We start from the raw sequence: 108,603 nt of genomic DNA, 5'->3' as shown, positions 1-108,603 counted from the left end.
TGTGTAATCACCAGGGAGATTTTGCCTTATGTATCACCCTTCCTCTCTTCCAGGTAGGTTTTTTTTTATTGTTGGGGCTGCTTTGCACCCTCCTAAATTATTCTCTTGGCAAAGGATGGAGGCTTTGGGGCACTTTCCATCCTCCAAAAACCTGGATATAATTGGGTCGCCTTCAGTTGGCCAAGCCTGGCTGCCCACTGAGGAGCAGGAAGGCTGAGTTCTGGAAGGAGGAGTGTACTGGGGATCTGTGCAGTAGTTCAGGACATTTCAGTTCCTGGTCCTTGGCATGGGATATGATGGGTCTCACTGAGAGGGGAAAATTGTTATTGTCCTGTAGCCATGTTTCTTCCCTTTTGAGATGTGCTGCTTCCATCTGCTCCCTCAGGTAGTCTTTTTTGCCTTTTCTAAAAACCACGCTGTTACAGGGGGAAAAACACCCACCTCTCTCCAGGCTGCGTCTGCTGCCCCCCACACAGCCATGAAGGTGTCTGCATGCTGAGAAGAGCCCTTTGTGATGGGCACCACCTGGCTCCCTCCACAGCCAGCATCGAGCTCTGTACCTAAAAACAGACAGTTCAAAACTCAGTGTTCAACGTGGGGGCCCAGCTCCCTGTTCCCAGTGCCTATCCTCAAAACCTGTACTAGATGCAACCTGGAGTGAGGCTTGCCCCTTCAAACAGTCCCTCACAGCTCATCATTTTTGGGCTTCTTTTAAACAGCATTTTAGCAGTTCTTTGGAACTTTGCTGGCCTGAAACTATAGCATGCACATGACCACAACACAGTGAAGGTGATGGAATTCTTGTCCCTGGATGGAGAAATGTGGAATGAGAAGCATAAACAGGAGCTGGACAGGTAGGGCGTGGTCAGCCTGCTCCATCATGCAGTGTCTTGGGAGCAAAGATAAGAGGTGGGCTTTGATAAATGAAGTGTGCCAATATGCTGCATCTCTGCTTTCTGAGCTTTCAAAGCTTTTTTTCCCCTGTACCTACCAATCAGTGATGGAATGAGCTGTTTGGGGATTGTCCCCTTTGTGGGGTGTGCACCATATACTCCTGGGAGAAATTTGCACAGGAGTCATTCCTGTGCCATCTGTAGTCTGAAAACACATCCCTGCCTTTCTCCACGTGGCTTTGTTAAAAACTGCCCTGTTCAACACAGCAGGGCTGGGTCAGCTGTGGTGGTGCTTTGTGCACGCATTCAGCTTTCTACTTCCACACAGATCTTAAATTAAATCCAAAGTATATGAAGGAGGAATCCTGACACTGAAAATGTCAGTGGGGTTCCTGCATCCCTGGGGCAAGCAGGTGTGAATTTATGTACCTGTGCATCCTCTGGGAGAATAAAATTAAAGCATGTCACCCTCTATTTTCCTGAACTGCACCAGGTGATCTGATAATATTGCAGCTGTCTCTGAGGGACTGCAAGGCAGAGGTGTGGGTCTGAAGAGGAGAGAATGAGTCTTGTTTTCTTACACTAGGAAAAAAACTTGTTTGAAAAAACTGCAGTTTTTTGAGCCTTGCCACAGATTGCAGAATGGAGGTGACTTCTAGATCCAGAGATATTTGGTTGAAAATATTCCAGACTTTTTTTATTTCCCTCCTCATTAAATGAGGACACTTAACATACTGGTTTACTGTGCCAGTTTAAGGAACAGAATCATTAGGATTCAGCTGCAGTGCAGAGACAATGCACTAACTTTAGCTGAGCCTCAGTCATTAGGCACACACGGTTTTTATTTTCCGTAGCTGTGTCTGACATATTAAATTAGTTATTTTGCCCCTGTGTGTTGGAAGAAGCAGGAGTTAGTGTAGAGTATAAACAACATACCTGGTAGAGCAAAGTATGGAAAAGTTAATGACCATAAGTAGTGGAGAAAGAATTTTAGGTATTCAAGGTGGTGTTCAGGGAAGAAACCCCAAATATTATGGATAAATAATCTCACAGCTTTTAGCCAGCTCTTTGCAATGGAGCACACGAATACTTGGAGTCTGTGTTTCCTAAGAGAAAATGATAGACATTATTCCCACATTACCAAGGAGGAAAACCAAGAGTGAAAGAGCTTCACCTTGCCAAGGCATGGCATGTGCCTGTGGTGGGGACAGGGAGAGCAGCCATCCAAGGCTCACTCCTGTTTTGCTCTGCAGGTTTCATGCCCAGCAAAACACATTTCAGGCCTGAAGTCCAGCGGGTGAAATAGAAGCCAGTGGAAATTGCAAGGGCCAATCATCTTTTTAGAGGCTAAAATTGGGATAATGTTAGCCCATCCTGTTTTATTTATTTGGTTTTTATTTAAATTTAAGTTAACTTTCTAATTGTTCACCCTCTATGGTTCCATGGCTTACCTGAAGCTATGTGACAGTAGGTGCCTTACCGGAAATATTTAGCTGGCAAACTTGTTCCATCAGCCTCCAAAACTGTCTCTGACCACCTCAGAGCATCAATGCCTCATCAACCACTCCTTCTGCTTGCCATTTGCTTTCATCTCCCATATTAATGCAAACTGGTCTGCTTTTAGCTAAGCTGACTTGCAATGTCCAGCACAACACAGCAACTTGTTAGAGAATTGCTGAAACTTCTGGAGCAGGTGTAAAACAAGAAAACAAATCAAAGCAGTGGTTTGGATCTATTGGGAGAAGTAAAAGCACAGCTTCCCAAATATACAACCTATGAAATCAATAAACTGCAATGGAGAACTAAAGAATTCCTATCCTAAAAATACCTGTTAAAAAGTTGCTTTACAAAAGGAAGCAGTGCTTTTTGTATTGGGCAACTTGCAGCAAATTTTAATCTTTTAATCCAGAGAGACTAGAAATATCAGTGTAACAAAATAACCATCTTTCTTGATTTTCTTTCTCCTCAAGCAGCAAGAAATTCAGCGTTCTGATTGCAAATGCCCTTAGATGAACCCTGGGTGCACCACATGCAGTGGTGGTGGGTAGGTGGAGAAGTCAATTATGGTTTATTTTTCCTTGGGGTTTCCATCCCTGGGGAGAGAAAACTCCACTGATGAAACAAGAATTTTTCAAGGGAAAATGCATGACGAGCCCTTGGGCAGGGCTCCCATGCAGGGAAGGGTATTTCAGCAGCCCTTGAGCTGTGAAGTACCATGGCCAGCTGGTAGGTGGTGTTCACTAGCTCTGAAACCAGAGCCTGGGAAGTGCAGGTCTCACTTAGCCCTGCAGGTGGTTAAAGGCTTGTGCCTAAAGTATGATGCCTTCTCCCAAATATATGGACAGGTACATGATACAAATGATCTCCTCGAGCCATGTCTTATGAGCTCTTGGAGAAATGTATCACAACCGAGGTAGCTCTGCTACCTCTGAGGCCATAAAATCAGCAGGATGGCTTCTATGGTAGTGTTGGAAACAGAAAAGTTTTAATAAAAGGCAAAATAACAAATCTCTTTACAGAGAAAACCCGAGCCAGGGGCAAGAGGCTCTTGCTCCTGGTAAAACACCCCACAAAAGTGATTAGTTCCTTTGTTCTCTTCTTTTTCTAGCAAATTACTCAGCTGGGACTTTTTTGCTTCTGTCCAGCTGGTTCTCCTTAAGTTCGAGGTGAAGTCCCCAAAGTCCTATGAGGTGTCTTTTTACCTAATTGAGGAGCGAAACTTCTAGGCTTTTTTCTTTTTTAAGGAGACAAAGGATAATTTGGTTACTCGGTCAACAGGGGGCACATTCCTACAGGTACATGCCACTGGCGCTCACTGGCAGCATCCCATGTAACTCCTGAGATGGGTGGGGCCACTTGCTGCCCGCCCACGACAGCACGCTGGGTCTAGGAGCTGCTGCTAGCTCCTCGTCCCCTATGGAGACAATCTGCTTTTGCAGTGGGAAAGGTAAATGGTGAGATGGTGATGATGATGATGATAATGATGGTGATGCTCATGGCAGTTGCTTTGTTTCTTTACCTGACTACTCACTTCTGTCTTCTGTTTTTCAGGCTGTGTTGAACACAGCAGCCTACACATCTATATTCTTCTGATTGCCCTTCAGCTTACAGGCTTTTCAGAAGGGTGAAGAGATTCAGAGAAGCTGGCAATGCTCCTGTCATCAGCTGGCAGTCATCAATGGAATGCTTTAACCACAATATAATGGAACAGCTTGGACCATAAACAAGCTGTCTGGATACCTACAAGTTATTCTCAAAGAAAACTGTTTTCTTTGCATCTGTGAACAACTTGCTGTTCTTTCAATCTTCAGAGCACCAAAATCATGACATTTTCACCAAAACATCCACCAGAGTCTGGCCTGAGAAATAACAAGGCCTTGCCCCCCAAGCAGGCCCTGTTTCTTTTTCCCCATACAACACACGCTGGCCACAAGAACTACAAAGCTTGTGGCTTTAGCACATTGCCCCCAAATCAATGACTACAGGGAGAGGAAAAGAACGAGCTTCTGACTGCTCCAACCAAGAGCCTTACTTCCACCTGTTAGACAACATCTCTGCCTATCAGCACAGTCCGACACAGAAGAGCAGACAGACTATATTTAAATCAGTCAAAACTTTATTTAAATTGAATTAATCAAAAATGAAACTATGTACAGGAAGAACTATATACATAAAGAAAAAGTCGCTATAACTATCTAAGTCTATAACTATCTAAGTCATCTAAGTCTGTCCTGAGAAACAGCAGCATTCATAAATAAATGGGATGGTATAGTTCTGGACTGAGCTCCACCCTGCAGGTTGGGCACATGTGAGAATTCTCAAGGGCAATAGGGAGGCATCTACTGCAGAAGACATGGCCACACAGGGTTGACATAAGCTGTCGTCCACGTCGCACAAACTGGAAGAAAGAAAATCACAACATGTATTGAGAGGAAAGAATTTGAGCTTGCTGCTCTATTGGCACCAGAGGCTCTATTTAGAGCATCTGGAATCAGTTAGAATAATGAGGGACCCACAGATGTGCCAGTGCCATCTTGGCAAAGGCTTCTCCCTCTACATTCACCACCAAGAAGTGACTTGTGGAGCTTCACAGCAAGGGCTGTGCTTCCAGCCAGCTGCCCACAGCACCCACATCACCCAACTGACTTGTGCAGCTCCCCTTCTGGCTTTCTCCTCCCACAAAGCAGAAAGGACAACAACAGGTGGATCCTTACCTCTGAGTAAAATTCCATGCAAATGGGACACCTAATGACAACTCCTTGCTGTGCACTAGAGGGAACAGAACTAGAAAGAACATGTAGGTGTTAAGATCACCACACTTCGATGGTTATTGATACATAAAATCTCACACAATCATGCAACTGCACTGACTAGCCATGACACATTTCCTCTGAAGAACCCTGCTGTCTTTAAGTCTCTGTGTGCTGCATTTAATGAGGATTTGGGGTTTCCCTGCCCTGAGGGAAAGGGTGTCCTGCTTTTCATCAGGAGAAAGGTGCAGTAACCCTGCTCTGGGATTTGAAGTAACAGCAGTCTCTAGCACTGGCCAGTTTCTGTATGGCAACTTCAACTTCCAGCAGATCATCAGTAAGAGCTTTGTAACTACAGCATCCAGCTGTCCTCTGGGAACTCTTCACCCCAGAATATTCATTCCAGGCCCCAGTTCTAAACTACAGAGTAACACGGCTCTGGCAATATCCAGCCCTGGGAAGGAGCCTTTGGTCAATTTTAAATGTTGCAGCACTGAGCTCTTTCAGCCTTACCTAAACAGAGCAGCTACATTCAGTAACTGAGAAACTTGAGACTGAAGGAACAAAATATGCCTTTTTTATATTAACCAAGTGGTGGGATTTGTTCTCCAACAGATTTAACAACCAAAATTTAAACATCTACAAATTCATTGGCAAAATGATGATGGCTTAGAATAGTAGAAACCCTTTAGTGGCACATTTAAGGCCTGACACCTAAAAGTTCCAAAAGTTCTCTCCTATATTGCCTTTCCAAAAGGCTCAAAGCAGACCAGTTATAGTAAAATCTGTGTCTTTCCCCCCACCTCAAAAAACCTCTTTAGAAAACCTTATACCATAATTCTTATGTTCTTTGTCTTCCCCAGTGACACAGACACCTGGTTTAATTTAATCAGTCTAATGAATTGCATCTTTCTTATCCTGATGGAGTGCTCCTACAGCAGGACTTTCCTGTTTCTCTGCAGAATGGGGATTTTACTGTGCAGGCACCCAACTTCAACTGCAAGATCTCCACCACAGCAGGAAACAAATCAGGGCCTGTGACATCCAGCACTGGCCATAAAAGCATGACCTCCACAACTGCCTGTGTGCAAGTCTACCTTGGGAAGAAGGGCTTCAGCTCCAGGAGAAAGGCACCCATCTGGCACCATTCCAGCAGGGAATTTCTGCTGGAATTTGCCCAGCTGCTGCCTGCCAGTCCATGATGCCAAGCCCAATTGATAACAATGGAAGCATTTCCATATCTAACATCACTACTGGAGCTTGCCAGAAAAAGCAAATGCAATACTGAGCTATGGCCTGTGACCAATCCCCCTCCCTTGTCATACCCCCACACTCAATATCTAAGGGTCTGTGCAAAGTTGGACATCTGCTCTGGGCTGCCTTTTTCTCCCAAAATGCAAATGGTATCATTTGATCATCATACAACATGGGAGAAGGAGGGAAATACATAGAGTATGGGAAGGCCTCAAAAATAAACCAGGCAGAGCAGTATAACTTAGTGCTACACAGGAAAGAAAGAAAGGCACAGAAAGGCTTTGTGTTTGGTAGGGCGTGAGCCATACATACTCTGAACTGTCAGTGTCCTGCTCCTCTGCTCCCTGTTCTGCAGGGGCTGAGCCATTAGCACCTGTTCCATTACCAGAGCCATCCACCTGTTCCTGGCTGTTCAGTGTAACATTTCTCCTTTCTTGTTCATGCACTGTAATTTAATTTTCAAAAGTTAGATCTACTATTCTCTCTCTCCCTGGAGCTACCCTTGAAATGAGTTATATAAATAGTCAGCGATGGTTCCTATTTTAAATGGACTCTATTCAGCTGGGTTAAAAACAATCTTCAACAAACTACTTTCCCAAATAGTGAGGTCGAACCCTTCCAGATATTGTGACTATTCTGCTACGGACCAACACAAAACATTCGCTCTATTGCTCTATATAAGCACTGTCCTTTGCCTTTTGCTAAAGGCAGTTTCAAGGCTGCTTGAGTTTCTTTAAAAAATTTAAAAAAAATATATATATATAATGTTTAGGACAATTTCATTACCAACTGTAAAACATCAACTCACCTTCAAGAAACTTCCATCAATGCATATGGAAAGGTGGAAAGGGAGAGAAAAGAAGATACAATTAGATTTGGTGAGCCCACAGGTGCTTCACACAAAGCTCAGAAAGCAGCTACAGCAGGGGAGGCGAGCAAGGGTAGGGTATCACCCTCTATGTTTGGTTAAGAGCATTCAAAGCAGTAGCACAAAGAGCTGCTGCCCTGACAAACAAAGAAGTGGGTGCTGCTGATTCTGCTCTCATTGCTGCAACAGGGTAGAAACAGAGGCAGCTTAGGAACCCCCTGAACACCCTCCTCCCTCCCCACCTGTTTCAGCTTCCTAATTCAATTTGGCCTAGAGCTGTTTCTTTCCCTCCTTCTACCTCAAAAGGGAAAATTCAAATGTGATATCCATAAACATGCAGTGTAAGGTGAACCACTGCTGAAGAAAGGAAACCACAACAGGCATTGGGAGTAAAGAATTCCAGTTTGCTGCTCTATTGGTACCAGGAAAACTGGACTGGGAATATGTGCAGTCTGTCACTCAATGCTAAAACTACAAGGAGCATACAGATCTGCCAGTGCCAGAGCCCTCTGCCAGAGGGTTTCTCCCTCTGTGGACACCACCAAGGACGGACTTGGAGGGATGTGCAAGCTGGAGCTTCCCAGCAGGGGCTGTGCTTCCAGCCAGCTGCCCATAGCACCCACCTCAAACAACTGAGTTGTGCAGCACCCCCTCTGTCCCCTCCCCTCCCACAAAATAGAAATTATGAGTGGATCCTCACCTCTGAGTCCTCATCCTCACTAGTTGGAGGACTGGCAGGACCTGCTGGCTGTGCACTAGAGGGAACAGAACCAGAAAGAACATGCAGCCATTAATTCCACTGTCCATCAAGGGCTATTGATACATAAACTGTAAGTGATTGAAACACCCCCTATTCCGATTTAGCAACATCCCAACCCACTACCACAACCATTCAAAAAACTTTTATTTACTGCAGTGCAACTCAGGCCATTCTCTGAGAAGCAGTCAAAATTGTTGAAGAGAGCAGTAAGGTTTCTTCTGGACTTTGGTGTTTGCTTCTCTTAAGTTAGTTGGTTCTTTTCCAGACAGGCCACTATATGCCAAATCAATTTTTTTCACAGAGAATCGAGTAGACCCCAAAAGCTTGGAATAAATGTTTCTACGGTATAGTAGAAATTAGGCTTTGAAGAGGCATTTTCTCTTACGTACTTATCATTATCTCTTTGTTCCTCTTCATTGTTCCCCATCACTAGCACAGCTGAGTTATCTTCTGCTCTGACAAAATGTGGCTGCCGCCGCAAGTACCACCACTGTTGCATCGGAGTAGAAATGGAGGCAACTTAGGAACCACCTGAACACCCTCCTCCATGCTCCCCCTGTTTCTGTTCCCTAACTGGGCTTGGCCTGGAGGTGTGGGCCCTTACCTCTGAGTAGTAATGCATCCAAAATCGAGCAACGTATACACTGTCTGGCCATCTCCTAAAGGGAACAGAACCAGAAGTACACGCAGCATTAACTTCACTGGGCACCAAGGATTGCTGAAACATGAACTGTCAGAAATTGAAACATTCCCTATTCTGATTTAGCAACATCCCAGCCCAACAACACAATCATTCCCATAGCTTTTATGTACTGCAAGCATTTCAGTATATCTCAAGCCTTATTTAAGAAACATTTAACAATGTCTTCATGCACAAAGAAAGGCTTCTGCTGGATTTTGCTGCTTGATTTTTTCATTACTTCTCTTCAGGACGCTGTATTCTAGGTCTGATGTTTTGACACAGGATCAAGCAGAACCCAAAATCTTAGCAAAAAATTTGGTTTACCATATATCAGAAATTAGAAAGACAGTTTCTCTCTCCCATACCCTTGATTCTCTCTTGGTTCCTCTTCAGTATTCCTTGCAGGTAGCTCAGCTGAATTCTCTGCTCTTCTGAAAAATTGTGGGGGCTCCCAGTCCTGCAGTGAGATGGAAATGGAGGCACCTAGGAATACCTTCCTCCTTGCTCCCTTGTTTCAGTTCCTTAATTCAGTTTGGTCTGGAGCTGTTTCTTTCCCTCGTTCTCCCCCAAAAGAGCAAATTCTGCTGTCACAGCTCTAAACACTTCATGCTGGATGAATAAATCAACATGTGGATTCTCACCTCTGAGTCCTCATCCTCACCAGCTGGAGGACTGGCAGGACCTGCTGGCTGTGCACTAGAGAGAGCAGAACCAGAAAGAACATGCAACCATTAATTTCACTGTGAACCAAGAGTTCCCAGTACACAAACTGTCAGTTATTGAAACATTCTTTATTTTGATTTTGCAATATCCCATCCCAGTATCACAATCATTCCAAGAACTTTTATGTACTACAAGAATTTCAGCATGTGTGAAGCCATTCTGCTAAATGGCTTTATGAACAGAGGAGAAAGGCTTCTGCTGGATTTTGCAGGTTGGGTTTTCCTTCTTTTTTTTTTTTTTTATTACTACTTTTCCAGACCGACCGCTTTATTCCAGGTCTGAAGTGTTCTGCACAGAATCAAGAAGAACCCAAAAGCCTGGCAAAAAAAATTGGTTTTACCATATATCAGAAATCAGAGTTTAGAGAGACACTTTCTCTCTTGCATACCCATCAACATCCCTTGGTTCCTCTTCATCATCCCTTGCCAGTAGATCAGCTGAATTCCCTGCTGCATTGGAAACATGTGGGTGCTGCTGGTTCTGCTCCCTGTCCTGCAATGGGGAAGAAATGGACACAGATTAGGAAGCACATTCCTTCCCTGTTTCAGCTCCCTAACTGGATTTGGCCTAGAGCCATTTCTTTCCCTCCTTCTACCTCAAAAGGGAAAATTCAAATGTGATATCCATAAACATGCAGTATAAGGTGAACCACTGCTGAAGAAAGGAAACCACAACAGGCATTGGGAGTAAAGAATTCCAGTTTGCTGCTCTATTGGCACCAGGAAAACTGGACTGGGAATATGTGCAGTCTGTCACTCAATGCTAAAACTACAAGGAGCATACAGATCTGCCAGTGCCAGAGCCCTCTGCAAGAGGGCTTCTCCCTCTGTGGACACCACCAAGGATGGACTTGGAGGGATGTGCAAGCTGGAGCTTCCCAGCAAGGGCTGTGCTTCCAGCCAGCTGCCCGTGGTATCCCACCTAAAACATCTGAGTTGTGCAGCTCCCCTTTTGTCCCTTCCCCTCCCACAGACCAGAAAGGACAAGAACATGTGGATCCTCACCTCTGTGTCCTCATCTGACCAAAATGGACGTTCAAAATTAAATTGCAGGCAATCACTAGAGAGAGAGGAGAACAAGGAGAACATGCAGCCATTTAAACATGGAGCTATTTATTTCCTAGGTACCAAGGGTTACCACCAAAGAAAATGTTGGTACTTAAAACATCCCCTATTTTCATTTAGCAATATCTCAGCCCAACAACACAATCATTCCCAGAGCTTTTACATACTGCAAGCATTTCAAGCCATACTGAAGAAACATGCAGTAATGGCTTCATGCACAGAGATGAATGGTTTCTACTGGTTTGTTGGGTTTTTTTGGTTTATTTTTTTTTTGTGTGTGTGTGTGTTTTGTGTGGGTTTTTGGTGGTTTTTTTTTTTTTTTTTTGCTTGTTTTGTTGGCTTTTTAAAAATTACTTCTCTTTCTGTCAGGCCACTCTATTCCATTTCTGAAGTTTTGGCACAGAATCAAGCAGAACCCAAAAGCTTGGCAAAATCGCCTTCTGCTATGTATCAGAAATTAGATTTTAGAGAGTCAATTTATCTGTCACATACTCATCGAAATGGCTTGGTTCTTCTTCATCATCCCTTGCCAATGATTCAGCTGATGCTGAAAGATGTGGCTGCTGCTGGCTCTGCTCTCTGTCCTGCAATGAGGTAGACATGGAGGCACTTAGGAACCACCTGAACACTCTACTCCCTGCTCCCCCACTTCAGTTTCCTAATTGCATTTGGGCCTGGAGCTGTTTCTTTCCCTCTCTTACCCCCAGACTGGCAAATGCACTGTGGTATCCAAAAATATTTTGTATTAGATTAACAGTTGCTGATGAAAGAACCCCAAATCCAAACCTGCTTTGCTTTTGGTGGAACTGGAACTGGGTCATGCAGGTTCTATTGTAAAGTTTGAGGCCTTTCCTTTGCAAAGGCTCTGGAATAATGCTGTCAGGAGTTACCCTTTATGTTATGCCTGCCGCATATTCCGCTTTGCATGGCAGCAATGACATCCCAAAACTGAGGGAATAAACTACACTGTGGGCTGGATCAAGGGCTTTTATTTCAAATAGCAGGGGAAATGAAAAGAAAAAAAAAGTGACATTTTTAAAGACTTCTTGAAGTAATAAAAATGCAACTGGTTTGTACCACAGTCACTGCAGTTGCACTTGGCACCTCAGTGATAAGAGCACCTTAAACTGATGGTGCAGTGAAAACACTTCCTATTTGGGAAGTCAAAACTTCCTGTCCTTTCCCTTGCTTTTTCTCTAAATCACTGAAGCAACAAGCTCCTTTAGATTATTCTTCCACTCTGTGCAAGTGATACTCAAAGAGATAGATGCCAGAAGACAGGCCCAGGAACTCAAGAGAAACTAATTTGAATGTAAGATGGAGAGGAGTGTGCCCTTCACCACTTACCACAGGAGACTCATTGTCACTGATAGTGATGACATCAGGCTCAGAAGATTCACCTGTGAGATCTATGACATCTTCACCTCTGAGATCTCTGCCTTCTTCACCTGTGACATCTATGACATCTTCACCTCTGAGATCTCTGCCTTCTTCACCTGTGGGATCTATGGTATCTTCACCTGTGAGATCTATGACTTCTTCACCTGTGGGATCTATGGTGTCTTCACCTGTGAGATCTATGACTTCTTCACCAGTTGAAAAAGAGAACATTAGAGTCAAGATCAGAGATTACTAAGGAATTAGCTGGGCTGCCACTGTAGAACAGGCTGTGGCTGGATTCATTGTGCCCTCAGTCTCTTTTTTTTAGGAACATGTCTAACATGCCACTCAAGCTTTGCCCTCAAAAGTCCACAGGGAGCATTGCCAGCCCTGTCCCTCTGAAGGGACAAAACAACAGGAAGAGCAGCTGAGCCCCTCACAACTTCTGTTTGTTGGATGACAACAGCTTACAGGATGTTCACATCAACAGATTATTCATTTCATATACAGGAATGTTTAGCACACAGGGAAAAAAAAGCCCCACCAAAGGCGTAATCATAGAGGGGATCCTAATTTTGAAGTACCATGCTGTACATGTTCCCCTGAAGGATGGGCCATAACTAATGACAGGTTTTCCTCATCTTCATCTAGCTTGGGAGATCCCAAACTCAGCTTGCCACCCTCCGCTGTGGCAGCTGCGGTGACTGCCAGCTCATCAGAACACACAGTCAGGGCTTTGAGCAGCACTTGAGCACCTTTGCTACACAGCTCCTCTCCCACTAGCAGCCAGTGTATCGAGCTCAGTAACACCAAAACAGTTGTCAGAAGGCTTGCTGTTTAGGGATGCCATTCCAGGTGCTTCCTCAATCCCAAGGTTTCCCTTCTTCCCCAGTAAAGGGCCTAGAAACTGGCAAAAGCACATGGCCAGATGTTCTTCAACCCTCCAGAAGCAGTTTCTGTTCTCACCAGGCTCAAAGGCAGGTGCACCACTTTCCTCAGGGTCTCTCGGCTCTGTCTGCGAAGTTCCACCTGCGCTGGAGGGCAGCAGCCTGCTCCGTTTCCGAGCTGGTCTGGAACCAACTGCTCCTCCTGGGCGCTTTCGCTGACGCTGACAGGGAACAAAGCCTGAGCATTTTCTGTGGCACGAATCTCAACACAGCCCTCGGTTTTTGCAACACCAATGACAGCACACAAGGATACAGAAAACTCTCCTGAAAAGGCTGGAATACACACCAAATGGTGCTATGGGCCATTCCCACCTGAGCACATCACATCAGGGAAAAGACATCACCCCTGATCTCCCACAAGCCGCCTCCCCAAGAGCGAGTCTGTCCCAATGGCTTGAGAATGAGGAGACCAGTTCCCAATTCCAGCAGGTGGCCGCTCCCACCGTAAGCATTTCTGCACTACTGTTAACACCCACAGAGATCCAAAACCTTCATTATTCCAGAATGTCAAGTTACAAGAAGTTTTCAAAGGTCCCTCTGCATTTGCTACAAAGTCTTGAAATGCTTTCTAGAAGTACCCTGGAAAATGTTTCAAGAATCAGGTTTCCATTGAGTAGCAAAGTACTTACTGAGCTCATGGTGTTTTGTGATCAAAAACCACCAGCCAAATAACTGGGGCGAACACCACAAAAGGAACGTCAGGGATGTGATCAATCCCTTTGGTTCCTTCAGGCAATCCACTGCAGATTTTTCAGAGTGACAGAAAACTGCTCTTCCAAACCTATCAGAAAAGTAGAGGGGAGATTATCTATTTGGAATGCCAGTTTTCTTGAACACCCCCATGCCCCATGACTCCCATTCCCAAGTCCCCAGTTCTTGTCCAAAGCTAGAGGGGAAGTCTGTGACTCTGGTACTTGAGCCTACCTGCAGCCCATCCACCCATCCTGCAGCCCAGCCTAGCCCCTGAGCATCAGAAGCCTTTCCAAGAATCGTCTGCACTCACCTGTACAGTCAGTGCAGAGTTTGGCTCGCAAGTGTCAGCAAATCTCTCTCTATTCCCAGCCGGGATGGAGAAGACGGATGCTCCACATCTGCTGCGCAGCAGAGAATCCGTCAACTGGCTCAACGGAGTCCATGCCAACAGAACCTTGGGAGCAGGAGTGCCCCTGGCAACCAGGGGCAACATTCCATGCCCAGGTAACGGGTGTCCGCTGTGCCCACCCATGGAGTTCCAGAGCGCCATGGAGGCACCTCAGCCATCACCTGCTGCTGCTGCCACCCACCAGATCAGGGTGCTCAGGGCACTGCCCAGCCTGGCCTGGAACGTTCCAGGGCATCCACAGCTTCTCTGGGCAGCCTGTTCCAAAGTCTCACTGCCCTCACAGCTCTTCCGAACATCTGATCCCAATCTCCCCCTTCTGATCTAAAACCCTTCCCTTCCCCATCGCTCTCTGCCCCCTTTGGGCACTGCAAGGCCGCAGTGAGGCCTCCCCGGCCCCTGCATCTCCCCAGGCTGGACAGCCCCGGCTCTCCCAGCCTGGCTGCAGAGCACAGCTGCTCCAGGCCTGCACACATCCCCACGGCCCCCTCTGGCCCCGTTCCACAGGCACATCCTGCTGCTGGGCACTGCTGGGCACAGCTCCACAGGCACATCCTGCTGCTGCTGGGCACTGCTGGGCACAGCTCCACAGGCACACCCTGCTGCTGCTGCTGGGCACTGCTGGGCACAGCTCCACAGGCACATCCTGCTGCTGCTGGGCTCTGCTGGGCACAGCTCCACAGGCACATCCTGCTGCTGGGCACTGCTGGGCACAGCTCCACAGGCACATCCTGCTGCTGCTGGGCACTGCTGGGCACAGCTCCACAGGCACATCCTGCTGCTGCGGGCACTGCTGGGCACAGCTCCACAGGCACATCCTGCTGCTGCTGGGCTCTGCTGGGCACAGCTCCACAGGCACATCCTGCTGCTGGGCACTGCAGGGCACAGCTCCACAGGCACATCCTGCTGCTGGGCCGCGGGCACAGCCCACAGCACATCCTGCTGCTGCTGCTGGGCACAGCTCCACAGGCACATCCTGCTGCTGCTGGGCACAGCTGGGCACAGCTCCACAGGCACATCCTGCTGCTGCTGCTGGGCACAGCTGGGCACAGCTCCGCACGTGGGGCCTCAGGGGCAGAGCAGGGACAGAGCTGCGCCTCCTGCCGCCCTCAGCCTGAGCAACCCGAGCATCACTGGAGCCTTCTGTGGCTAAAGAAATCCCACCAAACCACACCTCCCCAAATCAGAATGAAACTTAAACCCTTCCTTAACCCTCCTCCTCCAGGTTTATTAGTCTGTTGCTGTTTTAACTTTAACCCTAGTAAATAGCAATTAAAATAAAATTGGAAGTTTTTTGGTTCTATTTCCAAAGCCGTTAAAAGGATCTAACCATTCAGATCCTTATTTCAAGTCTCTGAGGTCTTGACATTTTCAGGTGTTCAGCTATTCCTCTGACAGCTTTTCACAATAGGGTTGAGGAGTTTTGCTCTGCTCCCAGGAATAGTACCTTCCTCCTGAGGCCCTGCTCTGCTATGAAAGGTGAAACAGCAAAAAAGGCAAAAAAAGCGGAATTAATAATTGGTTTTCCTTCTAGACATGCTGCCACAGGACCTGTGGACTGGGCTGGGGCTCCTGAGAGCAGCAGGGAACCCATCTTAGCCCTGCCAGATGCAGGGATGTTTCTCAGCACCTGGTCCCATTGGGTGGTCTCTGGTGTGGGAAGAGGCATGGAAATCCATCCAATGCTCAACAAGGACATTTTCAGCTCATGCTTTACATGAGGAAGATAATTTTTTACAACAAATTTTCAGTTATTACAGTTGTTGCTTTTAGGCAATTGGCAGCTGTTGAGTGTTTAAGAATGGGTGGGGATGACTTTCCCAGTATTTTGAGTCTTGTATCTGGGAATTGAAGCAAAGTCTTGCTCTGGTCACCACATCCACATAATTTCTCATATTCAGTGCTTTGAGACTGGTATGAGGTACTTAATTTTTTATTAATTAATTACATATTTGGAATTGCTTTACCATCTTAGCATTTTCATATGAATTGTTAAATCTCCTTTAGTATTTTTCTTATCTAATCCTCTGCCCTTTGGACCCAACGTTTTTGGAAAGCAAAAGTATTTAAACAGAGATGAAGTGGATTTACAGGAGTCTGAGACATCTCACGTGCTAAAGCAGAGAGCCTGTCCACTCATGCCCCAGATGCAGCTGAGGTTGTCTAAGTGCACTCAGCACCACATGTGTTTTGGGACAGCACTGGATGGCTTTTAGCAAAAACATGTCGTCATGGGTATGTGGTGTTTGTGAGGTCCCCAGGACGAGGTGAGAGATGAGAATCTGATTCCATGTTCTCAGAAGGTTGATTTATTATTTTATGATATTATATTAAAGAATGCTATACTAAAACTATAATTAAGAAAGAGAAAGGATACAGACAGAAGGCTTAACAAGCATGAATAGTAAAAACTCTTGACTGACTCCTCAGAGTCCGACACAGCTGATGGTGATTGGTCATTAAATAAAAACAATTCACATGAAACCAATCAAACATGCACCAATTGGCAAACAATATCCAGACCACATTCCAAAGCAGCCAAACACAGGAGAAGCAATCAGATAATTATTATTTACATTTTCCTCTGAGGCTTCTCAACTTCCCAGGAGAAGAAATCCTGGTGAAGGGATTTTTCCAGAAAATATCATGGTGACATGGGTAAGGGACAGGGGAGCACTGAGTAAGAGGGGCAGATTTTAGTATGTCAAACATTTGAAGGCTCTAATTTCCCTCATCCCTGGTGGACAGTGGCAGCAGGGGCTGGGAGACCTTTACTGTAAGGCCCAACACTTTTTAATTAAAGCAGCTATTGAAAATATTCATTGCTCGGTGGTAAGAGGGAGAGAAACTTCCTGCCCCTGCACTGCACATCCCAGGGAAGCTGCAAAGGCCACATTCCTGTTTTGTCTCCTCCCATGTGGGTCACCTTTGAAGCAAGGTGCAAGACTTTTGAAACACCCAATGCTTTTCCATTTTGGGAAGAAAGAAGTTTGCATATATTAACTTCCAAAAATAAAAGCTAACAGTCTAAACTAAACCCAGATTGAGCTGGCTTGGTATATGAAACACCTGGAGTTAGAGCACTGGTGTTTTCACATGATTAGCTGTGGTTTGCCAGGAATTTTGGGAGAGAAAAGGAGATTGAGGAGAAGACACCTCAGGGAGTGAGAAAGTCAGGGTTCACTGGACAGGGGTTGTCAGCTCTGTACTCTCCCAAATCAGGGCTACCCTGAGGATCATGGCCATGATCAGGACAAGGGCCATGAAGTAATTTAAGAAGGGTGAATGTAGTGTAGGATGCTGCATACCAAAGCACTGCAGGGCAATCAATGGTGACAAGCAAACCTACAATGACATGAGAAAACCCATTTTCCACCCCAGCTGGATCAGTGCTGCCTCTCTCTCTCCAACTCACTGTCTTCAATAACCAAAATGATTTTTATCTGAGGGCGGAAAAACAACTGAATTCCACAAGGCAGCTAAGGTCCAGGAACCAGCCCAGCCCTTCAGCCCCATGACCATGGCTGTGGTTGCCCATAGGGGTCCTGCCCATGGGCAAGTTGGTTTCACTACTGGGCAACCCAAGCCAAAAAGGGCTGCATTGTCCTCACAGGCTGCCAGGGACAAGTTATTGGGGGGAGGCAGCCAGACACCCAGCTTCCCACACAGCTTGGCACAGGGACAGGTCTGCAATCCCTAGAGCAATCCTGCAGACCAGTCTCTCTAAATCCGCCACAGAGATGTGGTGAAACAGGCAAGGATTACCAAAAGAAGCCCCAAAAAGCTGATAGTCTTGACAAATGATAACTTGTACCAGTCTCACTGAGGATTGCATTTCACTTCATGTGTCAAAATGAGCCTTTGCTTGACTCTAGCAATGGCTGTGATTTCAGAGTATGTGTCCTCGAAGACTGTTTAAAGTAAAAACATTTTTTCCCTCCCTGATGGTCGGCAGTAGGCATGGCTTGTTCTGCAGAACAAATATGTCTGATTTCCTTCTCCTATTTTTTTTCTAATACTCCACAGAGGTATGAAATTCCTCCACAGAGTCTACATGGTCTTGAAAGCTGAGCAAGAGTTGTATCTTCCTCTGAATCTGAGGCAACATCTATGAGTGATCTTGCAGGGAGATGTGCATATAGGGCTTTTCAGGCAGAAACCAAATGGAAAATGTTTTTCCATATACAGCTTACATTGCTTGTTCATACCCCAGACCTAACACTAGGAAAGCTCATCTTCATGAATTGCTTTCTTGTGAAGGCAGGTATCATATAGTGTTTTATACAGTGTTAGGCAAAAATTATCTCTAAGAATTGGGTCACTATGGCAACCACTTCTTATCTCAAAATCAAATAGCTGTTATGGCTGTAATTAAAGAATATATTATTTCTACCAAGAATTATTCTGAATTATAATTCATTTTCTGTCATAAGCTGAATTATTTTTATTGCTTCCAAAGGCATCAGCATTTTATCTAATTCAGCAGTACAAAACTTTGCAGAGAGAGACTACAGCCTGTCAGAAATCATGGTCAATGACTTCAATCTCTTAAATACTTAAAGCGACTCAACAAAATATCAGTAATAACTTTTGGAGAAGGCAGCAGATAAACAAGGTGTCCTGAAACTTGTGTTTCATTGCAGCTAGCCACATGTCCTGAGCCCAGTGGTGCATAGGAGAGCCAGGTTTGCTGCTGTACACAGGTAGCGCGCAGGCCACAAATTCAGGTTTTCCTTTGGCTTAAGCAGAAACTTTATCTTAAAACAAGCAAAAAAGAAGATTGAAAAAAGAAGAAAACCTCTCAGCTTTTCTTCCTTGGGCATTTCTGCCTATCACTTCTGTTCTTAGGATCAAGGACATGCACAGAAACCTTGGCAGACTAGTGGGACACGGTCAATATCATTCACAAGTCAGTCACTGTGACTGCCTTTAAAAACATGAGTGACAGCAGCACAATGCTCCACGTGGGCCCAGTCGAGCCAGTGGCAAACTGGTTTCCAAATAAAGGGGAACAAACCCAGCCTTGTGCTGAGGTGAGCTGCACCAGCTGGCTCTGGTGGGAGTTGTCCACAGGTGGCTTCAGGGAGGGGCAAAACCCCCAGTGCTAATATGAACCACTTCCAAGGGAGTAGCAGGAAGGTGGTTTTATTCTGTCCTTTGGCCTGGGGCTGTGCTAGTTCAGGAGACTTTTAGCAGGACTTTTTGGTACTTGCCCCTGGGAGTTTTTCTAAGGGTTTTTTTGTGGGAGGGAAGGCTGCAGGTGGTTTTTTTCTCTAGCTAACACACAATGGAAGAAATATACACCTGTGTTCTATGTAAATATTAATAGAATTGTTTGCCAGAGTGTTTTCTTTTTTATTTTTCTCTTTCCAAGAGGGAGGCAAAACAAACATTTATTTTTCTAAAAACCTGTAAATTTTTGAGGCACTCATTTCTCCATACAGTTGTGAATCCCTGTGGACTCTTGAGTGTTTTCTCCTGGAATTGAATTTACTGCTCAGTGGCTGCAGTTATTCCAGCAGGAAGCCATGGAAAGCCTTTTGGTGCCTAAAATAAGAGTTTTTTCTTCCTGGGCTGGAGGAGCAGCTTCCTGTGTTCCAGATGAGCAGTAATGCTAGCCATGGACTAAAATTTTAATGAACCATGGACTAATGTTTTTTTATTCTTTGGAGCTGTTCTGGCCACCCATCCACCCCAATGGCACTTAGTGGAAGAAGATTAATGAATCATTGAGTTGCGTAAGGACTTTTGGGAAGGGATCCTGTAAAAAAACAGAGCCCCAGTATGTCTGTGGAGCCTGAGCATTGCACCCAGGACAGTGGCAACCCTGCCTGCAGCGGCAGAGCCACTGCATATGTTTGGGTCTTGCACAGGGATGCTCCCAGTACTGCCTGCAGCCTCCTCATCACAAGTACAATGCTGTGGGCTTTCCAGGTAAACCTCTTGAATGGTGAATGGCTTCCTGAAGCATGGACTAATAAAGAGTTTAAGCTGCTGAACACATCTCAAACAAGTGCAGCTCAGATGTGAGTTAGCTGGGGCATGCCATCGGGAGGATGCTGGCAGTGGGAGGGCTCTGCAGACTCCTGCTGTGGTGCTTCCCCAGGCATGGAGCCACTCTGAACGGGAGGGGCAGCAGCAGAGGAATGCCCTTAGGGAGAGGGGTTTTCCTGACCCTGCAGCGTGCCCTGTCACTGCACAGGGACAGGACTAAGTGAAAGGCAGCTCCTGTGGCAGAGGGACTGAACCTTCTGGCCTTAAGGCTTTTCTGTGGCTTTGCCCTGGGCATCCATCCCTTCGCTCCACTGTGGAGCATCAGTTTTTTGGCCTTTTCTCTGCTGGCTTTTTCCAGAGCCTCCCTGCTGGTTTCTCTGTTCTTCTTTGACAGCTCAAGCTAATGGTTTTTTCCCCAAACCCCAGGCTAGTGGCTGCTTTTTTTGTCTTTTCTCTTCAGTTTTTGAGATATCCAGCAAGTCTCCTTTTTTTTTCCTGAGCTGCTGCAAAAGAGTCACAGCTGAGCTGTGGTTCAAGCTCTGAGAAAATATCCTGTGCCCACACCCCACCCCAGCCCCCAGTGCAAGCAGGTTTTGCACTCATGATGGGTTTAATGTCAAGCAGTGTCTTCAAGTGGGATGTCATTTGCAGGGGTTGGATCTTTGCACTGCCATGAATTGTTAGCCTCCTCTGCCACCCTCATCTTTCTAGTTTCATGAAGGCAGTTGCTTGCTGGCATAGCCCTACCCTTAAATTCAAGAAATGAACTTGTGTGTGTTAACGCTCAAGACTACATTTTCAATTTTCAACACAGGGTGTCTGCAGTGTGAAATCCTGCTCACCACCAAGGACATGCTACATAGTCCCAGCCAGTGGGGACCACATCTCCTCCCTTGAGGAGCTGCTCCATGAGGAGTGGAGTGGAGATGTGCTGTGAGCTGCAGGAAAAAATGGTGTGTTAGTGTGCAACCTTGAAACTGAAGAAAGGAGGCCTTCTTTCTTTACCTGGCCCTCTTGCTTTGAACTGACCTTCCCTTCCCAACTCTCCCAGCAGCACTTGGGGTCAGAAACACAAGAGACCATCAGAGGGAGTTTTGGGGGAGGGGACTCCTCTGCAGCACTGCAAGTGCAGAGGTGCTTGTGCTGAGCTCTGAGGAGCCCTTGGCAATGATAATTACTCAAGATTGCAGAGGCTATGCAATCAGAGCCATGCTAAGCTTGGAGGAGCCTACTTCAGGTTGAAGTACATTAGCCTGCTCAGTACTGGAGAGCAGAAACCAGCATGGTGCATCCTCAGGCTGTGAAGTGAGAAACAAATCCTGCTGTTTGAGCTGGCTACCAGGATGAGGTGGTCCTTCATCTGTCTTCTCAAACTGAATTCATTTCTTCATCCTCTGGAGAGGGTTGGACAAGAAGGTCCTTGCCCATGGAGTATCAGAAAGAAGGGAGATGTGCTCACAAAACTGACTGCCCTCAGACAGCCAGGTGTAAAGGGGCTCAGGAAAGGACCAGCTGCACTGGCAATGCTGGGCCAGTCCTCAGGGGCAGTGGAGCCTTTCCTCCCCCTCTCTGCTGAGCACTCATTCTTTGGATGATGAGAATACATTTTAGTCAGTTTTTTCTAAATGTTGGAGCATTCACATAAGGCTTTTCATTCTACAGTTTTTCAGCCATTATATATATAGGAGGAAAAAAATACCCTAAATCATATCTTTCAATGGCTACAGGAAAGTACTTACTGGTCTGGTTCCTACCTCTTGTAAGAAGGAAAATATGTTCAACTGGGTTTTCCCCTCATCACTGAAAAGGTGAGTTCTGTTACAGTTGTTACTGCTGTTTTGTGACTAAGCTCTGGGCAAACAGCCTGGGAACTGCTGAACATGCTGAGACCCAAGGCCCTGAGTCATTTGTTCATCCCACTTTATAAAATAATTTAATAGAAAATAATTTAAGTGTGGATTTAATTGTGTTGCTGAATTAGGACTTTGGAGTAAAGTCCCTGCTGGATTCAGTTCATCTTAAGCAGGTATTTATTAGGGCTTGGGCAAAGCCACTGACATTTTGGTAAAAGTGTTTCATAAAAATGCTGCTGGTGATAACTTGGACACCACCACACAGTCATTTTGGGAAACAAATGAGAACCAACCACTGTTGTGCTGGATGAGTCATATGGGAAAGGGGGAAATCTGGCTGATTTTGCTATTCTTAAGGCAGTCAGCCATACTGATGTGAGTGGCAAACAGGAGAGCCAGGCAAAAGTCAGCTATGACAGAGTCCATGACAGCCTGCTATTCATTTTGGAGGAAAACTGGCAGTAAAATGGATCTGGTCATCATTAAGCTCCAGCAGAGTTTATTCTAATTTTGTCAAGCTGACTCCTTAATTAAATGGTTGTTTTATGGGGAATTGGAGAAGTATTGCATGTGAAGTAGCAACAGGTAGAGGCTGTCATACCAATTCATCTATTTTCTCTGAACTCTGAGAAAACATTTTCCACCTCTGAGAGTATCTTCTCCCAAAATCTACCGATCCTTCCCTGAGCGGACAAGATGAAAGTTGGGGGTGGGTGGGAGGGAATCCCCTTGTTTCTGTCATAGCCACCTGCTTCTGTACCCCAGCTATAAAGGATAATTTTGCTTTTAGTTCCCAAACAGTGCCCAGGCATTTGTCTTTTCCTAAGGGACAACTTAGTTCCTTTTGTGAACTCATTTTGGCTTATAATGTGACTATATTTCAATGCCTCTTATTAATCCCATATTGAAGGCAAGCATAGTAAAGATGGGAGAGAAAAAGAACTTCAGTTTGTTTTTCCTTCTTTTTTTTTCCTTTGAAGGTCTTTTTCCTTCTCACCATTCCCAGGGCTTTCTCTGGGTTTCAACCCAGCAGCCCCTCCATCTTACAGTGCTCTTCTAAAAGAGCTACAGGAGATGCACAAGGGCACTAGGGGGAGCAGAGAGAGATGGGCTGGATTTTTGCATGGTACTGCTTTTCTTCCCTGTACATCCAGGGCAGGGGATGAGGCCAGACACACCTCGGTGTTTGCTGCTGAGGCCGGGCTTGTGCTGTGGGTTTGTGATGCAAAGCTGTGCTGGGGCTGACTGCGCTGCCAGCTCTTGTGAGCTGCAGCATCCCTGCACCACTCAGCCTGGTGCCAAGCTGTGTCCCCGGGGAGGCCTGAGGGCTCACACCCACCTTTAATGAACACTGTCCCATCCATGCTTTGGTTATCCTTGAGTAGCTTCAGCTCTTTGTGACTTTCACCAAAAAAAAAAAAAAAAAAAAAAAAAAAAACATTCCCTCTCCCAATGGAGAGGGAATGTTGCTAGGTGCTGTCCCAGCAGTACCCACTGTGTGGCAGAGATGGCTTTGCAAAAGGTCCTAAATCCTTCTGGGAGCAGCTGCCAGGGAGCATTGCATGCAGAACATGAACCGAGTAGGAATGCAAAGCTCATCTTGCATCTGTCTTACCTTAAGAAATCCTTAGCACTCTAAGGACACTTGTATTACAGTATTAGAGTGTTTGTACCTTTTTAATTCATGAGTGAAAGCAATGTGGAATATCACATGTGATAGCATCTGAGAGCTGAATGACAGAGCTGTCAGCTGTGGGACACTGCAATGTCAGCCCTTTAAAGTGCTGTCACCTCTTGTCGGATACTTTTATCATAATGCTTATTTCAGCCTCAGGAAGAAAAATCCACTGTGTCTTCCCTTTCTGGGGGTCTCCTTAAAGTACTGCCATTCAGTAGTGGGATGTTTAGCAAAATGTCTTTCTTGAAGTTGTCTGCACTGTAGGCAAGATCTCCTCCCTTCCCAGAGACAGGAACCACACCAATGCCACAGCCAGGGGCTTTGAGCAGGGTTCCCAAGACACAGAGAACTTTCCTAGGCCTTGTGGCCCTTGCCCTTTCAACATCTAATGGATTCAAAAAGTGCAAATGATCTGCCTAACCCCACTGCCAGCCCCTCTCCCACGGGAAGAGCCCAGCTCCTTCCCAGCTGGAGGAGGTTTGGTGCAGTATGGCAGTGCCACAGCAGAGCTTCCCCTAAACCCACTCACAACCATTAAGTCTCCATTACAGGGCACTGAATTCACTCTGCAAATGAAAGATAGATAATGTCTCCTAAGGAAAATAAACTAAAAGCGGACAAGGGGATTGGCAAAACAAAAACAACCCTTCCCACTGCAATAGCACTTTCAATTAAGAACAAAATAGAGCAGGAAGCTTTGAAGCTTGACTTTGGGCAGGAAGAAAAGGCCCTTTCTGAGAGCCCTGGGTTTCTGTAGGCACAGCACAGCGGCTGCTGTCTTCTTTTTACGTCAGAGCATTAATGCTGTTGTTTCGCCCCTGGTATCAACAGAGCTTGCCTGGTAGGTGGGTGGGGTATTGGGATTTATATTGTAGACAAATTCGGGAAAGCTTCAGTCTTTTTTTTTTTTCCCCTAACAAAGCTTTTGAAAGTCCACTGGGGACCCCTAATGTTCAGCTACTGCTGAAGCAAGCACTTCAAAGCCAGAGCTGCACAGCTTCTTTAGCCATCTATGGGTTTGATCATTCTGGTGGGCTTTTACTACAGGCAAGCACACTCCCTTCCCCCTACTAAAAGTCATCTTTCTGGGAGGGTCTGAGAGCTACTCAAACTGTTTGGTAAAACATTTCTATGGTCAGAAAACATGCCAGCCAAATCAAACTGAGGTGGCCCTGGAGATGCTTTGGAAGGCCGAAATTTTTTGCCAGCTGCAGAGCAGGCAAGATCCCTCCCTGCCCTGAGCTGTGGCAGCAGACACACCTAACATGCCCAACAGAAATGTCTGCAGAAGAAAAGTGGGTAGAAGAAGTGGTTATTGTAAAAGGGGTTGGGAGGAGTAATCCTGTGGGGATTTTAAGGATGTCAGTGACAGACTGCATCAGCCCTCCATAAACTCCCACTGCCCAATCCCTATTCCCACACATCTCCCCATGGCTGCCTCATTTGAGCCCTGAAAAAATCTCCGCTGCCCACCTTCTATGGCCAATGCCAAGCTGGGCAGGCCTCCATGACCAAAACCTACAGTCTTCCCACTGCCTTCAGCCAGGGCAGATGGGAATTGCTGTTATCCTAGGCTTTATCCTGGTTTCCTAGTGCCTCTGCAGGTGGGGCTAAACAGGACACACAAACACGTCCACAACAGCCAGGTTTAGGATTTTTTCAGCCAGATTCCTGGGGTCAGCTTTTCTCTCTCTTATGATAGGCATGTGTTTTCTCTCCTAGACTAGCATTAATATAATTCTAATTTTCCCCCACAGCCAAAGGCAACAGAGTGGTCAGTTACTGGGAGAGCCACACCAAAAGCGCTTGAAAGTCTGGACAGAAAAATGTTAGAAATGCAGCTGGAGTAAGTTACCTTCCTCTTTCAGATCTCCATCTCCAATCCTAAGTAAATCAGAAAAAATTGTGCTCTCTAAGTGGTTTCTAACATAATGAAAGTCAATTAGACTGGAGCAAACAGAGCTTATAACTGCAGGTTTTCATCATTGACTCTGTGCTAAATATCTGCACTGTGTGGTTTGCAAGGAAGTAAGGGTGCATGGAGAGGAAGGGGGGTTTTAAAAGCACTTAAATTACCTCTAATTAGCAACACAACTGTAGTCAAAACATAATGTGAGGATAATAAATTGATATTTGCATAATGGAAAGACTACCAAACTGTACTTCAAATAAGATGAATTAGATTATAATTAGAGCTGTGTTTTGGGAAAGAAAATCCTTCTAATTGCCTGAGTACAGGCAGTGCCAAGGAGGGGAGGGCTGGCAGCAGCTGGGGAGGTCCAGCCAGTGCTGTGTGGGACAAGTGCCCCACAAGTGGGGCCATTCCCTGAGGGGGGACAGGGTGCCCACATCTACCAGCAGCCAAAACAGCCATGGCAAGGCAGGTCTGGGGAGAAAAAGGGAAAAAACAGGAGGAACAGGAATGTGTGCACTCTCAGCCATCAAGTGCTAAACCATGAACTGAAAGAAAATCCAGGGCAAAATGGTATGGACAGCAATTAGGAGGGGGAAACACCCGTGTTTCAAGGGGAGGTGGTGCATGGGTAAAAATGCAAGCACTAATTCTGTAAATTGCAGGAAAACAGGTTTTTTCTGGTAAAATCTCGTTACCACCTTGAGTTCCAATGGCTTTCTCCTGCTGCTCTTTGATAACTGACTTTATTAAACTAACAGTTGTTTTCATTCTGTTGAATCATATGCAAAGTTGCTTACAAAGATTTATTGTCCAGCTCTTACTATTCTTTTTTAGTAAAGAGGGCCACCTGGATAGCACTGGATGATAGGTCACTCACCCATTGTACAAGACTGTGTATACCAGTAAGTAAATTACTGCAGATATGTTATATTCCAAAATACCTTTTTTTGAGAAAGCAAGAATTACACCTTGTCACTGAAGTGAGGGCAGAATGAACCTTGAGGCTGACTTGTTGCCTGGTAGCTGCAGTCTTGTGGTTGGTGCTAATGCCCATTTTGGTTTTGGGCAATGACATGGTTCAGGTGGGAAAATCGATCAGCATAAAAAACCTGCTCTCTCGTTTTGGCTGAGGGACTGGAAAAGGTGATTTCTTAAGTCCTGTGTGGCCATATTTTGATAGTGAGGGGGGTATGGGATGGTTTCTGTGAGAAGCTGCCAGAAGCTTCCCCCATGTCTGACAGAGCCAATGCCAGCTGGTTCCAAGGCACATGTGCTGCTGGCTAAGGGTAGTCAGGAATGAGAGTAATGCCTTTGTGAATAACATATTTGAGAAGGGAAAGAAGTTATTGCACAGATGTAACTGTGGCCAAAGAAGAGCAGAAGGGGACTGCACCTCATGAAAAGTGACCTACATTGGAGCAGTTAGTGGAGAACTGTCTCCTCTGGGAGGCACCCCACACTGGAGCAGGGCTCCTCTCCCTGAGGTGGCAGAAACAGCTGTGGTGAACTGACCATAACCCATTCCCCACCTCTCTGCACTGCTGGGAGGAGAGGAAGGAGGGACAGATGAGGAGGAAGCTGGTTTTAAACTTTATCTTCTTTTTAATTATTCTGATCTGGTTTTTTTAGTAGTAAATTTAATTAATATCCCCAAGTTCAGTCTGTTTTGCCTGTGGCAGTGTTTGATGAGTGATGTCTCCCAGCCCTTATCTCAACCCATGAGCCTTTTGCTATATTTTCTCTCCCCAGTCCAGTTGCAGAGGGGAAGTGACAGAAGGGCTTTGATGGGGGTCTGGCATGCAGCCAGGGCAATCCAGCAATTTACTGTGAAATGCAATGACCCTGCTCACCAGGCCCTCCGTGTATTTGCTCCTCACATACCCAGGTGTGTGCCTTAGCTCCCTGAGCTTATGTCATATCTGGGCCACCAACAGCATCATCCTGGGCCCAGAGGCAATAGGAAAGGTGTGAAAGATGCCTGAGCTTGGCCATCACTGGTTGGCAGAAGTGTGCAGCAGGATATGGCTCTCTGCAGCCATGCTTAGATTGCTCTGACATTGGCTGCTGCAGTTAGGGAGGATGGAGAAAACAAGGAGGATGATTTTGGGGGTAGAGGAGTGGCAGCACACACTGGTTCTGGATTTCAGTGGGGTTTTGGAGGCAGCTCCTCATGTTACTCGCCCTCTGAGTGCTGTTTTGAGAATACAAAGACACGGTTTTCCTGCTCACAGGCACAGAAAGGAGGGTACCAGAGGCCTGGAAAAGATGCCTGGTGCACTTAATTGGTGCATCTCTCTATTTATGAGATGCAAAGCACAGGTCTGGTTTCTAAATCAGGAGCTACTGCTCATGCATGTTTACTGTGTGAGAAAAAAGGGCAGGGTATGAGATGTGATGCAGCACAAGCTCACATCAAGAGAAATATTCCCCTGCCTTCAAAGGGTCCTGGCTCAGGGCATGGCCCACAGAGACCATGGAAATAAGCCTCTTTTTGAGCTGGCAAATGGTGCCTTGCTTTTCTGCTTGAGGAGTTGGAAACAGAGAAAGTCACCTGGAGCTCTGCTCTGCTGTGCAGTTGGTGGTACCAGATTTAATAAAGGGCTGTGTGGGAGGGAGCACAGAAGGGAAGGAGAAGGGAGATGAGTGGGGGGAGCAGGCAGCTGCAGTGCACCAGAGAGCATTGGTGTGCAGCATGCTGGCAGGGACGAGCTGAGGGAGGCAGGACAGCCAGGCCACAGCTCTTCTCTCCTGGTGGGAGCAGGATAGAGAGCTGGCCCTGAGGAGCCCAGCCTGGGGACAGCCAGGTGGAGAAGAGGCAAAGCTCAGCCATCCCTTCCTTAATGTGTGGCCACCACACAGCCTCCACCACTCCATTGTGCAGGGTGCTGGCATGCTGTGCTGGCAGGATGCCCCCAGCTGTTAACAGGATCACCTAGAAAGATACTGAGGCTGACATCCAAGTGGGGACAGGAAATGGGAACCTTGATAAAATCCTTCATGCCTTTACCCGCAAGTCATGGCATAACAGCAATTCTCAGAAACCAAAGCTTGGACGCCACCATGGACTTGCTGTCCCATTTGTTCCCTTGGTGGCAACCCCCCGTTCTCAGGCTCACCAGTGTGGTCTCAGGCACCCAGGGGGACTGCAGGACCTTGTGTCATGCAACAAGTGAGCTGGATAATCATGGTAGGAAGAAAGGAAACACTGCACACCCACAAAAGCCGTGGGAAACAATTTTATTGCTAGCAAAACTCTGCAGGTCTTTGTTTAGTGAGTGCACTTCCCGTGAAATGCAATTGCTCACTGTGGTTTTAAACTGCGACCACCCTGAAAATGAAGGCAGATTCCATTAAATTGAATTACTTTTCCCTAGAACTGGCATAACAATGGTAATGTTGATAAGGAACAATAGCTGTTAAGTGAGAGCATCATTTATATTTTCTATTAAATCACTGTCATTTCCAGTACAAATGGATCATGCATGCATGTCATGCTGATTTACAGTGCTAAAGCCTTAGCTGTGATCAGTTATCACAATGCCTAAGCAGAGCATGAAAGGTGCCACAAACATGCAAGCAACACTGCACCAGGCCCAGGTCGATATTTGGAGCTAACTTAGCTTTAGTAGATGAGTTGGTGCAACAGTGATTGGAGTTTTTTCAAAAATATTCATATGCTCATCATCAGTATAACCTTAAAGGCTATTGATCTCCTCCACCTGTGGTCTTCAGAAGGGGCAAGCCAGGAAGAAAATGGAGAAATGCTATAGACCTGACCATGGAGATGCAGCACAAAGCAAATGTAATGTGCAGTGAATGATTCAAATTCCTGAAGATTAAACACTCAGCAGGGAGAAGGTGGGGTAGCTGAGTGCAGAAGAAGGCAAGGTTGGATGAGCACTGGTGTTGGAACAGTCACTCAGGGAAGGTTTCTGCTCTTGAAGATGTTTTCCAAAAGTTGCTGAGCTTCTAGGAGCCCATGGGCTGCTGCCACACTGAGGAGTTTCTCCACTTCCCTGAAGGACATGAAACCTTCATCAAGAAAATACAGGAGGAAGATCTAAATTCATTCCTAGCTAAATTTTAATTACACAGGCTTTTTAAAGATGAACACAGCTACTGAATATGAAAACATCTGTAAAGTTAACTCTCCCTTACTCAGAAAATGATCTGATTTTCCTTCTGCTTTTTCCTGGTGTGGTCTGAGCACATATGTTCTAGGTTTGGTGATTTTCTCATCTTAGTTGAAGGAGAAATGGTTTTGGAGTTCTTGAAATACCACCCAATATGTGAGTCTGATCATGCAATATGCAGTGGAGACTGAAACAAAATGCACTGGCTTCAAACCACAAGGTTCGTCCAAACAATGCTTTTTTAGCTTCATTTAGTGTACAAATGCTGTATCCAACCTCAATTTTAATTTTCAGGCTTGAAGCAAATGAAAAGAATCAAAATGAAACAACACATGAAATCAAAAAAGAGCTGGGTTTCACTGTGATGGGATCAGTTTCTTCAGCGTCACTTAGCCCTAGGACAAGTTGCCACAGTGACTGTGTGAAGCACAAGGCAAGTTTTCTCAATCTGTGGGCCTTGCTGGGAACACTGGTGTGCAAGGTGCACTTGCACATCAGGGAGAGAAGCTCATCCCAGGCAGTTTCAACCCAACCTCCAGGCAGTCAACAGGAAGCTTCTCATTGACCCCACTGGGTGGAAGGAGAGTGAAAAGGAAACTCCCTTAAAAGAGAAAGACAGAACTTTCTTTATAGCAGAAAATCCATATGTCACTTCAACAGCTCTTTCTACACCAGTACAGGTCTTGTCCCTTGCCTTCATTGGGAAACTATCACGGAAAAACATGCAATCAGACCACGGGCATTTTAGGTACTGTGACACCTAAGTTTTAGAATGTCATTGGACTAACTGTGTTTTTCCCTTTCCCTGCTGCAGCTACTGCATTACTGACAATACAAAAAGAGGGCATTAGAAATGCTGGAGTGGCTTTGTGGATGGAGTACCTACAGCACCAGGTTCCCCCCTTCCCCCAGAGGAGCTGAGAACGAAGCTGTAATAGGAAGGAAGAGGATTATCTCAGGTTACCCTTCTTCAAGTGCCACGGTCATGTTTCTGAGTGTCCCCACTGCCAGGTTGAAGGAGGAGTGGGGATGGCCCTGTCCTGCAGCCTGCCTAGAGCCAGGAAGAGACAAGCACAGAAAATGGTAAGAGAAGTACAGAAGAAAACCAGAGTTTGAATGTTTTCAAGCAAGGTAAGAGTTGGTTTTGGCTGAGAGTCACTTTTCTTCCAAGCAGCTGGTACAGTGCTGTGCTTTGGATTCAGAATGGGAATAATGTTAGTAACATGCTGATACTTGGGCTGCTGCTGACCCTAAATCCAGGTTTTTCAGTTTCCTATGCTCTGGCAATGAGCAGGTGCACAAGAAGCAGGGAGGGAGGATGGCCAGGACACAGAACCAAATTTGCCAAAGGGATATTCCATCCCACGGAGCATCTCATGGTCAGTGTATAAAGTGGGGAGGTTGGTCAAAAGCTGCTAACTCCTCATCAGGGACAGACTGGGCACTGGTCAGAGTGTGGTGAGCAATTGTGTTAGGCATAATTTCTGTTTCTTGGGGTTTATTCCTCTCTTTTGTTACTATTGTTATATTTTACTTTATTTCAATTATCACGCTGCTCTTATCTCAACCCACGGATTTTACGTTTTTCTAATTCTCCTCCCACAGGAGCAGGAGAGAGGAAAAACCAGTGAGCAGCTGCACTGTACTTAGTTGCTAGCTGAGATTAAATAGGACAGAGCAAATAAGGGAAAAGTTATGTATAATTCACTTTTAGAAATGTGATTCCTTTGAAATTTCAGGCCTGATTTGGGAAACATCCTTATTCAGAAAAGCATGAAAGCTTCAGCATTTCTCTTGGTATGGACATCTTTAATGATTCCTCCTTGATTTCCATCTCCTGCTGTTACAGGCATAGTTCTTTCAACCCTAAAAGTCCTGCAGCTTGATGCTGTTCTATGCCTTGAGCAGGCAGAGATACCATCCAACATGCCTACCTCTCTCCCCTTGTTTTTTGGGTAGCATAGTAAATTTCCCTGTCATTAATCCTTCAAATTTCTCACCAAGAATGGTAGGATTTCAGGGGACACAGCCCAGGCTCCCACCCATAGTAGTGTAACAACTATGGGTGCCACAGCCAATGCACACACAGGCATGGCTGTGTCACTCATGTGGCAGAAGCCTCTGGGGAGGGTGTGCTGAGAGCAGGAAAACGATACACTGCTGTAACTCGATTTCCCTTTGCCTCAGCATCTCCTGGCTCACTCCCTTCCAGTACCTGTGCATTCCTCCTGCTGCCCACCTGCAGCTCAAACCTCCCCAAAAGCCATCCAGCAGCACCAGCATCTCTCTGCACTCCCACTGTCAGGATACTTCCTTTCTTCCCACTGGTTAAAAACAATAGCAACAGCAGGTGGGAAAAGGGGAGCAAAGCATAGTGCAGCCCACAGTGAGAAGTCAGGAGCTCCCACTGTCCCTGCTGCCACCTGTGAACCTCCTTCCCACCAGCACAAGACAGCTCAGTGCAGGTTTCCCCCCAAAGAACTGCCAGCTTTTTCTCCCTCCCATACCACAAGTAGCCTTTCCCCAGAAGAAGCCAATTTTCCATGACAGGAATTGCTTGGAGGGTGTTTGAGCCTCACCTGAACCAGTGCATGGCCATGTCCTCATTTTTTTCCACTCCAGCTCCTGGGTGTGAGACAAGGTAGCAAAGGTTATAAGACACAGAGTCCAAAATCCAGCAGTGTGTTGGTACCACAAAGGCACCTTTGTGTTTCTGGCCTATAAGCACGCACTCTGGCAGCAAGTTAGCCACAGACTGGAGAAACATTACCTTGCAAATACCTCTGTCCCAGGATGTGCTGGGCATGGGGGTACCCCAGGCGAGCATACACATGAGCCACGTGGAAATGGAAATGCTCGTAGCACAGCAGGATGTAGAGCAGGAGGAGGCCAGCAGTGATTACAGCTGCCAGCTGTAAAAGAGAGCAACAGTCGTGATGCAAGGAGGGAAATAAGCTGAGGGCTAGCTACAGCAAATATTTCATCTGAACTCTGAAGCCTCCCAAAGCTATTCCCCACAGAGAAATGGGAGGAAAGGGCCACACAACTGCAGGAAATCAAAGTCACCTTTGATAGAGAGCTGGTTCCAGAATTTCCACTGAAGCTGGCAGAAAAGGCCCTGCTGAATTCAGTGAGCAGTGTGAGCAGTGTATGAGCTCCCAAGTTAATTTCCCCTTTAAGCTCTGCTACAGCAAAGGAAAGTATAATCATTTAATTTTCTAGTGGTCCTCTTGAAGTACAAGGGAAAAAATAAACCCTAAGGTGCCATCAGGCTTTTAGAAACAATTCATCAAAGGCACTTACCAGAAGGAGCCTCATTGTCCAGGCACCTGGGGACTTGTGGCCCACCACTGGCCACATAATTGTCATACAGATGTGAACTCTCATGTAATCCCAAAATGCGTCAGGCTGGGAGGGACCACAGTGTGTCATCTGATCCAACCTCCCTGTTCAAGCAGAGTCATCCTAGAGCACATGGCACAGGACTGCATCCAGACAGTTCTTGGATATTTCCAGGGAGGGAAACTCCACGCCCTCTCTGGGCAATCTGTTCCAGTGCTCAGTCACCCACACAGTAAAGAAGTTCCTCCTCATGTTCAGGTGGAAGTTCCTGTGCATCCGTTTCTGCCCCTTGCCTTTTGGCCTATTGCTTGGCACCAGTGACATGTGCCTGGCTCCATCCTCTTGACATCCTTCCTTCAGATACTTCTAAATGTTGATGACTTCCCCTCTCAGTTGTCTCTTCTTGAGGCTGAGCAGGCCCAGCTCCCTCAGCCTGTCATCCTCCCTCAATCATCTTCCTTGCCTTGCACTGGACCTGCTCCAGGAGCTCCATGTCTGGCTCCATTTGAACATCCACAGCCCATAAACCCTTTCATTCTGTGTTACAGCAAGGACATGCCTACACCTGACAGGAGAATAACCTTGAGTCTAAAACTCTTCTTGCATCCAAGGTATAAATCAGTGAAAACTCTGAACTGCACCAGCAGGGGAAAATATATGAGAGACCAGAATAAGACTGTTTGCTTCTTTTGCCAAATTGGATTTTCTTTGTTCAGTGAGCCAGCTATTAGCTTCCAGTGAGAGGAGCTGGCAACTTATGCATCCACATCTTGGCAGAATCAGATGTTCCTGGCTGGGGGAAGAAGAACATATTTAGGAAAAGGCTGTAGGAGGCCCACGTGGAGCTCCCTGCCTGCACAGGTTAGCAGAAGCCCCTTGCCTCCCTGGAGGGGAATGCAGCATGTCTCACCAGTGGTGCCAGCCCTGCAGAAGGTAAAAACCTTCCCTACGACAGGGGAAGATGGACCAGGTACAGTCCTGGGTGGAAGACATGGCTTTTTGAAAACATCAAGGAGGTGAATGCTGATCAGTCTCTCTGTGCTGAAAGAAACCGTGTCAGTGGTGTGGGATCTGCAGGAGGTGGGGGTATCCTCTAATACCTCATCCTTCAGCTCTGTAGCTTTGGTGAAACAGCAATGGACTCTTGGAGATGATGTTCATGGGGACATGCAGAAGTGCCTGCAGGTGCTCTGCACACCACTGTCCCTCCCTTGTGTGTGAGAAAGCAGAGCAGACACAAGTAAACCTTTTTAACAGCCAAGTCAGAATCAAACCCCAAGGTCTGTCCAGCTAACCACAGCTGTTGCAGAGCAAGCTCACTTTTTCATCTGGGCATAATTTCTTGCTTCAGCTACTTGTGCTTAGTGGCTACAGCATGTGTGTGCATTTATCATGATGTCATGTTCAGAAAGAGCCAAGGGAACAAGAAGCAGCTGCAAAGGATGATGAGATAGAAGAGCTTTAATAGTCAGGGGCTCTTCTGGCCACCATGGATGGTTTGATGCAACTGACACAGACATGTGCAAAAACCAACTCTCCTTCACCTTTTTGGGGAGGGCAGGTGGAGAGGGTGTAGTGCAGATATCCACAGATATACGCAGACATCCACAAAGCAAATGATGCATTTAGATCCTGATCTGCTGCTCAGTTGTCTTTACAGCTTGAGCATGGAGGTGATGTGGGTCTGCAATTCCTTGCTGTTTCATGGGGGCTCCTGCGCTCCCACACATCACTATCAGCTGCAGGGATTGCTGGAGGCAGCAGATTGCCAAGAGCTTGTTATCTCCTAATTGGGACCCAGGTCCTAGTTTGGGCCCATCTCTAATTGGGATTAGTGAATGCTGAGGATTAAATGAGCCTAGTTAGCTAATTAGGCTAAATGATAAAATAGGTAAGCAATCACGACATGCAAATGCCCCAACATTTGATTTTCTGACTGATAAGTTTAGGCATGTAGGAAACTTGGACACACACACACATTCCCCCACTCAGCCTGTGTGATGCTGTTCTGAAAGTGCTGATGGGTATGTAAATCCCTGTAAGCCAAAGGCAAGTCCAAGAGGAAATGCAAGTCATAGGTCAAACTGGGTTTTTTTGAAAGCTTTTGATCTTATTTAAGAGGAGGAAATTATATTCCTGGTAAAAAGTTCTTCTTGCTGGAGACATGGCTGATGTTAAAGGTCCAGCTCAGGCAAAGCTGAGTACAGATCTATGGTGAACGGTAGGACAGTGTTTCTGAAGCAGTGCAAAGAGTCTGGTTTCACACAGTGGCCGTGGGCTGTTACTGTGCTGTTTTGTCACTGTTGCAGTAGCTGGAACACATGAGGGAATATTTCATGTGGCTGCAGGAGATGCACCAAACTGCAAGAGGCACTGGCAGTGCTTTTATGGGTGCAGGTCTGTGAAGTGCAAGGTGCTCACAGCTATGGTGCCTGCTTTGTGCTCCATGACAGGTTGTCTGAAGCCTGAGGAAAGGAGTAGGAAATGTGGTGCTTTGGAGGAGCTGTTCCTATTGCAAGTCTGGAACATCCAATATATGTAACAACAAACAAATGACCAAGAAGGTGAAAGGGGAAAGGATATGGTCAGAAGCAAGGTGACAGGGGAAACCTCTGTGACTATGCACCAGTGCCCTGGGGGTACACCCTGGCATATATGCTCTCTGTGGGACACCACCTTTCAACAGCAATGTCCACAATGATCAGCCATGCCCTGCTGGCAGCCTCCACCCTCACTACTGCAGAGATGCTGTGCCTGGCTCCTCGAGGCAGGTGGTGCAGGAACCTCTGGATGTTCATTTTTTGTCCCAAGATGTTTTTGAGGGGAGGCCTTCAGCTTTTTGCAGTTGTGTAGGCACTGACATGTATGGCAAGTTCACATTTCACAGGGAGCTCCTTTCGAAATCGATCCCTCAGCATCCCTAATATGATTTGCTTGCTTGTTTATTTGGGGGGGGAGTGTGTCTGTTTTCTTTTCTTAAACAGCAAGAAGAAAGGAGACCTATGCATGACAAAAGGCAGGTGCACAAAGTGCCCTGATCCCAGCTCCAGAAGATGGTACCACAAACAGCTGTTGCTTGGCTGCCCACCATCTGAAAATGCATCTACAGGCATCTACATCTAGTCCTACACAAGCAGAGACATTAGCAAAAACACTCCTTTGTCCTCCACTGTGGTTACATCTGAGTTCAGGTAAATATTGTGTTATTTTAAGTGTCTCCAAGGTCAAGAGGAGGGAGACGCAGCTGCTGGTGGATGGGGGATCACTTTGAAGTAAGGTCTGCCTCGACAAGGGATGAAGGAAGGAGATGCAAGTCCCCTGGGCTTCTTCCCTCTGCAGCCCTTTGCCCTCACAGCCAGCAGTAAGGACTACAGGCACCAAGAGCTCCTCAGGGACCCTAGCTGGGCAACAAATATTAGTCTACTTCAAAAGGGGAGCCTGTTGCATTGCATGCAGAGATGTGAAGCAGATCACTGCCATGAAACAACCTTTGTAGTCTTGGTTGGCACCTCTCAGTTGCTCATCACAGCCTTTTCTGTGGTGACTCATCAGAAACTACTTTGCATGCTTGGAACCCTAGATCCTTGGGGCAGCTCTAAAGCAGGGGGAAGCCCAGTGCTGTTGTTGGGGCTCTGCTGGGGAACCAGGCACTGGGGGAGACAAATCAGGCTGTGCATATTTATGCAATGTGGTTCCTATACATCACCCATGTGCCAAAGACAGGTGAACAGGACCAAAATGATGACCAAGAGGAATGCCTAAAAATCCCACCCATAATCACTGCATTTGAAGATGCCACATTCCTGTGTGCTAGCACAAGCCTCTGCTCCCTAGACTGAGGAAAGGCATTGCAAGCCTTGCCATTTGGAGAGGCTGCTGTGAGCAAGCAACTCCTGTGGCTTTCACCCACTCTGGCACCAGTGGCTTTCAGAGGCAGGGTGTGACATAGCACCTGCTGCCAGCACTCCCAGCCTGAGCCCATCCCCACACTTACCTCCCAGCTGCTCCATGCCAAGCTCGGGGGATGGGGGTTCCCACCTCCCAGAGAAGGATTTGTCCCACAGGGATCAGCTCTGCCCCTTCCCTGCCGTCGCCACCGCGCTGCAGGCTTCGCTTCCCCCATCTCTCCCTCCTGCAAGAAGTCTGAGACCTCGTTGGAAGCTGCTCTCTCCCTCTCTCCAGGCACCACCACTGCCCTGCCATCACTCTTACCCATCACCATCCCTTGGTTTTGCTCCTGATTTACAGCAGCAGCAGCCCATCTGCTTCACTAAGATAAGAGGGATGGATACACATCCCCTTGGAGAGTCACAGAAAAGATGGTCCTGACAAAAGCCTTTCAAACCACCAATGTTTAACTCTCCCTGTGCTGAATATTGCTCTTCTTTCAGACTGCTCCCAGGTGTTGCAAGGCCTTACCAGTAAAATGTTGCATTTGAGAAAATTGTTTATATTTTTTTCCTGCTTTTTACATGCATGGATTTGGGACAAATGCAAGACCATGCAGGCCCAGGCCCAGGTAAGAAAATTAGAAACAATGCAATGATGTACTATTGAAAGTTATCAGGACATACAACACTCCCCCCCCCCCGACCCCCCAAAATTTGACAGGATGGGGGAGGGTTTTTTTAAGCTAGAAAAGAGCTCACTTGTTAAAGTCAATCATTTTATAGCTGTGCAATTATGCCTCTATTCATCTGCAGTAACTTCACCTGGTGAATTTCACATGCTAAATTTTGTTTTGCTTTCACATCTAAGAATAAAAATCCCTTTTTAACACAAGATCTCTAAAGCATGTTATCTTTCCTGCTCTGAAGTCCTAGCAGAGGATTTTAACCAGATGGCAGCCAGGCAAGGTCCATCTCGCATGAAATGCTGACCTTGCCTGGTCTCCGGACCACAAAAAATAAAATGTTTTTCTTTCCAATATTTCAGCAAGATAAGTGCTGTGCTTTGGTTTTAATGGCAACCCCACCCCCAGAGAACAAGGATACCACTTTGGCGATGATGACTCAGCCTAAAAAGCCTTTCTGAAGAGGAAACCCTTCAACTTTTTGTATTTTATTTCTTATGTTATGCTGCCACCATTGGGACAATTTCATTTGGTCAGTCACAGCCCCTTTATAGTTGAAGAGATTCATCTTTATAACCCTGGTCAAAGTGTGACTCATTTTCACAGTATATCATATTTAATTGGGCAGTAATAGTCATACTGCAAGATCAAATGCTTCCAAGTGCAAACCTCTGCATTAAGGAGACTTGGAAATTTCCAAAACAAGTCCAGCACAAAAGGCCCTTCACTGCAGCAAACAGTATAGAAGAGATGAAACAAGGTGAGGAGTCTACTTACCTACTTGACTTTTTTTTTTCTTCTTTAGGCACAATTTAAAGATAAATGAAAAAAATAAACATACATGAAAAAAAAAAAAAAAGCCAACCTTTCTGGGAGTTACTGTTCTTGGGAATGAGATGCCCTTAGCTACAATCCCAAAATTTGGCAGAAGTGAACTCCTGAGTTAATCTTGCCGTTGTTTGTAAAGGTATGTCAGTGAGAGTTATACCCCCCTTGACCTCTGACTCCTCTCCTTTGATCCTTGATCCCTACCCTTTACCACTTATCCTTGGCCCCTGGCTTTTGACCCCTGGCTCTGGAGCCTGCTCCCTAACCTGGTCCCTAACTATCTGCCCTGCCTGTAGCCAGACCTGCTGCTGTGTCCTGTAACCCCAACCCCTGGTGTGTAACCCTCAGCCCCCAGCCCTGCCTGTCACTGCAGCCTGCAGGTGCCATCCCTCCCTTTCTGGGGTGCTCTTGTCCTCCTGTGAGGGTTCTGCTGCTGGCCTGGTGTGATGATTGCTCCTGCTCCTGCTACTGCTGCCACGAGGGTGAAAATGGCATCCTTAGGGCAGTGCAACTTTCTACTGCTGTTTTTTTTTTTATTTTAAACTAGAGAGAAAAATTACAGTCTGGTTTAAACACAGAAGAGCAGAAGTGAATTTTCTCTCCAGACTTCCAACGAGCAGGTGCCATTTTTTTTTCCTTTTCGTTTTCACAGAACAAGTTGTGTAGAACCATTTCCAGCTCCTGCAAGGGAGCATTTTGTTTGAAAACCTGGAAAAAGCCACCTTCGGGAAAATGTAATTTTCTTCCCTTTTTTTTTTCTCATGTTTTCCAAGTTGCTTTCTTAGGCAAAGAAACTGGTATGAAGAATTTTCTATAGCTGGCAAAAGCCCATTTGATTACAATGCCCTCGGGACATAGGCATCACAAGGCAAATTAGATTCACCCAGAGCTCCCCAGCTTGAACACAACTGGAGTAAGTACTCGCAAATGACTTCGTAGCCAACACAAAATATCATGTAAATATAGCTTCAATTACCATATTGAACAGAGCTCAGATAGGAGGAAGGGGGAGGACCAAAGCAAACCCCAAAGAGTGTTGAGGGATAAGTTTCTGTGTAAGAGAGTGGGAAGGATGAGGTTAAGGAGTTCTGGCTGTCACCATCTCTGACAGACTCTCATTTCACCTTACCTAACTAGCTGTAGTTTCCTTTCAGAGCTGGCTAAACAAGAACAAGATAAAAATCGATACAGACTAGTAGTTGTGACACTATTAATAGCAAATACAAGGGTGTACCACGAACAACAGTGTGGATATAAGGGCAGTTTAAGTCTCTCTGAAATCAGTGTGCAAGTGTTATCTGCAAAACTATCACAGAGACTTGTATTTTGTCACAAGTATAAAATTCATCAGAAAATAAACCCTCTTGCTTTCTAGTTAGTCCTCAGAGGGTCTGGGTGCAGCTAGGTTTAATTTTTTTATTATAACCAATTCAGCACTGTAAGTTCAGTTGCATTCAGTAAGGTCCCAGAGGCACCAACACAGTGGGTCACATTCACAATCAGAAATTCAGAAACAGCGCAGCTTACCAATGAGACACTGTAAGTCTGGTTGGGTTCAGAAGAACTTGCACAAACACAGACTCACCAAAAGTGCAGTTTATTGGAACAACAGATTGTAGATTCTTATAGATCGGCAGCGATGGATTCACTAGATGTGCAAAATATAAATATATAGTACTATGTACAAGTGTTTCTAGGTATATTCTAGAGGTGCAAATCTTACCAAAGAGGCATCCCAACTTTGGGGAAGGAGAGAGGAGTAAACCCTTTGACCTGTCTGTAAAGTGGTCATATTCTCAAACTCTGCCACAGAGGATTTCAAATACCAAATCACATTTTTTTGGGAAGTGGAAGTGAGAATGTAGTCAAATATTCTGTAAGCTGCTATCACAAAGGGGAGGGGTGGACACTTTATACATAAATGAGAGTTACAAAAAGAGAGATGACAAAGGCTGTATGTCTTGGCAAGGGCAGAACAGGACTGTGACACCTGAGTGTTACTCCCTATTCCAGCTGGATTGCAGTGATGAGAATCACCTACAACCTAGAGATAAGATAACCTATCACCCCAACGGCAGGCCATCATGCCCATGGTAATCCCTTCAGCACATATCTCACACCACATCTCTTCCCCACAATGTGTGAAGCTGTTTAGAGATAACAGATTAACAGGTATATCTGTTAAGCTGAACAATTGAATTCATTAATCACTACAAACAATACAGCAGTGCAGCCACAGAGGGTGGGATTTTCCTGAACCCAAATGCAGCAGCCAGCAGGGAGACCAGCAGAACAGAACACTGTTATTTGATAGAGATCCTGGAAAAGGGCACAAGGGAACCCTCTGCAAGAGGAAAGAACCCTGGGGGCAAATGCAAATCATACAGGAATTCATCTCACCACAAAAACTAGAACCTAAATAATTTAAGTGGTGTCTAAAAAAAACCCATATGAACTATATTACTCACCTAAGGGGAGTTGGTTCAAAGTTCAGCATACTAAAACCTCTGACTAAAAACTGTGTACTAAAATCTGAACTGCTTAGCTACCACCTTAAAAAAATTAATTTCTTAAATGCTCTCCTGCTGCCTGGCCCTTGAAGTTCCACAGATATCCAGATTTGTATCCTGGAAACACCATGGCAGAGCTGAGCACCTCGACACGTATCTCCCACTTAAACTTATGCAGGATCCAGAAACTGTAAAGCTCTGAAGGCTGTGGTACAAAGAGCTTTCTGGGAATGCTTCATCAGCCCACTGAAGATGATCTCCACCACTTCTGCAGAAACTAAAATCCTGCACAAAATGAATTCAAGGAAGTCCAAATATTATCATGTTCATAGCCCGGTACTTACTGAGGGGCGAGCAGCAGTACCCACTTTAGAGAATTTGTTTAAATTTTTGAGGCAATTGGAAATAATAAGGAAATAATACCAAGTAGTAGGCAGAGTAGAAAAGAAGGCAACACCACACTCCAATTTTCCTAAAGCTCTGAGAACACAGAAGGTCCTTCAGGTACCACTCTGTCTCCAAGGCAGAGCTAACCTTTACCCAGCAGCTCCCACTGCAAGGTTGACAGCCTCTCAGCAAGGAGCTGCCCCAAAGGCAGGGCACCAGCAAAGCCATCCAGCAACCCAGGGCAGGGGGAAAGTGGTCAGGACAAGGCAGCAGCAGCCTGGATGCTGGGCTGTGTGTGTGATGGACTGCAGCAGCCTGGATGCTGGGCTGTGTGTGATGGACTGCAGCAGAAGCAGCTCAGACACAGCCTGCCCAGCACAGACAGCCCACACAACATCAACAATGAGAAGCATCAGAAAAACTCCACAGTAAAAAAGCAGGGGCACAAGAGCTGGGTAAATGATGAAAAGGCCTTCACCACTGTGACCTCCAAAGGTAAGGCACGTGGGGATAGGCTTTCAGTACAAATATCATTATAAATATCATTAGGAACTTGGAGGTGGTAAATGCTCCCTTTGGCTCCTTTTGTGCATGTGGGATTGAGGTTGAGTTATTTGTGCTCACAACTGGGTCTGAAGTTGCTTTGGGATTGTTCCTGAGTACCTAAGTTTGTTTCAATTTATCTCTTTAAATAGCAGAGAGAGGAGTTCAGGTTATCCTCATGAGAGTGTCTTGTTAGCCAGCATGAGTCGACCTGAGGCTGGTTTCATGTACTCTACCTGACACGTCCCTAACCTGATCTGGATGGTAAAAAATATCCTTGCTTTGGCTTAACCTTTGGTGTTAAGCTGCCTTGCCTGGTAATCCCAGCTGGAAGGAGCTCCAAGCAGCCAAGTGAGCTGTGAGGAAAGTTAATGTGTGAAACAGGGAATGTCTGTGGCAGGGATATCTCCATCTGATAGAAGGCCTTTTTGTTACTTTTGCCTTCCTAGCACTTCTGTGGACAGAAAACAGAGAAAAATATTTTTTTTGTTTCTTCCTACATTGTGAATGATGTTCCACAGGGGTATTATGGCCTGCAACTTGCTTCTCTTTTCCTGCAAGGTAAAGGGCACATGGATCCTTGATTTTGCACACAAATAGTTTTTAAACAGCATGTTGAACGAAATCTTAAGTTCTGGGGGTTTTTGTAAAACCTTGAGGCTTGTTTTTAAACTTAACGCCCCCCCCTCCCAAAATTGTTCAAACCCTCTTTTTTTTTCTAGCTGAAGGAGAGTATAAACAACTGATGCTTCAAATAGACAGAAGCACCAGACAGTTACATAAAAACAAACTGCCAGATCCCTGCATGTAGGAGTGCCTGCTCTCAATTCAGTCCTGCCTCTCTGTGCCTGTGCCTGGAAGTAGGTCTCCCCACCCGGAGGCAACAGCAGCTGGGACTAGAAGCCCGAACTGAAACAGGGGGTTGCAGGCATTGATGATGCGGCCTTAGGCTGTCCTTCATAGCCAGGGGACCAAGCATTTGCAGTCAGACACTGGAGAAGAAGAGCCGCAAAGTTTTAAATCTTTCCTACTTGTGTGAACAGCTCTAAAGACCTTTAAGTGAAGCTCTAGGGACATATCCTCCTGTCTTAGAGCTCGAAGTAGTTTGGTTGTTGTAGACCTGAATAAAGGGGAAAAGTTATGGTGTGGAGAGCATCCTCATGAGGACTTTATGGTGTCAGCTCTACCTGCCATTTAACATCTGGCTGTAAGAGTATTCATTGTGCTCAGGACTCTTCAATATCAAGGGAGAGGAAATAGAAGCTACACCTGCCCAAGTGGTGGGTTTGTGATCAGGTTAAAGTGCATGACAGATCCAGCTTGTCTTCCCTCTAAAGAGCTATTCAGCCATCTAAAGGCCAAGGTTTCTCCCTGAGCTCATGGCATACTCACAGATGAACAGCAAATCTCTCAGATAACACAGACTTACAGTGTTCTGGAAGAGCACAGCGAATTGTTACTTTTTTGAAGCTGAAAATATAGGATTAACCAAGAACACTCTCAGCCGAGCTCTGAGATTCAATGGTAACATACTGAAAATGGCACCCTGAAAAAATAAGTGGGTTATGGCTTCATTTTAGGGAAACACAGGGATTTGAAGTGCCCAAGGTGTGGAAATTTGTACTGTGTTAATTGTTACATTTGGAACAGAATTAATGATAAACTGCTTTTAACTGTAGTTTGTGAAATATCCGGTGACACAAAGGGGTCTGAGGCTGGGTGGCCCGAGGTATTGGCACATCCCCTGCCTACAACAGAGGTAAAAATAAAAATCAGAGCATGTGTGTAGTCGTTGGCACTTCTCACGGCCGCAATCTTGAGGAGCTGATGGGAGCTTTATTCGACGCCCCTGAGCAGCCTCGTGTCCTCGCTAAGGCAGTGTAATAGCTCCTCATCCCAAACCCGCACATGATCTCCTCCAGGCTGCTCCTGAGGCGTTTTGCACACAAAGCCAATTAACTCCATTATGGAAAGAAAGCTTCGCGGGCAGTGCGGCGGCTCTGGAGCCATCTGAGCACACAGGCGAGGCTCGGAGCGGGACCTGGCGACACAGAGCCCCGCGAAAATGAGTGGAGTGACTCTGGGCAGGGTCTCTCCCGCCGGTGATCGCATGGAGCCCCAGCCCCAGAGCAGGCCGAAGCCCCCACACCGCGGGCGACACGACCGAGACACCCCCACCGCCATCCCGCCCCCCCGCGCTGTCTCTGTCCGGGGAGGCGGGGCCTCCCCGGCCCCCCGCGTCGCGCGCCCGGCCCCGCCCCAGCTCGCCATTGGTTGTCGCTGGGGTAGAGCGGCCGCCCCGCCCGCGGCCATTGGCTGGCGGCGAGGCCGGGGTTCCCGGATGCGGCCGCGCGGTGCGGATATAAAGGGCCGGGGGAAGGCGGGAGTGGGCGCAGTTTGAATCGCGGCGGGTCGGTACTGGTCGGTGGTGTCGTCTGGGCTCGGTGCGTGCGGGACGCTCTCTGCTTCAGCCTTCCCCTGCGCGGCACTGCGCTCCGGTTCGCTATGGTGAGGAACGGCGGGGGCGCTTGGGGGGCGGGCGGGGGCGGCTGGGGCCGGGCGGGTTCTGTGCTGCTGACGGTGGGGGGGAACGCGCGCGGGCTCGGCGGGGGGGGGGTGGGGGCGGCTGGGGGGTGGTCGCACGCGCAGTGGCTCCCCGGGAACGGGGTGCGGGGGCCGCGCATGCGCGCGGGGAGCGGCCTGTGCCGCGCGGTGCGGCGTGCGGCGCGCGCGCGGGTGGCTCTGCGCGGGGACGGGGGGAGGGGTGGTGGAGGGGCGGGGCGCATGCGCGGTGGGAGACGTCAGCGTCTGCTCTTCTCTCGGCATTTCCAGGCTGGTGGGAAAGCTGGGAAGGACTCCGGGAAGACCAAGACCAAAGCAGTGTCCCGTTCCCAACGGGCTGGATTGCAGGTGAGCAGGGGCTGAGGTGTGCGTGACTGAAAGTCAGGCGGGTCTTCCATCTGTTGGTTTGTCTGTGCAGTGTGAAACCTTCACACTCTGTCTGGAATGATGTAAGGATCGTGAACCAGACGTTAGCACACCCGGCCAGTGTGTGCTAATGAGCATATCTATGCAGGGAGGAAAGCAATTCCCTTGTGGCCATTGCTGGGAATCGTGAAAGTAGCTGATGTGAGTTTGGCATACACTGTCTTAACTGGATTCTCAAGTTCTGAAATGCAGCCCGTGCTTCTGCCACTGGGATTTTGCTGCCCACAATGTGGTTTTGTGCAGAGCCTTTCTGTCGTCACAGCCGGTTCATACTTCTGTTATTTTGCAGTTCCCTGTTGGCCGCATCCATCGGCACCTGAAGTCCAGGACAACCAGCCATGGGCGTGTAGGAGCCACAGCTGCTGTGTACAGTGCTGCAATCCTGGAGTACCTGACAGCTGAGGTAAATGCCTGCAAGGGGTGCCAGCAAGTTGGTCAGTCCCCAAAAGGTGTAATGACCAGTGCCTACTGTATTTGACAGTATGGGCTGGGGTGTGAACTCTTCATGTGCTTTGAGATACTTTTAAAGTGTCTCAAAGAGCAAAAAACCATGAAATAGCACTCCTCTGCATTTCATGCAGATCCTGCAGTGTGCCTTGTAGGAAAAATGCAGAATGTGAAATAACTTTGAGAATGGGCCTTTACAGTATGTCATATCTGCTGTAGAACACTTACTCTGTCATTGGGAAAACCAAATGCAGAGCTCCAAAGGAGGAACCCCTTGAAAAGAGACATTGTTTGCTGTCTTGTTGTTGCTAGTAGTGACACTGTATTTGGAGCAGAGAATTGAACAGCTAAGAGTGTGCTGTTGGTCTCACTTGATTGTGTAACTATTGAAAAATGGTCTTTTTTCAGGTCCTTGAGCTGGCAGGAAATGCATCCAAAGACTTGAAGGTGAAACGTATCACTCCCCGTCACCTGCAGCTTGCCATCAGAGGAGATGAAGAGCTGGATTCTCTGATCAAGGCAACAATTGCTGGTGGTGGTATGTCAGTGCTTGCTGTTTATGGGTGCTTGGGTGGCATGAACTGTCACAGACTTGAAGTTAGTTAGTGTCGTCATTTTATTTGAAGCATGAAGTTTAGGAAAATTGTTGAAGAAAAATAGCATGGTCTTAACTGTTGTTCTTTTTTAGGTGTAATACCACATATCCACAAGTCCCTCATTGGCAAGAAAGGACAGCAGAAGACTGTCTAAAGGATACCAGGCTTCCTTGTTATCTCAGGACTTGAAGTACTTAATTTGTCCAGTGTTGGTGATTCCAGTGGACTGTATCTGTGAAACACGATTTTGCCTTTTTTTAACTTTGAGAAGCTAAAGCTCCCTTGAGCTTTCTAACAAACCAAATTTCTGCGTTGAAGTCTTAACCATATTTAAGTGTTACCATGGCTTCAAAGAAGCTATTGTGTTTGTAGTGGGTTGTAATTGAGCTGACTGTTTTTAGATTGGTTTAAGTAAAGGAAATGTTTGGTTTTGTACAGACTTTTCATCTACTAGAGTGGAAATACTCAATAAATGTTATGTCAGGACTGATTTGTCTCTTTGTCATTAGCTGGAAAGTCTGGTCTCTACTGTGCAGCTCTTGAAGTTGTTCCAAGAGCATGTAACTGACAACCCTTCCTGGTGGGCTTGGGGCATCTTGAAATACAGCCTAAGAATACTGCAGTCAGTAAATACCATGTAGGGAAAGGGCACAGGGCTTTGTCCTGTAAAGTTACACTCTTCCTAACTGAACCTGCTGTGTCGTGTGCTGAAGTTGTCTTCAGCAGGACACATAAAAGGCTGATGTTATTTAAGGCCAGTTTTACTCGTGTCAGCCTTCATAGAGGGAGAGGGTCTGTCATGGAGGAGGGTAAGATAAAGCTGAAGGGATATTGAAATTCCATGCTTCACATAATTTCGTGTTAGGGCCTCTCTGAACTGTTTCAGCTTGTAAAAGCTTTGGACAGACATCCACGAAAACAGGGACTGTACTGCAGCACCTTTTAAATTGTGCCATGCAGTAGAATCCTCAGTAGCAGAGGATTATAGGGGGTCTGGGCACACCTTCAGCTGCCCCCCACTCTACTAGTTCATTTCATATAGCAAAGCCCTGTCTGTTGTAAGGGAAAACCTTTTGTTAAGGCAGAGGGGCATGGTTACTGCGTGTGTCTGGGAGTAGCAAGCTCCCTGCCGTCCAGAACCGCAGTCAGCAGTGAAATACTGCAAATAGACTTGGTTCTGCTGAGAACAGGCTCTCGTGCTTCCCTAAGCTCTTGGAGGCAGTAATCTCTGCTGCAGCACTGTAGCTGGGAGGCGGTGACCTAGATGGAGACGCCGGTGAGACCTGTGCTAGCTGCACTCCTCTGGCGCTGCGCTGCTTCCCTGGACCAGCACCCGAGCGCTGCCTTGGCGGCACAGCAGTCCTTGCGGGCTGGAACTGCTGTCACTAATTACAGTCAGCCGGTGCCAGCTGCTAATGAGTACCGTGAGGCAGAGTCGGGCACGGGAAGCGGTGGCACCGTGCGGGGCCGCAGTGCTGCGGCAGCGCGTACGGTACTTTTCCATCGCAGCCGGCTTCCCCGCGGGGCCGGCCGTGAGGGCGGCTGCGCTCCCGGCCGGGACGATCCCAGCGCTCCCGGCCCTTCCAGCCGCTCCAGGCCGGGCAGCGGCGGCGCCCCGGGCGGGCGGGGCGGCGCATGCGCGGCGGGGCCCGGAAGGGGCGGCCGGGCTGGCGCCGGTGCGAGCGCCGCGCTGGGGCTGCGGCAGCGCCGGGGCAGCGGCGGGATGAGCCCTGCGGAGTGAGCGCGGCCCCGCCTGACGCCCCGCGCCGCTCTCGGCGCCTCCGCCCCGCCCGCCTCCGCTCTGGCTTCGGGCCCCTTCTCTCTGCGCTCCGGCGGGCGGAGGCGGCGGAAGGAGAAGCCCATGGAGGGGAACCGGGACGAGGCCGAGAAGTGCATCGGGATCGCGCGGGAGGCGCTGGAGGCCGGGAACCGCGACCGCGCCCTCCGCTTCCTGAACAAGGCGCAGAAGCTCTACCCGACCGAGACGGCCCGAGGTGAAGCCCGGCCCCCTCCCCGCTCCCGCTGCCCGGCTCCGTCGGGACGAGCCCGCACGGTCCGCGGGGCCCGCAGGAGGGCGGGCGCAGGGGGGCCTGACCCGGGGGGACCGTGCGGGCCGAGGCGAGCGGGAGCCGGCCCCAGAGGCAGCCCGGGGGCTCCGGCGGGGTGCGCGGCTCGGCTGGGAGAGGAGGCCAGAGTGTGTGCCCAGGAGCAGGGCTCAGGGCAGGTGCCTTCCCCCGCCGTGCATGACTCTGGCGTCAGGCGCTGCGGAGGAGTGGGTTTACCTCCCCCGGTGCCAGCGGGGATCTCCCAGGGCCGACCCAGCTCCTCGCCTGCATTTCCTCTCCTCCCTACAGCCATCAGTAAAAGCGCAGCCGTACAGACGAGGCTTAGCCCCGATTAACATAAGGACATCTCAGGCCCCAGGCCGAGACAGGCTGGGTTGGCTTCTTTTCTGTCACTGTGAATCACCTCTCTCTGCCAGCTTGCAATGAGAGCTGCAGCTCCAGAGTGGACCGTGTCTTCATTCTCGTAATATATTTGTGGTCCGTGTCTTCATTCTCTAATATACTTGTGGTTTGGGTTCTCTTGGGTTTGGTTCTCTTTTGGGTGTACTGCAGCCACGTAGGAATTGCACACGGGTTTACCTTTGCTAGAGAAAATAGAATATGTGGCACCCCCAAGACCCAATTAGCTCTCCTGACTATTTAGTACTAAAACAAAAAAATATTTAGCAACCTTTTAGCAAAAAGTGTTTAGAAATCATTGTTTCAAAGGAACAGCAGTAAGGTTTCAGTGTATGTGGAACTGTTACCTGTCTTGGAGGATTCTGTCACAGAGTGCCAGAAGTCAGCTCAAAACACCTTTGGGTGCAGCAGGGACTTGTTGCATTGCTCTGGTTCTCACTTACGTGGTTTGTGCTGTGCAAGGAGCACAGGAACAACTTCAGTGCCCTGTACCACTTAAAGGCCTCAGCATTTGCCATTTCTGCAGTGGAAGTATTAGGCTGAATCTTGACTGGAAGTTGCCATGAGGAGATGCAGTGAACATTTTTGGGCCTTTAATCTCCTGACTTCTTCTTACATGCAAACAATAAATGAAGAGTTCACTGGTGATTTTCTTTTTTAATTGATGTTTAATTTTTCCAAGTGTTAGTTTTTTCTCCTGCAAGACAGCATGGATGTTGCCATATTCCCCTAAATCTCTGTGGCTTGAAAACATGACATGCATGAAAATACTTGGAGCTTTTTATAATCTGTGTTGGTCAGGAGGCAGAGGATTTCAATTCAGCTTCTTTCACCAAGGAGAGCAAATAGCTTCATCTGCTTCACACAGCTTGTTATCATCTTATATCTCAAAGAGTTAAAGTGGTTTTCAGGAAAAAAATCTGACTTGTTTTGAGCATTTGTTTTGTTTTTGTTTTTTTTTTTTAAGTAGGACTGCCACTACATAACCACCATGATGAAGTATTCTGTGCAAGAAATAGATGGCTAATTAGGCTATTGTCTGTAGGACACTTGTTTCATTCACTGTGGAAATTAGCAAAGTCAATCACAAATGAGCTACAGACCTGGGGAAAAGAATTTGGCTTTGTGGTAGTGGGCTGTGTAATCTGGGGAATTGTGTCTTCTTAAATGAAAAGCTTCCCAGAATTTCTGGGTGATGTTAAATAAGTCAGTTTACACCGTTTCCATTAGTGACCAGTTAATTGTTTGTGCTTCGTTTTTCAGGTATTCAGCTTGAAACAAGGGCCTGATTTGTGGAACTGGTGGGCATTTAAAGCTCCATCTGAAGCTAAAGAGAATTGCAGATGCCCTAATACCACTGAAAAAGTTCAGGCCCTAGGCCTGATTTGAACTAGGTACTTAGAAATGAGGGGGACTCTATAAACATCTAATATCTTTGTGCTTCAGTTTTCTATCTGTGGAGGTTGCTGAATCTTTTAAAGTCATCTCATTTCCTCCCAAAATAGCACCAACTCATTGAATTTATTTTGGTTTTAAAGTTTGAGGCACTTAAATGGCCCTCTTAAAAGTGCAGTAAAGTGCAAGGACACAGACTGTCTTTTTTTCAGGACAGGTTCTGGAAGGGCTGCAATAAATTACAACTGGCATTTTACACTAAGAACAAATTAAATTGCTCTCATTAGCATGTTTTAGTTGGGGGTCCATTTGAAGGAAAAAGTCCAACCTGTAATTCATAATTCAGGTAACCAAAAATGTGTCATAGCACATACCAGAGAGAAGGAAGTAGTTAAGGTTTTGAGAGCCCCTTCAGTTCTAACACACATTCTCATTTTACAGTCATAATGTGTTGGGTTTTTGTGGTGCTAGGACAACGTGGTGCAGCCCCAGTTGCCTCTCTGCTCACTTATGTTTCTCTGGAGTGTGGGTTGGAAGGTAGTTGAACTAATTTCTCACTGAAGTTGCAGATTCTCCGTGTGCTGTACCTTTAGTATCGTTTTGAGAACAATTGCCCACCATTTCACAAACAAATTTGTCAGTCATAAAAGCAATGAGAATGGTAATGCTGAAGGGAGCTTCCTCCTCCTGATGTTGTAGTGGATTACAAAAGGGCAGAGAATAGGTTTTAACTATTGTCTCTAAAACAATAATACTATGTGTGATCTGCTTTTGGCAACATTTACGTTTAAAGGGCATTCAGCACTAGTTCAGTCATCAGTGAAGTTTAGTTTTGCTAAACAAAGCTTCTGCCTGAAATACGCTGACTGCAGCAGTGCTATTTTAGGGCTTTACTAGTGTGAAATGTAAGGTCAGTGCTTATTTAATGATACTGAGCTAATGACTTCATAGTAGCAGTGCCCATGTTGACGTCATTCTTTGCTAGAAAATGGTTTGATTTTGGTTTTTGCTAATGATTCATCTTGCAACTGAACAGAACCTAATCGCTTGTCTGGAAAAGATTTTTTAGAGTGAGATTTAAAGATAACAAAGGACAAAATGTCCCTTTCAAACTTAGGTGCCTTCTGTTTGAAGGCAGAAAACAATGTTAAGGAAAACTTTATTTTTTTAGTGCTTCTTAAGATTTTCTTGCCCCATTTCTGATGCTGCCTTTAAAAACAATATTTTTGGGAGCATGTGAATTTGGTTTTTAGGCTGTTGCATTAGGACAAATTCTGAATTAAACAGAATTCTTCCATTAGTGAAAGTGGGGGGGAGAGGGGTCATGTTCAGTGCATAATGGAATCAAATGTAGTCCAAGGATCTTTCATTCAACAGCAGGTAATAGTACACACAACTGAGGCTTCAGACACACTCAGAGATAAGACTCGTTGTCTTACCTGCTAACAAAATAAGTCTTTAGTTCCCCATATGCCCTATTTTGAAATATTAGACGCACAGTGAAAGTTTTCTTAAATGCAGTGTTAGTATTACATTCTAACAGCTGGTTTTACCACCAGCAGTTCATGGAAGAGTCAGAGTATTTTCTGAATACCTAAACTGTATCTTCTATTTGAAGGAAACAATGGCCCCATACCCTTTGTGTGGTTTTCTTTTTCAGTGTAGGACAATAGCATGTTTGTGTATGCTGTGTCCTGCTATTTTAAGAAGTTCACACTGATATATTTGAATTTTATTTTTTTAAGCATCCTGCATTGTATTCTCAGCAATGCACTCCATTATGAGGTCTGAGGAGGGGATTAGAAAATAGTGATGTTTAAAGTATACTGCAACCAAATATGTTAATTAAGAGAATTAGAGCCACACTTGCTGTGAAGAAACACTGGATGTTAAAAATGCAAACCATGGCCCATGCCTGTGTTTCTGCCATTTCCACTGCCTCAGGTTCTGCATAAATGTTGGGGCAGGGATGAGAAATTTCTAGAGCAATATCAATATAAAAGGAGGAACGGCAAAACTTGAGTGAGCATTGTTTCAAGAATGCCACATGTTCAGTAGGATTCTAAGTGATGCCATTGTTAAATGTTGTACTCACTGGATAGAAAGATGAATTGAAAGAAATTATATTTTTGTTTTGTTTTCTGGTAGCACTTCTTTGGGGCACGTTCAGACTGAAATCCTTCATTCCCAGGGCACTGTCTGTTAAAAGCTCTGTTCTTGATTAGCTCTTAATCTACAGACCTGGTCACCTTGTTGGAGTTGTTACTACTTCATTTACCTCAGAACTTCATATGCCACAACAGAGGATATTAGAATAAAGTATTGCAAATATTGAATATGTCCTTCAGTTACAATCCATAATGCAACTGTTTTCAAGCTCCTGATTTCATTTGTAGTGAGAGCATCCCCTCAGTTACAACTAGACATCTAAAGCTTGGTTGTTTCCTTGTATCTGCTTTTGTAAAGAGCCTGATCTGATCAGTCCGTGAGTCTGGCTGAGGCAGGCGGAGGGCAGGACTGGCTCTGAAGTCAGCTGACTTTCTTGTTCAGGCTGAGTGTAGCTATTCACTAATAAGTGAATGTAAAACTAAATGCTGGGGAGCTTTTAAGAAGTGGTGGCTCTCCTTTTCAACAACGCTTCACTTTCTTTTCTTCCTGTGATACACAAGCTATGGTGTGTAGGATCCCAGTTTTCTGCTGCTCTAAGAAAGACCATGCTAAGCAGAGGTGATTTTTTTTTTTAATTTAGGAGAAAATTCGTAAGGATTCTTCCCACGGGCTTTCTAGAAAAAAGTGCTGTGCTTTCACAGTGCATGGGACATTTTTCTTTAGCAGTTTTTATTAGTGCATTTGTAATGCAGATAGTAACTAATTTTTTTTATGGAACAAATTTAGCCTATGTAGTTTGCCATGTTGCTCTGAAGGAATCTGTTTTCAGGAAAGGTGGACTATTTAATAATCTTTGATCTATATTATACTTTGTGTGCAGTCCCTTGTGTTAGAATGGTATTGTCTTTGATTCATTGCTAAGACAGATACCCCTAAAATACAGGCTTATATACAGAAACGGACTTTGCATATAATGTTTATTAAAACTGCTACATTTGAGATCTGCTGGAACATGGAATGAAAGAGGATTTCAAGAACTAGCAGAAGCCAACTGGTTTTCAAGTTTCAGGTCTTGAATTGGGTGTACTTGGCTGGTCCTTGGCTGGTAGTGGCATTTTAACAGTGGTTTGAATTTCAGCTGATATTGCCTGGAAGGAATAGAGCATCAGTTTGTGGCAGTAATGACTCAGGTTACAGATAGGTATGTACTGTAGGAACTGAAATGTGCTGGAGATGGGCTTGATGTCTGTGTGGAATAATTTGCACTTTATATAGAGTGTAAGGTTAGTTCCTCTTCTTCAATTTGCAGTTGCTTATTCAGGTGTTCAGATGTTTTCACCCCAAGGCACAGGTTCAGTGGCTGTAAAAAACATCTAGAATTGAAGCACCTGGACATATTCTCTCCAGTGTTACATTACCTTGGCAGAGACGGATGGGAGGAGCCTGGTCGCTAATTTTGAAATGCTTTTCCATAGTTTTGCAACAGCAAAGAATTGTTAGACTGGCTGCAGAAACATTTGTGACACAAAGTGGTGATCAGTAAGGAAGGAGGATGTAGCAACTAGTCTTGTCATGTGGTGCTCTCATCTGAGATACTTGAGAACCCTGACTTTTTCACTAATACCTGTAATGATACTATGATACACTGTTGTTTTTATAGTTTTGTTGGAAGCTATTATGAAGAATGGAAGCACTGCTGGGGGAGGCGCTTACTGCCGAAAACCAGCCAGTAACAACGATCAAAGTAAGCCCAACAGCACGAAGGAGAGCAATGCATCTGCTGCAGGTGAAAGTGGAAAAGGCTACAACAAAGACCAAATGGAAGGAGTATTAAGGTATGGCTTAAATACGGAGCTGCTTTTCGTTCTGTGTATTATCTACTTACCCTTTCAACTCTGTCATCTAAAGGAGCTACAGGAAGTTTGAGGTTAGCTCAGAGGAATTACTTGTACTGAACTTTGACTGGAAGGAGTAGTTTTGCTGGCTTTAAACACTGAATGAGATGCTGTCACTTTCTGCAAGAAAGATGCTACTCCGTTCTTCAAAATATTAAGGCTACTTTATGGAAAAATAATACTCAAAATAGTTACTGAGTGGATCTCAGGGTAAATGGAAAAAGTTATGAAAATTCTGTTGTACAACATGCAGGGCAGTGTTTCTTTCTATTCAGTATTTTTATACTAAAGATACACGGTCACTCATAAAGTTTATTTTCAAGCTAATCTTGCTGTACAGGCTGGTCTTAGACAAATGTTAAAATTATTTTGGTTTGAATATAAAGGTGTCTGAGAAGCACTAGAATACATCATCTGAGTTGCAATATAAACTCTGCTTAGTGCAGCTTGATAGTATTAAGATGGGGTGACGTCAGGAAAGCATGTGGGAAAAGAAACAAAGGTCAATAAAAATGCCCTTTTGAGGCAATTAAGTCTTAAGTCATGTTATTATTGTATACTTGCTGGCTGTAGGAGCAAGAAGAATATTGTTTCATACGTGCCCGGGTTTCTGCTAAAGAAATATGGATATAGCAAGGAAATTGCACAGCTCAAACCCTGGTATTTTCACATAAGCCTAGCCCACATATTTTCAAGGGAGCTTGAAGGGAAATCAAGAGGTCCCTGTCTCCTAGTTTGTGTGTACTGGATGTTGTGCATAACAGAAATTTGGGTGGGTGGGGTTTATGTGGATCTGTGAAATGTATGTTACTGTTGATACGATCTTGGATCTTCCTGAATTTCAGTAATCTGTTCAGCTGTGCTAACGGTGAGGAAAGAAGTAGTTTTTCTTTGTTGATACAGAAGCTCTGCATTCAGGCAGGCAGGCAGACAGCAGGTCGCACATGGTTATCCTCTTGGTGTTATTTACTAGTGCTTTTCATTTACCATCATCTCCACTTAATTAATGTTATTACGTTTTGTGATATATCTAAAGTAAAATCTGGATAAGCCTGTATTTTTTTGTTAAAATGATTGTAGAATGTATGCTTGTACACATATGCATGAGACAAAATATCCAGAAAGAAGTCCTCTGTAAATGTGGCTTAGGTCAAAATAAGACATGTCACATGCTCCCAAAAAGCTGCTGCAGGGAGGGCTGTCTTGGTGCCAATAGTCACTCACCTGTGACGTGCCATTCTGAGCTGCGGTCTGCTTCGACATCAGGTTCCCTGCAAGATCAGTCTGTTTGTTTGTTTCAGCAGAAGGTATGTTACCTACTTTGTCTTGACTGAAATGGTGGTGTAGAGCTAGCTTTTTTCTCTGGTAGGCTTTTGTGGTAGTGGGTATTGCTTTCTTGGGGGGATTTGTTAGATGCTATGTAAGCTCAATCTAGTTTGTTGAGATCAGGACCAGAGTTAGGGGTATTAAAGAATTGCGCATTGAGAATAATCTTGATGGAACATTGCTTTAAGAATATTGAATGTTGAATACAGAGTTTTAAAAGCTACCAAGATCTTTGCAAAATAAGCAATTGTAATACAGAACAACCCATGTTTGTTAAGGAGAGGGTATTGGCACACCTGGGGAAAGAACCAGGATGACTGAAACAGGCTATTACATCACACTGCAACATCTTAACATACCACTTAAAATCATGTGCCTTGCCAATGAGAGCAGAATTAAATACAAACAATGGCCTAAAACTAAATGGAAAAATATAACACATTCAGCGATGATAACTGAGAGAAAGTTCATGTTTAAACCACAGTGAGAATGAGCTTTCTAGTTGAAAACATGATAGACAGCATATGATATTGCTTCAGTCAAGCCCCATATTTTTCCAATTAAATGAAACATGCCCCTTTGGGGAGGGTATTCTTTAGAGAATAGTTTGTCACCACCATATGCTTCTGCTGTACCGCAGTGGAATGGTTTTCAGATGTTTAAATTGGTTAAAGAAATTGTGTGTGAAAAGAGGTGGTTTTAAACAGTGTTTCATGCCCAGTTGTTTGGGTTTTTTTCTGTAAGGGAAGAAGTTTATAGACAGCAAAGTAGCAAAACCTCCAAACTTCAATAAATTCTGACACTCAGCATGGACATCAGACAGAGTGGTTGGCATATGCATGATTCAAGAGGTCATTATCCTCAAATACTCTTCCCTTTAGGAGTTCTTGGTTCAGTAACTGAATATAGACATAGGGAAAGCTTTCAGCTACACTTCCATGCCATTTCCAGTGCTTTTGTTGTAAGCTTTACTGAGCTGTCAAACAGGGAGACTGACTCTGAGCTCCCTGGCTTGGATCACTGATTAAAGTTCCTGGAATTGTACAGCTATCTTGAATTTGCTTGTGACAGCAGATTTAAGAAATGTAGTGAGGATATGCTTGGAGCAATGTAACTAATTTAACTGCATTAATTTTCATCAGGGTTACTCTAGTAATGTGAGTAGCTATGAGTACAAACAAGCACCTCTGTGCTGGCTTCATTTTTTCCACATACACAGGGGACACTGATCACTGGCAAGTTACCATAACAGTTCTGTAGAGTATTATGTGAGCTTGCAGGCTGCTCAACAGGGAGAAGTGTAAGATGTAACATACTTCCTTTGATTGCATAAGTGCTGGGTAATGCTGCTCTTTGTGGGAGCTGTGCTTGCTATTTCAGTGTGACAGTTTGAAGGTTGAGATACCGCAGCACTTTGTTGCTTTTAAGTGGAAATGCTTTGAAAATCCCATCTGTAGTACTTGCATCTTTTTCTTAATGATCCTTACCTTGTCACTGAGAAGTGGATCAACTTGCCTTAACACCCTTAGGTGACCTGCATGTAGGAGATATTGACAGGAGACCAGCAGAAATATGCTAGGACCCACAGCAGACTTAATGCCTTCGAGCAAGTGCCCTAGAAGTCTCTAGGCAACTAAAAGCTACACAAGCATTGTCAGCTTAAGACAAATGTGTGAGAATCATGTGCACAACAAAAAATGAGGCATTTTCATGTTGTATGTTTTATATAGGGTCTCTTTAAATTATCTTAAAATGCACATGGTGTTTGACCTCTTTGGTCTCTTTTTTTTTAGTCAATAAGCCATAGCATGAATTCCATATTGCCTGTTTTGACATCTGAAAGAAAACTGCCATGACTAGTAGTATGCTAAATTTGCATTGTTATCTTGTGAAAACTGTGGTGGAATACTGCTTTTCCTGCCTTGCCTGCTTCTTGGAAGAAAGCACAAGAATCAAGTTTTGTATTTGGATTTTTGAGATAGAACCAAGCCAAATTAATAGAGGCATGAGTTCTGTAGAAACCTTGCAAGGCAGGATTAAGTGTATCAAGTAGTGGCCAGGAATAATCAGTAGCTTGATTTGAATTCATGTAGTGAACCAAAAAAATTGCCTCTACACATTTCATGGATCAAAGTAGGAGTATAAGTTGTGTGACTGACTTTTTCCAAGCATTCTGCTGACACTTTCACAAATCCAGCAAAAAGAGAGATATTGGTTCTTTTCTAGCATAGTGTCAAGAAGATAATTAATTGGAAGTGGATTAATAAGAGCAATCAGCATGTGTTAAAAAAAACCAAGCCACCAAAGCAGAGAAATCAGGGCATGCCTTTAATTAGGCTGTAGATCTGCCATGAATTTTTGAAATATCCAGTTGAATGGTTGAGAAATTAAGGTGAAAATCATTGTCATAGAGCCTGTCACAGAAAAGTGGCAGAGAAGACATGATGGGCTTTGTCAGAAAGCTCATAACTAAAATAAAATATTAAATAAAATCTGGAGAAAAGTATGCTGATGTAAACACAGTCCTGACTATTTCATATGATACACACAGTAGAAACAACCTGATCAGGTACATCCAAGAGCAAGGTAGTAAGACAAGCACCCTAATGTGTTGTTGAATCTATCAGTGCAACAGAAGTCTGAGAGTTCTGCTGCATTTGTTTCAGAAACTAGGGATATGCTGGTACCAGCTTGAGTTCCTTGACAATGCTGTGACCTTCTCTTCCCAGTCTAGAGCACTTCTTTCAGCCCATGTTTGTCACCCAAACTGTGACTGGCACATTCCCATCTCAGCTGCAAGATACCATTTGCATCAGGCTCTCTGGCATAAATGGAAATTTGACCTGTATAGATTTTGGTCTGCATTTTACTGTGTTTTTCTGCTCAACTCTAGGATCAGAAGTCAGTACAGCTCCCTCTTGCTGGATTCTTTGTCACTCACATTCACATTGCTGCTCACTGTGCTGCTCAGTTCAGATTACCATTGGGAGAAATAATTGTGGCTCCCTTGACGTGCTTCTGGTTGAAGTATTTGTCTTTTGGGCTGTTCTTGTGAGGCTTTGGAAGAGCCTTTGAAATACCTCCTCATACTCCAAATTTCATGATTGTGCATTGCTGCAGGTATTTGATACAGTAAGGCAAGCATCTCTGATAGGTTTTGTTAATCTGATAAAAGCTGGCAGTGCTGACCTAATCTGAATTGTAGATTTGAAAAGTGATCTGACAAGCACAGCATTAGGATCACATCATTTTGTAGTCACAGGAGAACCAGTGGTGGCAGCCCTAGGGTTTCTGCAGGTGAGAAGAGGCATTTCAGAACCTGAAGGGCTTCCTCTGCTGTCAGCCATCAGAGCATGGAGAGGAGCCCAGCATCCAGCAGAGTTGTTGGTGCTGCAGTTTGGAGCTGGCTGACCAGTTCTATTGCAGGTGCCTGCCTTGTCAGCTGCAAGCTGGGATAGTGGAGCTTTGCAAGTGGTGATGAGATACTTCTGTCAACAGATTGGGCATGAATGTAGGCCATCACTTGCTCTCCTGCAGTTTGAGAAGTCTATTCTGTAAAAGTCAGGTGTTATTTCAGGAGCAGCCAGCAAATCTGTTAATCAGAAGGACAGTGCCAAGGTGTTGGCTAGGGACTAACAATTCAACAAGGAGAGAAATAACAGAAATAATTTGATAGTAATTCAGATACAGAGTGATCCAGCCAGAAATGAAAAGTACAGGAAAAGCAATTCACAAAAAAGCCAAAACCCCAAGCAAAGTATCAGTGAAAACACCAAACTTCAAATAAACCAAGAATAAAGAACAACAAAAATAACCTGTTCAGTACAAAATAGGCAGTTAGTAAGCAAGTGATGTGTACATTAGAATTTTAAAAAGAAATGTCTCCGTGGAGTTTGCATATGCAAGAAAACTAGCAGTAGGAACTGCAGTGCCTTAAGGGCAGCAAGACTAAACAAACAACAATTTTGCAGCATTCAGAAAGTTGTTCATGCTGAGAGTGTTGGAGGGGTTTCAGGTGCAGTTAAAATCCAGCAATAACATCAGTGATGGAGCTTTTCCAGAACCTCCACTGATTTTACCCTTAATTTTTCCCTGCCTTTACTAGCTGATTTTTGTGCCCTCTAGTAAGAGAAAAGTGCCAGCTGCCTTCCCATGACAAATCTCCACAGAATAATTCAGTGGTGCAGGTGAGGGTTTCTGGCTGAGTGAGGATTGTCAGAGGTCAGTCTACTAAAGTAAAGAGGCAAGGAATATGTCCAAAAATGTCTGCATCTTCTGAGGGGCAAGGATCAAGTTGGCCATGGCTTCCAACAGCTTCCAGCAGCTGGAAAGAAATTTCTCATCAGGAGAGTGGAGTTTTGGGGGAAGAAGACTTGGAGCATCTCTTAAAGGATGAGGAGGGATGGGGCATTTGAGGCTGTGTGCTGGGGCATCTGAGGGTGGGCTGTGTGCTCCAGCAGTGTTACAGAAGCCTTGTGGCTGCACAGCCGTGTGTGACCTGAGTCCTGGTGACCTCACAGTTTGTCCTGTGATAAACTGACTTTCCAGGTTCTGTTTGCGGTGCCTTGAAGTTTTGCTTCTGAGGAGTACATCACAAACACTGATAACTTTGTTTAACTGGAAAGCACCTTCTAATCATCTTTGCTTGTCCCATCATCCCCAGTGCAAGTTTTGGTGCAGAACTCACATGAACTCAGCTGAAGGGGGGAGAAACAGAGATGTTACCCTGTTATGATTGCCCCAAACTGTGGTCCGTCAGGAACCTCCTGGCAAAAGTCACTGACTCCCTCCCAGGAGGAAACAGCATTAACCAGATGCTGGCAGCTTACAGTCCAGGTGACTTTTGCCTTGAGGTGGCCAAGCAATGGTGTAAAACTGTTGGCTAATGGCAGAGTGTGGTAAGGGCTTCATAGCATAAGGTCACTGCTGAAAATTCCAGGCTTAGGTATGGTTTTTGGCCCCTGTGCATTTGTAAGATCATTTAATGGTTTTTAGCTTTAAAACTTGATCTGCCTAATCCAAAGTCCTGCTGAACTGCAAAATTTCCATCTGTATATGCATGTTCCACATTTGTGTTTGTAGAATTTTTCATTTACTACTAGGAAAGACTTGCAAAGAAAAAACAGAAATGTGTTATACTTTGGCGGAACATGTTTCTCAGTAATAACAATACCTCATTTGTGGGCCAGGTTCAGGATAGCTGTTGCATGAGAGTGATTGCATTAATCCTTTAGATCTATTGGTAGATGCCCACCATTGCTGCTTCTCCTTTGAGGGTCATCCACTGTGGAGCATCCACTGGTTTTGAACAGGAGGAAATCTCAAGTGGGTTTTGGGGAGTTAGAAGTACAGGTTGGCATCTGTTGCATTGTTCTTTTTTTTTTTTCATATTTCTCCTCTTGGCTTCCTAGAGTTGTGAAATGAATGTATATTGTAAATAAATAAATTTCCATGGTTTTTTTTCCCATGAAAAATGACAATATGCTGTTGAAGGAGAGAGTTGTTGAGGATGCACAATGCTTAAAAACACAGGAATGAATGTTTCACACCAGAGTTTTAATGCTAAAACAAGAGAGTTTTTGGGGATGCACAGTGCTTAAAAACATGTGAATGAATGTTTAACACCAGAGTTTTAATGCTAAACAATAACAACTTTGCTAAACATTGACAGCTTGCTATGTAATTTTATATCAACCAAAGTTCTGAAGAGTCTGGCCCACAAACAGATATCTCAGAAGCAATTGTTGAAGAGAACTTAGATTGGATGCTGAGATAGCAATTTCATGAAATAAAAGCTTAATTTATACTGTTAGACATTTAAATAAAGCTACCCGTTCTTGGTACAGTTCATAAATCATCCCAGCATTGAGGCTATGGATTAAGGGATCTGTACACTACCACACTTCTTTCTGTTTGTACTGATTACCAAAAAAGAGTTTCCAGTACTCACAAGTATCATTTAATGTATTTTCTTTCCAACCTTTCTTGATGGATTCACTGTGTTCTTTTTAGTTAGCTCTATCAGCTTCCTAATTGGAGCTTATTAAATGTTACTTCAATATAATGAGCCATATTTATTTCACAGGATGTTTGTGTTGGCAGCTGCCTGCATACATTCAATTCAGTGCTCTTGTGAGCATTACACCGAGGCTTCCATCAAAGCTTCTGTATTTGAACATAGGAAACAGGATCCCTCAAATGAAACTTGATTTGATCAATCTGTGAAGTAGGATGGACCACACATGATGGTGTGGTTGTACTTGTGATGCTCACATTCCCTTAATTACAGGATTCCATGAGAATGCCAAAGGCTTGCTTGCCCCCTTGCAATACACAGGGCTGCCCTGTGTATAGTCTTGGAAACATTAAACTCAAATTTATGTAGCAATTTGTGCATGTAAGAGAATGCAGATACAATTACAGCCATGTGAAAGACTCACATGAAGCTTTTAAAGTATTTCTGGATGTAATTTCTATTTCTTGCTCAGACCAGCCCATTTTTTTTGGCATGCACCCCGTGTCAGTGTGCCTAATTTCTGCAGTGCAAGTTTGGGAATCAGCCTTTTCTTTCTAAATTTTTACCTAAGTAACTTGGTTTGATTGTTAAGCTGTATTTACTGGTTTGATCAGTTCTTCCTGCCCACAAAGAATTAATGTTCTCACTTTTCCTCTAAGTGCTCTTTCTTTCTTCTGGGGTGTTGTGAAGTATACTAAATCATTACATCATTTCCAGATTTTGCTTTTCCTGTCTGGGTTAGACAGCCTACAAAAAGAATATTTCTGAGGTTTGAGTTTTAAAAAATGCTATACTTGATTATATGAGATAAGCTAAATATGCAATTGCTGGAGCTGATAGTGTGACTTTGAATTTACATAAACACTTACAGAAAGATTGTTAAGATCCAGGTGCACTCACAGCAGCAGAAGTATTCTCACATGTTTTATTCCCTGAAAAGTGAATGCTTGAGTGATGGTAGAATTTGGCTTTAGTTTGGAGAAAGGGAGGTGTTGTTTGCTTTGTTTCATATTCTTCATACTGAAGTGCATTTGCTGTTCACAGTCAAAACACATTTTCCTACCTGCTAGTTGTGCAAAGTAAATTTGGAACCTTCTTTTTATGCATTATTAACAGCAATATTAATGTAATTGTGGATGAGGAAATGCTACAGTAGTTGCAAACTGAAACCCTTTCTTACAACCATAGTAGTTCTACAGTAGAAGTAAAAGAAATGTACATAATAAGCTCAATAGTGAGTTTATTATAAAAAAATGACATTCTTTGTTTCTAGAGTGGATATTTAAAAAATAATTTATATTGAAAGCAAAAGATGTAATATAATGCACTAGTGTAGTGTATGACCTCATTCACAGCTGTGTGTTAACCCATTACTTTTACATCTTTTTGCTTGCAACATTTTACATCATTTTCTTTTGCAGTATAAAGAAATGTAAAAATTATTACGAAGTCCTTGGAGTGTCAAAGGATGCAGGTGAAGAAGACCTAAAGAAGGCTTATAGAAAACTTGCTTTGAAATTCCACCCAGACAAAAACCATGCACCTGGAGCAACAGAGGCTTTTAAAAGTAAAACACCATTTTTACTTTAAATTTCTTTTATCATTAAACTTCATTCAAATCCATATTTATCTGCATTGATTGCTTGTATTTTTACAAATGTAAATGTGGTTTTTAGCTGTTGTTGGACTGACATTTTTATTCAAGAAAATATTTGACCTTTGTTATATTGGAAGTATAGATAAATAACATGGACTTTGGCAGTAGGGCTTGGTTTCAGAAAATTGACTGTAATGTTCAGTACAGGGAAGAAATACTTGATCTGTGAAACCCAATTGTACTTTTTTACTGTTGTTGACTTAATGTAGTTACTGAATTTTATTGTCTTGGATCTTTACTGTACTTGAGCTAGATAAAAAGAAAGAAATCCTTGATAGCAAAATGCAGTTTTTTCTGAATCATGTGCCACACTAAGTTTTCTCTTCCTTAGAATTTCTTGTATGTGTATAGTTTTACTACTTTTGCTGCATAAAAACACCTGAGTTCAATCATGGCCTTACTAGTAGTTGCCTTTGACCATTTTTTAGGTAAAATTTACAGTCTGACTTGACCTTATTTTAGGCTGCCCAGCTTAGCCCTACACAAGGGAAGTTATTGAAGAAAAGCTTTTTAAAGAAAACTACAGCTTCATCTCAGATGAAGAAAAATGTGAATCTGTAAGAAATGATAATGCATAAACAATCTGATCGTGGTACATCTTTTTATTTTTTTCCTGTGTGAGGTTTACATGCAGACATTTGAAAAAATCATTCGGATAAAACACTTAAATTGGGGAGGGGAAAAAAGAAAAAAAAAGTCCTGAGCAAGACTTCTGATACAGACTTTAAGAGGTAATTATAATGATATATTAACAATTCCAGATGAAAAGTAGATACAGCAGAGCAGGAAAGTTGATTGCTATTGATTCACTTACTACAGCCTTCTGATGTCTTTATCTAAAAGATACTATTCCTATAAAATTGTCTCAGGCCCTGGGAATAAAATAGTTCTTCCTTGTTAATAGCATTTCAAATGAAACATCTTTAAAATCAGCTTCTTAATATTTTATTTTATGTGAGCACTTTGTACGAGTCTAATTTCTTCAGCTGAATTTCACTTTCTGGTTTTTAACTAGATGAGTAAATGAACAGAAAAATTTTGTAGGGGAATCTCATTGCCCAAAAATTATTTAATGACAACTAGCATTTTCTTGCATTGAAATTATCATAATCCTTTTGTATGGCTGAGTAAATTTATGGTTTAGTTTTCCTTTAAAGATATCTGATCAGTTTTTGACATCAATCTGAGAAAAGGAGTTTATAACAATAGTTTTTATTTCATAATAATGCTTTATTTTAAGGATAGGTCACATTATAAAACAGAATTGCATTTCATGATAGGTAAGGTACTTAGATCTTGACCTACCTAGTACTTCTGTTGTACTGAGCAGTCTCACTGAAGTGAATTTTAAATCAAAAAGTATGTGCAAATGTAATAACTTCTGCCATCTTTTATCAATTCAATCAAAAATCTTTCCTGTGAAAGTTTTGAGCAGTGGCTTTTTTTTCATTTTTATATCCTTTTTGAAAAGAAATTTATATTGGAATCAAATCTGTTGTGAATTAGCACCAGATAATCAAGAGCAAGTAACCAACAGGCATATTGTGACAGTAGGGTAGCTTCATTTTATGTGCAGTCACCTGATTTATCTCTCTTAGTTTTTAATTTTGGGAAAATCTAAATTTTTGCTACCAATTTTATCCTTGTATTGAGCAACAGAGCAATATTTGATGTCAGTTTGTATCATGCTGCAGTTCAAAATACCAGGCTTCATTTATTTGGGTTTCCTCCTCTACTTAAAGGAATTGCTTAGTTTTTTCCTAAGGGCATCTTAAAAGACATGTAGCTAAAACTCATTAACTTTTGCTTAGATTGGGTAACGTTTAAAATATTAATTATAAAGCCACAGTCTTATTTGCCTGTGTTGAGGTTATAGTGTTGCACCTTCCATGAACTTTTGATGACTGATGGCTTTTCAACACTGAAAATCATAATCCCTGTGCCTTGGGTTGGTTGGCTGCAAAGGAGCTCTTTTGTTTGAGTGGCCTGGAGGAGATAGTAGAGAGGAAGGCAGAAGGGATAAATGAAGATATGAATGAGTGAAGATTGTTCATCAAGTGGCAGCACAAGCTTTCCATCAATCTGCAAGATCATTATGTCTGTGCACCGCAAGAAAAAAAGCTTCTAAAGTCAGCAGTATATGTGGGTTTTCTTCTTGATATTTTCCATGCTTACCTAAGTGAGATGTTTTCCTTTCTACTGGCAAAATGGAAGCTGTTCATTTGTGATACCATAGCATGAACAGGGACAAGAATCCAGGCCAGGCCCTCAAAACACTGAGGTCATACTGACTGCCCGAGGAATACACACATTCCTGTCACACATGCATGTTCTACTACTCAGATTACATCATGCAGAACTTTGTGTTATTAATGTAAGCCACAAATACCTTCAGAAGCATGAAGAAAAATACATTCGCACTCTTGTAGCCAATGAGGTTGGTGAATTCCAAGAAATGCCCACCTACCAAATGAAACCAAAGAAAACCTGCTGAGTCCATGATGGTTTTTTAAGCTAGCTGCTAGAGCAAACTGCAGTTACTCAGCTTCAGAGTCTCATTGTAATGCTTGATGCTTTTTTTGTAACTGCAGTGACAGAGAACATTTCCACAAGGGTAGGTGTTCTCCTAGAAAAGGAAACAAAGCTCTCCTGCCTTCTGCCTTGTTTAACAGGATAAAAGGCTTTTGGATAGTGTTGGTGGGAAACTTTGTAGAAGCCATTTTAAGAAAAGTGGAGATGTTTCTGGACCTTGTTCTACTGTAGCTGTTTTGTAACATACAGTAAATTGCATCGTTTGCTGCCTATCTTTGATTTTGAAATTGCAATTTTCATTCTGGAATAGCTTTTGTCATGCATTAATGGGAGTTGTGTTTTATTCCCTGCTTCAGAAATCGGAAATGCGTATGCTGTGCTGAGTAATCCAGAGAAACGAAAGCAGTATGACCTTACAGGCAGTGAAGAGCAAACTTGCAATCACCCTAGCAATGGCAGATTCAACTTCCATAGAGGTTGTGAGGCAGATATTACTCCAGAGGATCTGTTCAACATGTTTTTTGGAGGGGCCTTTCCAACAGGTATTTGTATACATCAGCATAATTATTGAGATGTACTGCCAGAGTGGCATTAGAGTTTATGATATTATAAAATAGTAGAATTATTCCAGCCAGCCTTGAACCCCAACTCTACAATCTGCATCAGTTTATTTTTCCCTCAAGTGTTGCTAAATCCCAAAAATGTCAGTTCTTTGGGGTTACTGTCGTACAGCTTAAAATACTTATTTTAAACAACTTTGAAATTTCAAGATACCTTAATGTCTTTTCATGTGCTGTTGTGCAGTAATGTAAAGTGCTTTATGTTGCTTCTGTACTGACCTCTAAACAGTGTTTTTGTACATGATTTAAATGTGGATGTTCCTTCCTCAGGTAGTGTGCACTCATTTTCTAATGGTCGTGCTGGCTACAGCCATCCAAACCAGCACCGTCAGAGTGGGCACGAGAGGGAGGAAGAGAGGGGTGATGTAAGTTTAAGCACCATTGACTTTAAACTGCAAAATCTGCTTTTGGTATTGTGATTGTACAGGAGCTCTGTACTGTAGAGGAGGACTTGTACCTGCCAGTTGGGTATTTTAAACTTCAGTGGGTAGTTCGCTTACTGACTGGTAAATAGGCATGCAAATTTGAGAAGGTAGTAGCCTGGTGTTGTAAACCTGATGTTGTATGCCACTCCCTTACTGGTGACTGGTATTATTAACCTATATATGCCACTAATTGTGGCCACTAATCCTTGTATGCATAGAAAAATTTATTTGGGTTGAGGTAAGAATTGAACTTACAGCTCAGTATTCACCTCCATGAATTATCTCTAGTCCTGTATAATCACATATCACTGTATAGATGAGACCAAATCATGGCATTCAGTGTAGCTGAATCCAGCTTTTATGTGGTAGTTGCTTGTGTGTATGTGCTAACGCATGAACTCCTGCAGTTTGAGCACTGTGTGAATATTGTGTATGTATTTGAAAGTTCAGATAATACCACAGTGTTTGCTGTTACTGTTTTCCGAGCAGCTTTTGAGGCTTAAAGCAAAAAGTCACACTTAGCATTAAGTATTGTCAGATTTACCTGTTTGCCTGATGATTTATGAAATACCTGAATCTGTTTTGTTCCTTAGGGAGGTTTCTCTATGGTCATTCAGCTGATGCCTATTATTGTGTTGATCTTTGTCTCCTTGTTGAGCCAGTTGATGGTATCTAACCCTCCTTACGCCTTATACCCAAGATCGTAAGTAATGCTTAATTACATCACCTTAAAGCAGAGGGGAAGGTATTGTAATCACCCTCTCCCACTTAGAAGCATTGTGGAGAGTCTTCCATTAGTTGATCTTTGATTTCCCACAGTGAAGAAAGGGAGGGAAGGTGTAGATGAAGCAGAAAAACATGTTCTGTTTTTCAAAAAGTTTAGGTGCAAAGAACATGCTGTGAGAATGTAATGGAGAAAAGAGGTCAGCAGTACCTGGAGTTCAGGAGGTCTAGTACAAGGCAGTGGGTCCATGCAACATGGCATGTTGCAAAGGTGTTTGCATCTCCAACATAGTTATCAAACCCTGAAATTTTCTAAGGCTCATTACTCTTTTGGGGGTAATCTGTGTTTGTAGAATGTGAAGAACTTGAAAGCAACTTTCTCATCTTCATTTAAGTGTTAAACATGATGACGTCTAGGAAGATTGTCTGTTCTTTGCTTCATTCTAGGTGATGGTAAAATCTCCTTTTTCTTGTGAAGAATTCTACTTGTGAAACTTATCTGTTTCATACAGTAGGATATTTAAACCTTTGTTTCTTCTGAGAAATAAGTAACTTGAATCAAGAGTGCAGCTAGCTGGTAGAAATAGCCCACTCACCACACTGGTTTTAAAGGGCCTTTAGTTCTTTGCAGAACCCCTCAACAGAGAGGTTTCTTTTCTCCTGTTTTTCAAAGTTCTCTATTTCTGGAGTAGGATGTTTTTCCCTTCTGCAACTAAGCTGTTGTAATGATTAGAAAAGCTTTTCTGCCAAAATGTTTGCACCCGGTCTTTGATTTTTAATCTACAGAATGTCAACAGGAAAATGAATTTATCAGGGCTGGCAGCAAACACTTCAGAATGGAGATGCTATACTGGGTTGCTACAGAATAGTGACCTGTTTCTGTTGAGTTTGAATGTAATTTTCTATTATTAAAACTTGTATTTGGCTAAAGAGGTATGAAATAAGTGTCTTAGTAAAGTGGATTTTTTTTTGAGATTGTTTGGGCAGCAGAAGTTTAATGTTTAGGTAAGTGCAATAATTTTTTTCTCTAGCAGATTATAGAGCCATTCTTTTAATTATTTGTCTCGAAATGGCAAATTTGGGAATGTGCTGCTATTATTCTGTAATGTCAATATTTTTTTAAGTCTACTTGTGGTGTAAAAACAATAATCAAATTAATATTTAGTCTTTCTCTCCCCCCTGCCTCCTTTTTTGCAGAAGTACAGGGCAGACCATAAAAATGCAGACAGAAAATTTGGGTGTCATTTATTATGTCAATAAGGACTTTAGAAATGAATACAAAGGAGTGTCATTACAGAAAGTGGAAAAGAGTGTGGAAGAAGATTATGTATCCAACATTCGTAATAACTGTTGGAAGGAGAGGCAACAAAGTAAGTTTGGTAATATGTGTAATTTCATTAAATTATGCATTACTATAAAAATAGCCTGAGGCAAGAAGGAAGTGCTTGTATTATTACAACATCTCAATGCAAAAGTAAGTGTAAGGTCCCCTGCTGTTTCTCACTTTAAAACTGTCCCCAGTGTTACTTAGTTTTTGAATTGTACTCAGTGATCTAACAACCATTTGCAAATTATCAGCAATTTTAACCTGATTTATTAGCTGTGACCATTTCTCAGAAAATTAAAGACTACACTAAATTGATTATGACAAAACTTTTGTCCTTAACTCACTGCAATTTCTAAGAATTCTCATGTCTTCCACATTACTTTATCATGGCAATAGCTCATTTCCCTAGGTGCTTTTATACAAGTAAATAAATAAACCAGAAGATTACATAGGTGTTTCCAGAGAGACGAAAAAATAATCTGCCTTGGACCACAGTACATACAAACACTGCTTTTCCAGGCAACCAAGGACAGGCAGCACATCCTGTAAAACAAGGGGGTTTAGTTTGCCATCTGTTTCTCCAGTCTAGTATTATACAATGAGTTACTTCTTTTCAGAAACCTAGAATGCAGTGTTAAAGCATAAGAATACTGAAGAGCACCACCAGCCTTTTCTAAATCAGCATCAATTTTAATCAGTTATTCTGTTATCTGTGACCATTCTGTGAGCTCTGTGGGAACAGCACTGCTAAAATTACATCAGTGTTGAAAGCAGATGGTTTTAACTTTTCAGGTGGTGAGCTTCAGTCATAGAAAACTGGAAAAATAATTCATTCACGAGCTGTCACTACACTGACCAGAAGCAAATAGAATGTAATTCTCTGAGTCAGATCACATGTTTCTGTCCAGCTTTAGTCTCTGCAGTCCAGTTGTTTGGTACTTGTAATTTACAAGGTTGTGAAAACTACCCAAACTGATTTTGAGTAAGAGGCTCCAAATGGTTTTTCTTTTTTTTTTCTGATTATAGAAACAGCTGATTTTGTGGTTTTATGGATTTAAAATACCTGTTGTGTGTTAAATCTCTTTGACAGTTAAAATCTATCTGGGGTTAATTGACGTTTAAGAATGTCTTGCATTTTGAGTTGAAGTGACAAAACAGATTTTACAGAATTACAATGCTCAGTGATGTCAAGCTGTTGAGCACCAGTATAATACAGAGAGCTCTTAATTATTAATAGCTCTGAACACTGACAGTCTGAATCAGCATCAGTTGAAGTAAAGGGCTTAACATTAAGATTGGATTTTTTGGGGCACGGACAAGATGTTAGAGGTATCAATAACAACGCAGGATCACTGAGAGTGGCCTATATCTGTAATGTTTAATGAGGTCTGACAGAAGGGGATTTTTGTAGGGTGTGGTTTTTTTTGTTAATCAGATACTGCTGTATGAACTCTGAGGGAGGTGGAAGGCTGATACAGCTTTACCTGTTCCAAAAGATGGAATTGTTACAAAGATCCAGCAAAGGAAAACTGTAGCAGTGCTGTTTCAGTGGTGTCTGAGGGAAGTTAGAACAGAGAGAAAGAAAAAAGGGCAAGGGTTAAAACCTGAGGTGTTTTGTACAGCTCTGTCATGTGCCAAGTATTCAGTTTGTAACCAAAAAAATCTCTTCTCTTTTCTCCTTAAAGAAACAGACTTACTTTATGCAGCAAAAGTCTATCGAGACGACCGGCTCCGAAAGAAAGCAGAGTCCATGTCCATGGAGAACTGCAAAGAACTAGAACGGCTGACCAGCCTCTACCGAGGAGGATGAGCTACAGTTACACACACATCTTACCTATGCTGTTATCTCTCCTGAAACTGAGAAGAGATTTAGTTTCACCATGGATGCTGGAAAAGAGGGTGGATGTAAAACTCTACTGTGTAGCTGTTTCCAGAAACCTTATGCTGAAATATCATTTAACGGCTTCTTTACCTACTGTGAAATATAGGTAACTTTAATTGTTTAGATTTTACTTCAAAGCTTCTGTGAATTCTTTCAGCAGAGAGAATAGCTCAGAAAGGATGCTATACTTGTAGAGACTTAGTCATCGTGGTTCTCCTCTAACATATTTGCCATGTAAATATCTGTGGAAAGAACTCTTTGTGTATATATGAGTTAAATGACTTTCTATTTAAAAATCTCAGAAATTTAGTTCCATACTACATTTTGTCTCACTGATGGAATAAATAGTATGATTACATCACTCCTATTCAGATGTCAAGTGTGTGGAGTTGAAACAATAATTTTTAATATTTTATCTCTAACTCTATGTAAAATCTTCTAGGTTTACCACTTAGAGGAACTTGGTATTTTTAAATATAATGGCATATATTCCTAAATATCTGTTGGGGTAAATTGATCTGGTGTAGAGTAGCAGTTTAGCTGTTGTAGTTTTTTAGCATTTCTAAGCAATGCTGAGAAAAATAAGAACTACACTAATCTCTTTTCAAGGTAAATATTTGCAAATGCTGTACAGACCATTATAAACATTGCTTTTAGTACTTGCAACAGTTTACAGCAGCTCTACCGTTTGGTATTCCAGTAGTAGTAAGTCCATACGTATGGTTAACATGCATCCATAGCTTCCTTAATTTTCACTGGAAAGGTAGAGGAAAACATGCAACACTAAAATCTTAACACTAAAATAAAAAGGCAACCTAATTTTTTTTTCCTGGCAGGCTTCCATTTTCTTACTACTTTTTTATTTCAAGCTAGGTCCCAATACTGATTCCTCAATGGGCACCGCAAGTGGAACAGGGAAATTTTGCTAAGGACAAGCTATGTGCCTTTCAACCCTTTTGCCAACTATTTAAATGCTTTGCTGCTTTGCAATGTGCTCCTTTGGTCAGAGCCCTATCACTTGTCAGAAGAGGTAGGGTATGGTTTTTTTTTGGGACCAGAATGTAGCTGGACTGACTTTGTAGAAATGAGCAAGCCTACTGTTTGGCTCCTGCATAGAAGATCATGTAACTCAGTGGCCTGGAAATGGAAACTATATGTAGCCACACCTGCTGATGCAAAGAGGTGTTCTGAAGCAGCTAAGTACAATGTACTTAAAGTTTATCAAAGTATGTTGAAATGTTTTTAGGTTCAGTAGCTGATGTTTTTTACATTTTAACAGTGTTATGCAGGGGAATGTTTCTTGTATTTGAGAATGCCAGATAGCTTGTATTATGGGCAATATATTTTGTTTGAGAAAACTGCTATCTTTGAACAATGCTATCAGTTCATGTGGAGCCAAATACTTCTCCTAAACTGAAAATTGAAATACTTTGTCTGACTTCATTGCAATTCCTTCTGATCTACAGCAGGATATGACTTTACAAATACACTAAATGCTATTACTCCAAGTGATCCAGAAAACATTTTGCATATATCCCTTTTCCAAATTGTCCCAGTGGAAATGTCTTCTCTTGAATTGGTGTATCATGAGACTGGCTGCAGGCTTTTAATTAAGCAGCTAAACCAGCATTCAAGGTGGACATAAAAGCCTGGGGCACAAAACAGAACTAAAAGTTGCTGAAACGACAAAAAAAAAAAGGGTTGTTGTACTGAGTGTCCTTGCTAAGACTACAGTAAAGGGGTTCAGATGTAATGGAAAGGCATCCAATTGTTTGAAATATGCAATCCAAATCTATGGAGAAAACCAGATTCCCCAGATTTTGTAACTGTCCAGAATGTATTGTAATTATATTAATGAAAACAAACTATCAAAGTACATCCTGATACTTCTGTGTCTTCTTAAAAGAAGAAAGTTGTTCCAAAGGCTTTAACAAGTACTTGGGCCTTCCTGTTTACAAATGAGTCTGAGCTTGCAAGTGATCTTTTAGTTAACAGGAAAAAGGATATATAACACATTTATCAAATATTGGAACTGTGAAGTCAGAGTGAACAGATGGTCTTAGCAAAGCTGCCTGTAATAATCCTATGGGCTGTGTCTGCCCTGCAGCCACTTCTGGTGCAGGTGACAAGTGGGGAAAGGGATGGATGCTGAGCTGGGTTCCATTGCTGTCAGTTCCTCTGCAAACTGGAATGATGTACTGGCTGTGCCCTATGGCAGCACAGACATCCTAGAAGGTTAAAAGTGAGACCTAGACTGCAACATTTCATTTGACTACCTATTGCAATTAGCACTTTCTGAAAAGAAAATAATATATTTATACTGGTGGAAGTATGCTACTTAGCATTTAACAAATTAAATAGTTGCACACTTTGAAATATGTAGTAATGTGCAAAAGGATGCTGTGATTTCCTGTGGCATAAAGATTAAGCTGCTCTAAATATGGCCTGCAAACATTCTTTTAATATTTCAAGTGGGTGTTTTTCTCCTCATGATTGTTGCTTTTTTTCCTCAAGTCTGAAGGTTTTTTTTCTTCAGAAATGTCAGTATCTTCCCTGGATTTGTTAAGGGAATCTGCTGGAAAGTTCAGAATTCATTTTCTCATGAGCAAAATGCAAATTGAAGAGGGTGGAGTATTTAAATCTTTTCAGATGACCTTTCTTCAGAAGGCAAAGTTCCCATTAAAATAAGATATTGGAAAGAAAAGGGGAAAACAAAACTGGTTTTGAACAGCCTGACTAAAAACCCCACACCATTTTATCCACCTGCTCCTTACTGTTTTTATTTAGTCATTACCTTTCATTTAATCTAGAGTTAAAGATAGCACGAGCATGGGTTCTTGGTTTTATCCTTTAAAAGGGCAGGCAGAAAAGCCCTGCAAAAAGAGAAAAATCTTGGCATGACTCTGACATAGCCTAATGAAAAAAGGAGGTGATTTGCATCTGCTGAAATATAACATCAATATGTGTTCTATTTATGGAGCATCCTGAGTCACAAGCAGTTCAGTGTTCACATCTGATGAACATTTCCCTACAAGTTCTGTGTTTGGGTAAAACAAGTCTAAATTGGAACTTTTTACCTTTTTTTAAACAGTCTTTTTTTCTTTTACAAGTTTCCAAGAAATGGTAGAACATTACAGCACTAAAAATGTAACAGATGCATTTATATAGACAGCAGAGACAACTTTAAATAAAAAGTATTTTTAATATAATTTTGTAACAAATGCTGTAAAAGGATTAAAATGGGAGGGCAAGAATATTTTTTAAGGTTGTGTGTTCATAAATTTCGTTCACCCTTAAGCAGTTGTTATTCTGACTTCTTGTAGCTCTTTTTGTCAAATAGAAGGAAAGTGTAATAGTAAAAGCATTTTGTTTTTTTTTAAAGCAGGTAATTATAAATAAATTCCTGAAGCTCTAACTTAGATATGATGTAATAAATATAGGAAAGAACTAGGCCATTTGTTGTGGTTTGGCCATGACCCCAGCAGCGTGCAGCCAGCTGCTCCCACCCACAGCGTGGCAGGAGGAGAACTGAACTCAGGTAAAACCTGTGGGCTGAGATGGCAGAGGTTTAATCAGTGAAACAAAATCAGATAGCAATGATCAACAGCAATGAAAAGGGAGACAGCAAGGGAGAGAGGAATAAACCCCAGGAAACAGAAGTGATGCCCAACACAATTGCTCACCACACTCTGACCAGTGCCCAGCCTGTCCCTGATGAGCAGTCAGCAGCTGCTGACCAACCTCCCCAGTTTATACACTGACCCTGAGATGCTCTATGGGATAGAATATCCCTTTGGCACATTCAGGTTTGCTGGCCTGGCCATGCTCCCTCACAGCTTCTTGTGCACCTGCTCACTGCCAGAACATGGGAAACTGAAAATTCTGGATTTAGGGTCAGCACTGCTCAGCAATAGCCAAAGTATCAGTGTGTAACCAACATTATTCTCATACTGAATCCAAAGCACAGCACTGTACCAGCTGCTTGGAAGAAAAGTAGCTCCCCTATCCCAGCTGAAAGCAGGACACCATTATAAACTATACTTCCCATACTGCTCAGTCTGGCAGGAATTAGGTTTGAGTATTGGGCTTCTCCACATTTTTAGAAGTATTATTAACATGCATTATTTAGTTATGATGTTATCCTTCATGCAGAAAACACTTCTCCCCTCAGTACTGGTTTATTCCGTGTACAGAAGGACTGTCATTGGGATGGGAGAATAAATTGCCATTAATAACAATACAGGGGCCATCTCATAGGTGCTTTTGCAGAGCTCTTATTCAAAATGTGACAGGGAAATAAGTAAAATTGATCACTGAGCATCATGGCTGCAAATAATAAAAAAAAGTTGCATTTTTAAACATTTTTAGTGTATAGTAGGGAATATTTTAATAAATGAGAAGACCAAGGTTGTTGCAGGTAGCATTTTCAAAATACTACCAGAAGCTCACATGATGATTTTATGGGGCTCTCTTTAAGTATCTCTCTAATATGACCAAGTCCTTATCAAATTGCTGTGTGTGCATGGCTTGGATTAAGAAAGAGGTATGGATTCTCAGTATTCAAATAAATTTGTTCTTTTGAATGACCTTTTTCTCTGTTACTTGCAAAAAGTGGCTTATCTCTGTTTCAGGCTTTTTGGAAACTTCGCTGGAAGTTCAGAAACACTAGCAAGTGATTTTTTTTTTTTTATTTACATTTTTTAAAATTTTAATTTGATACTGGCATCTAAGCAAAATCTTCAGGTATCAACAATGCTCTAGTCACTGGTGATGTCCTCTGGGCTCAGCATTGGGCAGTTCAGTATCTTGTTCAGTATCCTGTTCAGTATCTTTACTGACCATCTGCATGAGGGAATTGAGGCTACCCTCAGTAAATCCACAGGTGACACCAAGTTGGGTGGCATTGTTGATCTGCTGGAGAGCAGGAAGTCTCTGCAGGGGACCTGGACTGGCTGGATCAATGGGCTGAGACCAGCAGAATGAGGTTCAACACGGCCAAGTGCTGAGTCCTGCCCTTGGGTCACAGCAACCCCAGGCAGTGCCACAGGCAGGGACAGAGTGGCTGGGAAGCTGCCCAGTGGAAAAGGACCCAGGGGTGCTGGTGACAGCAGCCAGGGTGTGCCCAGGAGGCCGAGAAGGCCAAGGACGTCCTGGCCTGTGTCAGCAATGGTGTGGCCAGCAGGAGCAGTGACTGTCCCCCTGCACTGGGCACTGGTGAGGCCACAGCTCAAGAGCTGTGTCCAGTTCTGGGCCCCTCACTCAAGAAGGACATTGAGGTGCTGGAGTGTGTCGAGAGAAGGGCAATGGAGCTGGGGAAGGGTCTGGAGCACAAGTCCTGTGAGGAGTGGCTGAGGGAGCTGGGGGTGTTCAGCCTGGAGAAGAGGCAGCTCAGGGGGCACCTTACTGCTCTGCAACTCCCTGACAGGAGGGTGTCAGCCTCTTCTCACATGTGACCAGTGACAGGATGAGAGGAAATTATCTCAAGCTGTGCCAGGAGAGATTCAGGTTGGATGCTAGCAAGAAATTCTTCAGAAGAGGTGACTACTACTGAAATGGGCTGCCCAGTAGGGTGATGGAATCACTGCTGCTGGAGGGGTTTAAGGAAAGACTGGACGTGGCACTCAGGGCCATGGTCTGGTTAACGTGGCGGTGTTCAGTCATAGTTCAGACTTGATGATCTGGAACGTCTTTTCTGACTGAATTTATTCTGTGATTCTTTGCTTGGCCTCTAGTAGCTTTTTTTTTTTTGAGAAAAAGCGTTGATAATACGTGCTGAGCAAGCTTGGAGGTTTTTTGAGATCTACCATGAGGGTCCTGCATTCTGATAGAAGACCTTAAAAACAGATATGCAGTTACCATTGTTACCCTGTGGGCATCTACTAAATTATTTTTCACATTAGCTGTTAAAGTAGCCTGCAGGCTCATGGTTTGATGGACTAGATCCAAAAGCAGGGGAAAGAGGCAACAGTGGAAGAGTGGCAGTAACTGCTCGGCATAAAAACACGTTTGCTCTCGGCTGTTGATCTCCTTTAACCGAAACGCTATGGTTTGTTTTGGTTTTGGTTTGTTTTGCTGCCGGGGCGCAGCGGGGCGGAGGCGGCGGGGAAGCAGTTCCGGGGCCGGGAGGGCGGTGCCGCCGCTCATGTGACAGCGGCTCCGAGGGGAAGCGGCGGCGGAGCCGTGCGGGGCGCGCCGGGGGCGCCGACAGGTACGGCGGGGCGGGCAGGGGTGTGCCCCCCGCGCCCCCCTCCCGGTGCGCGGTGGTCTCGGCCCCGCCGAGCGCCATTCCCGGCGCGGCTGTACCACGGCGGCGGGGCGGGGGGTGGCGGCCGGCCGGGCCTCGGGGACGGAGCGCGCCCTCCCCGCCTCTGGCCGCTCCCTCCTCGAAGGCGGCGGCGGCGCCGCGGTGACGGGGCCGCCTCTCCTTCTCTCGCAGGCCCGCGGAGGTGGCGGCGGCGGCAGCAGCGGGCGGGCCCCAGCCATGGCCGACGTGAGTGCGGCTCCGCGGGGCGGGCGGGACGCGGGCGGTGGCTGTGGCGGGGTGGGGCCGGGGGATGCCGGGGCCGGGGCCGGGCCGGGCAGGGAGGGAGCTCCGGGGGCGCTGGGAGCGGCCGTGAGTAACGCGCCGCCCGTCTCTGCCCGCAGGACCTGAAGCGGTTCCTGTACAAGAAGCTGCCGAGGTAACGCGGGGCCGTGCGGGGCTGTGCGGGGCGGGCGGCCAGGGCCATCCGGTGCCAGCCCTCTGCCGCGGGCAGGGACACTGCCCACCAGGCCAGCTTGCTCAGAGCCCCGTCCAGCCTGGCCATGAATACTTCCAGGCTGCGGTATCCACAGCCGCCCTGGGCAATAGGATACTATTCCAGTATCTCACCACCTGCACAGTGAAGAATTTCTTCCTAATATCTAACCTGAATTTCCCGGTTTTGATTTTGTACCCACTACTCCTTGTCCTGTCACTGCAGTTCCCAGAAGGGTCCCTCTCCAGCTTCCCTGCAAACCCCCTTCAGATACCAGAAGGTTGCTGTGAGGTCTCCACCCAACCTTCCCTTCTCCCAGCTCAGCAGCCACAACTTCCTCAGCCTGTCTTTGTAGGGGAAGTGCTCCAGCCCTCTTATCAGCTTCGTGGCTTCCTCTGGACTTGCTCCAGCAGCTCCATGTCCTTCTTGTTATTCGGGCCACCAGACCTGTACTAAACAGAACAAATACTAAATTAATGAGGGCATCAGGTTTTTTCACAGTTTTCCCCTTTCTCGCACATTTGTTCACAAAAAAAAAAACCCTTTCCTACTAATTACTGTGTTTTTAAAATGGTGTCTCTTCTTCTCTTTTATTTTTTTTTCAGCGTTGAAGGTCTTCATGCTATTGTAGTCTCAGACAGAGATGGTGTGCCTGTTATCAAAGGTAACTTCAGCTTCTTGCTGTGCTTTGCAGCTGAAATCCTGATTGAACAGCAGGGGGTGGAGAAGTACAGAAAAGTCTTCTGTTATGCCAAATACCCGAATATCCCAAGTGGTAGAATTAAAGTGGACTTCAAGTAGAAATTCACTAGTTGATTATGTACCTCTTTAAATATATCCTTTTGTTTGTGCCCTCTTTAAATATATCCTTTTGTTTGTTTGTAATTGCAGTCCATGGAAGTTTTCCTCTGTGACAGGGACTGGAGTGCTGTAAAGTCCTTGTATCTTCAAGTCCCTCACAGGCTGATTGATACTAAGTGGTAGACAGAGCTTGGCAGTGTTTTGTTGGCTTTTTTGGTACTGTAGTTTTTATGTTCTGCAGTCCTTGTTTCAGATATTTTTGGCTTGTGAGTACAATAGTTTAAGGATACAAAGTTTCAGGTATTGCAGGTTTATTTTGTTCAGTAACCCAGAGTATTCAAACACCCAGCAGAACTTGCACATCTTCACCTGTCTGCAGTCAAGTGACTGTGTGCCAGTAATCAGTTCAAAGGCTGGAATGGGTGCAATGGGACATGGAACCAAAGGGACGTCAGCACAGGCATCCTAAAGGAAAAGGATTAAAAATTTCTTAGGTGTGCTAGGAAGGATGCTGCTATAAGGAGCTTTGATCATACAGAGAGCATTAAATGATGTACAGCTTGTGAAAACTGTCTGGTGTTCCTGTGGGAGCACCTCAGAGGTCTTGCATGTTTCTCTGCTTTTGGCAGAGCACTGAGCTGGATGAGGGTTTGGGATGCAGTCAGAGACCCCATGTAAAGATGAGGATTTTCTTGTTTTGTTCCAGTTGCCAATGATAATGCTCCAGAACACGCACTGCGACCTGGCTTTTTGTCCACCTTTGCCCTTGCCACAGATCAGGGCAGTAAGTTAGGACTCTCCAAAAACAAAAGTATCATCTGCTATTACAATACCTACCAGGTGAGTAACCTCAGTGTGCCCTGTCCTCAGCAACTTGAGCTGTTCCTGTGTTACATTGAGCAAGAGAAAGAAGGTTATTTAAGCTCTGGTAGATTTTCACTAGGCTGCTATTGAAGTAATTTTGATTTCTTTCTTACACAGCTTCAGTTAAGCCAAAATTTCACAGTATTTTTAAACTTCTGTTACATTTCTCAAAACTTGAGATTTACTTGTTGACAATGGGAAAGTGTAGTAGTTCTGAATTTGCAGGAGATGTTGCTCATATGCTCTTCTGAATCTTTTATGAAGGGTTTATGTTCTTTTTTATGAACAATGTTTATAACTAGTGACACCTGACATGAATTAAAGCACATGCAGCCTGCTTCATAGCTAATCTTGCTGCCAGTATGGCTTTGAGGTACGAATGCTTCGGAATATCACTCATATTTTTCACAAATAAATTGATTATTTGTGTCCAAAAGTCCATCATCTACTACATTTCTGCTCCTTCACAAGTTCTGGTGGTCCTGAGAGCTTTTAATTATGGCTGCAGTGAACTGGCCAGCTGTTTAGCCTGCAGTGTGTCAAGCTTTGTTTGAAAATTAGGTGGGTGAGTGAGTTAGTACATTGCTTTGAGTCTCTTGATGCTGCTAGCTTACTGTTGTGCCCACGGTGCTGTTTCCCTGGTAATGGAGGAACAGATACTCCTGTACAGGGAACAGTATTTTAAAACGATAAACCTTCCTGCCCTCCTGTTTCCTGTGGAGGGTGTGGTCTCCACAGTGTAATCTGCAGGGTCTGCAGCTGAGGTAGGGTTCTGGTGGACAGCACTCTGTAGAACAGAGTGGAGGTGGAGAGAAATGCCAGGTTTTCCATCTGCAGCTCCCTGTACTACAGTGTAAGTTCTGTTGGTGTTTTTAGCCATGAATCTTGAGAAACAGGTACACTGAAAAGTCACCTCTGTGGCTCTTGCTCCTGCTTGTCCTTTGAACTGAGGAGGCTGCTTGTTGCACAGAGAATTTTTGTGGAAAGAATTCATCAGAGCCCTGACATGCACGATGTGTTAGCTGCTGGCTGAGCACTTCTCTCTGCTTGCAGGTGGTGCAGTTCAATCGCTTACCTTTGGTAGTGAGTTTCATTGCAAGCAGCAATGCCAATACAGGTATGTCTGTTTTAAAGATTGCAGCATTTTAATATTTGAAAATAAATTCCCTGAATTCACTGCAAGCTGTGTTAGCTTTGTTCCTGCTGTGAATTTTGTCAGTGTATTGTGCAAGATGTGAGTAAAAATTGACAGATTTTAGGTGTCTTGCTGGAGTTGTTATTCTTCTAGAAGCATTTTTCTCCTGTGATTAACCTTGCCCATGCTGCACAGGCAGTACTGTGCTGTACAAGCAAGCTGTTGGGTCTGTTTCTGTCAGTCACGTTAACATTCTGCAGGAATGTGTGCAGATTTGTCTTCAGTTCTGTGGGGTGAGGAAGTCCTTCAGCCAGACCCTAGCCTTGCTGGTGAGAACATTGGCTAATGAATCTGAGCAGAAGGGATTTAGGTTTGGTACAGCTTCTTGGGCCACAGGAGTTATGGAAGTGGCAAGGCAGTAGTGGGGGAGAGTTGTGCTGCACTGGGTGCCTCTTTTAGTGCCAGGGACTGCAGACACCCTGCCTGGGGGTGCTGCCCACTATTCACAGGAAAGTGAGTAAGTAGCTCACATGAAACATTTCAGACTTTGAAAAACACTGCCTGTGATTTGGGAGGGGGAGGGAGCTGTGGGCTTTGGAGAGAGGCTTCTCAGTGATGTTGTTTGATGGAACATTCTGTCTCTTCTCTCTTTCCAGGGCTGATTGTAAGTTTGGAGAAGGAGCTCACGCCCCTGTTTGAAGAATTGAGGCAGGTTGTTGAAGTTTCTTAACCTGGTGGTATAGCCAGAGTGCAGCATTCCTCTGCAGCCCAGTGGACAGAAAGATTCAATAATCATCAATCAAATAACACGTCTCGGAAGAAATACCACAGCTCCTTAGTATACTAAGTAAGAGTAAATTGTACATAGTACTGAATCTGAAATGATCTACTAGTGTGTTGTAGGTGGATGTTACTTTAGGCCATGCTTCTTGTATTGTGCAGTACTGGAGAGCCCACCAAAATAGCTCCCATGGAGTTTAGCTCAGCCAGCTGAGCCAGGCCGGCGCCGTGCCCTTGGCTCCAAGGAGCAACCCCCACATCTCCTGCTTCACAGGGCACATGGCACATGGTAGGGGTGTCCTCAGGCCGGCCACCACTGCCTGTGGGAAGGCACATCAGGTGGAGGGAGTGAGCAGAGACGTGCTTGGAGGCATTGTGAGAGCAAGTGTGATAGCAGTGATGTGTCGGTACAATCAATGTCCCAGCTTCCTTACACAGGGGCACTTTGGCAAGGGAGTGCTACTAATCTGGATGCTAGCTGCATCCTGCTTCCACTAGGAAGAAAGCTGTTTCTATGGAAGCTGTTGCTGTAGGGATTTTCGTGATGCCTAGCTAAAGCACCCAAACAATGTCTCACTTCTTCATGGGGTTTTTTGTGTAGTATGGTTGTGAAGATCTCATGTCTCATAGTCTTTGTGTGGGTTCATCACTGGTGACACTCTCAGCTTATTTACCCTTAGGTTTTCTTAAGTAAATAAATATAAATAAAATACAGTATTTTTAAATGACAGAGCCTGGTCCACTCTTCTGTTGCGCTGTAATACCCCACAGCACATCTGCTTGTCTCTAGAGAGAGCAGGTCTCTTAATTGTTTGTAAGTGTCCAAACTCCATGAATTATACACTCAAAACTAACCAGTGTGTCTCTCAGTTGGGCAGTAAGGATACCAAGTCCCAGGGCCAAACAGAGATCCCGTTGCTGGGGATCAAGCCTGTGCTCGTAGCCCCACCCCTTGTTCCCTCACATGTCCCCTTATGACAGCTGCCAGGCACTGCAGGTCTGGGGGACAGCTCTGGACAGCTCTGGGCCCCAGGCTGGGAAAGGAGATGCCATGGCCCTGTGCTCACACCTCATTGACCTGTGGTGCATCAGGCAGGATGGGGGGATACGATGCTGGAAATGACAGCTGGGAGTTCTTGTCTCAAAAAGAGATTACAGCTTGTCAGTCAACCCTTTTCCATTTAAACTAATCTGGAATGGGACTTTGGTTGCTGGTCATTACAGAAGCAGCTGGAAGGTGTGTGTATTTCTGGCAAAATGTGTTTGTGTTCCAGCAAAAGCCTCCCGTTGCTGTTTGTGCTCAACCCATCTGTCTGTGACGGCTTCCAAGGCCACCCAATTGCTGTTTCTTTCACTGGCTTCAGTTTGTGACACCGTGTGCTGAACTTGTGCCCAGTGTTTTGTGAGGCAGCCTGTTGCTGTGAAAAAGGGAAGGCAATGTTTGTGGTTTCCCCACAAGCTCCATTTCCAAGCCATGTTCACAGGACAGTGATGCTGTTGGAGAATATAATCTCTTTCTTCCCTTTATGCTGCCTCTCTCTCACACAAACTCAGCAAAGGTTTTTAACTAAATGGGAGATGTCAGTTCATTACAGCTTCATTAAGGGAAAAAGGAGGACAAAGCTTTAACAATACAGTGCAGGAATATAAAAGACGTGGTAGTTTTATAATGACATTTTATTCAGAAAACAGTCTGTATAAAAATATTTACAAATACTTTGAATTTCTAAGTTGAAATAAAATGCTATTTATATGCCCAAATCTAGATTTTCTTTCTTCTTCCAATATGCTTTTGCCTTCCTTTTCTGCACTCTTCTCCCAGCAAAGGCAATGATCAAACACCTTCTGCATGAGCAATACCAAACACAGACTGCAGTGTGGCATAGCAGGAGAGGTTGGCAGATGCTGTTTCAGCACAAATTTGATTGCTATGCAGGGAGAGAGGGTCCCCCCTCTTTGCCAGCCCTTGAGCAGGAGGCTGGCAGCAATTCTGCCAGCCCAGAATTGCTCAGGGGATCTTGCAGCTGGGTCAGTCTGGTCTTGAGCCTCTCCAGTGTGTCAAACTTTGCTTCCAAAATGTGACATCTATTTAGAGTACAGTACCAACATCATGGGGTTCCATGCACTTCTTGTCTCTCTAGTGAGCCACAATGCTGTTAGATGTGTGTCCTATGGTTTCTCAGAACCCTGGTTTGTATACAAGTGTGCTTACATGATGCTGCTCACCATTACCTACAGATGCTGTTTGAAACAAACATTCCCTTGTAGCCATCACTGTGGAATAAAGCTAAACCATATAAAAATTTGTTTGGCATGTCACTTTGAAAAGAGCCTTGGAATACTACTCTCTGGATTGCAATATAGATACTATTTACAAAATGTAATTCCGTCATTTTTCTTTCAGTTTAAAGCCTAAACAGGTAATAAAAAGATATTTAATATTTCCAGAAAGGACCTGTTTTAAATAAAAGGTTCAAGGTTACAGAATATGATACCAGTGCTTAGTTGTGATGCAGCTTGTAATAAATTAATGAGTGCGCTGAATAACCCCAAAAGTTTTGAACAGTGCCCACTTCTGTGATGAGGTGGCAGGTGTTTGAGTTAAGTGCATTACAGGCATACACCACGCACATCAAACACTCTGGTTCTGCAACCGTCCCCACGCGTGACTGGGCAGCCCCAGAGCACCCAGAGCTGCAGGATCCCGTGTGTGCAGAGCTGGGTGACCTCTGTGAGGGGCACAGACAGCACTGAAGACCTGAGGCTGCCCTCTGGTAAGCAATGCCTTCCCTTGGAGAGAGGCAATTCCTGCCCGTGGAGCAGGAGCGCTGGCTAGGAACTGAGGGTGGCGCTGCGTTCCTCCAGCTGCTTCCGTATCTGTGACTGCAACAGAAAGACAGTCCATTACTGCTTGGCTGCGTGCATGTGCAGGTGGGTGAGTACAACCCACCCAATCCCTGGTAGTTTTTAGGAAGTAGTGCTTTCAAGCCTTTACATTGTCTCCTCATTCCTGCCATCATGACCCAGGACACGCAGTGTGGGCTGATGATCTGTATTGTTTACCAAGCACATATAATGACATCCTTAGAGATGGAAGTAATTTTTTCTTACAAATGAGTGTGCCTGTAAAAGTGCATCCCAAAAATGCTGAAGTGGGTTTGCAGAGAGATACATTATGCATGCCCCTGTGCATGGCACTGATGAGGCCACACCTCGACTGCTGTGTCCAGTTTTGGGCCACTCAGTTCAGGAAGGTGCCTGATTCCAGAAAAGGGCAGTGGAGGGGAAGGGGCTAGATCATAAGTCCTATGAGGAGCAGCTGATGGAGCTGGGGGTGTTTAGCCTGGGGAGTTTCTGGGGTGACTTTATGACTCTCTGAAAGGAGGGGGTAGCCAGCTGGGGGTTGGTCTCTTCTCCCAGGCAGACAGTGACAGGATGAGAGGGCATAGCCTCAACCTGTGCCAGGGGAGGTTTAGACTGGACCTCAGGAGGAATTTCTTCACAGAAGGAGTTGTTACATTGGAATGAGCTGCTCAGGAAGGTGGTGGAGTCACCATCCCTGGAGCTGCTTAAGAAAAGACAGGGTGTGGCAGTGACACTCAGTGCCACAGTGCCTAGTTGACAAGGTTGTGACTGATCAAAGGTTGGACTTGAGGAACTCAGAGGTCCTTTCCAACCTAATTGATTCTGTGATTATGTGAAAATGCGTATTCCAATCTAGCTGGCCTGGCAGCCAGAGCAAGTTCTCCCTGGTTGGAGGTGCTGAGAACTTTAGCCCTCGGGTGCCCCAGTCCTGGGGGGCTGTGCTGGCAGTAGCAGCACACATCACCTTACCAGCTTCCACCGCAGGATTTTAATCCACTCGTCAGCTTCTATCCCCGTTTTTGCACACAAGTAGTATGTCCTTAGTGGGAACACTAAACTGCAAGTAAACAAAACTTTCTTAAGTTGCTAGAACAACTGGCAGTTCTCCCCAAAACTGAGCCCAGCTGGCCTGTGCCAGCAGTTGCTGAGACAGAGCAGGACAGGGAGGCTGAGCTCCCCTTCAGCCACCAGGAGGGAGGTTAACCAAGAATGGGTGACAGCCATTTACAGCCCAGGGTCCTTAAGGACAAGGACCCTTCTGAGGATTAGAGATCCACATTTGGGCACAGAACAGGTTACCATGTGACCTGTATCAGTGTCTGACCCCAAGATCCATGAGTCTAGGTGATGATTATAGATGCTTAGAGAATTAGAAATGCTCACTACACATGGGCCCACCCTTTGCCAGGAGTGATTTGGCAAAGCCATGCAGGATTGACAGAGATTGTCTGACAGAAAGAGACTTGTGAGTTAGAGGATGAGCAGGCTCACAACCACCAAAGGACCTTTCAGAAACACACATTGTTTATATTTCAAAATTCCCTTTGAACTTCCCAGCAACATGGAGAAAATCCTGCAACCTACCAGAAACAGTTGACTCTTTCCTGGGAATAGTCAAATTGCACAGCTGAGCATTCAGTTAAGTCAAGTGCTCTAATTGGTTCCGTAGCCTTGAAGAGAAAATGTTTTAAAATGTGGACACATGAAAACAGAAGATAAGGTTATCTCACTTCATCTTTAGTGCATCTAGACTTTTACAGGCATCTCCACAGGTTTTTCCAGGCATAGTTACAATGGCTGTAACACTATAAGCACAAACTAGCAAGCATAACATCAGTGGTATGATACAAAGTGAGCTTAATATGAAAAATGCAGGGCTGTTCATATCTGGACAAGCAACAGAGGAGATCTCTACTGCAGGAATGTTTGAGATACATGGAGGCTGCTGAGGGTTTGGCTGATGCCTTGTAAAGGGACTGACACAGCAGCAAACCTGGTACCACTTTCAGCTAAGGTTTACAGAGACAAAGGCGTGGGTACAGGGCCTATCAGACCAGCCAGCTGTTGGAGATTGAATTAATTCCTAAGTGCCTTAAAAGGATGAAGCTGGGTAAGGACAAGTGTAGAAGTAAAGCCAAAGTAGTGCTTGCAGCAGAAGTGGTAGGTTTGGCTGCTTGAGAAGCATGTACGCACGCTCACGCGCACGCGCACACACACACACACACACGCACACACACACACACACACACACACACACACACACACACACACACACACACACATACACATACACATATATATGTGTATAAAAGTTTCTTTGGACAAGCTCAGGTGCAGAGACTGTGTACAACAGCAACCCATCTCCCTGAGGAGTTTCATTCTCCCTAGGTGTGAGAGCTCTTCCTCCAGTAGTTTCAGCCTCACATTGTTAAGGCCTCAGAAGAGACAGCTTGATTGCTTTCTGCCCAAACACCCTTAGTTGTTTCCATGGTCCTTCATCAGATGTATGGAGGTGCCTGTTGCTTTCTCATCTTCCTTTAATATTTTTGCTGACTCAGTGGCTGTTAGTAATACCCTACATTAGAAGAAAGCCCCTTGGTCTGTGGTGTGATACCAAATGCTATCCCAGGGTTAGCTGCAGGCTGCCCACCTGTAGGTCCCTGCAACCCCACAGCAAAAACAGGAGTGCCAGGAGATGCTGGAGCTGCTGCCTGGAAGGAGATTGTAGTCCTGACAAACAAAGGAGTTCTTCTTGCCTGGTAAGTCACTAATGGAGTGCTGCTCTTTGAAATGCTATCCTGCAAACTTAATTCAAGTTGTTCTGTCTGAAATGAAAACTGGTGGAAAGCCCTGAAAAACCATAACTGTTTAGAAATGGTACTGTTTGGTGAGAGAAGGCTCTTGTGTCTGCTCTTGTGTAAAAATCTGTTAGATGCTTGAAATAGGGCTTGGCAGAGGTGAAGTTTGGATGTGTTTATGAAGGAACCTCAAACAAAGGCATTGTAAGGCCAAAGAAACTCCATCTGTGTTTCTTGTCTTTACTCAGATCAAGATAGAAATGGAGCAGCAAATGTAAGGATGTTGCAGATTAACCTTTGTCAGAAGGAATTTTTAAATGAACATTTTTTCATGTATCCTGTGAGACCACTTGAAGTAAGAGGATGAAATCAAAGAATGCAAAGGATACCACCAGTATTTTTAGAACTATTTTAGCAGCATGCTCTCTGTCAGGTTGTGTCTGAGCTACAAATAAAGGTTGTGTTGTGCTGGTAGCTTAAAATCCACTTAACAAAGCAAAACAAAAATGTATTCTAGGCCAGGTTGGGCAGGGCTTGGAGCAGCCTGGTCTAGTGGAAGGTGTCTCTGCCTGTGGTGGAGAGCTTGGAAGAAGAAGATCTTTAAGGTCCCTTCCAACCAAAACTATTCCCTGATTCTTTGTAAAAAAATCCCTGCAAACTCTATCCAGTAGCTAAGACTGGCAGAGCACAGTAAAACTTAGTTTCTCTTGTTGAAGTCATCAGCAAAACTGACTTTACTTGACAGGTTTGACCCCTCTGACAGTTTGGGAAGTTTTAGCTTGGAAAGCTGTGATACAGATGTGAGAAGCCAGAGAGACAAGGAGGCTGCAGCTGCCTGTGTAGATGTTTAAAAGGTGGAATTGGTGTTTGCTACTTACTGTCTGGTCTTTGAAGTACTTCAGTTCATTCCTATGCAGTGTAAACCACCTTGTTTTCCAGTTCTGAAAGATCAAGAATGAATGGTAACCGTTTTGGGAGAGTTTAGTCTAAAACTTCTTGGGAAAGAAAAGCTTTCAAAGCTGCTGGCTTGCCCTGGTTTACAGCTGTGCTTTGTTGTTGCTCAAAACACAAATTGTTCCTCTCTGCAGGGAAATACAGGTGGAGCAATTTCAGCTCCATGTTGCCTTTAGCTTCTATGGGTGATCACAGGGTGGAAGCAACAAGTAAGAGTTTTCTTACCTTGACTATTTTGCCCTGTTTTATCAAATATCCTTCTTTGGTACCGAGCTGTGAAGTAAGAAAGAAAGAAAGAAAGAAAGAAAGAAAAGAAAGGGATTGTGGTTAGAGGCTGAGCTCTGCTTCCATGTCCCACATACCCCTCCTTTGCCTACATTGGGAAGATGCATCAATTCTTTGGGAAACTCCCCAGAGCCACTTGCCCGCACTTCCATGCTCCCCCTGGGCTGATCCAGCTGTCTTAGGGTGAACATGGAGCAGTGCTGGCTCTGGAGCAGCCCCCAGGCTGTGCCTCCCCCAGGGAGCTCCTGCCCTGTCCCTTCCCAGCCAAACACACCAAAATAGTTCAGTTACACTTCATTTACTGAAGTTGGATGGTTGTCCCTCTGGGTGTTGTGACCAGGAGCACATGGGGTTTAACTGACAGTGGAATTATCCCCAGAAAAGGCTCGTCAAATGCAGCCAGGGGAAAGTGCTGTTTTACTGAGCTGCTCTATTCTCTCAACCAGGCCCACGCTGGACAGGAAAAAACTGTTATGTTCAGTGTGCTTTTAGAAAAATTGGGGTTTGAACTGTTTTTCTGGCATCATGAGTGACACCTGGACCTTATCACTTCTTAGATACTGAAATTCTCTTTAGGGACCTGGCTGTGGGATCTCTGAAAATCAAAATCTTGCCAAGTTACTGCTTGTTCTTGAAAAAATGTTACCTTTTTATTGGTGGTGTGTGGAAGTCAAGCTTCTTTGGAGGTTAAAGTGTAACTTGGTGATGAAGGGTTGGATGTGAGATACATCAGAAGTGGTTCTTCTTGCAACTTCATTAACCCATAGTAACATAATTCTTCCTCTTTCCCCCCCAAAAATAAGTATATAATTAAAATACTTTCTGTGCAGAGCAAACTGTTCTGGAGAAACCACCTGTCTCACTTAGACATGAGCTACAAGGGATTTAGAGACTCCAACTGCTGTTCAAGTGAGTCTCAAATGTCAGAATAGGTGGCCCAAATGTATATGATTTTGTGTGTGTGTGTATGCATTTTTTTTTAAATTCATGATAATTTTAATAATGATAAATTATTCTAAAAGATAACGTGAGAATGAAAATCTTTCACATATTCTTTGTTTGGATAGTCAGACTCACCCAGGTTTTTCCAGGGACAGCGTTGAAGTGACAACAATTATAAAAGCCTTTATTTGTCATGGGCTTGTACTGAGCAAGTCTGTATTTGCTTTGCCTTGTTTGGCAGAGACTTCCTGTATTTACAAACCCCTAGAGGGATTAATAACCAGTCTTACTCCATAGCTCACTCCAGCAATCATGCTAGGCTCAGGCCAGGAGCACCCCTCCCACCAGAACACAACTTACTGAGGGAGCATTTGGGACAAGGTCACTTTCTGTCCTTCCTGTCTGCATTGCAGTGTGAACTCGGACAGACTCATAAATGGAGGGTTCCTCCACTTGCCGTGGGTAGGGATGCTTCAACACAATTAAAGTTCCTGGACAGAAAAGAGCAGGAGTCATCTGGCAAGTCCAACTTAGAAAATAACTTGTCAGTAGCTACATCTCTGAGGAATGGTTTATTTCATCTCCTCCTAAAATTAAAAAGGCAGCTGTGAAAACTGTAAATAGATGGTACCTTTTCAAAACCTTTACCCTTGCAAATGCTTGCATGAAATCTCTTGACTTATTAAATTGCTTTTCTGCCCCAGAGGCTGGCTTGGAGGGTGGGCAGGATGCTAAACTAGACAGGAGGCATAAGAGTCATGGGGTTTACCAACATGCCACTAGCTGGTGCTTAAATCAGCTAATCTGTCAGAGCTCTGGCTACAGACTTCCTAACAGTAAACCCATGTCAACTGTTTTTACCACAGCTCTTCCCAGTTAATCTTTTCATTATAGCCATTCTTCTTTTCCTCCAAGTAAGGTCATGTTTATTGCATGTTCCCTGAAAAAAACTGCATTCTCAATAGTGAATGCATTGTACTTTTCAAAATAGTATTTTTGTACTTTGAGTACAATAGTACTATTGTACTTTTCAAGAACATCCTTGAAATAGTAACTGCTCCACCGTCTAACTCCATTCTTTAAAAATATCACAGCATACCAAATGCTGCTCCATTTGCATTTTATGCTGATATTGCAGCTCTTAAAGAGGAGGGATGCTAGAACTGGAAGCGACTGGAACTTGAAACCTACAGATGTATGAGTAATGTAAAAGTATTCTGTAATGGGAGGGGCTAAAAAGAGAAGTGGAAAAATTGTATTTGAAGTAACCAGCTGAAATCTGTCTGCAGGCACAGGGGGTGTATGCAAATGTGATCTATTCAACTTGCTGTAGGTGGAAAGTCAATATTGGTTTATTTCTATCTGGCCTTGCAGAAAAATCATGCTTTACCATTTAAAATAAAATTGAATCCACCACCATTCCAGAGAAACTACTCCTGAGCTGTTGCACAGAATCAGGGTATCATCATCTGTACCCCATGGATAAAAAGCTCCATTGCAGAAATGGAAGGCTAATATAACATTTTATACAATATTTGTTTTCTCTGTGGATTTTTTTTGCCTCCACAAAGACAATTGTACACAATAATCTGGTAATTATACACAAGATCTAGCAAAAGCTGCACTGTAGCAAGATTATTCTGCCATGTCTGCATCTGCTGATGCTTGGATTGGAGTTGACTCTGATGAGCCTCTGCCTCATTTTTGACAAAACATGGTTATGACCCAGGAGAAATTTGACCCCTGTATCTGAAGGAATATTGCCTGAGTGTTAATTCTCTTTTCCACTATACTGTTTTCCATGGTTTGGTAAGGTGGAAGGTTTCTTGATATGCTATCCAATTTTTTTTTTTTAAATTTTGTAGCACATCTGACTTAGAGGTTTCACAGAGCCAGCAGAATCTGATTAGGAAACCTTAAGGTGGCAAGTGTTAATCTCATCCATAGAGATCAGATAAAACCAAAGTCTTGCTTATTAGTGTCTGTAACACACACAGTGAAGGAGTGAGGAATGGGGAAATACAAGTTTTATGTCATCTGAAATCTTTATGGGGCTAGGCCTGTGGGTGCATGCCTGATTTCCTAGGAAAAATAGCTCACTGGCACAGATCTTACATGTGGGAGCTCTGTGTTTGAACCACTCTTGAAAGCAATTTAAAAAGAGTGTTTTGAAAGATACAAACGCCATATTGAGTGTACAACTGCATTTTTCTTAAGGGAAGAAATTGGCAAAGGAGCCCTTGAATTTAATGTTTGGGTTAGCAGAGTACTGGTGCAAATTTCGTGTGTGACAAGTTACAGTTATTGCATGTGCCAACTATCATTTAACTGGGCTCTTGCATACATAATCAGCACTGCTCTGAGTTATTTGCATACACTTGCCACAGAGGACACTGAAGTTTTGGCATTAACTTGTACTGACGTGTCTTCATCTCTTACACTTGAAGCTAAACATAAAACTGACATTGCCATGATAATACCCAGTTTGTTTCTCCAGGGATTCTAGCCTGATGGTGTTCAATTCTTCTAGGAATCAAGTTTAATATTTTGACCCTTAAATTCAGGCAGCACACTGGTTGTTGGAGAAACTTGTGCTTTTCTCTCTCCTCTGAAAAGCAAGAAAAATCACTGTGATGGTAGATGGCATCAGCATGGTGATGGCATTGCAGGCAGAACAGGAGAGCTGGTTAAAAACACATTCCCTACAGGAAGGAGGAGCACAACACTGTAGGCTCCTTCCTTGGACAAAGAATAGTGAGATAAAACCATTTCAAGTCACTTTTCTATTTATTTTTATTGGGGGATTTCAAGTTCAAAGATGAATATTTATGTCCTCACTAACACTGTGCTTTGGTTTTGCTGGTTTTGAGAATGTTCTAATCCTCCCTGTATTTTGAAATCCTTCTTCCTCTGAGAAACTGAAAGGAGCTCACAGCCCTGGTTAGCAAAAGCCCAATAAGCTTATGTGTGGGTTATCTTCAAAGAACTTGAAAGATTTTTTTGAAGTGGAATTGATTTAGATACAAATACAAATGTGAATTTATGAACACTTCAGCAGAAGATCTATTTGCTAGCACAACAGAAGCTCCTTTTAGTTAGACCTTTGTGAAGCATGGCTACAAATGTGTTCATGCACACAATATGGCTCTCCTTACCTGTTTCACTTCCAATTAAAGGCTGGTTTGCAAAATGCATGACCAATTCCTTCAAGCTAGAAAATTCATTAAATCCAAACTTGAATGAAGTTCCTGTGTGCTCAACATGGAAGTGTTTCACAGAATCTTTACCCCTAAAATAAAAGAGGAAAATTTGTCAAGGCATAAATGCCAAAGGCATTTTGCACATACAATCCTTAAACAGCATCTTTCACTACAGGGCCCCAGGTCACAGGCTGCCAGTCACTGTCATAATAGTAATACTACTGCCATTACTGTCCCTCACTAATACTCAACACAGCTGAAAATCAGATTTTAGTTGCTGACTTACAGACATGAGATGATGAAAGCCTAGAAAGGCCAAGTTGGTTGATTTAACTCTCACATCAAGAAAAAGACACAGAAGAGAGATTTCAAGCCTTCTGCCTAAATCCTTTCACTTATTGGACTTCAGTCTTGAGAGTGTACTCAATATGTGTCTTGCTTTTCAAGTAGCATTCCAATCTCACTGAAAATGTCTTCTGTTTCCCTTTGAAAAATAGGCTGTCTCTGTTTTGCACGCAAACATGTTTAATAACCTAATTTTAAATACCTAGGGCTTTAGCAGTTGTTTGCTTTGTCTCTGTATTTGGATGATTGGTTCCACTAGGATGGGCACTGACAAACATGAACCAGGGTCCTTGTTCTGTAAGGGAAGTAACAGCTTTTGTTTATGAAACCTGATGGCATTTAGAGAAGTGTACAAGGTCTCACTTCCTGGGTAGGCAATTATCTTGACTTCAAAAGACAGTGAAGCATTTATTGCAAGTATTTCTCCAATGAAAAAGATACTTTTGTTAATGTTACTAGCACCCAAAACAAACTGTCTGAGCAAAAACTTACACAGCAAATATACTGGGAAAGTGTAGTGAAGAAAATTAATTATAGCATCTCTTTCATTGTTTATTGCCACTTCCAAAGAAGATTATGGTTTCAAACTGGTATTTAAAGATTTCTCTTCAAACAGTATTTATGATACTGCAGAAAACAGAAGAAGAAGGCCTCTGTGGGCCTCCCACATGTTTTGTGCTACAGTAAGCTGAGGCACAACAAGCCAAGTGCAAATGCTCAATGCCAGGGAAGAGCTGCTGTGACTCTGCTGCAATTACAGGCATTTCTTTCTTTTTGTTTAATTTCTCAAGACAATGTTGCAATGAGAGCAAATTCTACTCTGCTTCCTACTTCCCTTTCAAACTGGCTAATGTAGCTGGGGGAGGGGATTTCAGGGAATAAGTGATCTCTCTTCCTACAGCTGTCAATAAAAACCTCAAGGGATGGCTAAGCATTCTTTCCTTGAAAAACCCCAAACTATAATCATGACCAAAGTTCCTTGTGAGGCTGAGGCAGAAAATGAAGTAAAAGCTACAGAAGATATTTCAGGACAGAAGGAAAATGACAGCTAGAATTGCTGAAGTTATCTTTTCTACAGAAATGTATCAGAACAAAACTGAATTACTTATTCTACTATTAACTTTTAATATTAGTCCAAAAAACTGAAAGAAAACATAACATTAACCAGCAGGAAAATTGAAAAACATTTTAAAATCAAAATCAGTATTCAAAGGAGATGTAACAACAGAAACTAGCAGAACAGAATAAAAGACCAAACTTCAGACTGGGCTATTCAGTTCATATGGTAATGCAGTGAGTAATGCTCCCTACATGAAGAGCTGAACAAGAGATTGGAATGGACCTGAAACAGAGTTTTGTAGGTCTTCTAAGGCTAGAATCTAGTCAAGCAGCAAATTTATTTTCATTAATTAGCACTTCTGTTTCCTATTAAAAGAACTATTTAAATTTGGTTTATTACAATAAGTTGTTTCCTGAATGCCCTTTAAAACTACCTTCAAGATACATATATATATTTTTAATTGGCTGAGGTAGTTACCTCAAATAATGCTTAACATTTTAAAGTAAAAAAAAATATTAACCAGAAAAACAGTGATTCACTTGAAATTACTTTTTTTTAAGGAAAGCTATTGTTTGTAAATGCCACTATTCTTTCTGGCAACACTTGCACTGAATTCAGTCATTGCTAGTCTGAATACTCATTTTGTAACATCACCCGCAGATCTGTTGGGCACCCTTTGTATAAATGGCTGCATAATAATTTCAACAGTGTGTGTATAGACGCAGTTGCTCCTAGATCTTCTATCAGAAGTGGGTCAAAGACCTCACTGTTGCCTTTCCAGGGGAGCAGGGTATGTGCAAATCAGACTTTCCTCAGCTCCCAAGAAACCGCTCTTCCAGATTGTAACTGCCCCTGGTACTGAATATGCAGAAAGCCACAATCTCAAGGGCATATGCTGTGCCCCTGTCAGGGTGGAAATAACCAGCAGCATTACACGGATCAAAGTGACTTTAGAAAGTTACTGTGGTTCAGCTGAGTTGTGGTCACAGATTGTTCAGAGGCTCAGTTTGCAGCAGGAATGAGCTTGCATGCACCAGCTTGAAATTTTGGTCTAGAGGTTGCTTTTATCACACAGTTGCCAGAGATTACAAATATTTTTAGGGCTGGTTACCTCTATCCAGCCAATGTGCAGGGAGTACCTTGTGTGTCTAATGCATGTGCCCTTAGGTTTCCTCAATAAAATGTTGTGGGTTCTCTCGTTCTGGGAGACTCTTTAAATGTGATTCTGTAGTGAAGGAACCAGGCCAGGCTTCCTCTGCTCTGTATTGGTTGTATCCTGAACAGTTGTGTCCTAAATTGCTGTAATTGACTTCAAGGCCCTGGCATTGATCACTCACAAGGTGTTATTCAGTTTAGTCACGCAGACCTGGCTAAGACTGAACCTTAGCATAGAACAGATGAGTAAAACCAGCCAAGCACTGGATCATCCTTCAGAGGTGATGGCTCCTACACAGGGATTCAGAAACTAGTAAGATTAGCACCTGTTAGCACCTGTGTTTGCTGCTGTCCTCATCATAAAACTTTTCTGTTCCCACCAGCTGTTTCTTAAGCTCTTTTAAATGACATGCAGATTTTTATCGTGCAGACTGAAAATTTACAGCCATTCTATAGAATCATGTTTTCTTTATAGTTAATAAGATTAATTCATCATTTGGAAAATTGAGAGCAGTTGTCAAATCCAATCCAATTTTTTTCCTCTAGCAAAATGTCATTCAGTGGGATTACACCAATAGGAATATATTTCAAAATAGTTTAAGCCCTAGGGAAAAAGAAAAACCTGTAACGCATGGGACATTCAAACACGGAAGTAAGTGCAGCATTAGATTAGTTCTCTCTGTCCATAGCCTACCTTACAGAGAGGGAGTACAAATCTTCCCTTTCATTACTCTTCCTCAAAAGATAGCTCCCATCCTGCCCGTTGGAGAGCAGCAGCGCTTCTGCTGCATGTCGGGTGAGATTGTCATGGTACCATCTGGGGAGACACAAGGGGTTAGAGCATCCTTCACTCTGGTGCTGCTTTTTGGAGCAGGGTTAGAAAAAGCAGTGTTAGTTGTAGTCCTTCCTCTACAATTTTGAGTCACCACCCTTCTCACAGGCACTCACAGTTTACACAGATCTGTGCCTCTTGCAGTGGCCACCTTTTGACACAGTCAAAAAACTGTTTTTCCTTAACACAAAGTTGTGTACAAACAGCTGAGTGTTTTCCTGGATGTAAAAACCCTGCAAATTCTGCTTGCATGAGCGACAAATTACCCAGGTCTGTGCTGATAAGGTGAAAGCAGCTTTGAGGGGTATAGAGAATCCTTTGTCTATTTTCAGAAGCTGCACTTCCTGACATATGTATGTTCTTTGGTACACATCCTCTTCTGGGCAAACAGGCAGTGCTTAAACTCCTCATAAATTCTGTATTTCCTTCAATGTGTCTTCACTGCCAAGAACTGCAATTAAACGTGCTTGCCTAAGCTTAGAATTAAAGGGAACAAAATTAACTGACAAAATTTCAGTGAAAATTAAGATATCTTGCCATTGTTGCCTCTTGGCCACCTGTGATCTGAGCAACAAAAGAAAACATCTAAACACTGTTTCAATTTATCTTCAGTGAAAATTAACTTCATTTTTGTATAAAAAGTTTAGAAAGGACTTCACAGGGAGAAAACCCTGCAAAGAAGTCCAGAAAGTGTAGTTTATAGGTTTGTTTCCATTCAGAATGTTCCACAATGGAAACACCCAATTTTTTGCAAGAGACAAGGATCTCACTAGAAATGAGCCTGAGACTGAACACAAAAAGCTGGAGCTGTAAAAGGTTGGAGCTGAAATCCTGCAAGGCACGTGATAATAACCATAGCCATGCACACACACGAGCCTCTGGAGCAGAAAGAAGGATAATACACCCAAGGCTCTGCTGGGAGCAAGCTTCCCTTGTCTGTGTGTGGAGTGGTGCCAGGTCACCCTTCCCTTCCTTTTAAATGCCTGCAGCATTGGGAGCAAAGCCTGTCACTGCTTCAGCCAAAGAAACACAGTTCTACTGAAAGCAGAAGTGCCAGGGCAGCACTTTCCACAACTTGTAACGTGGCAGTCTTAGAAATGAAACCAGGTGTAACTGTATCCTCTTTCTTCTTAGCTGTTCATCCCAAATTTCCACAAACTTGGCACCTCACACAAAGCTTTAACTCTGCATTTGGACAGCTGCCTATTCGAAAGGCCAGCTGGCTGATGAATTGCTTTATGAGAGACTCCAGGCTGTTAACCCAGAGGAAGAGAAGATCCATGTGAAACTCAATACAGGCAGGGCATCGCTGCTTTGGCTCTAGAATATGGTCCATCTACACAGTAGAATAAAATAATGAATATTTAAAGAGTCAAAGTGTCATCCTCTGGAACACCTGTTAGCCAAAATCTGCTTTGGGATTAACTGCCCAAGTAAGGAACAGGCAAAGGTCAGGTCATTCCTGGTGTGGGCAGGATGGTACCAGCATGGCCAGACCTGCAGCTGAGAATGCAGCACTGTGTTTTGGGTGGGATTTCCTAACACTGTTCGGCTCACTTCTGCGCAAAAGAAGCAGATGTTGAGAAAATCTGTGAGTGGTCATTGTCAGGAAGGAGGCAGATTTAGTTTGATGTTGCTCATAACTGTGCTGTTACCTTATTTCCAAAAAACACCCCTTTACTAAACTTTTGAAAGAGAAGTCACTTAAGTTTAAAAAATGTTGTGTTTAAATTCACACTCTCTTTACACATAAAAGACCAGTGACTAATGAAATGTTGTTACTATGTAAAAAAAAAATACATAAACCAACCAGAAACCAACAATAAACCCCTTAATTGGGAAAATAATGTTGTTTGAAAGCACACTTTTAAAACTTTGCTGACAAGGCTGTAGCAGTTTCTTGCCTAAATATGCTGTCTCAGACAAAAATCCCTCAAATGTTACTATGTTCCTCTTCTTCAGCTCAAAAAATAGAAGTGGATGGGAGACAGTAATGCAGATCTTGGTGTCAAAGAGACTGCTACAGGTAGTTTCGGGTGTTTTCTCTTCCTGACTGTGACAGATGGTTTGATCAGGTTACTTTCATATTCCACTGTGAAAATAGTCACACAAACTTTGTTCCAATTGCATAAACACAGGTAAAAAATTAAAATGCTGAAGAAAATTTAGAATTTGCATGACAGACTACCAGGAAGGTAAACAAACACTCACCTATAGAGTCTGCTCTCACAATCAAGCCTGACAGTGCAAGTAGAAATCACCAGGACTAAAAATAAACCCAAACAGTCCTGTGGTCAGGCACTACTAGGTATACTTCAGGTAAATTTAAGTATTTCTCACAGGGAGAATCCTTCTATTTATCTGTCTCAGAAAAAAACTTCTAAGCAGTTCTTTGAAATTAGCAAGCAAATCAAGATGGGATTTATGGCTCATTTAGCAAAGCTGTAAAAGGCAGTCCACCTTCAGCTGAAGTTTAGGGTGTCTTCTGAGTTACACTGGGGCAGGAAACAGTTGACACAAAACACAATACTGTATCTATCTTCATGCTGTCTTAAAAGGAGAATTAAGGAAATTAAAATGCTTTACAAACACCCATCTCATTGAAGCCCCTAGAAAGTCCTTCATAAGGTGAATTGTCTTAACTCTTCAGTTTTGAACAAGCTGGATAAAGTTGGATAACCGGGATGTTTCTGAAGGTCCCTCCAAAAGTCATCTTTAAAAAATGCTTTGTATTCACTACAAAACAAGTCCAAAAATCTGTTCTGTACTTTGACACTTTTCACACTGAAAACCATCAGCAGTGTAAAAATTTCCTGAGGTTCTTGGTTGAGATTTCTCTGAGAAACACAAGAAGAAAGATAGATGAAATTCTTTCCTTGCTTCAAACCCACTTCTTCTGGCTGTCCTTGGCCTTGTACACCCTCCTGATATGTATACATACTTCTGGGAGATTTCTCTTTTCTAATTATTTCATTTCTTCTATTTAAAAACAACAACAAAAAAAGTGTGGTCAATATTTTGGGGTTCCCTTTCTACAATTTGACTAGCAATCTCAGGCTTAGAGTTTATAGCTGCTGTCACTTATCCATTCTTGTTACTTTACCTTCATCCTAAATGACATTAAATCTCTTTATCCCATCCATGTAAGCATGCTTGTGTTGTCAGTGTGTGTGGTTGAATGGCCATGCCATCCTTCCTGCTCTTTGGAATGGCCAGTGAAGGCATCTCTTAAGGTGGGCAGGCACAGCCAGTGAGACCACTTTTGCTACCCTTTGAAAAAGAAACCATTTCCAGACATCAGCCTATTGTTTATGCCACATTGCATTGGTGATGGCATAGAGGAAGGACTTCACTGACAGCTTTTACGGGAAGGAGAAGGAAATGAAACACCCAGTGCCCCATAATGCCCAAACTCATCAGAGCACTCAGCCTTGCCCTGAAGACCTGTCCCTCCAGTCCCATGGGGTTTCCCCATGGAATAAGCTGGTGGCTGCTGGAGTACAAGCCCTGACTGTGCTGGCCAGCTGTGCCTCTGCAGCTGTGCCAATCATCACAGCTCCAGAACAGGATCCACTCATGCTAAAATCTCTTCTTAGGAAGATCTCTCTGTAGTTAATGCAGCAACTAGAGCTACCTACACCATGGTAAAGATCAGGAATGTTACAGCAAAGTCTGGGGTGGGAAACTCTTTGTTCAGGTTAGAACATCATCCTCAAAATGTTCATTCGTTCTTTAACAACCCAAGTTGTTCCAATGAAAAATGTTAATGAAACTTCATTTCTGTGTCCCCTGCAGATGAGTGCCCTTAGGTATGGCATCTGTCATTTATGATAATGGTATTTTCAAAGCAAGCACGTGGATATTTTGCAAAAAAAAAAATCTGCCTGTGTAAATAGGGGCTGCTGAATAAACTTGTAGCTGGCGTCAGGTGGATAAACTTTTTAACAATAACAGAATACACAAGGAACACAAACACTCATCCATCAAACGGTGAATGCTGACTTGCATAATTCTCTTCTGAGCCATTTTAATGTGCAAATTGTGTAACATCCAGTAGAAACACTTGCTTTTCTTCCTCACAAAAATGAAAGATAGTAGCACCAAAAGAGAGCACAGCTGGAAGTTCTGGCTGCTATTTGGTGCAATTGTTTGGAGTGATAACTCTGCAGTATGCCCAGCTACCAGATAAATGCAGTAGGCAGAGGTCACACTTGGTTTTTGTGTCCTTATCAGATATTCTCAGGCAGGTGTAGCCTGGATAGAATTAGAAACTGTGTGCACGTTTGGCTTGCTTTTGTGGAGAAGTCAGGCAATTCAAAGTTCCTTCTGTGAAGCAAGAAGGAGATTCTTGGTGTTCAGCTGGGTGAGCTGTGCTTTCTTCCCAGAAGCTCCCTCCCTGCTGCAGCAGGGGCAACAGTGCTGGTGCCACGTGGTGGGGGGAAAGCACTTTGGCTCTCTGAGCTGCTGAAGCCAAGCAGGAACACAGCAACTCTAATTCATCTCTTGTCCACCTCTGAAAGGTAACAACGACCCAGGTTATTGGGAAGATGAGCCACATGTGCTCCCAGTAGGACTTCACTCCCATAGTGCTCACAGCAGTTATTTACCCTCAGTTGCTTGACTGGATTTTTTTTGTTGTATTTTTTGTGGTCGGTTTTTTGTGGTGGTAGATGTTGGCAAGTTTTATGTTTTGTTGTTCTGGGTTTTTTTAAATTAAATATGTTTTCTACCACGAGGAGTTGAATTTGCTCACACCGTGAAGCTATATTCTAGCCTCAAAGATGTATTCCCACTCTTAGGTTAAAGCAGTAGTCCCCAGCACTGCTCGATGGAGCGCATGGGAAAGCATAGACTTATCTCCTCTGGCTGGATGCAATGCCCTTCACACGCCTGTGCTCCAAAAATGACTGTAAAACTGACTCACTAGTTCTCTATTTTTGGCACTCTGTATTTCAGCAACTTCCAGCTCTTATCTGTCAACTTTAGTAGTTTGGGATTTTAAATTTTTTTTTCCCAATATCACACCCTAGAAGCATTGCCCATCATCTGAAAATTGCAAAAGGGTTCTCTGTACCTCACATCACTAAAAGTGAAATTTTGGCCATGTTTTTAATGGTGCATGAGTTGACAGAGCTCTAGAGAATCTCCAAAAGGGCAAGAATGCCAAGACAGAAGTTACAGATGTCAGGCAACCAAATTGGTATTTATTAGACATCCTTTCAATGTGTAACACTGAAATCCACAAAACTGTGTAAAGTACTTTGCTGGAATACAAGGAGGCCAAGGGGAAAATAATTTTAAAATAGAAATAAGGGGAAATAACGTCACTGTATCTAGTCTTAAGGTTTGTCTTCTAACTGTAGACTTTCACTAGTTCATCTTCTGCTTTTCACTTCCATTTTTGCTCCCCCTTCTTTCAACTGTCTTCATTCTGATTTTCACCCATTGTTTGGCCCAATTTCTAGTCACTTTAATTTTTATCTTCCTTAAATTAGACAATAAAGATAAAAAAATTGTTACGACAATTTACCCTGTTCCAGTCTAACATGTTCCTCAGTTTCACAATTTTATTATCACCTGATCTAGGCCTGTGGCTTAATTTATCTTCTGTTGCTAAAACTAAGCATGGAATGTATTGTCCAGCCTTAAAAATATCATCTGTCATGGTATTGCAGGACCTGAAAGGGCATAAAAGTTCTGCTGCAAGGGGTGACAAAGATTAAGTTTGGACTGTAGAAGGAAAAAAGGCTACAAAAATTTGTTTTCTCTTGCCCTGTGGCTTTCAGTTTTGATTAACAAAGTGTCACCCAGACTAAGCTGTACTGGGATGGGAGCTGTGCTGCCAGAGCTGCCTGTAATTACTGGGATGACGGGATACTCCACATTCTCCCCTCTTGCGCAAATAACTGCTCAGTGGAATTCCCTGCAGTACGTGCTCAGCCACAGGAGCTCCACACTGCTGTTTTCTGGCTGTGCTTCAGTGCTAACAGCAGCAAAGACAACTGGAAAAGGGATTGACTGCAACAATAACCAAAGAGGCCTTCACAGGTGAATCCCATGGTCAGTTTCCTTTTCCTTTTAAGCCAAGGTGCTTATGTCGCTTTTGGCAAACTTCTGTATTCCCTTTTAAACACTTTGGTAGATTTAGGGACAAAGCTAACGGTGAGGCAACAAGTTTTCAAAAACGTGTTCTGCTTTTGATCTTCCTTTTCATTAAGCATTAGGTCCACCTATATACACATCAATACAATGAAGCTGACTGTAATCTGAATTTTCCCTGCATTGCTGACAAGTTTCCATTCTGTTGAGCAGCTGGTCTGGTAAACTACAAGCATATCCTGGTACTCAGCCTTTTCTCTTAAGAGTCAAGTCCTTCCCATTTCACACTTCTTTAAACCTTATCCAACTTCTTTGATTTTTGTACCAGAAAGCAGAAGCTTTAAAATAAACTGCTTCAAATTCCCCCCCAAAGATATGTGAATGTTGAAGCTGCTTCTCATTGGAATGACCATTGTCTCTGTTGGACACACACTCCTCACCTAGGAGGACTAGGTCTCAATTGGGCTGGACACTGCATCAGCTGTCAGGGGAACCCTGCACTGTGAGAGTAGGGGACTAGGTTTAGGTTGGAAAACCCTTGTGATGACTGGAAATTTCATTGTATGGTCTGGAGAGTGATACACCTACTTATCACAGCTGAAAAAGCATTTACATTGAGAGATCTTTCAGATTATGCTACAAGAATGTCTGCTGCATGAGGGCTTCTTTTTGCATCTTTAGGCAAAAAAAAAAAAAAAAAAGTGGCTTCAGTACTAGCTGAAAAGAAAGGGCCTTGTTTAATAGTTTGAAGGGATTCTTTACCTGGCATTGCTTATTCAACTTTAATGCATTTAACTCAACACACTTCCCTGAAGGAGATGCTGAGTGTTCTGTGGAAGGGTGAAAAGTTTAGGTTTTCCATTGAAGTGGAAGTAAAATAAAGAAGGTACAGCTTTAAAAGTGCATATTTGTAGCCTTCTAATTCATACTCTTTCCTTCTTATGGATACCACATGAAGTACCACGTCAAGCTGTATTTCTACAAGACTATGAGGATGAATTCCTTGCTGTCTATAGGCACATGTTTCTGGCATATATTAACTCAGACCACATTGTGGAAGTCAGTAAAAGTCTAGTAATTGGGAGTCATGCTTCCCACAACAGCTGCAACTCATTTTTCTTTCCTTCTTCCCTGTAGACTCTGTTTTAGGATGAGCGTAATACAGATGTAAAGAAAAAGTATTAAATGGCTACTTTGGGTGCCACTGCAAAGGGACTTCACTGAATTTCGTACCTGTTAGGTGCTTCAGCTACCAGGCATTTCATTGAAAGGTTCTTTTAAATATGGGAAAGTAGCATCAGTCTGGAGATAGTGAACCAAATCCGAGTGCAACAAAGTAGCTTGGAATTACGAAGTGAATGAACTGCAAAAATAAGCAATGAATTGGTCCAAATCCACTAATACTTGGGAAGCAAAACACCTGTACTTTTTTCATCAGTTCTTTTTGAATGCAGAGCTGACACCAGAGCCTTTTTGCTTTGTCAGAATGATCACTGGCCTTTCTTCTGCTTTGCATCCCCTTTGCCTTGCTGCCACTGATCCCATCCTGCCTGTGCCCACCCCTGCTGCTCCTCCAGCCCATGTTTCTCCTTGCCCACGGCACTGCTGCTGGTGACAAAGTGACCTAAGCCTTCCTCCTGCAAAAACCAAAACTAACTGGCAGAAAAAATGGGTGAGCCACATAAGACAGGGAACAAGGTCTGTTGCAATCTTCAGCCTTCCCTTTTGCACCTGGGCTTTTGCTTTTTGGTGAGCATGCTGTCCTCCTCGCAGTGGCTGTGACTTGTTCGCTGCTGTCCCTCCTGATGCTCCGGGCACCTTCGGGAATCCTGCTGCCTCCCGGGGCCCAGCAAGGACAGCAGCTCCGCAGACCAGAGCCCAGGCCCAGTTACAAGGAGGCCGCGGAAGGGACGGCACAGGGAGGGCAGGGGTCTGAGGGCAGGTGTGGGTTTGGTGCTCCCTGGAGACGCAGGGAAGTGGCACGGCACACCCTGGGCTTTATCCCATGCGATGGCTTCGAGGCCACAGAGGTTCTCCGAGGGAAGGTGCGCCCCTGCCACCAGCTCCCCAGTGCACTCGAACCGTGTGCCCGCGCTGTCGGTTTTCTGACTATTCTTTATTTCTCCGGGTGCCCTGTGCCAGCCCCTCACCCCCATCCATCACCGGGACGAGGCGCTGGGCACAGCACCGGAGCGCCTGGGCAGCCTCGCTCAGACAGACCCGGTGCCACCTCCCCATCCCTCACTTCTCCAGACACCCAGCAGCCGGAGCCAGCAGCTCCCACCCCTCCGGCCCCTCGGCTGGCCCGGCCCGGCCCGCCCCGGGCTGTCCCCCAGGGCCCCGCGGTGCCCTTACCCGAGCGCCAGCAGCTCCCGCTCCAGCGGCTCCCGCTCCAGCGCGGCGGGACGCGGCTCCCGGCGCTGGGCCATGCTCCGCCGCTGCTCCGCGGCGCTGAGGAAGTGCAGTGCGGGCCGCCACCTCCCCGGGCGGGGCCCGGCCCGGCACGGCCCTCCCCGCCCCGAGCGCCCCGGCCCCACGGTGAGACCCCCGCCCTCGGCAGGAGCTGCCAGAGCCCCCGGCTCCCAGCGGTGCCCGGCGTGGCTCGCATGCTGCTAACACACCTTGGTTTATCGCCAGAATAATTCGTACCTCCAGTTGCTTTAACCTGTCCCTCCCAGAAGTTCGTATTCCAAAGTGTTTCGTTGTCCGTTCGTTTTATTCCTGCCATCAATCCATGAACGCCCCTCTCCTCTTCTGTGTCCGCCGAAGTGCTCAGCGAGGAAATCTGTGGAGGTGAAATTTGTGGATTATTCTGTGAGTGTCAGGTGCCCAGTTCTGTCCCCAGCCAGCCCCCAGAGCCCGGGGAGGCTGTGGTTTACAGCTTTCCATGGCCCTGCCGCTGGATTGCCCGGGAAGGGGGATGCTGCTTGCCCAGGGTCTGCCCCGGCACCCGGACCCGCCGATTTCCGTGGGATCCTCCGTGCAGGCTTTGAAGAGGTCACGCTGTCTTTCCGAAACAGGAATAGGAACATAAACTGCTAGAAATTTACAGCTTCATTCCCTCTCTGGAAGTAGCAAGAGGACTGAGCTTTGTGGATGAGAAATTTCTGAGCATTATTTGGTGTCTGTCCTTTCTAATGCTTAAACAATCTCCTGCAATACTAGAGGTTATTGGTATTCCCTAATACTTCATGGACAGTAATTATAATAGGTGTGGCAGATTACTTACTGATATTTTTTGACAAAAGGACAGGACTCCACCAAAAAAAAAAAAAAAGGATTATGACAGAATGCTTCTTTCACTAGGTATCCAGGACTAAAAATCACCCGTTTCCAGAAAAGCTGGTATTTAGAGAGGATGGAACAGCTACCTATTTTCCCAGGAAGCAGTCATATGAACTGCGTGCTCAGTGTGGAGCTGAGAGTCATTTGGAACAGGATTTTTTAGCCTGCAGATCCTGCTGGTCTTGGGGAATCAGTTTTGAAAGAGCTTTTCTTGCCTTCCAAATGGGAAAATCTTCAGAGAGGTTCCCTGTGTCAGATCAGACTGTCCTTTGTTTGAGCTTCTAATTGTGGCTGCAAGGTGCTCTGCTTCTGTGCTTACCTGTTCATGTCGCCAGGCAGACATTCAGTTGTAGATAAAGATTCTGCAAATAAGCTGGGGGTTTGTTCCTTACTAGGAGAATGTAATTTTTTAGTGGGGAAAAATACTTTTTTTCCTTTTTCTGAGTTTCCCCCTTCCTCTATTGCTTGTTGAAAGCTTGTGATCTGATACTCTTTTTGGTAACCTGACTCCGAAATCCACAACATTTGTTAAATAGATGCTTTGATGTCTCCATGGTTTGCTTGTATTTGCTGGATAGATTTATTTATTATTGTTATCCTGTGCTGTGTTTAACAGTGATGAACCCATTCCAGGTTGTCTTGTCTGTTCTACTGATAGATGCAGAAAAGCACAAGTGAAAATTTCTTGGTTACAGAGGAAAAGGCACGGAAAGAAAAATTAATTAAATTCCAAGCAACAAAGAGCCACAACTAGATTTTACTAAATTCTACTTGTATCACAAATGGTCTTAAAAGTTCAGCAATGCAGGCTTAAAGGTGATTTCCAGCCCTTGTGTCCATCATTGTGTTTTGTGCACCACTGTGCTGCGGTGGGAGGGGGTTCCCATCTGGGAGCAGACACTTCCTCTTACTCTGCACCTGACAGTGCAATGTTTCCTCTTCATTTGTAGAAAAAAAAATCTAAAAATTAAAAAAAAAGGTAGAAATTGTACTGTCATGCAGCAGAGACGGTCTTCCCCTTTAATGAAGTCCACTTGATTTTGGGTTTTTGGCACAGGTTAGCCACTGGACAGAGAGGCTGTAGATTGCCAGCTTGCACTTCCCCAAAGCCAGAACACTTCAGTGTCTGTGTTTTGGTCCCGTTCCCAAGCACGGGCATCCCTGTTGGAGGAGTGGTTCCGTGTGCAGGCTGAGTGCTGTGCAGAGCAGACCTGTAGACAGCAGCAGTGCTCTGGTGCTTGCAGCTCAGCCCGAGCCCTGCTGGCCACACAGCACCCCCAAAAGACAGTTTGGCTCTCTACTCATCCCCTCACGGCTGTCAGCTAAAAACCAAAGTGGGATCCAATTTAAAAAACCAATCTCTTCAAGCCTTTCTTGAATGACTGCACCATCTCACAGGAAACAATCACCAAACCCCTACTGTTTTAAATTTAGGTTGTGAAAAACAGAAGAACTATGGCTGTCATAATGGGGAGGGTCAATAGTGATCAATGCATGTGCAATGATTCCTTGTGTTGTGTCACACTAGGGTTATTCCAGAATACCATATTTACCAGCAGACTTCAAAACCCAGAGAACGCTTTACAGTGCAGCCACCAGGTCTCTCAGTCCAGCAGCTGCTTGCTTTTTTGATAGTGCTTTTGGAGACAGTGTGTTCTGTTTGGGCAGAAATTGTGGGATTGCTAGGTGAGCTTATATCACGTGTCCTGCAAGTGGTCAGGTCCCAGCATCATGATGATTCTTCCAGGTTTTTGAGTTATTATGCAGCAGTTGTTTAAAACTGTTTCAAAGGTTTAATTTTTATTTTCAGGTAGCTGTAATTTTGTACTTTAAGATATACTAAATTAATAAAGGAGAATTTGGCTTAGATAGGCATGTGACTAATACATAGATATGATTGCTGCAAAAGTGTAATTAAATAACTCCAGTTACTTGATAGAACATGGCAGGAAATAATTGAAAATTTAATTTTTTTCCTTTAACTATTTCCCCTTCTAATAGCGTGAATACATTACAGATAGCTGTGAACCATCCAAGCAAAGATGGTCAGTCACAAAGACAGTGATTCCACCCAAATGAAAGAAAAAAACCCCAGAAATATCACAAAGCCATTGTTAACATGATTGGAATGAGGGGCACGTTGGGATGGGGAACAGTGGGCACCTGCAGAGCACAGGTTTCCCACACAACAGAGAGCTGGCCATTGATTTATTCTTTTTAAGGTGACTGCATCTGATAATTTTGCAGTGCCCAAGACATCTAATCCCTATCACCCTCAGGTATGATCCCATGGGATTCTGTGAAACCCTCTAAAGCAGCTAAAGAAATCTTTCCACTGTGTTCAAACATGATGCACACTAACATCATCTTCTGAAATTAACCTGATTCTTCCCTTCTGAATGTGGCACAGATTGTCTTGGAATGTTTTTTGGAAACAATTGTTATGCTGGAAAACATTTCAGATACTGGATATCAGCATAGTGATGAGTTTACTTTGTGGATTTTGAGGCACCTAGGGCATGTTTATTCAATGTGTTTCTAATGTCCACAGTCAGCACATTTCCAGAACATGCCAGCTAGCCCTGTGTTGGCTGCAATCTACTCAGACAGGAAACACAGAACAGTGGTGAGAAAAGGAATTTGAAATTACCCAGGTTCCTAGGGGAAAATGGCTTGAAGACAGATTGTGCAAAAGGAAATGTTGTTCTTGCCCCATTTTCTCCACAGTTTGAGTGGGGCAGGGCTTCTACAGCTGAAGATCACAGTAGTTGTGTTGCTGTCAGGGTTCATTCCCCAGACCTGGATTAGGAACACGTCTCCACCTAGGCACAGCAAGAGGTGCAACAGCCATGCCCTCCCAAGCCTTTTGGAGTTTCCTGCCAAGTAGGATAGGCCCAGCCATATCCCAAAGGAATATGATTATGTATGGGATCCCAGAGATATCCATTTAATAATTCAGCTTTATAAGTCTCTTAACACTGCCCCTAGTAAAAAAAATAGCATTCTTCATACTCTTCCAATGTGACTTTTGGGACCAAACATAGTTATAATTTCTAACATCATGCACTTTCCCCACTTTCCCCTCTTGTTTGCTCTAGGAAATTCAGCTACTCCTCTAGGGCTAAGTACAGGAGGATTTTTTTTTCTGCTTTCTGAACTTAAACAGGGACACAGAAATAAGTGCAGGAAGTTTCCCCGATGCTTACTAATTTTTTTCCTAGCCCTTGATTGCTGTGTGCATAACCAGGAGCTGGAGCATGTATATTTTGAGATGATGGTGGGAGATTAAATGCCTCTAGCTAGAACAGCTGTGTTATTGCATGTGGTTTGGTTTTCACAGTTTCAATAATGTGGATAATGATGTGAAGATTATGTGTTTCCGCTTTCAGTTCTACAAGGAAAACTTTCTAGGAACTTTGTCAATTCACTCTTTAATGTGCATGTGTGCTTGAAGCCTTCAGCACGTTTTCCATGTCTTCTTAGACACAGCCAAAGTCTCTTTAAAACTTCCCAATTTAGAGCAGTGTCGTGCTCTCTGAATAGATGTTGTGCAAATGTTTTTCCTCTCCAGCCAAACCCCAAGAAATAAACCCAAACACCAAGAAATTATCTTTAAATTAGAAAACATGGGTGCCAGTGGTTGTTAGTGGCAGCACATGTGAGGAGGTGGGGGAGAGCAGTTCTTGTTGCCAAAGGCCAGGGTGAGGGGCAAGGTTAGAGACAGGCAGCTCCTCTTGTGGTGCCTTGAGCCAAGTGACCTGCTGGTGGTTCAGCCTCTTCCCAAGAGGAATCAGACCTGGCTGGCAAGTCTGTGCTCTGAGATTACCCAGTAATTAAAGATGTAGAGAGGAGGAGCCTCTCCAGACTGCGGGTGAGGAGGTGCTCCAGGTGGGGAGCACCTTCAGCCTGGAGACCTGGATGTCCCCAATACTGTGTCCTGCAGCAGAGCCCAGGGTGCCAGCTCCACCTCTGCTCTGGCTCCCAGCTCCTCACAGACGGCATTACAGTAGCCATGGTGAGCCTAGGGGAGGGACTGCACCCAGAGCAGGGCTGACCCCACACACCAGTGTCCACCATACATGAAAAGTGATGGAGAGGCACCATATGATTTTAGGCTTTGGTAAAAGCCTCATGAAAAGGTAGGCTTGGGTAAAAGTGTCATAAAATACAAAATGAAACTGTTTAAACTAAAGACAGGGTAAGGGGAAAAAAAGGCTGAGAACAGTCTTACTTGCTGTTTTGTAAATCTGTTTGTTGTGCAATCTTGTTACAGCTCATAAATTGTATTTTTTTAATTTTTGCTTTTTGCAACTTTAAAGTTTACGTTCAAATAACATAAAATAAATAACAAATTATAAATATAACATAACATAATATATAATAAATA

General features: G+C 44.1%; 4 protein-coding genes across 7 annotated transcripts; 3 read left to right on the top strand and 1 right to left on the bottom strand.

The window, feature by feature from the left end:
• The first annotated feature begins 44,014 nt into the window (after positions 1–44,014).
• On the top strand, positions 44,015–46,197 carry LOC115903461 (histone H2A.Z). 2 transcript variants are annotated; one of them, XM_030947966.1, is made up of 5 exons: positions 44,015–44,184; positions 44,509–44,586; positions 44,954–45,067; positions 45,520–45,649; positions 45,800–46,197. In XM_030947966.1, the coding sequence occupies exons 1-5, from the start codon at positions 44,182–44,184 to the stop codon at positions 45,859–45,861; spliced, it is 387 nt and encodes a 128-aa protein (XP_030803826.1). In that variant the 5' UTR covers positions 44,015–44,181; the 3' UTR covers positions 45,862–46,197. The 2 variants fall into 2 exon arrangements, with proteins under 2 accessions (XP_030803826.1, XP_030803825.1); XM_030947965.1 differs by lacking the exon at positions 44,015–44,184 and having other exon boundaries at positions 44,461–44,586.
• A 1,187-nt stretch (positions 46,198–47,384) lies between these two features.
• On the top strand, positions 47,385–74,662 carry DNAJB14 (DnaJ heat shock protein family (Hsp40) member B14). 2 transcript variants are annotated; one of them, XM_030947357.1, is made up of 8 exons: positions 47,385–47,701; positions 53,337–53,511; positions 62,335–62,480; positions 65,459–65,644; positions 65,993–66,087; positions 66,741–66,850; positions 68,068–68,240; positions 69,883–74,662. In XM_030947357.1, the coding sequence occupies exons 1-8, from the start codon at positions 47,569–47,571 to the stop codon at positions 70,005–70,007; spliced, it is 1,143 nt and encodes a 380-aa protein (XP_030803217.1). In that variant the 5' UTR covers positions 47,385–47,568; the 3' UTR covers positions 70,008–74,662. The 2 variants fall into 2 exon arrangements, with proteins under 2 accessions (XP_030803217.1, XP_030803218.1); XM_030947358.1 differs by lacking the exon at positions 47,385–47,701 and adding an exon at positions 48,824–49,566.
• Positions 74,663–76,213: 1,551 nt separating this feature from the next.
• On the top strand, positions 76,214–81,126 carry LAMTOR3 (late endosomal/lysosomal adaptor, MAPK and MTOR activator 3). Of its 2 annotated transcripts, XM_030948080.1 has the most exons (7): positions 76,214–76,287; positions 76,516–76,569; positions 76,725–76,759; positions 77,422–77,480; positions 78,324–78,457; positions 79,535–79,598; positions 80,273–81,126. In XM_030948080.1, the coding sequence occupies exons 2-7, from the start codon at positions 76,561–76,563 to the stop codon at positions 80,344–80,346; spliced, it is 375 nt and encodes a 124-aa protein (XP_030803940.1). In that variant the 5' UTR covers positions 76,214–76,287; positions 76,516–76,560; the 3' UTR covers positions 80,347–81,126. The 2 variants fall into 2 exon arrangements, with proteins under 2 accessions (XP_030803940.1, XP_030803941.1); XM_030948081.1 differs by having other exon boundaries at positions 76,244–76,569.
• A 1,029-nt stretch (positions 81,127–82,155) lies between these two features.
• On the bottom strand, positions 82,156–103,371 carry DAPP1 (dual adaptor of phosphotyrosine and 3-phosphoinositides 1). The gene is made up of 9 exons (XM_030948079.1): positions 103,287–103,371; positions 94,695–94,817; positions 91,396–91,529; positions 88,601–88,731; positions 87,239–87,286; positions 86,938–87,000; positions 84,846–84,931; positions 84,231–84,318; positions 82,156–83,279 (listed from the first exon to the last, which is right to left on the bottom strand). Exons 1-9 carry the CDS (start codon positions 103,358–103,360, stop codon positions 83,229–83,231), a joined length of 798 nt encoding a protein of 265 aa, XP_030803939.1. The 5' UTR covers positions 103,361–103,371; the 3' UTR covers positions 82,156–83,228.
• Between the last annotated feature and the right edge of the window lie 5,232 nt (positions 103,372–108,603).

The sequence above is a fragment of the Camarhynchus parvulus genome, chromosome 4, assembly GCF_901933205.1.
Source record: "Camarhynchus parvulus chromosome 4, STF_HiC, whole genome shotgun sequence".
Taxonomy (NCBI): domain Eukaryota; kingdom Metazoa; phylum Chordata; class Aves; order Passeriformes; family Thraupidae; genus Camarhynchus; species Camarhynchus parvulus.
Note: the sequence above shows the minus strand (reverse complement) of the source record. Positions and strands in the feature narration are given on the sequence as shown.

What these genes read in the sequence shown, in the direction of transcription:
- DAPP1 (XM_030948079.1), bottom strand. Translation starts at nt 103,360, where the DNA reads ATGGCCCAGCGCCGGGAGCCGCGTCCCGCCGCGCTGGAGCGGGAGCCG. An exon ending in CGGGAGCTGCTGGCGCTCGG is followed by an intron (nt 94,818 to 103,286) that starts GTAAGGGCACCG and finishes GTGTCTCCCCAG; the next exon opens with ATGGTACCATGACAATCTCA. An exon ending in TTTAATTGGAAGTGAAACAG is followed by an intron (nt 88,732 to 91,395) that starts GTAAGGAGAGCC and finishes TTTTCTGTCCAG; the next exon opens with GAACTTTAATTGTGTTGAAG.
- LOC115903461 (XM_030947965.1), top strand. Translation starts at nt 44,461, where the DNA reads ATGCGCGGTGGGAGACGTCAGCGTCTGCTCTTCTCTCGGCATTTCCAG. An exon ending in CCCAACGGGCTGGATTGCAG is followed by an intron (nt 44,587 to 44,953) that starts GTGAGCAGGGGC and finishes GTTATTTTGCAG; the next exon opens with TTCCCTGTTGGCCGCATCCA. An exon ending in TGGAGTACCTGACAGCTGAG is followed by an intron (nt 45,068 to 45,519) that starts GTAAATGCCTGC and finishes GTCTTTTTTCAG; the next exon opens with GTCCTTGAGCTGGCAGGAAA.
- DNAJB14 (XM_030947357.1), top strand. Translation starts at nt 47,569, where the DNA reads ATGGAGGGGAACCGGGACGAGGCCGAGAAGTGCATCGGGATCGCGCGG. An exon ending in AGCAACAGAGGCTTTTAAAA is followed by an intron (nt 62,481 to 65,458) that starts GTAAAACACCAT and finishes TCCCTGCTTCAG; the next exon opens with AAATCGGAAATGCGTATGCT. An exon ending in TACGCCTTATACCCAAGATC is followed by an intron (nt 66,851 to 68,067) that starts GTAAGTAATGCT and finishes CCTTTTTTGCAG; the next exon opens with AAGTACAGGGCAGACCATAA.
- LAMTOR3 (XM_030948080.1), top strand. An exon ending in CTGTACAAGAAGCTGCCGAG is followed by an intron (nt 76,760 to 77,421) that starts GTAACGCGGGGC and finishes TTTTTTTTTCAG; the next exon opens with CGTTGAAGGTCTTCATGCTA. An exon ending in TGGTGTGCCTGTTATCAAAG is followed by an intron (nt 77,481 to 78,323) that starts GTAACTTCAGCT and finishes GTTTTGTTCCAG; the next exon opens with TTGCCAATGATAATGCTCCA.